Raw genomic sequence first — 144,179 nt, forward strand, 5'->3', positions numbered from 1 at the left:
TTTGCACCAGAATTACAATCTGTTATGTCTTTAGCAAGCATTTAGCTAAACTTAAAGGGATACTCCACCCCAAAATGAAAATTTTGTCATTAACCACTTACCCCCATGTCGTGCCAAACCCGTAAAACCTCTGTTCATCTTCGCAACACAATTTAAGATATTTTGGATGAAAACCGGAAGGCTTGAGACTGTCCCATAGACTGCCAAATAAATAACAGTGTCAAGGTCCAGAAAAGGTATGAAAGTCATCTTCAGAATATTCCATCTGCCATCAGATGTGCAATCTGGGTTATATGAAGTGACGGGAACACTTTTTGTAATTGAAGAAAACAAAAATAACGACTTTATTCAATAATTCCTTTGTCTCCTCTGTGTCTGTCCATATTACTGTATGCTGTGTATGCTCTTCTGTGTCATCCGCGCCACAAGAATGTGTCTACGTGTATTTAGCTTTGATTTTAAATAAAACAGTGCATCCTTGTGGCGCGGATGACACAAAAGAGCATACACAGCATACGGTGATATGGACAGACACAGAGGAGACCGTTGACAAAGGAATTATTTTCTTCAGTTTTCTTCGCTTACAAAAAGTGTTCCCGTCACTTCATATAACCCAGATTGCATGTCTGATGGCAGATGGGATATTCTGAAGATGACTTTCATACCTTTTCTGGACCTTGACACTGTTATTTACTTGGCAGTCTATGGGACAGTCTCAAGCCTCCCAGTTTTCATCCAAAATATCTTAAATTATGTTCCGAAGACGAACGGAGCTTTTACGGGTTTGGAATTTAAGATTCAAAAAACACATTATTTTCCATATAATGTACATTTGGGGGGCAGCTGTGGCCTATTGGTTAGAGAATTGGACTTGTAACCAGAAGATCGCAGGTTCGAGTCTCGGTGCTGGCAGGAGTGCCAGCACATACCCATGGCTGAAGTGCCCTTGAGCAAGGCACTGAACCCTCAGTTGGGCCCCTGGCGCTGGATATATGCGCTGCCCACTGCTCCGGGTGTGTGTTCACAGTGTGTTCACTTTCTCACTGCTGTGTGTGTGCACTTGGATGGGTTAAATGCAGAGCACCAATTCCAAGTATGGGTTACCATACTTGGCAAATGTCACGACTTTCACTTTCACTTTATAGTTTCTCCTCTATGCCCCGCCTTCTGAAATGCGTCGATTTTTACAAAGCTCATCTGTCTGAAAAGCGAGATGTGCTCTGATTGGCCAGCTATTCAGTGCGTTGTGATTGGCCGAATGCCTCAAGCATGTGACGGATATGTTACGCCCCTTAACATACTATGCCGTCTTCCAGCCCAGCAGCACGAGACTCAATCCAGCTGCTCTGCTCGTGCACATCCCATCATCGGTTCTCTTTTAGCAGTTAGAAGCGCCAGACTGTCCTTGCAAAGTTTGAATTGCCCAACTTTATTGAAACAGCCATTGTCCCACAGAGCATTGCAGGCTACTGGATCAGGAAATTGTCCTCATCCTCCATAAAATGCACAGCACACATCGGAATATTTGTGTTGGACTGTTCTCGAACAGTGTTGAGATACAACTTAACCACTGATTTCTAGTCATATCCTCTTTTTGAAGGCCAAACAAAGTTTCACTGCCACGAAAAACACGGCGACTCCACAACATGGCAGCTGCAGCAACAGAGAGAATAAACGTTACACCTTCTTTTTTTTATTTGAACATTTGGGCGGTGTTATGCAAATCTTCTCACAGAGTGACGTAGAGATGTGGGGGCGTGTTAGAATGAGCCGTTTTGGTGTGTGTGTGTGTGTGTGTGGGGGGGGGGGGTGTTTTAGGAGGGAACTTTTATAAAGAATATCTCTTTGGATTTGAGACTTTAGTCTTTTCAACTTTACAGATCTTATTTATTCACCAAGAGCTTGTAACACTCCAAAGAGAAAGGAAAAAAAATGAAATTGAATCATATGACCCCTTTATTGACAAATTTTCATTTTGGGGTGGAGTATCCCTCTAACCAGCGAACCTTTACATAGTTAAAGTCCAATGCCCATAAAGATACTAAATGATTAGTAATTGTTTATAAACATTTACAAATGATGAATAGTTTCAACTTTAGATTGAATGAATAAATGATTAGTAAAGATGTGTGAAAAGGGTAAATTCAGGTTTTTCTGGACACTTTTTGCCATCGAGATGAGTGCTCATAAAGGTATTAATGAATTACTACAGAACTGAACTAATGATTTGTTAAGCTTACATAATGTTTGATAATGATTTATAAATGAAAGTTATTATAAAGTGTTACCAAAAAGTTAATGTACCTGTATGAATTTATATTTGCATTGTTTTGATTGCAGCTGTCTAAAGCTATGAAAAAGATTCAGTAAATTACATTTATGAATGCTAGGGAGGGTATATAGTGTGGTGATTTACCTCAACTTTATAAAAACATATGTTGAATTTGTTACAGTTAAATCTTTAAATAGGTTAATTTAAATAATTTTTAAATTATCACTGTGAAAAAAAATACATAAACGTTTATTGTTTTGCACCTTTGGTGACCCGAGGCTTTAAGACATCAGCTGTGTTAAACATCTGCGGCATAATTTTGCCATTAAGCACTGGATGAAAACCTATTTTAATGTTCACATTCAAATGTGTATGCATGCATGTCTTAATACCTGTATGTGTGACTACCATGTGCAGATAAATGTGTTTTTGCCTGGGAGAACATGGGAGAATGTTCTTGCAAATCTTTAAGATGGTGTGTTTATGATTTTTGTGTGAGTGCGTGATTCTGAGTGTCTTTATGAGCTATGTGGAGTCAGAATCACCACATCTGTAAGCAGGTCAGTCTTCTGAAGCTCCCCTTGAGGAAACCAGAAAGAGTTTCATACCACCGCTCATGATCCAGCACCATTTTCCAAGAAAGTGGAATATACTCTCCTGACCTTAGAAATGAGAAGCAAATACAAAATCTAAAAGATACAAGTGACACACAATCCATTTTTTTTTCTTAAATGTAAATATGATATGTGTATCAATGCTACTACCTCAAAAGTAGTTGCATCACCTGCAAGATAATAATTTTTTGGTTATGGCAAAGTAGATGAGTTCAATACTCTTGTTAGCCATCTAATTTGCCAATTAAATTTAATATTGTTGTTGCATATTTGCCTGAAGGCACAGAATTATGCACTCATGTGAAATGAGAATAGCACATTTTTATGCTTTACTGTGGAAGTGTTACAAGAATGTTTTATTTATTTTCATCCGATATGCCTAATTGAACTTTCAACAAATTCACATGTCAGTGTCAGTGAATCAAAATTTTATGTCAGAATTATTAAACATGCAAATTGATATACTGTCAAATAAGCATGGAATTACATGGAATTTTTTTTTTTTACTTAAAGTTCATTTACATCAACTGATTACATTCGTCTTATTAAATTGTTAATAAACCAATAGACAGACAGATAGAAAAGGAGAGTGTAATTCAGGGATGCTATTATTCATATACCATTAGAAGGAAAGAGCCACTCATGAACACAAACAATATCATTGGTCTATAAATTATTAACAGCTCAGGTCAAACCACATCATCCTTATCCATCAAGTGTTCCGTTTTGACATTGATCTTTTTGCCCCCTTTGCCTTCCATATCTGTTGCTGTTGAAGGACAGCACTCCAGTGCTTATTTTAGCTGCTCGCTGAATATGGAGATCCTTCAGAATTGGACCACTCAATCTGTCCATCAGCCCTTGTGAGACTGGCAGATGTCACAGAGGATTCATATCAAATATTTTGCATGGAAGTGCGATGTGGAGTGCTTCTTTCTGATGTGGGATGATACAGACCCTGTGGTCAGTGTCTGGGCAAGAAAGTTCTGTGAGGGAAAGGTTGCATCCTCTGTGTGTCATTTTGCACCTTGCATTGCCCTTTTTTTAACTCCTTACGTCCATGTGAGTGACTTTGAGGTGATGCAGAGCTGGTTAGTATTGTTAACTAAAACTGCCATGAAGGAGAACGCTAGCAGTGAGAAATGTTCTATATATATAACATATGTATCTGGTCCATATAAATATGTATATTTATGTATGCGTAATGCATTTGTGGACATATATGTCATGTACATTTATTTAAATCATAAAAAAGCATTATATAGATTTTAACATAATATGTGCATATATAGACAAATTTTACTATGACGATTTTATGTATGTTATAAACTTAAATCTTCATCTACCCAGAAAATGTACTGTATGTACAGTATGTGAAAATAATATTTTGCCTTGTAGGTATCATATATGGCAATATCACTCTTGATATAGGACAATATTAAATTTCCATATGGGTTGCAATTCAGCCATTTCTAAAACAATTTTTGTACAGATTCATTCAAAACTAAACAAGGATATTGAGTATTTAATCTCTTTTGAACCTTTCATGATTGGATGCACACTAACAGTGCACTTTTTCACTATGCCACAGCCAAACGTGGTATTTAATATCAAATCAATACAAGCAGTGCTATAGTACAGAACATAAATTATTAAAGAACAGTCGGCTCAGTCTTTCTCGTACACTCATTTCTTTTGATGGGCGCACTTCAGGTGTAAAAGCTGATATGCTATTCCATACTGCCCATAGCCCTTGGCCTGCTCTCAGCAGCCATTGATGCGGGTGTCATGTCTGATACATCACAGGCTTTCTGCTAGAGATGTAGCAATTGTTACGTGGCTGTGGGATGCGGCTAGATTAAATGTGTAACTATGTTTGGGGTCAGCAGGCACTAGAAAGATCCCTGCTATTAGACTGGGATGAAGGAGACAGTAAGGCGAAATGAGCTGCCTTGACTCAGTTGCAGCATGGGACGTGAGAAAATCTCAGGAATGAGAGATGTGGAAAAGTTTCTGTTGCTGGGTTACTCAAATATAATAGTGGTGGAAGGATAGGAGCTCTGCACTGACTTGAACTAGTGAGAATGTCTTATCATTGCTAAAATATCTTTTAACATCAGATTTATCTGATTTAACATTTAACATGGATTTATAAAAATAAAAAAATAAAAATGTAATATGTACTCCCTGTAAAGTAATATGTATCCCCGGTAAAGTTTTTACTGATTGTTGTATTGGCACAATCTCTTTGAAAAGTCTTTTTCAGTCTCAGCCAGAGGCTGGAAATATTAATTTCCTCAGGCTTTCACTGGGGAGACAAAACTATAAAGTATCTGGTATATGATTATCTTTTTAAAAAGTACTGTTTTGTAACAGATATGAAGAGTAGGGAGTAAACAGTGGCAGGAATCTACTCACATTACACTTGCGTGGGCCCTCGGCTGCCATATGAATCCATTTGCTGCCCTGAGGCAACCAGCTTCATCTGTGCCGGGAGTTTGAATGCCTGAAGAAATGAGCGCCCATGGTCTTTGATCTGAGTCTCTCGCGCATGATTGTATCTTTGCAATCCGAAGCACTTAGGCATGCTCAGTAATTTCCACTACAGCCACAGCACCAAAGTGCATCAGCCACTGTTGGTAATTGTACCTTCCAAGCTGCACAAATTACATAACGGATGCCCTTTTTTATTATAAATTTCCAATTACAGCTGGAATCAGTAATAATAATCAGTGTTGGGGAAAGTTACTTTTAAAAGTAATGCATTACAATATTGCGTTACTCCCTAAAAAAGTAACTAATTACGTTTTTATGGAAGTAATGTGTTACATAACTTTTGCGTTACTTTCTCGTTATTTTTTAATATGAGCAGGGTGAGATTGTTTTTAATATAAGAAGTTCTATTTATAGCAAATGTAAAAGCCCTTTCACACCAAAACGTGTAATGAATAAACCTCAGGCTGAAGGAAAAGTAAATTCATGTCTGTAGAGTAGAACACAGGAGAGGAATGTTCAACAATCTTCTGCAATAAAAAAATAAATAAATAAATAAATAAATAAAAATAAAGCACAATTGTTAGTTAATCTAACATCATTTTTGCTTATTAGTATGGTTTAACTGGATCATCAAAGGTCAGTAACAAAAACACTGGTTAATAAAATGGGATTAGATACATATGTGTTATTTAACATATTTAATTATTGCAGGTTTGCATCATATTCTGAGTTTGCATTTTACTGTTGTACTTCATTTTGATGAATACTAAATCTGTTTTGTTTTGCGAGTGGGATAAATTAATGCACATTCACATTTAGTCTAGAACTACATCATGTTCACACACAATGCCTCTGTGTACTTCCGATTTCTCCCAATATGGGGACAGGAGACTTGCCAGTCAATAAATGGGAAAACAAAGTAACAGATATTTTCTCGTAAATTAAAAAGTAATGCGTTACTACTTACTACTATTTACTAAAAAGTAATCTGATTATGTAACTCGCGTTACTTGTAATGTGTTACCCCCAACACTAATAATAATATCATTGATTAAAACGAACTACTTAATAAATGACAGAAGCTTTTCCAAAAAAGAGAAAGCTCTTCAGAAAATGGCAGCGTTCCTTGTCATCCTAAAAATGTAATGCTGAAGTCATAATATGAAGTCTTGTCTCAATAAATCTAAAGTTCAGTGTCTGTGTGTTTGCCAGAAAATGGGACAGCAATATTCAGCAGCAATTTTTTCTGTATATGAAGAGATTTACAAGTGTATATAATATATATATATCACTTTTATTTATGTCACCTTTATTTTTATAGTGCTTTATACAGTATAGATTCACAGTATTAAACAGAAAAGTAACAGAATATATGATGCAAAATTGATTCAACTCGATATTTTCATTTTGAATCACGTTTCAATTAAGTAGGCCAAAAATAACATTTGATGCTTGTTCAGTTTACTTAAGTTAATTCAACACAATTCTTTACAACCACTTTACTTAATTTATTTGAGTTGAGAGTGCATGAATTATTTTACTTGTGTAACTAGGAAGTGGATTTCCCCTTCACATCATGCTTTGCACAGGGCTGGATAAGGACAGTAAATGTTGAAATAAAATTTTATTTTAGGGATTTTTTTTTTTTTTTATTAAGATGATAAAATTGGGAGACTTGTTAATGTTTAATGTTCTTTTATGTTTGTATTTAAAACAGTTTCTGGTATGTTAGTGTTTTGCGGGTCACCATTGTGGTAAAGTGTAGAGCATGTGCTTGGGTTGATGACCTGCTAACAAAAATCAAAGTTATTTTAGTAATAAACAATCAATTACTTTGGGCATGCAGTGGATGTAACAAAACTGTTTTATTATTTATTATTATTACTGTTTTACAAGCGAGGCATTTGTTGCATCCAGTGGGGACATAATTACTTATTATAATGACTTACACTGTGTTTTTATGTGTTGCGTTGCGTATCGCACCGCATAAACATAAAACCATGTCTGCATTTGTGATCGGAGAAACGACAAACAACAAGCGCTGCACTACACTGCTTAAAACTCGCGCTTGAATCATCAGTGGCAAATTCTTTAAATATAAAAAAATGTACTTACAGGCTGTGAGTCATAAGTGCCAGACTGTCCTTGCAAAATTGGAACAGCCCCACTTTATAGAACAGTCTTTGATCACAGACCCATTGTACAGTAGGTTAGTCTGCAGGTCCAGGAAACCGTCCTCCATAAAATGCGCCACACACTGCGGGCTTGAGTGAGGATTGGCCGGCGGACTTGAGAACAGCGTGGCAGGCGGATTCAACGAAGGAGCAGTCAGAGGGCTTGCGGAAACCACATGTGACCACCCCAGGCTGGACTCTGCTTCATCCACGGTGAAAACCGATCCAGTGATCCACAGCATGAAGTTGATGTATTTCCTCAGTGACCAGCACGGATCAGCTCTAGGCATGACGAAGCGGATATCATCCTCCTTTGGAAGGCCAAACAAAGTATTTTCGTTTACACAACGAAACACACAGAGCCTCAACAACATGGCAGCAGTGAGAATAAAAGTTACACCTTCTTTCTTTGCATGAACATTTGAGCAGTGTTATGCAAATCTTCCCACATAGTGACGTAGACGTGGGGGCGTGTTAGAACGAGGCGTTTTAGGAGGGAACTTTTATAAAGAATACCTCTTTGGATTTGAGACTTTAGTCTTTACAACATCACATATCTTCTTTATGCACCAAGAGCTTGTAACACTCCAAAGAGAAAGGAAAAATTGAAATCCCATCATATGACCCCTTTAAACTACATTATATTTGATCAAATTGAGTTGGCCCAACTAAATTACATTTCATCGCATGAATAAGTGTTTTTTTTTTTTTTTTTTTTTTTTTATGAGTTGGGGCTACACATATTTATTGGATGGAAATCCTGCCCTTAATTAAATTGAGTTCATCCAATGAATTACTTTATAATGTAGTGTCATTATTCAGCTCAAGTTATTTTAGTGTTGATTCAGTTCAAATCAGTAAGTTTCAATGATGCAAAATTCATCAGTTATTGGCAAATCCAATTTGGCTATAAAGTCAAGACAGTATAGTGTCATTATTCAACTCAATTCTATTCAAGTTTTGTTCTCGTCCAGTAGTGTCAGTTATGTCAATTCAATGATATTATGGATTATTAAGTAAGCAAGCCAAAGGGGACGATGGCAAGGAACCCATCAGGTGGCAAGGAACTCCATCAGGTGACAGAAATGGAGAAGAAAAACAATGGAAGAAACCAATCATTTCAAGAGTGCTGATATTAGTACTGAGACATTTCACTGTTCGTAGACAAGATTATGTGATTGGTGCAGAGTGGAAACTGACTTTGTCTGCAGCAGAAAGCCTTTTTTTTACATTGTAGAGTCAAGAAACAATCATTTATGGGCAAAAATAAAACCAAAACAAATACAATAAAATAAAATAATAATATGGAGAGCTCACACTGAAATCACTGTAAAACAAAGTAGCTTTCCATTGGTCAACATGGCAAATTTGCATAATGCATATATATATATATATATATATATATATATATATATATATATATATATATATATATATATATAATATATATATAGATATAAGACCCCTTAAATTTTTCACTCTTTGTTATATTGCAGCCATTTGCTAAAATCATTTAAGTTCATTTTTTTTCCTCATTATTGTACAAACAGTATCCCATATTGACAGAAAAACACAGAATTGTTGACATTTTTGCACATTTATTAAAAAAGAAAAACTGAAATATCACATGGTCCTAAGTATTCAGACCCTTTGCTGTGAGACTCATATATTTAACTCAGGTGCTGTCCATTTCTTCTGATCATCCTTGAGATGGTTCTACACCTTCATTTGAGTCCAGCTGTGTTTGATTATGCTGATTGGACTTGATTAGGAAAGCCACACACCTGTCTATATAAGACCTTACAGCTCACAGTGCATGTCAGAGCAAATGAGAATCATGAGGTCAAAGGAACTGCCTGAAGACCTCAGAGACAGAATTGTGGCAAGGCACAGATCTGGCCATGGTTACAAAAAAATTTCTGCTGCACTTAAGGTTCCTAAGAGCACAGTGGCCTCCATAATCCTTAAATGGAAGACGTTTGGAACGACCAGAACCCTTCCTAGAGCTGGCCGTCTGGCCAAACTGAGCTATCGGGGGAGAAGATCCTTGTTGAGGGAGGTAAAGAAGTACCCAAAGATCACTGTGGCTGAGCTCCAGAGATGCAGTCGGGAGATGGGAGAAAGTTGTAGAAAGTCAACCATCACTGCAACCCTCCACCAGTCGGGGCTTTATGGCAGTGTGGCCCGACGGAAGCCTCTCCTCAGTGCAAGACACATGAAAGCCCACATGGAGTTTGATAAAAAAACAGAGAAATAAGATTCTCTGGTCTAATGAGACCAAGATAGAACTTTTTGGTCTTAATTCTAAGCGGTATGTGTGGAGAAAACCAGACACTGCTCATCACCTGTCCAATACAGTCCCAACAGTGAAGTATGGTGGTGGCAGCATCATGCTGTGGGGGTGTTTTTCAGCTGCAGGGACAGGACGACTGGTTGCAATTGAGGGAAAGATGAATGTGGCCAAGTACAGGGATATCCTGGAGCGAAAACCTTCTCCAGAGTGCTCAGGACCTCAGACTGGGCCGAAGGTTCACCTTCCAACAAGACAATGACCCTAAGCACACAGCTAAAATAACAAAGGAGTGGCTTCACAACAACTCCGTGACTGTTCTTGAATGGCCCAGCCAGAGCCCTGACTTAAACCCAATTGAGCATCTCTGGAGAGACCTGAAAATGGCTGTCCACCAACGTTAACCATCCAACCTGACAGAAGTGGAGAGGATCTGCAAGGAGGAATGGCAGAGGATCCCCATATCCATGTGTGAAAAACTTGTTGCATCTTTCCCAAAAAGACTCATGGCTGTATTAGATCAAAAGGGTGCTTCTACTAAATACTGAGCAAGGGGTCTGAATACTTAGGACCTTGTGATATTTCAGTTTTTCTTTTTTAATAAATGTGCAAAAATGTGAACAATTCTATGTTTTTCTGTCAATATGGGGTGCTGTGTGTACATTAATGAGGAAAAAAAATGAACTTAAATGATTTTAGCAAATGGCTGCAATTTAACAAAGAGTGAAAAATTTAAGGGGGTCTGAATACTTTCCGTACCCGCTGTATATATATATATATATATATATATATATATATAGATATTCTACACATTTTCTCACTTCATGAACACTTGATTTTCTCAGAATTCCCAATCATGTTGTTTCCAATTGAAATTATTGTCAATGCACCTTTAGAGTTTTCAGACCATCTACACATTTTCTCACTTCATGAACACTTGGAGCAGGGTTTCTCTCTGCAGAAAGAGAAAAATGGAAAACCTGGAGTGGACCTCAAGCTGTGTGATGGGAAGGTAAATCTCAGTCAACCCGCTCCACTCAAACACTTTTGGAACTACTTACGCTGGCGGAGGAGAAAAATATGAACTAACTGGCCAATTTCTGTTTAAAAAGTAAACTTCTTGATGTGTTATGATCAAGTGTGGCATCGTAACCATATTGCTGTGTTTATATTCAGTACAACAGCACTCATATATGTGTGTTATTGCTTAAATCATACCCACTACATACAGCTGCAACCCAAAACAACCACAAACACACTGGTATTATAAACATATTGAAGATGGTTAAAGGGTGATAGAGTACGTGCAGCTATCTATTGGTTGTAAGCATTGTAAATTTCATTTAGTGCAGTCCAATTGTAACGAGAGAGAAAGACAGAGTGAGTGAGAGAGAGAGAGAGAGAGAGAGAGAGAGAGAGAGAGAGAGAGAGACTCGGTCTCTCTCCCTTTAATCTCTTTTTTTTTTTCTTCCAGTCAGTGCTGCCTCTTTCTATGGAGACAATCAGAATCTGTACAATTTACTGTTCTTCCGCAGTGATTTCAATGAATTACATTAATCTGTGTGGGTCATTTACATCAGATATGTTGCCGCGTCTCTGCTGAACAGTCCCCGGTGTGGTACCTCTCTATCGGACGGCAGCATCACGTTGGATTTTAACAGGGGCAGAACGGAGTTTGATTTTTTTCCCCTGTGTTGCACATACATTTCGACCGTACCTCAGTAAATCGGGGCGGCAGCACAGAAGCCGTACAATGCAGATACCGCAAAGGTAAGCCAGACGAGCAGCCCTGAAAGTTAAAGTATCTCTATTTTGTGCTTATCCAGAGTTGAACTGTTTGCCTGACTCCCCGTACACGCTTATTTACAGCTGGTTCCCAGGATTTTTTCCCCCTCTGTCCCTTTCTCGCTCTCTGAAAGCTTCATCCATCCGGACGAACGATAAAACGATTTTGCTCTGAGTGTTTAATTCGCGCCGGCTTCACGCGCTGATTTGCATGAAAAAGGCTGACCTTACAACTGTTTCAGTAGTTTTTGAGCAATACAATTTGCGTGGACATTTTTTCGTCATCGAAATTACTGTGTTCTATAAAACCCATATTCTACACTCCACCATTAGTGTCAGAATCTACATTTAAAGATGAAGCGCAAGTACCTACATTAAGTCTTTTATATGAGTCATAGTAAATATATGTACGCACTTAGCAGATTTTTTTTTTTTTTTTTTTTTTTTTTTTTTTTTTTTTTTTTTTTTTTTTTAGCAGAGGGTTCGTGTAGCAGATGTGTTTTGGTGTATCACTAGGCTACTTACCTGTGGCTAGCCGAACCTCGGTACAGTGAGATACTATGTTGATTGATGTATGATTGTTTTCCTCATTGTACGTTCATCGGTTCACATCCGTTTGCGCGTTAATCATTCGCTCTGTGGCGGCGATAAATCTTTCGAGATTTCGTTTCTCGAGAGCCATAATGTTGGGACAGGATTTGAGAAATGTGATGCTATTACTTAAAACACAATGTTTTCACGATGAAATAGGCTACAATGTCATTCTGTGATGGGATACTAGAAGGTGAGCTCAGAGTGAAGAAGACTTAGCGATATGGCGTGTTTTGTTACTTAACTTCGCCTGGCTCTAGGGTTACAGACGAACTACATTCTCATGAAAAGATGCGGCGAGTCCAGACTTTCATCAGAGGGACCACTGTTTCAACCCAAGCTGTCCCGCTTATACAGCGGTGAACCACAAGGTGGTACTGTGGACATCTCCTGCATACGTGCGTATTTTTGGGATGTATTGAGGAGGGGAAATTGGGCCGCCTCTCGAACATTCGCACTGTACAGCATTATAACCTTCACTTCTTTCATAATGCAACTGCGTGACATTATAGTGTCGGTTTAAGTGGTGAAAAGGTTCACTAAACTGCGAAGTGCCAACAGGTTCAGTCTCTCTATAATGTAGATCCATGAAGACATTAATTAGCTGTACTTTCAAAGTATGGGCTGAATTTGAAAAACTTGCTGATGAAGTAGGCTATGTTCTTTAAGAAAGTAATACATGCCCAGCCCAGACATACTCCACCTACTGTGTTGGCATTGTTCTTGATTATAGGGCTATTTGTTGACCTGTACCTTGCCAACAAAATGTTATGTTTAAATATGCAAATTATGCATATTCTAATTAAATATGCACTATTTTGCATAAATTTATAGTACAAAAATCTGAACACTGGATGAAGTCAGTTTCAAAAATCTTGGTAATTGTTTTTTTTTTTTTTTTTTTTTGACATATTAGAGTCAAATGTTTTTACAGCCATAATTCAGAAAATACCTTTAACACACACAAAAAAACATAAAATGCATACAATGTCTCCCCTTAAGAGTGTTGTTTCCAAAAAAAAAAAAAAAAAAAAAAAAAAATCCAAAAAAAAAAAAAAAAATAAAAAAAATCCTTCTTTGTTCACCTGTTGTTGAATAATAACAACACAAAAGCATAAATACATATTTCTGCTAATTCAATGTACTGCTTGTTTCATGTTAGGCGATACAATAAAAAATATATAATAAAAAGCATGCATATTCTCACACAAGGGTAAAGCTTTAATACAGGTTTTGGTGGCATAATAAGGTGTAGGGATAGGCCTATAATAAGGTGTAGGCATAGGCCTATAGACTGCTTATGAGCTTGATAATATTTTGTTGGAATAACAGTAGGAAATCGGCCTACCTTTTATGTTTTGTGTAGTGAAAATGCAAACATAATTGTAATCACTGTTGCCTCAAAAAATAACTATATAATGTGTGATGAAGCTACTTTTGAGCTTGCAGTCTCTCTCACACACACACACACACACACACACACACACACACACACACACACACACACACATATATATATATAAATACAAAAAAATATACTTTATATATTAGTTTAAAATAGGCATGGTGAGTTTACAAGCCAAATTAATTATGGTCTTGATCACTGAGGTTTAGAGTTCAGTACTCATTCCTCTCTTGTTCTCTCTCACTAACTCATAGGATCAGTGGTTGGCTGTTGGTGTCACCTTTGAATATATTTTCACTCTCTCTTAGCTTTCTGTCCACACTCAGTCAGAAAGATAGAAGGAGAAAATACAGCTTGAGAAAAGAAATTCCAGCTGACTTGCCAGCCCAGACGCCATGTTGAATAAGTCATAGCAGGTGCATTTGCGGCAGAATCACACCACATTTATCCGAAGTTCACCCAAAGGTCACAGTGGATTCTATGCTTTATTCCATTGTCTTTTGTCTATCGCTTGGACCCAAATTTATTGACTCCTTTGCGTCATGAGTCACTCTCTGAACAGTGCAATTGTTTGAGCCTCCTTCGAGTAGATCATTTATTATAATTAAAATTCAGAGAGAGACCCAGCACCTTCATTGAAATTCGCGTGAGTTATCTTCGGTGATCACACAGACAGTGAGTGCTATGTTCTCTCCTTTTGTTCTCTTTGGTCTCATTTCTCCCTTCTTTTTATTTGTCATACTCACTCATGTATCGAAGGTACATTTAAGGAAAGTGTTCGGTACATTTACAATGCAAATTCCACCCAGTCACCTTTATCTAAATGTAACTGACAGAAACACACATTCTCACATTTTAAATGGTTTTATGCATGTAATACTAGAAAGTAGCATGTATTATAATTAATCAATTGAGGAAATTAAACTGGGAGAATATTTGTACATATTTATTTCTTAAAATCAAACATATCACAGTTACTTGGCACTGAAGGAACAGTTCACCCAAAATAAAAATCATTTGTTCTTGCTCCAAATCTGAATTACATTCTTTCTTCTGTGAAATGCAAAAAAAAAAAAAAAAAAAAAAAAAAAAAATGTAAGCATGGCTTGAGGATGTAGCAATATTGGCGGAAAGTTATTGAATAAATCCCTCTTGGCTCGTCTAGCTGGACATCAGATGGAGAGTGCATGCAAACTGGTGGATGTTACATAGCTTTTTGTCTGCATTGGAAATTAAATTGCCGGCCAGACATTCAGGCCCATCTGCTATGTACGTAATATGTACGTGATTGATTTTCTGAAATGTCCATCTCAATGTCATAATGTATAATGATAAACTGCAAAGTGAAAACAAATGAAAGCTTAAAAATCATTAGGCCTACCTCTTAATTGATGGGCAATGCTGCCTTAATTATTAATTGTTTACCAAGTCCATTTAAATGTGGTTTATTTTAAGAGAACAAGTTTTCTCTCTTTCTTTTTTGTACCTATTGCACACAGGGTATGTCTTGATATCTGGGTTAAATGATGGTTTTAATAAAAAAAGAAAAAAAAAGAAAAGAAAGAAAGAAAAAAAAAGAGTGGACTTGAAACCCCAGGGTGTCACGGGATGGGTCTTTCTGAGACCACCAATTAAGATCTTTTAAAGCATGTCATGTGTAATGGGACTCAAGCCTTATTAAAGTCATACTCTTTCATTAGATGCTGTCTTAGAGGAATATCACCTTTCAGATGCTCCAAACTCCCAGTAAATATTTATCATAATAATATTTTACAGTCACTTACTGTATTGGGGGTTGTTTTCTGTGTTGTATAATGGAGTTAATGCTTCCGCGTTGTTTGTTTTCTTGTGCTTTCTTGTTTTCTCTTGTGACCGGCAGTGCTTAACACATCCTGCTGTTGTAAAGCGTTATGTTATGAAGTGGAAAAGTGAAGATAACACAAATCTTTTTGTAATTTAGCATTGCTCAACACCAATTTAAGTTAATGTGACTGTCTCAATGAGTCTATTATATCATCACTGCTTTGTTCGCATAATTAACTTTCCATGGGTTATGCTATCTACCATCTGATCTCAGCTGAAATTGCTTTGTGATATGAGGAAGTTATGTCAATCAATCGTAGATTCTTGAATAATTATTTAGTTTATTTACAGTTTAGATAATGCTGGGTGTGACATCTGTTAAATACACCATATTTTGAAGATGTTGATAGAATGATGCCCTTTTATGGCTTAGATTACTCTTTAAATAAAAGGTACTGATCCAGGAACAGTCTCATAGGAAACTTCGCTTCGCTTTCACTAAAAGAGCTATTAATGGAGGGATCAGATTGAACGAAGGAGTTCATCACTTGTAGATTTACTCAGGACTCAAGTCATTAATGTTGCCCCCCAGAGGCTCCAGCGAGCCTAGTTCAGTAATTTGAGGCAAAAGTGCATGAGCAATCCATGTGATGATCTTGAACTGTATATAAAGTTAAACAAATCAGAGCTACAGTTTGTGTTGTATGACTGTGCTGAAGTTCAAGAGTATCAGAAACACCAACTGATGAGGGTCTCCATGATTCTTGTTTTCACACCCACTTGCTTCCTCCTCTTCTTTTGTATGTGGATGAAATGCATGGAGCATTCATTATTCAAATGTACACGCATAGGGTAGCATTTCTTGTGCATGATCTGCTCTCAGCTTTGTGCGCTTCTTTTGTTTGTTCATTCAGGTGTACATATTATCATTTGTTCAGATAATAAATGTGGTGCAGACATACCATTTTACAATTCACATATATTTAAATCAGAAGCAAATTTGTATTTATGTCTACTCCAATATATGTCTCTAAGGAAATTTCTTTTGAATGCATATGATTTATTCCAGAGGATCATCCTGGAAAGATTCCTGGAAACACTGTGACCTTTAGCATTTACAAAACAACATGAGTCTCAAACGACTGTATTTTTAGTGTCATTCATTCATATTGCTAAAATTTCCAAATTTGTACTTGAACAACAGACTCGAGTCAAATAATAATAGATACATGTTTTAATTTATGTAGATGACTCAGCCAGACCCTGATTTCTCTGATCTCTGATCGTGCTCATTGTCTTTACATCTCAGCCTATTACTTAAGATGACTATAAAGAGTATTCCTTTAGCTCAAATACAGTAGATAAAAGTCCATGGAAGGTCATGGGTTGCAATCCCAGGGAATGCATGAACAGATAAAATGTATAGCTCGAATGCAGTGTAAGTTGCCTTAGATAAAAGTGTCTGCCAAATGCATAAATTCAAATGTGAAGAATAATGGAACATCAAAATGACAACTAAAAGCTTTCATTATACTGTAGGACCATGACATCAAAACACTTCAAAGTCTGATAGACTGGTAATTTCTACACTAAGTGATGAGAAAGAGAATAGAGAACGTATAGACTGAACTCGCTGTTCTAAAACATAACTGTTCATAAAGAGCCTGATTAAGTCATAGATAGATAGTTTTCAGGCAAATAGATCAATATTTTCTAAGTAGCCTTATTTAGTACAACTTACCTCATAAATGGATACTACACAATATCTTGTGTATACGCTTCAGTGCTACGCACACAGTTATTTGAGCCTATCAATTTACAAGACCACTTACTGTATAAATTGTGGCCCAGTCAATGGAAACATAGAATAATATTTCAAAATAGCTATTGTTCGGATCTAGACTATAATGTTTAAGTGTTAGCATTTATTTGTTATTTGAGTCTATTATTGTATGTTTACTCTTGCATGCAAGGTTACCTTGGCATCTCCGATGTTTAATGCAAAGCATGCAAAATAATGAAGGAAATGGAATTCCTCTGTTTTTTGTTTGTGATGATAAATGACAATTTATAGACTGCCCTTTCTTTCCCACAGGCAAACCAATAAATGATGAATTGAAAGGAGGGAGTGGTTACACCAGAGGACAGCTCAGGGGGAAAGAACCACATTTTTGAGTTTCTTGTCAAAAGGATAGCAGTTAAAGAACAACAAAAATACAGCTGAGATCCAGAATCGCCCTCATGGCATGGGGGAATGACATGATCGCTGATCTGATTGGTGGGCGTGCTGTCAATCATCTGTCCATTGCATCCTGAGGGCGGGGTTTCTCCTTGGCTGTGGAAGGAGTGGAGGACTGTGAATTCAACCAACTCTGCTAACTGCAGCTGGACCATGTCACGGCTCAAAGGAACCCCATGGATACCTCTCACCATGGTTCATCCGCTGGCTACTCTACGCCTTTTTATCTGGATTGTGCTTGCGGGTGCTTGGCTGGCCATTGCATGGGCCCAGCAGCACCCTATTGTCACGACAAACTACGGCAAGCTAAGAGGCTTGAAAACAGCTCTGCCCAATGAGATTCTAGGGCCTGTGGAACAGTATCTGGGGATTCCCTATGCCCTCCCGCCCACTGGGGAGAGAAGGTTTCAACCCCCCGAGCCCCCCATGTCGTGGCCTGGGATTCGAAATGCCACACAGTTTGCTCCTGTTTGTCCTCAGTTTCTGGAAGATCGTTTTTTACTCAATGATATGTTACCCGTATGGTTCACCGCCAACTTGGATACCGTTGTAACCTACGTTCAAGATCAAAGCGAAGACTGCCTGTACTTAAACATTTATGTTCCCACGGAGGATGGTATGTAATTTCCTTTTCAAAAAAAAAAAAAAGTAATTTGATACATATCTTTAATGTTTTCTTCTCGATAAGTTTCCTCATTGTTTGTTTGCTGATTTGGTTAATTTCAGTTGTTTTAGCAGCACAGTTTGCTTAGTTGACATCATCACAACTTCTGTGACGCTTTTCCAAGTTCAGCATATTTATTTAGATGAGATATCACATTTAAGTCACTGATAAAGCTCATGACTATCAACTCAAATTAAACTAGTATTTTTTTCTTTTTCTTTTTTAAATGATTATTATTATCTCAAAAAATTCCAAAGGCTTAACTGGGTGTAAATAATAAAATAATAGTAACAGTTTATGGATAGCTGTTTTAGATTGTTAGTCCTACAGTATAGTCTAGAATTGCATGATAGTGTGCTAAATTTAGCTTGGACGCTGGACTGAAAGATTAAGGAAGAGAGATTAACTTGCGACTGAAAATCTCTCAAACAGTACGGCAGCTAGGTCTGCATCTTAAAAGTATTGTTGTGTTATTATTGTGACATCATCATGATTCAAAAAATCAGAAATCAAAGTTACTGTATTTCTTTGAATTCATGACTGTTGCTGCACCAAAGGGGAGTAAATTTCTAACAGAATTTGTCAGAATATTGTGACAACCCATAGGTTTGCTTAAAAAAGTCCCTTCTGTGATGTTGAAATTCAATCCTCTTTTGTGCCATACTGAAGACGGTCATCGACTGTTAGCTTTCAAACGCTAACCGCCCATCATGCTTTGGCTCTCCAAATTGCCCTTTTCAAAATCCTGTGTAATATGGGACCATCCTGGCATTTTTGACTCAGAGAGGGACTTGGTCTGCAGCTGTGCCAGTGTTGAAGCAGGATGACAGATATAAAAAAGCCCTTTAGTTAAAAGACCACATCAAAAGAAAAAGCATGATGTTCAAGGCTAAAATGGGAAACTGGGATCACCCTTTCCTGATCTATAGAAAACAGGTTAGAGTCACATAAATTCTCTTTGTTTTAGTTGCCTGCTTCTTTTGTTAACTAGATGCACAAAAGACACTGCAGTCTGTTAGTGACAGAGTCAGCTTTATCTCTCAGCGCAGTTACGAGTGAAGGCTGTGGAGGTGGCATCCTGTTTGTTGTGTATTAATCACAATGAATGCTTCAGCCTGAAGGAATGGTCTGGGTGAAGAAACAATGCAGGCTTCCTTCCACTCTTTAACTGGAAAAGCTAACCAATTGAATCTCTATTGGACTATTAAAAAAAAAAAAAAAAAAAAACATTCAGAGAAACAGAAGGATGATGAAAAGAGGCAGTCACGGCAAACCAGTGTTTGTTACCCTCATTGTCTATCTCAGTGGGTGGACTTCTTTGGCCTGACATCTGAAATCCAGTCTTGTTTAAAAGATAATTGAAATCTACTCATAGAGTGCACATGGAGAACTGACACCTATGATCATGTACTGTAATTAATCCAACTCACTGCTCAGAGTCTATGAGCCTATATATTTATATTAGTGACCAGGACTAGTTGTGACACTTTTCTATTTAGTGAATATATTATTATTATTATTATATACAACAGCCATAATACAACCTCTCACAATCCACGACACATTAACAACGACAATCATCCACCATCAAAAAAATAGCCACGATTGTTTCATGATGCCAATCTTTCATCTGGGACAGACAAAAATCATGCAGTGTGTCTCGGGCTTTAGAGGGGAGGATTAAACAGCCTTTTTTTAAAGATTTTCAGCAAAATTTAAGGTGAAACAATTATGAAACAAAGCAATATTACAGAAAAACAAATTGTAATAAGTAATTATATACAAACATGTTGAACCATTGTTTTGGCCAACAAATAATAGTAATTAATAAACTGTAAACTTGCATAATATGAATTGCCACAGTGATATGGCAAAATGTGTCAACATCTGCAAATACTCTTAATCTATCAATATGTTTTAACTAAGTACATACTTATTCAATATCTAGCTATCCATCCATCCATCCATCCATTCATTCAAAACATTTTTACCTTTTTTTTAACCTCAGTGGCATAACAATTTGAGAAAAAGGTTAAATATTAAATTATTTTTAAGACATTTCATAGTATTTCTTAGGCTTTGTATGTCCTTCTTTGATGACAATGTGTGTGTGTGTGTGTGTGTGTGTGTGTGTGTGTGTGTGTGTGTGTGTGTGTGTGTGTGTGTGCGTGTGACTATTCCCTTATCTCTTACGTGAAGTCTAAACATTTTTTCCCCTTTTTTTGAAACCATCAAACTTTTTCACCTTGAAGTTGTATTTTAAATCCCTTACTTTCAATGTCATCTCAAACTTCTTGACGCCACTAAATATATCTTAAAATACATCTCAGAAACTGCCGATTTCCTGGGATTGTCAGACACAACAGTCTCTAGAGTTTAGATGAAAAAAAAATAAAAAATACATCAGATGAGCAGCAGTTGCTGGTGAAATTGCTTTGTTAATGAGAGGGTTTGGAGGAGAATGGCGAGAATGGTTCAAGCTGTCAGGAAGGTGGCAATAACTAAAATAACAATGTATTACAACAGTGCTACCCCCCATCCAAAACAAAAAGAAAAAAAAAAAACATCTCTGAACGTACACCTTGACCCTTCAAGTGTTTGGCTGTAGCAGCAGGCAAACAGCAGATTCCTTTGCCAGCTAAGAACAGGAGGCTGAGGCTACAGTGGGCATATGCTTGCCAAACTGGACATTAGACGATTAGAAAAAAACATCGCTTTGTTTGATGAATCATGATTTCACATGCAATACAGATGGTAGGGTCAGAATTTGCTGTTAACCACATGATTTAATCACATGCATTTTTTTTCTAATGGTTCAGGCTGCTGCTGCTGGTAAAATGTTGGGAATATTTTATTTATTTATTTATTTTTGGCACACATTAGGCAATTCGAGCTTTATTTAAATTCCACATCCAACCAGCTGTGATCCTGCATCCTTGCTGACCATGTGCATCTCCTTATGGACACTGTCTACCCATTTTCTAATAGTTTGTTCCAGCATGATAACATGCCATGTCACAAAGACTGGTGATGGCATTGAGTTTAGCACAATAGTCTCCTGGGAATGGCTTGAATGTGCAGCTGATGATAATGTGTGATATTCTCATGTCAGTATGGACTAAGGAATCTCTAAGGAATGTTTCTGGTACCTTGGTGAATCCATTCCATCAATAATTCAAGTCAGTGAAATTAGTTTAGAATTTTAAACATAAATGATTTAACATTTGGTAACATGGCTTTTCTAAGGTGAATCTTTGAGGTACCTCACACAATCACATATAGTCATCTCTCATTTTGCATCCCGGTGCGGCTTTTAATTTGTTGATGTCAATTACTTATAAATAATTGGCTATTTCTTGTGGTTAATGTGTTTCGTGTGAAACCTTTATTTGAGCTGTGGGGATAGTATTGACCGCTTGCTAATGAGATGTCCTTTGAAGCTCAGCCCAAAAAAAGTGTTCAAAGCTAGTGCAACTTAGTTCCTCATATTATTCAGGCTGAATTATTAATGAATATAATGTAATGAGCTCCTGAACTAAGGGATTAATAAATGTGCTTTGTACATGCTAAAAATACTGATTCAACCTGCTGAGGAGAAAAATAAAAAAGTGATTTAATACACTACATAAGGTTACTAGACTTTTTAAAATGTCAAACCTGGGCACACAGGGGTGGAGAGTATCCTTGTGAATTATTTATTTATTTGTTTGTTTTCGTGGTATGCATATCACAACAATATTAGTTTCAAAGGTTCAACACTCTTCCTGAACACCTTCCGTTTTGTTTTGTTTTTTGTACTATTTTATTAATATTGAACACAATTAAATGCAAGTAACATAAAATAGACATCGAAGGTATGTTATTTCCATAGATTATGGCATTTACATGTGAAATACAATGAACTATAAATAAATAACTTATATTTATTTAAAATGTGAAATGAAGATTTATGGAACAGTTTCATTTTCCTAAAGGCAATTGCAGGCTTTTCAGTTTATTTTTTTATTTTTATTTTTTTACACAGCTTAGGGTGAAGGTAATTTCCTTTGGACATTTCTCCAGTTATCTAACAGACTTGCACTGTGTGTTAAGATATTTTCATGCCAACTAAATACATTGCAAGCTGGATTGGAAAGATGTTTTAGAATTAATGTGCAAATCAGCTGGCAATGTTAAAGATGACATTCCTTCTCTGTAATTTCATTCTACTGTGAATGACAGATGATACTAGAGACAGAATGTTCCAACATTTTCATTAGAAAGAATAAAAAGAATGAACACCTCTGTCTATTTTACAGGCCATGGGTTTGTTATAATTTATCATTTTAGTTTTAGATCCTTCTTTTAAATCCTTCTATGAAATTAATAAACAAAAATACAATTTCCAGTTATGAAATGGGACAAGTCTTATTTTGCATGGAACCTCACATTTGGTTAATAGCACTTCAAAATCATAGAGATGAACATTTAGCTGTTAAAATTGCTTTTGCGACCTCTGAATGAAATTCTCCTCAGCCCTGACATTAATTAAATAATTTTATGTAAGCACATCAAGCTAATCTGTCTAAGCCAATGCAACCATAACATCACTTTGCAGTCATTTGTGCAAGCTAATGCTTAAGGTCAGAGAAATCTAGAATATTTTATGTATTTTAAGCTACTAGTACATTTACATTTCACCTACGGGTGATTTGGTGTGCCCTCCCTCCAATCATTCTCCAACTAATCTGCCCTGGCTGAGACGTGAGGTCACAAAACAGCAGAGAATTCAAAAATACACATAGAGTGGCTTGTGCATCAGTAAATTTAACATGGAAAGGAACATAGCTATGCATTTACAGTATTCTCCCTTCCCAAATGTGTTAAATATGTGAGGTTTGCTTAAAGTTAACTGCTCCTAAAATTTAGGATTTTTTTTTTTTTGGAAGATATGACAACAGAAGGTCCCTACCTTTACTGTAATCATATATTTAAAATACAGTGGCCCCAGCTCTTTTGCTTTTGTCTCTACTCATTTACAACTATAGTGTAAAAACTGTGTGCTTATTTGTTTATGTGGTCCACTGTGCAAACTTTTGCCTCAGCCAGTGGCTGGAGTTTATGGCAGAACCACCTGTTACTGGAAAGTGATCAACAGGATCTATAGTCCATCTAAAAATGAAAATTCTATCATCATTAAAATATTTTGGAGAATGTTGATAACCAAACATTTTCAGTCTCCATTGACTTCCATTGTATAGACAAAAAGTAAATGGGAACAGGGTACAGTCAATGGGAACCGAAACTGGTTACCAATATTCTTCAAAATATCTTATTTTGTGCTCCACAGAAGAATAAGATCTCACATAGATCTGGAACAACATGATTAACATGAGTTAATGATGACAGAATTTTCTTTTTGGGGTGGATTATCCCTTTAAGGCACAGTAGTAGGAAACCTTTTTTGCTAATTTGATAGTTTTGAAGTTCCATTTAGTCTCACTAGTGACACTTAAGTGTAGAACTCTTCAGTGTGGCTGTGGAGACGAGGTTAGTGTGTACAATATCTGTGTAAGGAACCTTGGTGCTCCAATTTTGGCGAAGAGCTCAAAACTGCTTCATAAGGTAGGGGAATGTGTCCGAGTGATTACACAGCAGTGTGCAGGGCAGTAGATCTCCCTCCTCTGACAGGAAGTCAGATGGGTGGAAAGACAGGGGTGTGTGTCCGTGGAGCCGGTCAACCATAGAATGCAAATGTCTTAGAACTTCACCACTAGGCAACACAACACGTGAGGCCATGTGTTTATATATGCCAAAAAAAATAAATAAATAATAATAATAATTAAATGACTTCCAGTTCTGCAGACAGGTGCAATTGAATTTACCTTTCTGTGTTTTGGCCTTTCTATGGAGACATTCAAAATGGAAAACCCATGGAAACATGTTAGAAAACAATTCTGGGTATACTATTATGAGATAAGCTTGGAGATATTTTGCGTGCTATCAGAATTTTACATTTTTATACACGCAAACTTTAATAATTCAGGACTTATTTTGTGAGCAAAGACATTTCTGTGGACCTTTTATAATGCATTATTACTTACTCAGTTTAATTATTATCAAATCTTTAATTATTTATCAATAAGCATGACCCACTGTCAATTTCTTTTCCACCAGGTCAATACTGACAGACAGTTAGCCTTTAGCTTAAATACTGAGCCACCAGGGCATACAGGTGTAAAATCATTTGACTTGATTTATTAAAAATCTGCCTTTCTCACCCTTTTATGAGGAGATTCTAAACAAATGAAAGGGATTTGTCTTATTCAAAGCACAATCCTAGGCCGTAACTACCATAGATATTGAGGGGGACATGTCTCATATAATATAACATTTACTTTTAGAGGTCGACCAACATGGGTTTTCTATTGATTGATTATTGAACTTTAACATCTCCTGGAATCTTATTTATTTTATATCCTTGATAAATCCCTTGTTACTAGAAATCACCAGTAATTTCTAGTTGTGCGGCGCAAAGAAACTGCCTCCCTTCTAACAAGTCAATTAAATTGCCTGAGGACCTGAGGTTAATGAAAATTCCATAGTTAGCAATGTCATGCGTGGTTTGATATTTCAGTGTCTTAAAATAAGAACCAATTTCAAGATTAATACTTTAGCCCATGATACCTAGCCAGAAGACATTTTTTATAATATTTATTTTTAGTAAGTAATTAAAAAATGGTATGTGATGCTGACTAAACAGATCAGTAGTTTGTTACAAAATTATCTGAAAATGTATTAAAGCGTGAATACAGACTAAATTAACTGATGATCATAAGTATTATATAAATAATATTTGTTAATGTTAATGTCAGTTGTATAGTGTTAGATTGTAATTTCCAATTTTCATTGCTTTTGTAATTCAGTAAAATTAGAGAATAAATGTGAAATATAAAATAAGAAGTAGGGACTGTTTGTGTCTAATATGCAGTGTTAAAATATATTGCCTTTTGCACTTTTTGGTTCAAATACAGTGCTGCCGAAATCCTGTCAAATATTGATTTCTAGAAGTTGAAAACATAGAAGTAGATTTGCAAGGCAAACATCCAAAATCTTCAGCGTAACAGATTTCATGCTGTCAAATTGACCAAATATTTTCCATTTGAATTACAGAGTTCAATCATAAGAAGCCTGAACATGGCATTATTAATTCTGTTAGAAATCTGGATGGTTTAAATCTCAAAACTGGAAGCATTAAAGCTGAAAATTATTTCTGTTAGTGTGGTATCCATTGGTTTATCCTCTGTTAAATATGTATGACAAACCATATGGTAAAGAGTATAAATGAATGTGTCACATTTTCTTTTTTGGGATTACACGTTCAGTTATTTTTGTTCTATGTTGGGTCAAGTTTAAAGGTTGTACCTTACACCCCCCTGAGCAACCAAGAAGAATAAGTGACAATAAAAAGCCAACATCTGTGCAATTTCACCTCAGAGCAGATGTGTTTATTCCATTGAACAGTGGTTTACTCACGGACTGCTCTCAGTCACACAACAGCTATATTAAATAGTGCAACCAGATCCAGTAAGAAACGTTTGAATATTATGCTGAATTCTCTATTATGAACCGCAAATCTGTACATTCTCAACAGCATTACCATTTAAAACAGAAGGAATATTATAGTAAACATTTAGTTTAAAAATACAAACATATAGTTACTTTTTAGCATGGTAGAAAGGAGACAATAATGCTTTTGGGTTACCAGGACGTACAAATGTAAGGATCTACAAATGTACTATGAAGTGCAAACTAGGGGTCCAATGGTTCAACTTACTCACACTTCGATGTTTAGGAAAAAAACAAACTATATTGTCAAATAAAAATAAAGAAATTAAGAGAAAATATTCTAACTACAAGCAACAGCTCAAATTAATACACTAGAGCAAAGATACAAATAAAATCAACAGTGCTTTTCAGGTTTTTTAGGTAAGTCTAACGTTAGTTTTTAGGTACAGAAATTGAATAAAGGAATCAAATGTAAAATAACATTGCATATTTGACTGTATAAATTAAAGATTAATCCCTATTAAAGTAACAGAAGTTATTCAGTCAAGAGCAGTGAGTGATTTCCGTGTTGTTGCTGTTTGATTAACATTAAGAAAGTCACTTTAAGAAAACACACTGATTCAGTGCACTGATACTGTATGTTCAGCCGGCTATGTCTGCTATAGGAAACTCACCAAGACGGGCATTTTGACATAATTTTTGTGTGAATTTGTCCATTCAACCACATGCGAGTTGCGAGTTAAAATGCTTCAGACGCCACAGATCTTCTCAGTGCGCGTGTGAGTTTGTGTCTTCTGGTTCTTTAATATTTAAACTGGCAAGGCTTAAATGAGTTTAGTTTAAACACAATTATTACACGGCTCTGTGGAATATTTGATTCTGATTGGTCAGTCGCGACATTCCGAGGTATGTTATCCCTGGATAACAACCTGTAAAAGCTAATAACACAGGCTCGTCCGGTAACAGCAGTTGGCGCTGAACTCTTGCTTGAACTATTTTTTTTTTCTTGGTGGAAGCTTTGCGTTTGTTTAACTAATAAAATACTAAAACTTGATTCAAAATGGTGTACAGTTGTTTAATTATGTCATCCTGGTATCGCATACTCGCTCTCGTTTCATACAAACGCAGCTGCTGCCATTTTGCTACGATTGTTTTGTACGCTGTAATGGATTATAAGAAACTAACAAACTGGTCCAGGTTTTCAAACATTTTTCATCTTATTCTTCTTTTATTGCCTTAATTATTTTGTGGTGAAATGTTGTGTAATACATGGTTTGCACCGTTTCCCTTAAATGTCCGTTTAGTTTGAATTAGCCGCTTGCTTGCAATGCTGTCTTCACGGAAGTTTTGCGTTCAAATATTTCAACTCAAATCAATATTTTGCATCTAATTATTTACTTATAAATAATTTGTTTATGGGATAATGTACATCCAGCTGGTCGTATCTCCGCTTTGCGTCGGTGTCCTGATCACCCTGTCGGGGTTTATTCTGCGAGAACAACCGGCTGGATGTACATTATCCCTTACATAGCAACGTGTGCTGTTCAGGTCCTAGTGCATGCCGAACCGTGTGTAGAGAACGGTACGGTTTGATTTTTTACCGAGAACCATTGTACACCTAGTGCAAACACAAAGGAAAATAAGGGCTGTATAGAGTTGCACTGTGAAAATTTTTTTTTTTTTTTTTTTTACTCATTTTAAAAATGTTAATGTTGTTAATGTGAATTTACATTTACTTATGTAAATTATGCATGTCTGCTTACATTAACCCATTCCTAACCGCCATCTGTAGAACTTGGCACAGGTCCCACTGCTCTCACATGTTAGTCTGGAGCCAAGAAATATTCACTTTCGTGATTGGAAACACATACTGTACAGTAAAGCTGTACCATTGCAGTGTTTTGTATAATACAAGCCTCTTTAGTTGTGTGGTACAAAAGAGGTCATTACTCAGAAGGAACCATGCAAAAGGATCTCTGGAGTTTGCCAAAATTCATAACACTGATGCACTGGTGATGGGAAAGATTTAGAGTCCAGGACAGAGCTGTTTATCTAGAAGTCAAATAGATCTGTGTGGTGCAAACCTAACAAAAGAGCAAATGGAACACATCACTTATACAATGAAGGATGGTAATGGAAGTATCGCACTGTAGGGCTACATCAGCAGGAACAAAACATCTTATTACAAGAAAGGAAAATGGAAGATGCAGAGAAATAATGCAAGAAAATATTATTTGAAATACACTAATAGTTCATTATTGAGAAGAACAAATACATTAATTTTAATTAATGTAGGTTGACATAGTATTTTTTTTTCTCAACAATGATGTATTATATGTCTAACATTAACATATTTTCTTAATAAAATTTGAGTATACCTGATAATAATTTTACTGTAGGATTTGTAATTTGGTAAAGGTACAGAATTGAACTGGAACAGTAGGAAAAGCAGGAAGACTGCCTTTTCTTTGTCTTTTCTTTGCTTTATTTAGTTATTTATTTATTTTTTTTACATGACTAGACACTTACTTTTGAGGTTGCTAATATTTGGACATCCAACTGTATCAGGCTAAGAAACCATTTCTTAAATATTATATTTTGGGAGGTTTTATTTATTTATGTAATTTATTTATTTAAAAAAGTGTAGTCTTTAGACTGAGACTGCTGTGATGTATTATTAAAAATATATATTGCGATAAACCCAAACTAATAAAACAAAAGAAGAAAAAAAAAAAGAAAATGAAAAGAAAAAGGACAACGAAACAAACATGAAAACAGCTACAGCTAGGCAACAGTCAGTCCGATCGCATCATTCATTCATTCATTCATTCATTCAAAAGAAGTGTATAGTTATTTAGGATCTATTCCGTGATCACCTCTAGGCAAAGTTATTACATTTTTCTTATTTCCTTTTTTTTTTTTTTTTTTTTTTTTTTTTTACAGTCCAAACTCATAATCCTTTTTGTGTAGTGCTTAGGACACAGCATGGTGGGTGTGTTGTTCACACTCTAGTGATTTACATGCTACTTGCTTTTGTTTGTACAGCTTGACATCCCACAATCCTCTGTTAACTGAAGAAATACTGGAACCTGTATGATCTCTCAGTGTGAGCCAATGTTAACACACAGTGCTGCTTATGTAATGAGCCAAGGTCATTTACAAAAAAAAAAACAGAAGGTTTTTTTTTTTTTTTTTGCCACTTTATTCTCCCCCTCATTTACACACCAAAATGAAATTATCTACAAAATATATTTATTCATTTAGACACATTTCCAAGCTGTAATGACTAATCCCCATTGTGTTACAATTGTTTTCACCAGATTTTCTTCAAACTTGAAATAAATCCTTTTGGAAAAGATTTTCATTTAATATTTAAGCTGCTGATTTAAAATCTGTTCCCCCATTTATCCTCTTTACTTTTCCCCTGTTGTTGACAGTAGGAGCCAATACAGTCAAAGGCGATGGTTTCACCAATAATGAGGGTGGCGAAAATAAAGGTATTTTTCCATCTTTTCCCCCCCATCTTTTTAACAACAAAGAGTAGAGATTCCAGCCTGAAACCTGCATGAAAGCAAAACCAGTTTTTTTTCTTCTGTAATGAATTCTTTAAATTGATTTAATTTTGTTCTTACCTTTTTTTGGCCATCGAAGTGCACCATCATAAAGCACATCTTTTTGACACCTCTTTCCTCTTTGGCGATTCCTAGCACAGAGCTGAAGGACTGTGTGAAAAGGCTAAAGTTTGCCTCTGCAGAAAATACAAGAACATCCATAAAATAACACGTGTTCTCACATTAACATTACCTTCTCCCAGTGCTGCAAAGTGAAAGACGGTTGACGAAAGTCTGCATGTTTTTTTTTTCTCTCTCTCTCCTCCTCCTCAAAGAAATTATTTAACAGTCATGTTTCCCTCTTTTTTTCTCAGTTTTGCCATTGTTTTTGCTTCATTGCCCAGTGGAGCATGAGCACTAACCTGTGTTGTTTTGACAGTGGAATTCTGTTCATTTGTAACTCCTGTCAGATGCTGTGTTGAAGAAACTCTTCTTGCTGTAACATTAACAGCTTGCTCTTTTGCATCCAATTACATTTGGACATATAGTACTTTGTAATACATAATGCATTATAAGGTGCTGTGAAAGGGTAGAGCTGTGTTGATGGATGCTGTATACATCTCAGAACAACATAGAGCCAGGTCAGTAATACTTATATGATAATTGAATTGATCTGTATTGGGCACAGGATCTAGTGGTCTCTCGACACGTTTGATAGATTGCTGTAGTGGCTTACTGTGGTTTGTGGCTGGCGAGGAGTCAGCTGTCATGATCTCTGAGTGATGTGTGCGATCATTGATTGCTGCTGTCCAGGCATGTTGTACTTTCTGATTGTCCTCTGATACCTACATTAGTATGGAAGAGAGCAAACATGTGTTTGTAGCCAGCTGGGGAAATACTACAAGAAGCATTTTCAAGATCTTATTTTGCTCTTTATCAAGGTTCAGCTTGGGCAATAATCTGGATACTGTTGCTCACAAACTTTGTCGAAATAGATGGTACTATTTCTGTGACCTGCCATTGTGTGAACACATAATGGTAAAATGTCAATGGTTAATTTAAAGAATTAGTTCAAACGCAAAAATCAAAATTTTCATCGTTTACACAGCTTATGTCATTCTAAATCTTTCTTTCATCTGATGAATACCAAATATTTTGAAGAATATTGACTTCCATTGTATGGAGAAAAATAAATAAATAAATAAATAGATGAATTAATTAATTAAAAAAGAAAGCAAAAAAAGAAAGCAAGAAAGAAAGCAAGAAAGAAAGAGAAAGAAAGAAAGAAAAAGAATAAAGAAAGAAAAATAATAAAGAAAGTAAGTCATACATGTTTGGAACAACATGGCAGAATTTCAATTATGGGCTGAACAATACCTATAACTTTGCTTTCTAAATTTAGTTTAGGTCACACTTTAGTTTGGGGAACAATTTTCACTATTAAATAACTATGACTTTTGCCTCAAGAAACTGCTAATTTGTTGCTTATTAATAGTTAGTAAGGTACTGTAGTTCCTAAGTTTAGGTATACAGTAGGATTAAGGGATCTAGAATGAAGAAATGCAGAATAAGGCATTAATATGTGTTTATAAGTATTAATAAACAGTCAATATGCTAGTAATATGCATGCTAATAAGCAGTTAGTTAATAGTGTGATTTTTTTTTCCTAAACTAAAGTGTTAAATTTGTTTCTTTTAGTTTTTAACAGTACAATATTGACAACACATTAGGTTAGGGAACTTAAGACTTTTCTCCTTTAAACTCATAAAATTTCTAATTTGCCACTTATTGTGTTAACGGGGTGTTATTAACGGCCTTCTGAAGTGAATGGTTGCGTTTGTGTAAAAAAAAAAAAAAAAAAAAAAAAAAAAAAGATTCCATGTACAATAAATAAAATAAAATATTTAAAATGTTTTTTATTTTATTTTATTTTTTTTGGGGGGGGGTTAGGATTTCAAAAGGATTTCACTGGATTTCAAAGAAAGACTTTGAAATCCAGTGAATTTAAAATTCAAGTAATTTATAATGTGCCTATAATTGTCTTATGTGCCATATAGCTTAATGTTGTTTTAATTAATTAATTAATTAATTTATTTAAATTAATGATGCTTATTTTTATCTGGACACTTTAAGGTGTTTTCTACCTGCCAGTTATTTTGGCGTTGTCATGTTTGTCATCAGGTGCCAAAGAGTGAACTTGTAATTGAAGGAAAATATAATAATAATAATAATGTCAGCTATAATGAATAGCCTTGGACTTTGGATTGATTTGTCCAGATGGTATATTAACATTTACAAAGTTAATCTCTGCATTTTTAAATCAAGCTGCTTTTAAAAAGATACAGTGTTGAGTCCTGTAAGTACCCCCACCAAACGCTTCTTGTTCTGAAGAGACAAAGATAGTGTTTTCAGAAGGGCAGGATCAATGCTCTCTGTCTGTGTGAGCATCTGCAGTAGCCATGAATTACTCTTCCTGGCTCCCTTGAGGTTGTACCTATGCCATAAGACTCCCCTGCAAAATCACCCTACAGCAATGCACCAGCCTCCGTAATTTCCTGCCACCTTTAAACTCACCCAGAAAGGCTCTGTAAATGCATAGAAATGAAAGAGAAAGCGTTTTTTTTTGTCTGTAGTCCCATTAAATGATGGCACTCTTTAGATTCAGCCTGTAGAGAAAGAAAGAGCTTTAGTTTGGAAATGAACGAGTGAAAGACCATGCCTTAATTGGTTAACATGGGCTCTGAATGAAGGGCCTACAGCATTACTTTAACAGTTTTATTAAAGGTTGATGTTGAAAGCTTTAATTTGAGACCCAGTAGCAGTACATGAATATACAATATGGTGCATGTCCAGAAGCCACAGTTGACTCCGTCTTGATATGAGGCCAATAATAAGCATACAGTTGTCTTTAATGATACATTACTGCTATGCTTTCGCTGGTGTGCCTGCCCTGTATTGCTGTGCATTACAATTCTGTGTTACAGCTGAACAGACTGACTGAACAGCTCAGCATTGTACAGACTGCATGGTCATTAACACCCATCCTTCCCTACTAAAACTTCTGGGAATAGATTATTCAAAAATGAAAATTTTATCATTATTTTCTCATCTTTCAAAACCTCTATGATGTTGTTTCTTCAGTGGAATGCAAAGTTTTCATTTATTTATTTATTTATTTATTTATTTATTTATTTATTTATTTATTTATTTATTTATCTGATCTGAAGGATCATGTGACACTGAAAACTGGAGTAATGGCTGCTGACAATTCAGCTTCGGATCACAGGAATAAAGTAAATTTACTTATTTAAATATATTTTAATAGAAAATAAGAATGCATTATTTTTAATTGTTAAAATAATTTCACAATATTCAACTTTTTACTATATTTTTGATTAAAAGTAATGCAGCCTTGCTGAACATTATTGACTTATTTCAAAAGCATGTTTGTTATTATTATTATTATTATTATTATTATTATTATTATTATTATTATTTACTGTATTCTGTATAATACAATATATTTTACAGTGCTTTTGTGACCATTTTGAAGCCCTGTAGAAGTTTTGTGAAAAATAGTGGCCAGTACATTCTACTAAATATATCCTTCTGTGTTCCAAAAAAGTCATACATGTTTATCATGACACGAGGATGAGAAAATTATGACAGAATTTTAATTTTTTGGTGAACTATTTCTTTAATAAGAACTGTTGAGTCTAATGAAGAATTTAGCTCTTTCTCTCTCCTTCTTGCTCTGTATAAAGATGAGTAATGTGTGCAGTGCTGTGCAGCACATGAGGGAATATATTATCCTCCCCGGCCTGTCCTGGCAATGATGAATGTCCAGGGTGTGTGCACTGCGGAGTCACCCCACTCAGTCTCTCCTTTCGTTCCTTCCTCCCTTCCCTTTTCTCTCTTTCTCTCTGACAGTCTTGCTCTCTCTATATCTTTCTCTTTTATTTTATTTCTGTCTTTAATGTTCTCTCATCCGCTTTACCTACATATTCTTGTCACAGCACAGTTCCACGGATAAAACAAGAAAGGGAACTTTTATAACATCTAAGCAGTGAAACTCTGTATGGGATGCACTGACAGGATGGGCTCAGAGTGGACGCCTAAAGGATTGTTCAAACAGGAAGCGTTCTTGCGTCTGTCTGGGCTTTTCTTCTATGTAAACATTCTGTAGAAGGATGTCTTTAGCAGTCATGCTGTGTCTTGCAAACTCTGTCTCATGAGTTGTATAGTAGTTCTCAGACGTGAAACCAAATTGATGTTGAGAGTTTTGGTCAGAGAGTGGCATATGATCTCTCAAGCCTTTTGCCATGGGGTAACAAGTAAGTTCACCTTAACAAAAACATAGACAAGTAACTAGCACAACTACTACCAGAAATGGATAAAGAAATAAACTGAATATGTATTTATACATTTATAGTTGTGCTCATAAGTTTACATACCCCTTGATGAATATGGAAACTTTATAATTTTCACAAAATAATAGGCATCATGAAAATTGCATGTTATTATTATTATTATTATTATTATTATTATTATTATTATTATTATTATTATGTAGTAGTAGTAGTAGTAGTAGTACTGTCTTGAATAAGCTATTTCACATAACATTAATATATATGCTCCACAAGACAAAATAATAACTGAATGTGTTAAAATGCCTCCGTTCAAAAGTTTACACACCCTTAAATCTTAATAATGTATGTAATTTTCTGGATGATCCATGACTGTTTTTATGTTTTGTGATAGCTGTTCATGAGTCCCTTGATTGTCCTGAGCAGTTCAACTGCCCACTATTCTTCTGAAAAATCCTCCAGCTCCTGCACATTCTTTAGTTTTCCAGCATCTACTGCATATTTGACCGCTTTCCAAGAGAAACTGTATGAGTTTGAGGGAGACTGTTTAAGGGACAGTTGAGGGACACATACATAACAATTACAAATGTTGAAAATATTTACTGTTCAAGAAGGCAACACGATGCATTAAGAGCCCGGGGGTGTAAACTTTTGAACAGGATGATGATTTTTCTTATTTTGGTTAAAGATCAAATTTCTTTTCATTTAGTACTGCACTTTAGAAGCGACACAAATACATACATGTTTCCCAGAAGACAAAATAAGGACAATTTACCCCAAACATCCAATTCAAAAAGTTTACACCCTGCAGCTCTCCTCCAGCTCTTAATGCATCGTGTTGCCTTTTTGATCATAAGTAAATATTTTCACCTCTTGTAATTGTTATGTATGAGGCCCTCAGTTGTCCTCAGGTTAAAAAAAAATGGATCTCAAAATCATACAGACACTGTTGGACAGGGTTCAGATATGCAGAAGATGCTGGAAAACCAAATCATTTGCAGGAGCTGGAGCATTTTTCAGAAGAACAACAGGATCATCCAAGAAATGACACATAGTATTAATATTTAAGGGTATATAGACTTTTGAATTGGTTAATTTTTATAAATTCAGTTATTATTTTGTCTTGTGGAGAATATATAAATATATGCTATGTGAAATAGCTTTTTCAAGACAGTACTAAAAAAAAATCAAATTTTCATGATTCCTCTTAATTTGTGAAAATTATGAACATTTTGCATATTCTACAAGGGGTATGTAAACTTATGACGACAACTGTACACACACACACACACAAATATAAAGTGATGAGAGAATATTAAAAATAGTCTTATGTTTGGAATGACATAAGGGTGAGTAAACAATGACAATTTTCATTTGAAATATCCCTTTAACGAAGTTTGTTTGCAACAGGGAACAACTCTGTAAAAGCTGTATGTTTTCATATAGTTCGGATTGTACGACTTCATATGACTTGTCATTAGACATCTTGTACAATCTGTCATAAGAATGTGCAAGTTAAAAGTTAATGTTGCTCAAACTGTAGAGCAAAACTGTAGAGATAATAACTCAAAATGGTTCAAATTCCCAGGGAGTGCATGAACTGATAAAATGAAGACCAAGCATGATTTTTGTTTTGATAAAAGCGTCTGCCAAATGCATTAATGAATGAAATGATTGAAATGAAGTTAACGTTTAAAAACAAGATGTTTGGTTCCTTTCCACTGCATCTGCAGTAGCTGTATGTAAGAACTCATTCTGAGTGAGCGGTCCCTAACTCATCAGTCCCAAGGGCCAAAATGTTTGCCAACTCCGCAGGTTTCCAATGCCAGTTGAGTTTCAAAACACCTGGGATGTAGAATGTGCATAGATGTGCTGCCTTCACTGCTAACAGCCCCTCCAATATGTCTCATTGATCTATGAGTTTTGCTGTGAAGAGCCTTAAGATGTGTATCGGCATCTACTCTAAACAAGTTCATGGCAGCACTCCATTCTCGTAATGTGTTTCTGGATAGTTCTCCTTCCAATAACTGTGGCGATGAATGATTTGAAAGGTTTTCTTGGAAAGAGCCCATGAAATTAGTACCTAAATGGCATCTACTGGGTTCAGTTTGTCAGTTAAGATTCTCCGTAACAGAGCTTTCCAATTACGTGGGTGGAAACTTTTGCCAGCGTTGGTAGTAATGGGTCAGGATAGGTAACCCTAGACTGGTATAGAAGGATAAAACATCAACACAATGCTTGTGTAACATCTCCACTAAATGAGAAGCCTTGCACAGCTATTAGTCTGCCTGGTTGAGAGGCAGAGTATTAGACAGGAGGTTCTGGCCTTGCTGATGGTCCAGCAGAATAAAGGCGCTGCAACGCTGAAAGTTGTATACCAGCAAAGAGCTGCAAAATAGATGCACTCGCATTAGTGCGCTGCCTGGCGCCCACTCAGAACCCGACCGAGATTAATCACCTGTCACAACGGGTTGTTTTCCAGCTTTCCCTCTTTTTCTCTTTCTCTCTCGATCTGTTTCCCTCTCTCTCCATCTTTCTGTTTTCCTTTGCGGGGGAGAACGATACACAGACTTGCCTTTAATTCTGCTCGCCTGCCTACAGGCGCTGTAGGATTGTGCCAGCTCTGCAGCAGACCATGCTGTGTGTGTGTGTGTGTGTGTGTGTGTGTGTGTGTGTGTGTGTGTGTGTGTGTGTGTGAGAGAGAGAGAGAGTGTATGTGTCTGTGTGTTTGCCCACCACCTCTATGCAGTTAATGAAGCCATATGCAACAGAAACCACTTATCAAAGTTCAGTGAGGTGGCTTTGGCTGAATACCAATTACTCTGGATCTTACACTGTCTCCACTCCAGTCTGAGAAGCCAACAAGGGCGTTTCTAATGCAGATATACCACTCCCACTGAGAGGAGGCTGTTTGCAGTGAGCGTGTTTACGGAGGTGGATGTAAACACACACACACACACACACACACACACTCCGATGTCATAACCCCTTTTTGAAGCCATTAGCTCTCATTCCATCAGCTGTTGTAAGCAGGCTGAGGAAGCTGTTTGATGAAATATTAGTATACACATTATCCAAATAAGAGTAACGGTGCAAATCACAGCGCATTAAAACACACTTAATTAAAGATGCACACTGATTATTCACCTTGAAAAAAAAAAAAAAGTTACGACTTGCTTTTTTTCTCCTTTGAGGAATCTTTGAATCAGTTTTAAGTTGTTGTTAGGTGTTTCTGTGTACTTTTAAAAAAGTAAATTATTTTAAAGTGATAGTTTACCCCAAACATTTAATTCTGTTTTCATTTACTCACCCTCATGTCATTCCAAATCTGTATGACTTTCTTTCCTCAGTGGAATGTATATATACAGTACACCCATGACCACTTTATTAAGTACACCTTGCTTGTACCAGGTTGGACTCCCTTTTGCCTTCAAAACTACCTAATTTCTTCATGGTGTAAATTCAACAAGGTGCTGGAAACATTCCTCAGAGATTTTCGTTCATATTGACATTGCTGCAGATTTGTTGGCTGCACATCCATGATGCAAATCTCCCTTTCCAGCACATCCCAATGGCGCTCTACTGGATTGAGATCTAATAAATAACTAACCCACATGATCAAAAAAAAATCACTATAATGTTCAAGATACCAGTTACACAGGTAGGTTGTGGCATTTAAACAATGCTCAACAGGTACTAAGGAGCCCAAAGTGTACCAAGAAAATATCTCCCAACTCCAGTGCACCAGCAGCAGCCTGAACCATTGATACAAGGCAGGATGAATCCATACTTTCATGTTGTTTTTACACCAAATTCTGACCCTACCATCCGAATTTCGCAGCAGAAATCAAGACTCATAAGACCAGGCAACCATTTCCAATCTTCTATTGCCCAATTTTGGTGAACCCATACAAACTGTAGCCTCAGTTTCCTGTTCTTAGCTGACAGGAGTGGCACCCGCTGTGGTTCTCTGCTGCTGTAGCCAATTCACTTCAAGGTTCAGCATGTTGTGCTTTCAGAGATCTTCTTCTGCATACCTCGGTTGTAAAGAGTGGTTATTTGATTTGCTGCTGACTTTCTGTCAGCTCGAACCAGTCTGGCCATTCTCCTTTGACCTCTGGGATCAACAAGGCATTTTTTGCTCATGGAACTGCCACTCACTGGATATTTTCTCTTTTTCGAACCATTCTCTGTAAACTTTAGAGATCCCAGCAAATCAGCAGTTTATGAAATACTCAGACCAGCCCGTCTGGTATCAACAAATATGCCATGTTCAAAGTCATTTAAATCACCTTTCTTCCCCATTCTGATGCTCGGTTTCAACTTCAGCAGATTGTATTGGCCAAGTCTACATACCTAAAGGCATTGAATTGCTGCGGTGTGACTGGCTGATTTGATGTTTGCGTTAACAAGCAGTTGAACAGGTGTACCTATTAAAGTGGCTGATGAGTGTAAATATAGGCTAGTTGTTTACATCTTCCCTCAAGATGCATTTGTTGATATTAAAATTTAGCATCTGCAGTAAGAGCACTCATCTAGTAACTCTCAATGTGTGTTTTTATTGTGACTAAAAGGGACACATCTGTATCTGTATTAGTTGTTTTGTTCAAGACCATTTGATATCTGGTGTGAAAATCTAAAGTCTGGTAAGCCTGCCTGCAATTTGTAAAATGCTATCAAAGACTTCCTCATCCTGGGGCTTCATGTCTCCTGTTTTATAATCAGCATCCTACACATGTACTAATCAGGGGCTTTAATCAGAACAAGAGAGACCCACAAATAACAAACTCGTCTGCAGCAATTATGGACTTCGCTGTGCATGAGCCACATCTTTAGGTGAATCACGCTGAGGTAGGATTAGTTTCAATGAAAATGCAGCTCGGTAATGGTATAAAGAGGCAATTTAATTTGGGATATTTGTCTGATGTTCTCATTTGGGATTTTACTATTGGATTTGCTTGTCAAAGTGTAAAGCCTAATGAGTTCTATTGATGTCCGTTTACTGAGAAAAACTGCCAGTGATTTTGTCAGGCCACTAACAGCTGGAGAGAGAAAAAAAAAAAAGTTGTTTAGTTATTCAACCAGGGCTCTGAACTGGTTCAAGGAACAAAAAGAAAACCGGAAAGAACAAAATTTTGACAGGAACAGAACCAGAAACAAATTTTATAGTTCTGAACAGAATTGAAAATTTGAAATGGTCATTAACCAGTTAATAACGTTATTTTATCATTTCATTTAATATTTGAAATTTGCTGTCAACCAATCACGAATTCCAGTAGTACGGCCTATGCAAATGTGACGCTGAAGCCAACGAGTGAAATGTCCTCTCAGCTGTGGACTCATCATAGGTAAGTCGCAATGGCTATATGCACCGCCCTTAGAGTTTATCTGAGGATAGTCTAAGATGAATTCAACAGATCACACGCACCCGCAGCGCTTCTGTGAATGGAGAAAACAGAAAAACTATAGGTTTACATAAAAAGGAATATAGGCATATACACTAAATATATTTCACTTAAATCATACTGACAGATTAATGAAACAAATGAAAAAAATGTGCTAAATTACGGTTCATTGTGACACGTGCCAAAGTTTTTGGAAAGGAAAACGAAACAGCAGAGATTAATTTTCTTTATTTTTTCAAAAGCTTTGCAGTTTTAATTATTTTGCAAAAGCTTGACAGCTTAACCAACCAGTGTTGGTATGACCATCGCGCCAATGCCTTATGAGCCACCACAACATGATTTTGCTATATCGAAGCCTGTACATTATCAAAATAAAATACAGTTAAAGAAATAAATAAAAAGTTACACTGCTGCGTTGTACAAAAATTGTTGTGTTCAGCGTGACCGCGCCTCACTGTGCTGATATAGCCGATGTGAAGGATGATGTTTGATGTCTATGAAAGTACAAACATTATATAATTAATAATATTTTAGCATCCAGATACGTCGGGAACATGGAAACATTTGGATTTGTGCCGAATGAGTAAAGTAGGCATCAGCTTTACTTGAAATTAATTTGTTTTTGGATTGACGTGTTTATAGCCTAAACTTTAGAGGATTTGTTTCGAGAGAAACTAATAACTGTTTTTATAATGTTTGTAAACAGTTTGTTTTAGCATACACCCATACTACCACTCATTATTACGGAAAGTAATAGGGAAAAAAAAAAAAGACGTGAGCCGCGACTTAAGTTTTTTTTTTTATTCTCACTTTCAAAACGCAATCTTATACAAGTGTTTTTTTTTTTTTAACAATGCAGCAAACATTTTTTTTTAATATCTTAAAAATACTTTGATGTCTTAAAAGTGTTGATAGATTTTTTTTCTTTCTTTCTTTTTTTTAGTAGCCTAGCCTACATTTGGCCAAAATCTTGAAAAAATGATGCTGTATTGGCTGTGACTAAGCTCAGCGGGTTATTGGCTAATGTTAGCCTACCAGATCTCTCTTTTTTTCCTTTTCTTTTTGAGTAAAGAAAATCCTAAAAAAATATAATAATAATAATAATAATTAAAATTATTATTATTATTATTATTAGGCAAATTATAGGCAAAGAAAATTATTATTATTATTATTATTTTAAATAACTTTATTAACCGGTATTTTTCCACCCCAACCGGTTTCGGTTTCGGTAATAATATCAGAAAACGCAGGAACAGAAACGTTAAAAAATATCGATTCTGCTCAGAGTGAACCGATTGAATTATTTTATTTTATTTTATTTTATTTTTTCATTTTCAAGCCCTGCATTCAACAAACATATGAATTTTTATGGTATGTTAAGATCATTGTTTTTTTGTTTTTTGTACCTGCAGACATCCATGATGAGAATGGGCTGAGACCTGTTATGGTGTACATCCATGGTGGGTCCTACATGGAAGGTACAGGCAATATGATTGACGGCAGCATTCTGGCCAGCTATGGAAATGTAATCGTGGTGACCCTGAACTATAGGCTGGGAGTCCTGGGTAAGTCATTGGTTTTTCATTAAATGGTGGATGGTTTTGACTATGGAATATCTTGCTGACCTTCAGTTTTATATTCACCCTCCTACACACTTAATAAAGTTCTACACATGTGTTAAAGTGGCTTGTGATCTTGGAATAGCTGAGAAATAAAAGGGTTTCAGTTTCTTGACCGGTTTTGCTTCAGTGTTATTATAAGAATCTGTGCTGTCTTATAACTTTCAAGTTAAAGTCCACTTTTGAACTCTTTTTCACCTTTCAATGCAACACAGCTATGTTTCAGTTGGATGTAGTATGATTAATAATTTAAGAATCTCATTCTTTCAGATTGTTGCTTCTCTTATTGGATGCGGTGGGTAAATATTAAAAAGGATCATAGTTTTATTCACAGTCCCCCACTTCAGCTGCTCTTACAGCTCATTATCAGCCACAGCTCTCTGTGATGTTGGCTATATTTAGATGTGATGGAGGAAAGGGTATAGGTCTACTGCAAAAGTGTGCACTGCAGGAAAAAGACAGTAGTTGGGGGAAAGGGAGGAAAGTGGCTGTAAGACTGAGGACAGGAGTGAGAGAGTGCAAGCGAAGCCTTTGTTAAAAGTGTTCCTGCTTCTCTGCCTGACAGTGTTCAGCACGAAGGTGATGAAGATATTCTAAAGTATCTGTCTATCTCTGTCTTTATGGAGAGCAGTTTGAAGTGGCAATGAAAAGCAGAGTCCTAGATGGAGGGTAAAGTGAAATTGGAACATGTTCCCAAGCATGTAAAATTGCAGGATCGTTTCCTTTTTGTACCCCCTCTTCAGAAAGCGAGAGCTCTTCCTCTATGACAGAAGTCATATTTTAACACCTCTGAGGTATCTTGGTGGCAGCATCTGTGTGTGTGTGTGTGTGTGTGTGTGTGTGTGTGTGTGTGTGTGTGTGTGTGTGTGTGTGTGTGTGTGTGTATGTGCGCACTGCACAGACTGCTGTCTAGTTGGCCCATGCCCAGTCTGCCACCAGCGAGACACATTTTCTTCTCAGCTGTTTTTAGACCTAGTGTTGTAATGGTTTTATCCAGCTTTTAGACACATGTTCACTGATTAGCCAAGGGTGAGAGGAGCATTCCGGTGTGAAAATACCATTTGTAGAGAGTCATGCTCTACTCTCTGGAATGAGCTAGTTAGAGAACAAATTTGTGACTGAACAATATGTAGACACATTTAAGATAGATACAGCGACAACGTGATATGCATAACAGGGTTGTTAGTGTCATTATCTTGTGGGAAGTAATACAACTGCATGGGTGTTTATTTATAATAATGTTGTATAGGGTATGTGGGCAAGCATTTGCACGGATGTGCATTTTCTGTTGAATGTATATCTGTAACTGTGTGTGTGCTTTCATAGTAATTGCTTCATCTGCAGTGGGGCACATGTGGCCTGCCGATGATCCAGTGGAGGCTGTTAGAATGAAGAGAGATGTGTCACTGGCACATGATACTCTCTCTCTTTCTCTCTCTCTCTCTCTTTCTCTCTCTCACATGGCGACGTGAGCTGATTGCTCATGTGCTTCATAATACAGCAGAATGTCTGTTTCTAACTCTTCATCAAAGTGCATTATGGGAAACTTTATTCCGATTTGTCATAATGAGGTATTTATGTATGCATCACTAAATGAAGTTCACACAGCAGCATAAAACAGTTGTCAATTCTTTTTTTTTTGTCTTAAATACTGTTGTTCACAAACAATTTGGTCATGAATGGCAAACAGATTCAATGATCTCAAATAATAATAATAATAATAATAATAATAACTATCCCTTTAGATATTTGAAGTGCTTTTGTTCTAGCCATCTAGTCATCAATTGAAAAATAAGATTGAATGAATGAATGATTGAATAAAAGGTAATCAACACTGCACTTATTTGATATACAGTAAAACAGTAATATTGTGATTGTGATTACAATTTACAATAGCCATTTTCTATTTGAATATATTTAAAAATGTAATTTATTCCTGTGATGCAAAGCAAAATTTTCAGCAGCCAGTCTTCAGTGTCACGTGATCCTTCAGAAATCATTATAATATGCTGATTTGTGGCTCAAGAAACTTTTCTTATTATCAGTGTTGAAAACAGTTGCGCTGCTTCATAAATAATAAAAAAAGTAAATAAATAATAATAAATAAAGTAATACTTTTTTATATAAGAGAAGATATAAGAGATATAAGAGATATAAAGAGAAACTACTTTTAAGACTTAAAACATAACAACTTAAGACATAAAAATATATAGTGTATATTTAAAAAAAAAAATGTTTATGAAAGTGTTTGAATGTGTTTTTTTTTTTTTTTTTATTAAATATTTTTGTGTTGATTGTCTTATGATGTATGATGTAAATATGAACAGGTCAATTTGATTGATTCAGATCTGTTAGTATACTGCTGTCATTCCTAAACAGTGACACTGTGAATGTAGCCAATTGTGTAACAGATTTCTTGCTGAACCTCTAGTAGACATGCACATCTGAAATCTGCTTCTTGAAATTTTACAGTCTATAACTGTAAAACTGAACTGCAGAGTCCTGCAGAATCTCACTTTGGCGTTTATCAACAAGACACTAAAAAACCTTCCCAAATCACCCTCTGAGTCGTTTAACAGACAGTGGTTTATGCTGCAGTTTGTCAAACTCTGTGGAGCCTTTATTCTATTCACTTCTGTCTCTGTCAGTCTGTCTGGCCTGGAAGGCTTCTACAGGTTCCCTGAGGCTTCTGTGTTTAGAGTCTCCACAGCAGGGCAAGGACATGCACAGCCCAGGGGAGGAAGTCCAAATGGGCTTCGGTCCTCTAAAATGCTTGAATGTGGCAGGAAGAGAAATAGAGAGATTAGGAGCGACATCGAATGAGAAACAGAGGTCTTTTTTTGGGTCACATTTTAAGCAATAGCAATATAATTGTGCAGAAATAACAGTGAGAATGTGCATGGGTGTCTGTGGGCATGTCATGCTGTCCTCAGCTGCTGAAAGGCAGAGTTGTTTGTTGTGGTCATGTGGTAGTTCTAATGACTTTGCTTTCTTTTACACAAAAATAGAGAGAAGAGAGGTGATGTAAGGTAATGGCAGGAGAGGTCAGAGGAGGACTGCTGCAGGTAAATGTTTTGAGAGTTAGAGTGAACAGGAGTGAGGTATCACTGACTATTGAGAAGATTAAAGATAGCATGTCAACACTAGTAGAGGAAGGGCTGAATCCGCACACAGAAGAGGCTGCCAGAGAATTTAACGCGACAGACGACATGGGGAATGGGGAATAGAAGAAAGAACATAAATTGTCATGGACATTAGAGCCACAGGCTACCGGTTAGTGCAAGTTTCAGACATATTCTTCGAGAAAAGATTTGAGTTCAGTCTGAACTGATTCATGTGAAGATGGGCAGATCTGCTCTTATATTGAGATGATCGATCCTCCCATGTAAATAATGCTAAATTTTTTTTTTTTAAAACTCCTTGTTTCACTATTTATTTAGTATTGGTGGGAATTTCTGGGCACCTCACAATTCGACTCAGTTATGATTCAGAGGGCTGCAATGTTAACCTTTAAATGATTATGGATGCATATTGATTTTTATTTTTTTATTTTTTGTGTGTGTACACTCTAAGAAAAGAAAAAGTACAAAAGCTGTCACTGGGGTGGTACCTTTAAAAAAGGTACAATTTTGTACCTTTTAGGTACTAATATGTACACTTTAGGTACTTATATGTATCTTTAAGGTACCAATAAGGACTCTTTAGGTACAAAGGTGTGCCTTTTGAAAAGGTACCGCCCCAGTGACCGCCCTTTTTTGTACCGTCTTTTGTACTTTTTTTTTCTGACAGTGTATAGTATTTATTTATTTATTTATTTTTTTCTCACATGGTATTTTTAAAGCAAAGTATTTGCAATCTATAAAGAAGTTACTTCCAATATCTGTTATTTAAACAAATGGAAGAGATGTGATTCCAAAACAATTATTGATCAACATTTTTTTCTTATTAATTAGTTTACTGACTTTGAATATACTTTGAATTTGTACATTTTTATTAAATTACTTATAAGTAGGCTACTTTTTAAAATAATCACAAGTTAACAATGAATCAAAACAATTGCATTTTAGGAATTATCTAAACCATCTACAGTAAATATAGATTCAAAACATACAAGCAAACATAAATTAAAGTGGAACAAAAAAGCGATAAACAAAAAGTACTTTCAATATCTGAGAGTGCATTAAGTATCTGAAAGTTTCCAGACAGACACAGTTATGGATTTTTCTCTTTCTCAGCATTATTGCTGTTTAAATATTACAAATGACTTCAGCAGCAGGTCTAATAGGACAGATCTGTTTCAACATATCAAATGTTTTTTTTTCCTGTCCTTAAGACTTAACTGACTGTCTTTACATAAATCTTGCATTATACAAGTATTTGGAGATGCAAGTTCATTTAACTGCATATACGGAGTAATCATAGACTGTATAAAAACATGGACGTAGTGTCCATGATGTTACCCGTAGACTCTTGAAGAGCGTTCTTATAATATAATATTATATAATCGAAAATGGGCAAAAAGGCAGGAGCTGGTTGCTGAAGCCACGCCCACCTAGCTCGACGGCAGTGTCAGCAGCTGCAATCCACCTGTCACTCAAGTAGTCACGCCCTTAATTATGCAGAACATTAAGGCTTAATATAATTTAAATGTATTAGTTATAAAAAAAAATCACCCCCCTCACAGTTGTCATGAAGGGCAAAATTAGCTATATAGACCAAAACCATTTTTTGAACCAGGCTGTAAACATGTTTTTTTCTGCTGTAAAGTTGTGCATTTAAACATGGGGAGTCTATGGGACTGACTCGCTTTTGCAGCCAGCCTCAAGCGGCCAGTCGATGAAGTTTCACTGATGCAATCTGGAGAGAAACTGATCTGCGACATGAGACATCAGCGCTCGTGTCTGATTCAGATATGTAAGGATCACAAGGAATGCAATTCAAAGACTATTTTTCACAACTTAATGTACACTAGACAGTGTCTTTTAATTTTGTAATGTCATCTGTATGGTTCTGCTGATGGAGTAATCCTGTGTTTGCATCTCTAATATTTCCTCTTCTGAATCATGGCAGGATATTAATCCCATACTCTTCTCCTACTACAAGCACATATCAGTGGACTGGGCTAAAGAGGCAGTGATGTAGAAGTAGGCGTTGATCTTCTCCTGTGGAGGCGGTGCTTAGGCACACTATTATGTCATAAAGTTGCACATTCCAAAATGAGTCGTTTTCTGAGCTTGGTTTCAATAAGTGTTTTTTAAACTAATGAGTAATAAAGTTTTGAGTTTTGAAACTTACAGGAAGTTTTTATAGTACATTGACCTGTTATATGTCAAAAGATCAAGGGAAATGTTATTTCTCAGTTTAATATATACTTACAAAACTACATTTGATATTTTAATGGGTTAATTCAGGCAGAAATCTCTTTTTAAAGTAACATTTGCAGTTCAGCACATTTACAGTGTATTCTGCCCCCGATAAGAACTGATTTTCTTGTTGCTTATTTTCCCAATCATAACTCCATGTAATTTCTGTACTTTCTGTAAAGGTAAATTTGGATAAAAGCATCTGCTAAATGATTAAATGTAAACGATTTTTTATTTTATTTATTTTTTTTTAATGCAAAGGATAGGATAGATGAGGAAGGAGGTTTAGGTTGAGAAGTTGAGGTGACTTCCTGAGGGGAGTCTTCAAAGCGTGACACATGCAGTGCATTCAGCGCTGGTTAACGCCTTCCCATTACAATCAGCTCAGAACACAAACAATAAGCAAACAACCTCCTTGGAATGGCACAGATGCCCAAGGCGGGTGAGAAAGCTGATTTGCCTGTACCAAAAGAATAAAAACAAAACCTAATTAAAGACAGATCAAGTCCCGACTGACATTTCCCTTTTGACACATAAACACATACCTCTAATGGCTTTTAGAAACGCAAACCTCTAGGATTTATATAAATGTGCAGAATCCTCTGCGGGTGATGCAAGCTCTCTTGTAGTGATTATTCCGACAATTTGAATCATCGTGGCCCTGTGAGAGGGTCTGGCAGCTCTGATAAGGAAGGCTACCTTGAGAGCTACTTTTTGAAATTCCTCCATTTAGTAATTTTACCTTGTAGCACTTGAATCTTTCAAACATTAAATACGCTTGCTATATTTTTCTAAAAAAAAAAAAGAATTAACAGACTTTATAGAATGTCTTTAGTCATTGTTGATAAAGATTTAGCTTGTATAATATCCTTTGTCTTAAGAATATTTAAAGAATACAGACTAAAATGATCAGTCCCAGTTCTGCCCTTATAAAGTTTGGATGTCTATTTTTGGCTTCCATTGTAAAGTTTTGTTGTTGTTGTAAAGCCAGTGTTATAATGGGCATTGTATAATAATTATTATAATGGGAAGTACTTTTCTATTTTTTTTTTTATTGTACACTACTGTTCAGAAGTTTTGGACCAGTGTGATTAATATTAAATAATATTTTGACTTCAATAAAACCAGTTAATGCAAATGTTCATTTTTTCTTTTTTTCTTTCAATTGTATATTTTTTCTATGTAGGCCTTGCAGACAAATAAATAAATAAGGAATAAATAAATATAATTCCATTTCCTTTACTTTAAATTGCAATTGAGTAATTTCCAAATTAAACTACAGTTCCTGTGGAAACGTCTTGTGGTGTGCAGCTAATTCTATTCAAATTTCGACTCCTGGATTCAGCCTGTTCCTACATTCTGAATTTTGCCCATCCCTGCGATAACAAGATCAGAATCTAGATCAAACAAATGTGCATGGTTGTTTACGGACCTGCAGACATCATTCAACATTCCTCATCCTGTCATCTGACTTTCATCTCAGATATGCAAAGGCATCATCTGGCATTATCATATCTCCACACTGAAACAAGGAGCTCAGTTTGCCTTCAAAGTGGACTTTCTTCATGAACCAGATGTACTGGAGAGATCTGGCCTTGTTTACACCATAACTCCAGATGGCCTGGTCCCTTTGAGAGGAGAATACCTCAATGTGTTGATTGGTTAATCCTATAAAAACTGTCTGAAGAGCTTTGGATGGCTGCTTGTCGCTTAGGGATGCAGTGTGCTGGGGCACAAGAGGGCAAAGGGTTAATATGAATCTGGCTGCTGCCTCTCCCGCTGGTTCAAGCCTTGTGTTCAGTCACGCTTACCCTGTTTTGGGCTGCTGTGCCGGGGGAGATGTGGAACTCTTTGCCCTGCACACATTCAGATGCAAATGTTCTGTTTGCTTGTTTTTGTTTTGAACTGCTACATAGCAGTGCCACGGGATGGATGATGTAATTGTGTAGGGCATTAAATCTTGAAATTACAATCACATGGAGAGCACTGACAAAAAAGTACTAGGGAGAGAGATAATGAGGCATAACGGGAAAAGCCATGTAAACATGTAATGACATGACCTTGACTTGGCATGAGTCATTTAAGAACACTAAATTGTTTTATTTGCGTCAGTTAATTTACTGCTCTACTTGTAAATGGGGTTAAAGAGGGCTCTCAACTGCAATTTACATGCAGCCAGTTACAAAAAATGTCTTTGTACAGTTCTCCACACATTGATCACATTGCAGAAATATAGCCTCATAAACATTTTTGCACAAACTTCGTCAAATCGGTTAACACGCTTTACGAAAACAGTTTGGTATATATATTTGCCAGAATGCTCTGAAGATGATCTGAGCCAATTTTAGTGAAAAATGGAGAAACCATCTAAGGAGAGTTTGAAAAATATTTTTTCAGAAAATTCTAAATCGCGAAAAGTCTTGACCCGTAGAAATGTACATTTTGGTATGCATTAGACTCCACCTGTGCCAAAGAATCAGCCAGGGACTTTATGGTTCAAAAGTTAATTCTCAGCACGGAATTTTTTAGTGCAAATTTAGCCTAATGGTGTCGCTAGAGAGTTTGACATGGAGACTCCAAATTTGCAGTTTTTAATACTAAAACTGTCCTCTATCTATGCCAAATATGATCACTTTCCCGTACGTGGTTCTATGGGCTGATATAGACTTCCAGATTAGAGGAGGTAGAAGAAAACAATCAGATATTAATCTTGGCCCTAATAATAATTTTCAATGAACATGCCTAAAATTACAACACAATGGTTAGTCCAGTGTGAAGCCAATATAACTGTTGGGTAAGGAATGAACACAAATCACAGAGTTTTATTGAAAGTAGTTCCAAAATAAATTACTTGATTGCAGTAGAGGTAGGCTAGCAGATTCAGTGTAAGCACATAATTTATAGTTATGCTCTGCATACTGTGTGAACTCTGTGTAAAGCATCTTACTGTGCAGCATGGATTTAGGTGTTATAAAACTGACAGATAAAAAGAACATGAAAGAAACTCAGGGAACAGGGTGACAAGATGTTAGCTTACTGCCAAAGGACCAGCAACAGGAATCTAAATGCAGCACCCATTTAAATGCATCAGATCATCATGTTGCGGTTCTGGTCATGTTTGTCTGATACGTGATACTGCCATTACCCACAAACCTAATATTAAGACATGCTAGGTTTGATGGTTTTAATATGCAAAACATCCAAACATTTGCATCAGTATGCAGAAAATGTAGTGCATCAGTAACAACAGAAAAAGAATGCGCTAGCAACAATTTGACTGAAGGAAAAGGCTCGATTTGGGACTGTGGCATGGAGATGATAAAATTGTAACTACCTTGGTGATGTCATTCCTTTGCTCAGCAGGGCTGCAACACAAATACTTAAACTTTTCTAGCCTTGCTCTTGCCAAAATAAGTCATGATCTTCATTCTCAAGGGCTTTTAGGGTATATAAATTATTGATGTTAGTGTTAGTGATGTGCATGACACTCATTTTTGTCCGATCAATTAATTAATTAAAAAAAAACATTTTGTACATTGACTGCTATGATGAATATGTTTTTAATTAAAATGCACTTTAATGGAAGTAAAAAATGGCAGCATGATACAACTGTCCTTGTTTCATGAAGAAGAAGAAAAAAGTATCCATATCGGACTCATTCTAGAAGAAAAAAAATAAAATAATTGGTATTGGTGAATCCCTTATATAATAAATTACTTGAAATATGTTATATGACATTTTTATGACAAAGTGAGGTTAGGTCAGGATGTAATTTTATTATTATTATTTTTTTATAATAACATGCGCTCATGGGTATTCATTGTGTAAAGACAATTAAATAATGGTTACACCACTTGACAGTTGGTTATCTCTTTCTTGTAAATATACCTTTAAAATAATGTTAATTTTGCAAGCACACAGCCTGCCAAACAAGCAGTTCTAATAGCTTCTAAAGTGTGCCAAGTGTTAAATTAGTGCCAAGTGTTAAATAAACTACATTTAGCTAGTTATGTGAAAAAAAAAAAAAGATCCTCTTTGTTTTACCAGAGAAGGAGGGACAATAGCAACACTGTAATGTGTTGCCAAATGTGTTCTTGCACAATATTGCACATTTTACCATCCCATAAAAGCAAAATACTTAATCTGATAACCATGATGTTCAAAATGCAACCCCTTTTTTTCCCTCCCCTTCCCTCCAGGCCTGCAACTTCTCACTTCATTTACTTTTGAATGACGACCAGGCTGTGTTAAGAGCCTTATCTCTCCACATGATATCTCGTGTAGCTTCAGATGGCTACCACTTTTACATCAAAGGTTATTCTCTTTATCCAGTACAGACACTTAAGCCTCTGTCAGAGGACATTACTTAAATGTTCTTATCAAGACATTCTCACATTTGTCCATAGGTATTATGGAAATGAAGGTAGAGGGAAAATGTGACGGGCTCAGCTGGACTTGGTTGCTGTATCATGTGATCACACCATGACCTGAAAACATGCAATGTTGTAAACAATGGGAATTATGAATTTACTGGAATAATGCAACTTGAAGAAACAAGTTTTAACTTTGAATTAGGTGAAATTGCAATATGAATTGTTCTAGCTGTACATAAACATAAACACATTAGGGGTGTAACACTCCAAGGAGACACTTATTAATATATTGCATAATGAAATATCTAGCCATTTTTGAGCTTTATGGATGCAATTTGAAGCAGATATTTAAATATAGTGAAACAAATAGTTCACCCATAAATGACAATCAGTACAAAATGTACTAATCCTTAGGCTATTCAAGTTTAGCATTACATTACTTACTCACCAACAGATCCTCTGCAGTGACTGGGTGCCATCAGGATAGGAGTCCAAACAGCTGATTAAAACATTACAATAATCCACAAGTAATCCATATGACTTCAGTCCATCAATTAACATCTTGTGAAAAAAGCAAAAAGTTGTCTTGATAATAAACAGTATTAATGATGGATTTATTTCTTACCAACACCCAGCTTTTCATTCAAAATACTTTAAACGATGGACTCTAATTCTGACGGCACTCATTCATTACAGAGGATCCATTGGTGAGCAAGTGATGCTAAATTTCTTAAAATGTCATTGGGTGAACTATTCCTTTAATAATTTGGAAAGTGGCAGATGTCCATTTTGTCTTTATTTAAATTCTCCATTAGCCTATTGGTCTGATATGTGTAAAGCAGATTAACATGGACTATGATATTAAATGTATTGAGATATAAAAGGAGTGTTATTGTGTAAAAATGTGCTTATGAAGTAAAATAAATAGAAAATAGAATGTAGAAAATGTCACTAGCTGCTCAAGATAGTGTGCTTTTTCATGTTATAAATTAGTTCTTGAGGTTAAAGGTTTCAAAGATACTGCTGTTTTTGTTCTAATTAGAATGATTGTCATGTCTGTCCTCTTTGACATCAATTGCTTTATCAACATATTCATCATTCAGACCCCCTTTTTTCCCTAATTCATTTAATGTCTTACACTTTTGGCTAATTTTAAATTATGCATACTGTTTTGATGTGATGGTCTGATTAGAATTCATGAGAAATGTTTTAAATATGCTGTTAACAGACACATAAAGAAACGTTAATGGCTTGACACTAATTACTGGATGATCCCTGCTGAGAATGATTTTAATTACATGAGCTTGGAATCCGATTAAGGCCTTCACTATAAGTCGATATTCAGAATGTCAACATGAGCAGCACACATTATAAGCTCCTCTAAAATATACCAAATTTGCTGCAGCTATATGTGCAACGCAATGTGTTTAAATGTCAGTTTACACTATATGGAGGGGGTCTGGGTTTTTATGTCATTAAAGAATATTCCTAACATACATATATTATTTCCTCCGAATTTAGCACTGATTTGTGTGGATTTCCCTGATCTTCTGTGTGAGTGCACAGCTGTTTTTCGATGTTGCTTATTTTGCAGGAGACAGATCAAAGGCTTTAGAAATTTTAAATATGCGTATTCACCATATTGGTAGACATCTTATTTTTGTCTGATGACTAAGCGTGAACTTGAGAGTAATTTTAAGGCTTGGATTTCTCCAAGACCTGGGACTCTAAAATTAATCTTGATTGAGTATTTTATATCAGACTTTGACCAAAGACCATACTGCGCTTATTACTGTCTGTAATTGTATGTATGAGCAGATTTGTGCCACAGATGTTCTTTGGATGGTGTTTAGAAGAGACTAAAGAAATCTTGTAACAGCATGCCTTTCCCTATTTTCTGCTTCATCCAAGTGATACACATGAGCACATTTTCATCCGCCATGCTGCGATAAAAGACAAGAGATCTAATTTAGAAACCATGAGATTTCTTTCACAGCTACAATGCTTAGAGTTACACTATTGCTCAGTTTGGCATAGTGTTTAGTTAATCCATCTGCTGGTTGCTTTTTAGGCCAAGGGCACTCTGTGGATCCTTCAGAATGGATGGTTGAATTACATTTGATACCAAGCTGTTCACTGAAGCAGGTATCTGCCCGAGGAGCTGAAACTGAGACCTGTCAGAGTAGATGTCATCCATCCGTTGCAAATCTTAGATAAAGAAGAAAGGAAAACAGAATGTAGTGGAACGTGGAGCTTTCTAGCAGCTCAAGCTGAAAGAGAGCAGTCTAAACCCTCTACGTCAAAAATCCTTTGCTCTCACTGTAAATCCTGATAAGTTAACAGAACTTAAACATAAAATAAAATAAAATAAAAATAAGGCAACTGATTGTCTTAGTTTCTTGAGTAACCAAACTTAAAAATCAGACGTTTTTAGAAGTTATATATTTGTATTACATGAGCAGACAGTAATTAGCAGACAAGTGTCACTCATTCAGAAGACGAGAACCCCTGTTGTAGTTTGGAATGGTTAGCTAAGCCCAGGCCTGGTTCTAGAGGGGTTCAAACCATAGCATAAGCCCCCTCACTTGAAGCTGTAATAATAGCATAATGGCGAAACAGATCTGGCACACTATCACCAAGCTCTGGTTCATCAGACTCCTCGTGTATAAATGAGAGAGAGAGATTCATAACCAAATAATCTATAGCAAGTAATTTTTTTAACCCATTTTATGATTCCCTTCTGTTCAATTAAAAACTGCAAATTCAGTGAAACAGTAAGTATACACTACTTATCTGAAGATTGAAGAATTTGAAAATTCTATGAACTAGAAAAATTTACAAACATTTGTTATAATGTTAAGTACAGTCATGTTCATTTTGTTTAGGCCAGATAGCAAGGTAAGGAATTAGATACTTTTAACAGGTGATCACAAACCAGAGACCAAATAATACAAAGCCTAGTTCCTCAAATATAAGTTAGAGACTTACTTCAGTAAAACACTAAAGATTGGTTTCAGCTAAACCCATGGTCTTTGGTGATTCATGCAAGACAACTGGTGTCTGGTAATTTATTCTGAAATGAAACGATTGGTCTGTGTAAGAAACTGAACATTATTTACAACATTATTATCTGTGACCCACAGCAAATAGTCCTGGAGCTCAAATGTTCTGTCACATAATGACATACAGTACTTGTCAAGTCTGGAAACATTAAAATTTTTAAATGTTTACATTGAAGTCTCTTCTGCTCACCAATGCCTGCATTTATGTGCTCAAAAATACAGTAAAATCACTAATATTGTCAAATCGTATTATAATGTAAAATAACTGTTTGTAAAAGACATGCAATTAAAATGTAATTTATTCCTGTGATCCGAAGCTGAATTTTCAGGATCATTACTGAAAAGATTACTGGAGTAATGATCCTGAAAATTCAGCTTTGCATCCCAGAAATAAATTACATTTTACAATATATTCAAATAGAAAATAGTTAATCCAAATATTCAGGAATCAATCAGGGAGTAAATTAAATTGAACAAAACTTACACTGCCAAATCATACTGGTACCCACAATCTGAAAGTCAAGCAAAGAAACTGTCAAAGTTTAATCCTCCATCTTCAAAGTTTAATCCTCCTCTTACGTGTCACTCGTATTGCTGTGAATGGATAAAACTGCAATGCACAATGGACCTTTTTCACATTTCCGGGTTTCTCAGCAGCAGAAGTCATCATAGTTGAGTAAACTTCTATAGCAGAGAATGGGAGACTACCACACATATTTATTTATTTTATTTATTATTATTATTTATTTATGTATTTATTTTTTTATTTTTTTGCATTATCATTTGCTCAAATTGCAAAATAAAAACCCAGGCTAGTGTTTTCAAAAAAAAAAAAAAAACACATTAGCATGAACTAGTTTTTTTGTAATGTGATGCAAAGATAATATAAAACAATGCATAGTGTTATAAATGTACATAAAAATAAATGAATTAATAACTTTGGAGGATTTACAGTGCTGATGACCATTGAAATGCATCATCACAGTCTTGAGAAAAGGGTCCATAATGGCGGCTCTAATAATGAAATTCCCACGTTTTAACTAAATTTGCAAATAGCAGAGAAACTGCTGCCATTCACTCCTGCTCCGGCAAACCTGAGACATGCCTTTAGGATTCACACTAGCTAAACCAAAATCAAATGCACACCTTTTAACTTTAACTGCCATGTAAGTCTAATTTATATTTCCCCTTTAAACCAGCATAAAATTTCACATCGAGTATGACCGGGTATATGGTGTACCATGGCAAGTCTACTATTACTCCATTTTAAAAAAATAATAATAATAAAAAAAAAATAAAAAAAAAAAATAATAATAATAAATAAGCATATTTTTCAAAAGCCATTCTTAAAACATTTAAAATACATGTTTAACACATAGATTGAGACCAGTAATGATTATCGTCAAAAAATTAAGAGCACAGATCCAATTTTCTGCAGAGATTTAGTGCTTTCCTCAGAGTCGATTCCTGCCTTCACCACACAGTGGCTTCTTCTTTTTAGGTTTGGCACATTTGGGAATTCAGCACGTGAGGGGCATTGCCCCCACCTTCTGCTTTGAAATTCTATTAATCCTGATAAACTCAAACCTCAAACGAAATTAGACATTAGACGCACACACTAATGTTGAAACAATTGAAATTAGTAAAATCGTACTCTTAAGTAGTGCTTGATTCATTAACAAGTAGTACAAATTAATTCAAACAAATACGTTTTATCAACTCAAAAACTAAGAAAAAGTCACATGAACTCAAAATCTAAGTTAATAGAACTTTTTTATTATTGTTTACTTAATCTGTTTATTTACTTTGAAGATTTGAGTTTACAGTATGCTTAGATTTTATAACATGATATCTGAACACAGACAGGGAATTGATGCCTATCAAAGAATTTAATTCATGTGACATGCTTACACAACTATGCATGCATTTATATTTTAAAATCATTAATGTTAGTCTTTCACCTAGATAAATGTTTCAGACAGTAGTAATTGATGCTTTGACATTTAGCAGGCTTCCATTTTAACTGATGCCATTTCTGGAAGTTGTTTTGTTATCTTCAGAAAATGGGCATAGCATTAGAGGAGAAAAAAAGAAAAACTCTCTTCTAAGGAATTCCAAGATTAAAGCTGATTAAAGATTAATACATCCCATTCAGGTGTGTGTATGGACAAATCTGTGCATGAAATCTGCATATAAGTGTTTTCATTAACTATGATTCACAACTGTCTGATTAAACTTCTGGCTGGATTAAAGGTGTGTTTGAACTGGTTTTGAGGATGGCACACTTTTCATTGCTCAGGGATCTTGCTGCTCGTATTCTTAGACAAGAACGTATCTTTAGAGAGCACCATATGTTTATTGAGAGTGACAGAAGACTGTAAAGGAAAGGTAGTGGTGTGGAAAACTTATATGGATATGGTTTGGGTGTGTTTTATGCAAATGACTAACCTCAGTTGCTAATTTAGAAAACACAAAATTCATTAACAAGGTTAAGAACAATTTCTGTAAGTACAAAGTTTTTCATGAGAAGTTGTGTAGACGTATTAAATAATCCATGCATTATAACTGAATGAGACCCAATGCTTACAGAGCGAGAATCATCCACCCATCATAACTACAATGCTCATCATCTTTTCATCACAAAAGTGTTTTTTTTTCTTCCTATTTTACTCTGTCTGAATCCAGACAATTGAGTTTTTTTTCTTTTTTTCCACAGTGTGAATCTGCTGTTGCAGTTATGCTGCTGCTTTGCTTGCATGCTGCATATGTGCCGTATGTGCAACAGGTCTTATGTAACCTCGTGTCAGATAAGCTGTTTATATTCTGTCTAATTAACAAGAGAACCATGTAAATTAATGTGCATATAGCTGTAGATACCCCCCCCCACACACACACACCACCACCAGTGCTTTAATAGAAATGAGGATTTACATATTTGCCAATTAAAGTCACAATAAACAACTGTAAAGACTTTGATGTGCAATCATGGTTGTCATTTGCAGGATTATAAATCATTGTTTTTATCATGCCATCTATTCTGTGATCGCACACTTCATTTTTTTAATTTTAATTAATGATGATCTCAGACAAAATTGAAGGGAAGGCCAAATCAAATTAGTGTTTTTTTTTTTTGTTTTTTTTTTATACGATCACAAAGACATAAGTGACATTGTGACAGAAAGTCACATATGAAGACAATTCAGACATTGAGTGCACATGTGAAAGATTTTATTTGCTCTTAAATTTATAACAGTATAGTCTTTATCACTATTATTTTCATAGTAATTAATGTATCAGTCTAAACTGTAATTAATCTGTTTCATTTTACTATGCAAAAGTACATTACTATATATGTTGCCATGGCAACATTTTTTTTTCCCATCTGCTCTGAGTAAAATTATAAAGCCCTTCATGATAGTCAGGTTGCATTAATGTTTGATGATCAGGTAATTATAACAGAGATTATAGTCTCAATGCCTGTGGTGCTCAAACCAGCTCTGAGCATATGCGACAAATGTCTTGATTTGAAATTTCATTTGGATGCTTGGATTCATGATGTTCCTCCTATTTTCATATCAATGCTTAATTTTCTTCTAGTGTGTTAACACAACTTAGTCTAAGATTATTTTTAATTGGTTTTTCAGCATCCACAGTCATAGTGATCTGAAATATGAAGTAGCCACACTGCTGTCATTAAAGGGTCATGAAACACCAAACTATTTTTTCTGTGATTTTAGCAGAGGTCTTTGTGTTGCACATCGCTAAAGACAATGTTAGCATCCATTGATTTTAACTGTTGGAGAAAACTGGTTAATTTTGAGGTTTTATTTTGTGCTGTTTTCGTCTTCTGGGTTTAAAATCTACATTGTGTTGATGTCACTGTTTGTGGTATGGTAAAGGATTATAGTACTTCAGTGACTCATTGATGTCTTATAATTAACTGCTGTGTTCTTATTCTATGAGAAGACGCTTCACTTAATTATTCTCAACAGCATGTGTGACAGACTGTGAGATTGTGTACATTAACTGAGAGAAAAGGTTCATGGATCGAAGGAGAGTATTTGTTTTTTACTTTGTAAGAATTTGGCACAAATGCAATTCATTCACTTAGTGAGTATAACCAGTTTTTACAGCATTTATTTGTGGTTTTAACTCAATGGGAGCAAAACCGAAATTATCCGTGTTGTCTGTCTATCTCCCCTCTTCCCCCTCCACTCCGCAGTGTATCACGCCCACTTTTGTAGCATTTTTTAAAACTGTAGTGAAAACTAACCAATGCTAAAATGATGTTTCATGATCCTTTATAGTGCTGCATGATGCTGTTGAGATGCGGATTGACTCCTGAGGGTCTAGATGTTGCAGCTGAGGACTCTACACATGTAGAACACTAACAGAGGAATTCAATATATACTACAAAGAGACCCATTTGAGCTACTGTCATGTCTCATTGGTAACATGTTTGCATCATTTGTAGAGTGCCAGTGTTTCGTGTGGATCCTGTCCTTTGTATAGAACTCCCATTGTTGTTGATGAAGAGGATTTGTTTGTGTTTTGACATGTTTACTTAGTATCGATTTATCCCTAATGTGTCCTCTCCACTCCCCTCTCAGGGCTGCATTAACCGTTTCAATGACACAACAAAGAGTCTTAGAGAATAAGTACTTTCTACTAAAAGAACAAACTCTATCAAGGACCTTCTGCCAGATGAAGGAATTAGAGACAAAATAAGGTGAAATCTCATCGGTAATTGGTGCCATCTTTCATATTATTTGGCCATTAAAGTTTCTTTGTTAATCAACATGAACCCAGCTGTTGATTATAACACAGTTAACCCTAGAATATCAGAGGATCAGCTTTTTTTTGTGTGGGTGAAAGAGTAAGTCATTTCATTTTTCCTATTATTATCTCCTTGGTAACCACCAAAGTAGTCAAGGTTAGCAACTACTTAAGGTTATTGTTGCTAAAGTAAAACTGTAAATTTTTAAATGCAGAAAATTAAAATGGTTATTATTTTGATTCCATTTGAATGGTTTAAACTATCAAGAGAACTCTGTGAAGATTTTAGCATGGTAATGGTTATGACAATGTTAATGTATTTGGTCTTGGCGGAATAGATCTACTACACTGCTGCTGCTGCTGCTGCTGATGGCTACTGCTGTTGTTGTAGATTATTGCTCCTGCTGCAAAGCAAGTACAGGAACTTGCTACTGCCAATACATATGCCGATACGGAGTATTTAAGACATACTGATGCTGCACAAATAGCATATATAATAACCTGTAGCAGATCTTCAGGTGGAGCTGGGGAAGGTGTAGGGATTCAGAGAAACTCTGAAAGTGTACTGCGAACTGATCTAGTGAATGCTAACCAGCCATTTAAATATAAAGCAGTAAGTTCATTGGCTGCATATGCAACATGAACCAATCAGCTTGTGGCAAGTAGTTTAATGCTGTGAATATCATCAATTTGCGTTAATGACACGTCCGCATGCGTCATCTAGAGTTTCATGACAGAACTTGACATTTGTCAAACAGCATGTCAAATTGATGAAATTCATAAAAATAAAAAAAAAAATAAAAAAAATACCATTAACAGTTTAATAATTTATTGCAATTTTGATAGGGCCCTATGAAATCTTTTTTTTTTTTTTCACAAATTATTATTATTTATTTATTTTTTTAATCCAAATTTATCTTAAAAACGGTGGTAGTGTAGCAGGTTTACTGTATAAATTAAAGCATAGATACAAAATTAAATTGTGTGATGTTCTGTAAAACATGTTTTAATAAACTGTAGTAGTATTTGTTGTAGTATTACTACTACTACTCTCTTTGTTATTTTCCCCATAAATCAGAAACGTCTCAGAATAAGCCATTCATAAATGTACTCCAGTGTGACTTCACATTTCTCATAAAAGCATACAGTTTCCTTCCCAGTTATTTTTTTTTTCGTTCACAGACATAACCAACTGTTTATGTTAAGTTTGTATGTTTTTGACATAACCTAGTGTATATTTGACAGTTTAAGCTCAACAAGAAAGATAACTTAGTTTAGTATTCATGTGTCACGCTGTGCAAGTGTTTTAGATGTGTGCATTCAGAAAATTATATATCAGAAGTTTAAACTGATATGGTTTTTCAAACGGATGAAAATAATAAACTTCCATGATGTTGAAGAACTGCAGTGTCATGTGATTGTGACTGTGATAGACATACTTAAAACCAATTATAGTTTTGGCAGAATATCCAAAGTGCAAGCTGTAAAAGCGCCACCCTCTTCTGGAAAGAGAGTGGGGAACAGCACCTCATTAGCATTTAAAGATACATGGTAAAAAATTGGTCATTTTCAGCATGGTATAATAAATGATGTGTGGGGTATTTTTAGCTGAAACTTCACAGACACATTCTAGGAACACCTGACACCTATGTTAAATAAACTGTACAGTCCTAAAATAAATATATACAGTCCTACATGATTTAGAAAAAAAATTTAAAAAAAAAATGCAGAATTATGTGACATTTCATATTATAAAATACATATGGAATCCTGAAATGATATTTTGTTGCCAAGATTATTAAAAAGTTTTGCCATCTATTCTGTGATCGCTCACGTCTTTTTTTTATTTTAATTAATGAAAATCACATACAAAATAATTTTTTTTTATCATGCCATCTATTCTGTGATCGCTCACTTCATTTTTTTTTATTTTAATAAATGATGATCTCAGATAAAATTGAAGGGAAGGCCAAATGAAATTTATGTTCTTTGTAATATAATCACAAAGACGTAAGTGACATTGTGACAGAGAAAGTCACATATGAAGACAATTTAGACATTGAGAGCACATGTGAAAGATTTCATTTGCTCTTAAATTACATACAGTATACAGTAAATTCCATTTTAATGACTGGATTCCACAATTTTGTCTGAATTTTCAGCATCGCTGAAATCATAGGGCCCTATGTTTAACATCCTCTAACACCAGAGTAATAATGCTCATGGCATGTTAACATGTTATGTAACTGCAATGTAACTTTGCTCCATCTTCACACTGGCTTTGTCACTGACTGACTAATGCTCCATGTCAAAGGTGAAAGAGAAACACATCATATACTGTCCGTAGGTTCTTCTGAGCCTTGAGGTGAAGACCACCTGTCTTAATGAGTACAACTGACTCTGACATCCATCATCGACACTGACAGAAAACCATTTCCCAAGTGTGATGTTCATCTGGTGAGTGAAGGATAGTGGCCTGTAAGGGACGGCAGACTTCATCATAGACCTGTGTTGTTACCACTGAAGTGCTGAGGGATGTGTACTCTCACCCCTGGAAGCATCTTAATATATGATGGAGTGAACTGAGGATGCCCGAAGTTTAAAAGTGAAACTTATTTTGCAGCCTTTTTGCAAGTTTTAAGGATTGGCTAGAGGTTAAAGAACTAGATAGAGGTTAAAGAACTTACTATAGTGGGGCAAATCTTGGCCTCACATTGGAGCTAAAGCGATTAGTGCATGTGTTCTTGACTTGGTGCCCAAATGAGTGATGCAGGATTGAGTCTGAAATTATTCCAAATAATATATTGAATATATTGAAAACAATTTTCATATAATTAGCAATAATGACAGTAATAATAATAATAATAATAATAACATTCTTTTAAGATTGAAAATAAGCAGTTAAGCAGGTAAGAATATACCTTACACACGGGGGGGCCTTCAAGAAGAAAAAAAAAAACACTTAAAAGCACTGTTTTTAACTGATTGTCAACACCTCTCCTTGTATGAACTTGTAAAAGATTAAGTCATCAACCATATGCTTTCATTTATGCATATATTCATAGCAGATGTGCTGAAATAAGTGGTGAGGAATCTGTCTGGAATTTGTAGTTATGAGCTGCTCATAATTTTAATAAATCTTTCTTTCTTTCTTTCTTGTTTAACATTTATACTTAATACATAAATAATGTGAACAGCAGCATTTAACTAAATATGTTGTTACATATTATTATTAGTATTAGTATTATTATAATGATTGATTGATTGATTTGCTAAGTTGGATCCTGTACTGGAATGTTACATATGACAGAAAACAGTTAAGGAGAGCGTGTTTGAGAGTGAATATAATATGTGAATAGAATGTGACTAAAGCTCTCTGTCTCGCTACATCAATACCTGTTGGGGGAAAAAAATGGCTTGCTACTGGAGAACCTGCACTATTACAACAAGTTCTACAACAAGCTACAGTCACATTATATATATATATATATATATATATATATATATATATATATATATATATATATATATATACTATATATATATATATATATATATATATACATACCCCAACTACTTCTAATTTTCTGTCTACAGTGGCATTTTTTTTTTCTCTAGCCTCAGTTCTTAAAGATCAGCATAGATCTGACCACAATCAACAACGGCAGTTAATAATGCTGTACTCTATATGCAGACATAAGAGAATCTGGCCTGTTGTTTGCCAACTCCTGCAGAGAGTTGGGTGTTAGTAAGAGAGAACTCAGTGGATTTGTCAGATGGCATGGGCACGTGGGTTTGCTGCCCTGCAGATAGCGACCTGGGAGACCTTGATGGATCTGATTTCCATGCTTTTGGAGGACAGATGGCATGTGTGCAAGTGGTTTTTTTTTTTTTTGTGTGTTTTTATTTTTTGTATGGACTCACAACAGGGGGATTTAATTCTCTCTGACCCTGATCCCGGTTAAGCAGTCTCCACGTTTTCCTCTGCCCGAGGTTGTTGGAATCCTGGGGATGACAATGTGTTCCCTTTCGATGGAACTTTGAACTGTGTCCTTTAGGGGGTGCTATGGGGAACACCTTGGCGTGTCCTGTGTCTAAAGCATACATTCAACACAGCAATCCTCCAATCCTCCTCTCCTGCGTATGATGAGCTGATTGACTTGCCGTGGAAGCTGGCCAGGAAGGTCGTGCCTCGGGGTTGTCTCGACGAGCATTATCTTTCTGACCATAGCCACCCAACTCAAGTGAGCCTTCCGTTTCTTCCTGATCTTCATACGGAGATCGAGAAGGAATGGAAGAGGCCATTTTCCCTCCACATCCATAGGTTCCATCATACGAGTTATGCCAACATTGAGGGGATGCGTGAAAAATGAGAAGATGCCCCTATATAGAAGAGATGCTAGCTAGCTATCTCTCTGTGGTTAAGACATCCTCTCTCAAGTTGATCTGCTGAAAGACCTGGATAAAGGTCAGGGCCTTTCCCCTGAGGAGGTAGTTGAGCTGTGCCGCACCATGGATCTTCCTCTCCATGACACTAAGCAGGCTGCCACTGCTATAGGCAGATCAATGATGGCCATAGTGGTAATGGAGAGACATCTGTGGGTGAACCTGGCAGATATCAGGAAGAAAGAGAAGGGCTTTGTCCTTGATGATCCGGTTTACCTTCCGAGCTTTTCGGTACCTCCATCAAGGAAGCGCGAGTCAAGGGGAGGTAGGCAAGACCTGAGGGAGGTGATTCAAACAAGGTGTTCTCAATGCTCTCGTCAGGACCAGAGTAAGACTTGAAACATCTACTCATCTCCCGGGGGATATATATCTGGCCTCATCTTCACCTTCCTATTTCCCCTGTAACCACCATCAACTACACCTGACTGAGGATTGGTGGGAACCTCCTGCGCTTGCATTGCAGTCTTTTTTGCCGGACCTATGATGTTTTTGGTTAGGTTCTATGTCTATGCATAGAAACTACCTTACTGACGGTCCTGATCCGAGGCTTCTTTGGACTTCACCTCCTGAACTGAGCTCATGTGCGGGAACCATGGTGAGGAGTACGATCCATTTTAATTATGTTCACTGGTGGTTGTGTTTTATCCTTCTGCTAGCCTTCTTGCAGTATTTCCGGGACCTGTCTGCTGGACTCAGAACCCTGGCTATCGACTCATTACGGTATGACCGCCTTTGTCGATACTGGATCCAGTCTAGATGATTGCCCTGTTCTCGACTTCATGCCTCCTGGATCATGTGGCCAAGTCATTAGGCTTTTGTGGGAGCCTTCTTGATCATCAGGTCCCCAGTACAGCTCTGCAATCCCAGGACCTGTGGGTCCTTCCTTCTGGTGACTGAGCAGAGCTCCTCTCGCTGAGGCGTTGATCAATTTTTACTGCACTGAAAACCCTCATGATGAATCAGTAGATCACCCCTCCATGGAGTGGGTTTGAGTACACTGTTTTTCCGTGAGGTAATATTCAGGCTCTTAACAGAACAAAACCCCACCCGAACTCCCTTCCTATCATCAGAACACCCCCCCATCCATGATTTGGGCCTCATTGTTTCCGGGATCTGCGGGTCTTGTTAAACGGGACCCATGCTCTCTATAGGGGGAGAGAGCACGGGGCTGGATTGGGGTTGACAATGATGTCTCTCACTGTCTTTAATCTAGGTAGCATCGCTCCCCTCTCTGTAGAGGGTCATCTATGAGCATGCTGCTCCCTTCTGAGCATCAGAGTTCCCTCCTCTCTGGAGGAGCTGAATTCCCTGCTCTGTGGGCTGGCCTTTAGCAGTTCTCCTCTCACTTTGAGGGCTGAGTTCTCCATTTCCCGGAGCTCCTTGAACCAGCAACATCAGGTTACTAGGCCCCCTCTTCTGCCTCCCTGATGTGCTGCGTTTATAGTTAGCCTGCAGTATGCTTACCCTTTGGGATTATCTATGAGCACGCTGTAAGTTGAGCATTTGTCTCCTCCTCTTGGCTGAGAGCTGGGTGCTTGCTTCGTCAGCTAAGTAACATTCTGCTAGCCAGACCAGGTTTGTGATCATAATGATGAGATGGTGACTCTTCATATGACAGATTGTTGTATGGGTTGTGCCATTTCCATCTATGTGCGCTCTTCGTATGCTATGAAAAAAAAAAATGCTCGTTTTTTTTTTTTCTAAAATCCTGTATGGTAAGGGATACGCACTTTTCTGAGTCGGTCAGGCCCCGGTTTCACCTTGGGCACCATTCTACCTATGTATCCCCTGTGATAACTACCTACTACCCTTAGTTACGGTATTCCTAAAATCCATGTTATGGTAAGTGCACACACTAAGTCTCTGTGCACTTCCTAAAATCCAAGTTGTGGTAAGCATGCATATCAGGCATTTTGCGTTCTTTCTAATACACTCCAAGACACTCCGTCCTCTAGTTTCCTGCCATGCTTCGGACGCTATCTTCAGGCGACGAAGCGGATGACTTGTTCTCCCGGCACCAATTTTTACTGCAACGGTAGTGACGTCATAGGCTGTCGCCGACCAACGTGTTGTTGTTTTGAATGTATGCTTCAGATCCCTAGAGGACGCAGTGTCTCGTTTCCCTCTCAGGGAAGCATGGTTACATACGTAACCTGAGACGTTCTTTGCTACTATGATATGTGTTTTTTCTCCTCTGTTCAATCCCAGAGTATTTATGGAGGCCCGTTTTTGCCTCTGTTCTTCCCTGCAGCTTCTGGTCAAGGGCAAATTAACATTTAATCAGAAATGAAAATGGAGGAAAAAAAATCTCTCACATGTGTTTTGGGAAATCAGCCTTCACTGCAGAGTTTCATCTGTGGCTGTCTTGACTCAGAAATGCAGAAGAAACTTAAGTAAAAGGTTTTGATCAGAATTCACATTCCTGCTTTAGGACAACACGAAGTGCAGGCCGTGTTTTATTTATGTGCGGGATGAAGAATCAGACTCGTGTCTGGGTTTCTGACCCATCCTGTGACAAGCGATGAAAAGAGTTATTCTGAACTGCCTAATAGAGAAATATTCTAGAGAGAAATTTATAGCTCAAACATATACTACATGCTCCTTTTCTTTCTGTCAGTGTCACATGTCTGTCTTCAGCTGAGCTGTCATTGTCCATCCATAAAACACCGGCGCCCTTCACCTGAGTGACCTGTCATTGTGAATACCCACCAGAAACAGCTTTGATTCATGTGACAGTTTAACAATACATCAGAGCAGGAGAGACCTTCATGAGCAGAGACTGTCTGGACCCCATCACCCAAAGGGCCCCTCATCAGTCCTCCACTCACTGCTGATCCTTGTCCAGTCAAACTGAGTAGACTGGACACCTGTCTTAATATGAAGTATGAAACAGATAGAAAGAAGGCTAAAGATGATAGGTAGGGGCCTACGGGTATGGATATGCTGTCCAACAGAAGAAGATGAAAAAAGGGCATATAAAAAGAGGAAGATAAAATAGGTGGACAGGAAAGTTTTAAAGAAAAGTTCACACCTAAAATTCAAATTCAAGGGTTGCAAACCCTTATGATTATGTTTCCTCTTAATTGTTTTTGGCCATACAAATTAAGTCAAAGGTGCTTAAAACATCATCGGACACCACTGACTATAATTATAAATGATGTTAGCTAGGTTGATGGTGGTTTGAACCCTTGAATCCAGAGTGGTGAGAGTAAGACCAGTTATGTCAGTGTCATGACCCAGATGGGAGTATGATTTAGAATTGAGTGTAACCAAGATCAACTAGGAAGAGCTGTGCTAGTAAACCTCATAAAAACCACCTTCAATGCCTGTTAAAGCACTAATAACCCCACTCCAAGCTGTTTGATTAACAACGAATCCAAATCGGAGCTGTGAGCCAGAAGCAACTACAACATAGGGAGCTGAGAGTCATATGGAAGCACCCCTGAAACCAGAGGCTGCAACATCCTTGGTAGTTCTCCCGCCTCCCATGCCGTTTTACGCTTGTTTGAACCCCCCTTGGAGCAGTGCAATAGGACTAGTTATATTGATAAAATACTCTAAATATCTGCTTTTATGTTCCACAGAATTATGAAAGTCATGAACATTTTGAAGGCCATTGAGGATGAATAAATTATGACAGAATTTTCTTTGTGAGTAAACTCTTTTCACATGCTCACATTTTAGTCACATGCAGACCCTGATAAAGGCATTTATTCTGTACTAAAGACTGTTCATAAGAAATACTAAATGCAAAAGATTTCACCGAATGTGTTCTGTATTTATTGATTTAGTATTGAATGAATTTGCATGCCACAGTTCCCAATGTTGTAGGTGTGTTCTAAATGCTACTGTAGGTGCTTGAGGAGGCAGTAGGAGTTCTAGAACTAGGCAACATTGTTTCACCTCTGTCTTGTATCACTCTTATGGGGGTTATTTTGCGATAACAACCGGCTGGATGTACATTATCCCGCTTATTAAACTGCTACTTGCCTCATAAGTAAATAATTAGACACAAGATATTGATTTGAGTTTAAATATTTGAACGCAAAGCTTCCATGAAGACAACAGTTGCAAGCAAGCGGCAAGTTCAAACTAGACGGACATTTAAAGGATAAGGTGCAGTCACACCACTTATTACACAACATTTCACCAAATAAATAATTATGGCGATAAAAGATATTGATTTAAGAGGAAAATGTTTTAAAATCTTACCAGTTAGTTATCTTTTAATCCATTATAGTGTATCGCAAAATGTTAGCAGCTGTGTTTTTATGAGAGAGCGAGTCCACAAAACCAGGATGACATAATTAAATAATTGTACACATAATATTGAATTGAGTTTTAATATTTTTTTAGGATACCAAACGCAAAGTTTCCACAAAGAGAAAATGTTTCTAGCAAGATTATAGCGCCAACTTCAGTTACCCGGATGAGCCTGTGTTATCAGCTTTTACCAGTTGTTATCGAGGGATAACACACCTCAGAATGTCAGAATCAAATATTCCAGAGCCATGTAATAAAGACATTTAAAATGTTGCAAAAGATTGCATCATGTTACACTGAAGAATATAGAGTAGTGGTTGCTAAAAATTCAGCTTTGCCATGATGGGATTTATTATTATTATTATTATTATTATTATTATTATTATTATTATTATTAATATTTTACATTCATGTAGTTATTATACTTTTTTCAGTTATGAATTTTATATATTTATAAGATACTAAATATATAAAACAGTTCATTTAAACTGGAATTACAGGTGCATCTCAATAAATTAGAATGTCATGGAAAAGTTCATTTATTTCAGAAATTCAACTCAAATTGTGAAACTTGTGGCATGTTAGGAATATGTCATGATCCAGAAAAAAATCACCATCCATCAAAATATATGTATTTTACAATGGCAGAATGGCAGGAATTGGAGCAGAATGAGGATTCCATCAATTATCGCTGATGATTTTGCTGATGGATAGGGAATATTTTGTCCTTTACAACATCATGCCCCTGAAGCTTATCCTGCTTTTACACAATGCTGCCAGGACTTAGTCTAATAGAGTCATATATTAAAGACTTACTTATTTGTGCCTCTGGGGCCAAATATAAAACACCTACCCACGAGGGGTAAAGATTCAACAAACAAAGATTCCATCTCTGGAAATTAATTAATACATTTATGAATCCAATTACATTCACACCACAAATTAGTCGAACTGAGTGCAGTCTGAGGTCTATCCACCACTTAACTCAGATGTTCACTCACTCTCTCTTACTCACTCACACACACACACACACAAACATAAACTTCCTCCTGAACTTGCTTGAAAACTTAAGAGTTATGCACTGTACTTTCCCTCAGCTTTAGGACAATGTTTTACCATAGGATACTGCAAGCCTTGCAGTCCTTTTCTTAGGGGTGTCAAATAGATTCTAATTTCCTCGGCAGAATTAAATGAACATACGCTAATGGATCATAGGAGGCATAGCCTGGCTCCAAGGATGTGTAACCAATTGCACTCTTCACGGTTCAGAGGGACTAGAAGAGCTGGAGGACTCACTTCACACCAGACCTTCTGTCTGTATTACCTCACTATATCCTTTTAAACCAAATGACACTTGAGTGGGTCTGTGAGGATTTAACTCAAAAAGAAAGAGATAAATTGAGACGCATATTTCATGCTCCGCATGGGGAAGGGCACTACAGTTCCTTGCTGTCTGTAGTTTTTCTCTCCTCTGAAATGACTGGGATCTGACTGTGCGTAGGACTACCTATTTAACCCTCTGAGGCAGGTACTGTAGCCAAATGGTATGGAAGCATATAATGTTCCTTCGCTTTCTAGGAATAAAATAAATAAATTAATAAATAAATACAAAGATAGAATTTCTGGAAGGGCAGACTATGAATAAAAAAGAACCTCATAATATGCTGTTTTAAGCTTTTTTTCTACACCTTTTCCTATAATTATTATTATTATTATTATTATTACTATCATTATTGTTATTATTATTTTATTTTATTATTTATTATTATTTTTAAAGAAGACGTGGTAATAATAAAATTATTGGGTATATGCTTAGGTCATTCATTTATGACATTGTATATTTAATGTATTCTGAAGAAAAGCATTTTCATTTATCAATCAATAAATCAATCAACCAACCAGTCAGTCAATCAATCAATCAATCAATCAATCAATCAATCAATCAATAAATCACTCAATCAATCAATCAATCAATCAATCAATCAATCAATCAATCAATCAGTCAGTCAATCAATCAATCAATCAATCAATCAATCAATCAATCAATCAATCAGTCAGTCTATCTTCTCTGCATTTATCCTCTTCTCTATTACAGCTATTGTTGACTCTTTGACAAAATTGCTTTGTTCCTCTTTGTCACTTTGGGGGGAAAAAGTGCAAAATACATAAATGTAAATTTCTATGAAAAAGCCAATAATAAAATTTACCCATTGGCTCAAGAAGTAACAATGAAATAGGTCTTTAAGAATATTAAGAGACACATGATAATGGTTCACTCAGTTTGGGTTTGTTCCAAAGTGAATAAATGTATAATTTCAGAGAAATTGTGTTTAATCAGAAGAGAAATTTGAACTTGGTGAGAAGATATACTTTTTTTTTCAACTTTTGATACTGGAGCTTTTTATGTCATAATAATAATACTAATAATAATAATAATTGCATAATTCCTCATGCAACATGCAACATTTCCTTGCTTATATGGCCCTTGGATGACTTCAGGAAAGCAGTCACCCAAGTGTACTAATCTAAAATGGATGCAGTTCACTATATAATGTCAGGCTTTACAATGAAAAATGTAATTTGATCAGTGAACCAGGCTTTCGTTTCATGGTACTTTGAGGCACTACTTTGTATATCTCTTTGTATTTCTGTTTCTCTGTACATATTTAAGGAATATATACAGTGGTGTCCAAACGTCATAGACCACACTAAAAACCAGGCATTCCAGGTCTGATTTAAACCTGGAAATTAACAGAATGTTTTAGTATGAAATACACTTACACAGAAATAAATAAATAAATAAATAAATAAATAAATAAATAAATAAATAAATAACTTTGTTTCCTGACTGATTAAATATGCTCATTTGTGAAATTGACCATGACCGAAAGGTTAGATGTTTTGCTACCATTGAAACAAGAAAATCAAGAAAAAGCAAATAATTTGGAAAGTACTAAAGCAAAGCATACATAAATTCATGTTAATTTCTTACTCAAATGATGATGCTCATAATATAATTTGTAATAACATTATATTAATGTAGAAACAAGCAAAATAGAAGCATTTTCAATGGTTGTCTTGGACTTTTTGACCCCTGCGTCTCTCTCTCTCTCTTTCTCTCACATCCGGAGTGACTATTGATCATGAGTGGACAGAGTGGTGCGAGTGCAGGTGGTGAATGTGAGTGAATCCTTTTTCTTTTTTCTTGCTTGAGCTTTTGTCTTTAAGTGTTTGATACTTATTTGACTTGTCGGGCCGTGTGCTGCCGTTCACTGTGGGGGTGGCATGACAGCCCCATGGTCACAGGTTTTGAGTAATCTCACGTGGCACCATGCTGTGAAAGTGGCGTCCGCAGTGAGTGTGGAAGCTTAGCTGTAGGTGAGGTCATGGGGCATGAACATATCATGTCGGCCTCCAGGATGAACAGTTCCAAAGTTGTTTTTCTTAGGTCGGTTATAAAAGCAAATGAGTTAGTTGAGACTGGTATAGCTGTTGACAACCTTTTTATTGCTATACTCCCAATTTCCATGCCATCTAAGAAAGTGTTGTTGTCTAATGTCCCGCCTTTCGTAAGTGATGAAATGTTAGTGAGAATTATGTCCCGATATGGTAAACTGGGGTCACCTATCCAGATGATACCAGCTGGCTGCTAGTCCCATCTCTTAAAAGAAAATGAAGAACTCGACTTGTCACTTCATCTAAAAATTGGTGATTGTGATTGTTATTTATGCTACAACGGGGAAAAAAAAATAATTTTTAGATTGTGGGGAGTTGGGTCATTTAATTTGCACATGTCCTAGTAAAGCTAATGAAAACAGGTCAGTGGCTGATGGTAATGTGAGTAATGTTGGTGAGTCGGCTGAGGCCTGACCGTCAAACACTGCTCCGTCTCAAACAGAGTCAGGTAAAAAGAAAGACAGAGATGACGTGAGTCTGTCTGCGAGTGAGAGTGTAACAGCTCAGGTAACTAACCCTGAGATCGTGGTTGAAAAAATCAGTTCATCCAATGCTGATACTCAGATTTCTAAATCCGTTATGGAGACAGACATGCAAAGAGGCGATGGAGCGGTTAATGTTTTGCAGTCCGATTTGCTTTGGGATGGCATTGAAATGGAGGCAGAACAGAGCCAATTTAAAGTGCCAACAAAGAGTAAAAAGGCTGGCGATTTTCAAGCTGTTAAATCAAAGAAAGCAGATGTAGAGGATGTTTATTGTGATGATGGAATGGAAAGCGGTAGTGAGTCCTCTGATTCTAGCGTTATTTAGTCTCAGAGTGACTTTTCTACCCGCAGTTATGAAGCTGAGGATATTAAACTCTTTCTCAGGGATACAAAAAACAAAAGAGGGGTACGTGTAATTGAGTATTTTCCCGAAAACAACACAGTTTGATGACAAAACTAGGCTTTTCATGTCAGAAGGTTTGTTTACAAACAAAGAGATATATCGATTAAAAAAAGATAGTGAAAAGACTATCGTCTGCTGATGTTAATGACGGTAGTGAGAAAACGTAATATTATGACCATGAATGTAGTGGGTGTGTGTACAGATTTTTTATTTTTTTATTATTATTATTATTTTTTTTTTTTTTCCAAACATGTGTAAGGTGAATATTGCAACAATGAATGGTTTAAGGGAAATGAAAAAAAAAGAGCTAAAGTGTTTGAGGTGGTAAAAAAAAAAAGAAAAGTTGATGTTGCCATGTTGCAAGAAACCCATAGTGATTTAAGAAGTATTTTAAAGATGTTTAAGGTGTTTTGGGGTGAGTTCAAAACCACAAATGGATATTTTAATTCTTTACGACAATGGTGGGACTTTGTGAAAATCCAAATGAAACAATTTTGCATACAATATGCTCAAATTGTCACTAAAAACTAAAAACTATTTTAACCCTTTAGCGCGTACGATCACACCGGTGTGATCAGTCTTGGCTGGTCCCTGAAGCGTACGATCACACCGGTGTGATTAGAACTTTCAGTGCGTCACGTCATCAACTGCTGAATTTAAATCCACTTTCGCGCTTTGGCTGGCGCAGAGCTAGATCAGACGCGCTGAGCGCTGGACATATTATCACAAATATTCAGTGTTTTCAACCATATAATGCTTATTTTAGGTTTCAGATATTTAAAAACACATAAGTACTAGCAAAAAAATACATTTGCAGTTTGTAAAATACACGCTGATGTCTAAAAGACAAGACAATAATGACCCTTACAAATATAATCTGACTACGTTTTTATATTGATATCATATAGAGATTGTGTAGGTAACTATAAAGTTTACTCTGCCCTTCTCCCAGTTTAGCAGAGACCTACTTTAAACGTGTTTCGGGAGTAAAGGATGAATTTGCGTGCTGAAAATCCCACAGCTCGGATTCAGCGTGAACTAACATGGCGGCGCCCATCACCCGGTATAGATTAACTAACACTGTCAATATAAAAGTGTTTAAACTACCAAATATATTTACTTGCACATATTTCAGAATCGGAATATCAGATATACCATAATATAGTGAGCATGTTTGTGAATATTTTGAATAAAACAGGGGAAAACGAAATAAAAGCGATCCATGTGTCATACAGATCTATTTTGGCTTTGGTGTGTCACATGACAAGCATGACGCGTCGCCATGGAAACAATAAGGCGGTACACTCTAAATAACGGTCGCCTGAAAAAGAACTCACGCCGGAGTCTAAGCTTGAATATTTTAAACTCACGTGCGAAAGGGTTAAAACTTCAAAATTAGTGGAGTAAACTGGTGTCCAAAGCTATTTTGACTCTTTGGTCAATAAGAAGACACAGTTGGCTGATTTGCTGGGTTTTAAAACACAGGTGGCTCAGGGCAGATCGTGGTTCCAGAGTGTGAACCAGATGGATGCTCCTTCCAGGTTTTTTTTTTCTTTTTTTCAACTTGGAGAAGAAGAATGGCCATTCATGCATTGCGCTCTGAATCTGGTAAATTATTGACAGACCCTGGAGAACTCCATAAGAGAGCAGTTATTTTCTATGAAAACTTGCATAAAAATGAACATGGTTTAATTTCTTTGGACCAGGAGAAAGCCTTTGACTGTGTGGAGCATTGTTATCTTTGAAAGTTTTAGAGTCTTTTGGTTTTTGCCAAAAGTTTATTGATTATATCCAAGTTCTTTATAGTGGCGTTGAGAGTATTCTTAAAGGGGTCATATGATGCTGTGTAATGAAATGTGTTTATGTGGATTATCCACATACTGTACATTATTGTTTTTCTGAAATGCGTCGATTTTTTTACAAAGCTCATCGGTCTGAAAAGCGAGGTGTGCTCTGATTGGCCAGCTATCCAGTGCATTGTGATTGACCGAATACCTCAAGTGTGTGACGGAAATGTTACGTCCCTTAACATATTGTAATGCCCTGTCTGGCCAGAGCGACGAGACATAAACATAAAACCCATTATAAACGTGATATAAACATGATTTCTAGTCGTGTCCTCTTTTGGAAAGCCAAACAAAGTAGTTTCGCTTTCTCAACGAAATAGCATCACACACCGCGGCCTATAGTGAGCGGAGGCCGGTTTGAGTGAGCAGAGGCGAGTGGGCTTGAGAATGGCGCAGCCGGCGGATTCTACGAAAGAGCGTCCTTTGGGCTTGCTTCATCCACAGTAAAGCCGATCCGGCGATCCACAGTGCAAAGTTGATGTATTTACTTAGCGACCAGCACAGATCAGCTCCAGGCATGATGAAACGGATATTGTCCTCTTTTGGAAGGCCAAACAAAGGAGTTTCGCTTTCAAAGTGAAACACACAGCTTCTATACGACATGGCGGTGGCAACAACAATACTACAATGAGAATAAAAGGTACGCCTTCTTTCTCTGCATGAACATCTGGGCAGCATTATGCAAATCTTCCCACATAGTGATGTAGAGATGTGGGGGCGTGTTAGAACGAGCTGTTTTAGGGGGGGAGTGGACAAGTCTTAACTTTTATAAAGAATATTTCTTTGGATTTGAGACTTTAGTCTTTGAAACTTTACAGATCTTCTTTATGCACCAAGAGCTTGTAACACTCCAAAGAGAAGGGAAAAATTTAAATCGCATCATATAACCCCTTTAAGATCAATGGTGGTTTATGTGCTCCTTTTAAAGTTTATAAAAGTGTTAGGCAGGGGTACTCACTACCTGGCATGCTCTATTCTTTAGCAATTGAACCACTTTTACAGCAGATAAGGGCTAAACTACATGGTATATGTATGCCAAATTGCAAGGATAATCTCATATTGTCAGCTTATGCTGTTGATGTGATATTTATGATTAGTAGGCAAAGAGACATACAGGTTATGTTAAAACTACTCTCAGCCTTAAAGGTTTATCTTCTGCAAGTGTAAACTGGAGGAAAATTGAAGCATTATTATTGGGTAAATGGACAGAGGGAAAACGTCTCAGGTTACGAATGTAACCATGGTTCCCTGAGTAGGGAACGAGACACTGCATCCTCTAGGGGTCACTATGGGGAACACCTCGTCGTGAACTGTGTCTGAAGCATACATTGAAAAAACACCAACAAGTTGGCCGGTGACAGCCTCTGACGTCACTACCGGCGTGACTATAAACAGGCACTGGGAGAACACGTCATTCACTTCTTCGTCTGAAGCTTGCATCCGAAGCATGGCAGGAAGCTAGAGGACCCAGTGTCTCGTACCCTAGGGAACCATGGTTACATTCGTAACCTGAGATGTTCCCTTTTAAGGGAACTTCTAACTGCATCCTCTAGGGGTCGCTATGGGGAACAGTATACCCACGCCGCCATGCTGAGGGGAGTGCAGGCCAGAATCATGGTGAACACTAAGTATCAACTCTACCATTTCCATGGGAGTTACCCCTGGGACATTTAGACGGCTGTCTGTGACAGTACCCCTTACGGCCAAAGGCCTAAGCTACATACCCAACTTAATGGTTAGGGCCTCAGCCTGGGGTAGAGCTGAAGGCTTGGAATCAGGAAAGATTCCTTTAAAGGGATACAGCTAAGAACCTAGCATTTTATACTAAGTCTTGCCTGTCACACAGGGGCTACCGCTTGCTCTCGCAAAAGCTTGCTGAAGGAGCTGTCTCAACAGATCTCCAGTAGCAACACCCTGTTTAGATAGGTATCCGAGGATACATAGGTGGAGTGGCGCCCAAGATGAACAGGGCTTTTACCAACTCAAGAAAGGGCATGAAGCAACCGCGTGAAGCCCTCACCATATGGGATTTTAAAAAGAACGCAGAACACTAGCATGCGAACTTACCACAGTGTGGATTTCAGAAAGTGTGCAAATACTGTTCTAAGGAAGGGCTCTCGTGGCACTCTGATAGAGCAGCTCATAGATGGAATGGTGCATCTCAAAACAGTATGTTTGAGAGTCATCAACTCGATCTGTGGAAATAATGCTGGAGCGCTCTGGGGAAAAAACAGTGAACTCAGTCTCATATGAGAGGAGAACTCCGAAACCAGAGTAGCGCGCTCATAGGCGACCCTTCTTGGAAAAGGGGAGCGCTGCTAAAACTACCACCAGAAACGCCCAAAAAAGCCCCTCATGTTTGAGGGAAGCGATGCTTGAAGTGTATAAACGAGTACACACTGGCTGAATGGAGCAAAGTAACCAAGGTCTAATCATCTCAAGAAAGGGAACAAGGCGGAGCACGTAACCCTTACCATACAGGATTTCAGAAAGTGCACAGAGTCTTGCGTGGACACTTACCAATACGTGGATTTTTAGAAAGTGCGCAAAGTGTTCACGTGCACACTGACCACTATGTGGTTTTCAGAAAGTACACAGAGCTTAGCGTGTGTACCTAAATGTTCCTAAGCATCGCAGAGGCGCTGAACCACACGGGAGAGGCAAGCTCAAATTTTACAAACCTCTAGCGAGGGGAGCATCACCTGAGGCAGCATATACAAGACTTCTGTAACTGCCACCTTCACTTCCCGCTGGATGCGGTAGCACCTAAGTGGCCAGGAGACCCCTCAGGGTGACCTGGCTGGACATCCATGAAATTCCCTGCAGTGCTGTGCCAGGCCTGATGATCAAGGAGGCTCCCGCAGAAACCTGTGATCTCAGCCTAATACTGGAACATGAAGCCGGATGGCTGGTGCTGACGAGTGTTTAGTAAACACTGTAACTGAGCACTGCAAAGGAAACTCACAGAGTTTATTAGTAGACACAGAACCACCAGCAATTTACACATAAGTATATACAGAAAGGGTTATTCCAATCCTCCTGCGCTGGAGCCCCGCTCAAGGGGCGCCTCCTTTTAGTCCAGACCATCAGTAAGGTGGTTGCTATGAACATAGAACCAGCCAAAAACATTATAGGTCCAGCATAGGAGACTGTTATGCGAGAGGTTTCCACCTAACCTTGATCAGGTGGAGAGCTGGTGGTTACAGGGGAATTAGGAAGGGGAGGATAAAAGCAGAAGTTAAAAATCCCTAAAGGGAACGAGTAGATACCTCGGTATCACTTTGATTCAGACGAGAACGCTGCCTCGTCTGGATCACATCCCTTAGGTTCTGCTTACCTCCTTGTGACCCACAATTCTTCCTACCCCTGCCCGCAGGTGGGGGAGGAGCGCGAGTCGCGACACTAGCCTTCTGTGCCTGTCTTTGATCCTCAGATCGAGACAGGCCAGGATCCCTATGTTGTTTGAGCTCAGACCTGGACCTTCGTGGAACGAAGGATCTGAAAGCAGCGGAGTGCGCCTTCATCTCCCCGAACTTCTCGACCACCGTCTCAACGGAAATACCGAAAAGTTCAGAAGGCGAAACCTGAGAATCGAAAAGAAAGCCTTTTCTTTCTTCCCGATGTCTGACAGGTTCATCCACAGAAGTCTCTCCACTACCACCATGTCCACCATAGTCCTGCGCATGGCAGAGGCAGCCTGCTTGGTAGCCTGGAGAGAGATCTTTGGTGCGGCGCAGCTCGGCTACCGGATCAGGAAAAAGGCCTTCGCCTCTATCCAGGTCTCTTAGCAGATCAGTCTGATATGCTTGAAGCACCACCATCGTGTGTAATAAGGCCACAGCCTGACCTGCTGCTGTGTATGCCTTGCCATTTAAGCAAGATATATTTCTTGAAGGGGCTTAGATGGCAAGGAGGGAGATTAAGAGAGGATGTCTCCCCCGCAGAAAGAAAGCTCTTTCTACAGGGGGCATCCTCTCATAGCAGTTTTCGCGCATCGCCTTGATGTCAGCAAAACTCTTATGCCGAAACTGATGGATGCGAGAAGAAAACGGCCTCTTTCATTTCCTTTCGATCTCCGTATGGAGATCAGGCAGAAATGGAAGGCTCTCCTGAGCTGGAGGGCTATGGTCAGAAAGATAACGCTCATCAAGGCGGCCTCACGGCGTCAACTTGTTAGCGTACTTTCATGGCAAGTCCAACCTTGCCGTGGCGCGATCCATAACCTGCAACAGCTCTACATACGCAGGGCAGGAGAATTGAGAAGGCTTAGCCTCAGCTTCTTCACCATCCTCAAATATCTCCTGCTTTTCCTGGGTAAAAACCCAGCAGAGCACTAACCTCAGTATCTGAAAGTGTTAAAGATATAACATCATCCTCCCGAGGCTCTCTCTCGTCCGCCGCCATTATGAGCGCAAAAGGGAAAGTCCCTCTTTAAACCATTCAGACAGATCCACCTGAAATTCTCACAAGCTCATTCTCCTCCGTGCCTCAGCAGCGGTGGGTCCTGAACCGCGGGAAGCAGATGGCTGCCTTTTTTTTCTCTCGGAAAGAGAGACAAACGAGAGCGGAGCTTTTTCCCTTGAAAAAACGTTCACAATGCACGCAGATTGCCTCCTCAAAGACATCGCGTGTGTGCTCTTTACCCAAACAAATGATGCAAAGATCGTGTGTGTCATCGGGTGTAAAATAACGCCGACACGGATACACACATTGTCTAAAAGCTTGCTAGTAGTCGCCATGATAGACAGAGAAAGAGCGCTCTTACCGGTTCTTTCAGATGCACGCTTCAAACAAAACGAGAATGACGTGTTCTCCCGGTGCCTGTTTATAGTCGCGCCGGTAGTGACATCAGAGGCTGTCGCCGGCCAACTTGTTGGTGTTTTTTCGATGTATGCTTCAGACACGGGTCACGACGAGGTGTTCCCCTATAGCGATCCCTAGAGGACACAGTTCGAATCTCCCTTAAAATTTAAAAATAAAAAAAAAATGGCATAGTTTCAATAACACCATGTTTTTAAATATTAAGATTTAAAACTGCAAAAAGAATTAAGATTGAAAAAAAAAAAAAAAGGGGATGGGGTCATTGAGAAAATTAAAGGTTGCCTGGAAAAATGGAAATGTTTATCTCCAAAGATGTCATACAGAAGGCAAATTTGAATAGTTAATAATTTAATTGCATCCTCATTATGGCATAAATTTGCATGTATTGATCCTCCCTCTCACCTGTTAGCTAAAATCCAGGCTTCTTTAGTAGATTTCTTCTGGGATAAACTGTATTGGGTCACTTTTTTTTTTTTTTTCATAATTGCAAGATATAAAGTAATAATTGCGAAATATAAACTCACAATTGAGAGATATGAACTGATAATTGTAAGAAAAAAGTCAGAATTGTGAGATAAAAAGTTGAGGTTGCCTTTCCATAGTCACGATAGACTCATAAAGATGTTGGTCCAGATTTGCCTAGTTGTGAAAGAGTGTTGTGACAGAGTGACTCAATTGCAACTTGACAGATTGCCTCAATTGCAATTGAGTCAGGGAAGATGGTGCACTGTAACACTGAAATGTAAATAACAAACAGGAAGGCTCAGAAACACTTACGGCTAGACAATTACCATAAGTGGTGTAATATTTGAATTTCTCATTTGAGACTGCGAATCATAAATTATCTAAATCATGCAGTCTGACATCCTGCAAGCGTATCATCAGAATAGGACCTCAGGCTGACGGCACAGTTCTACATTAAGTCCAAAGTGACAGACTGAATCCTGTTGTTTACTCAGAGCCAGTGGTGTAAACCAATTGATAAAAACATTGTATATAAACCTTCACCAAATGTAGTGCCAAATTGCAATTTACGCAATCTCAATGAGAGTGAAGTAAAATAAATAAATAAATAAATAAAAATAATAAAAAAAGCAGGATTGGATATTGGTCAGACTCCTATTTTAACTATGGCATATGGAGTGTGAAAAGTAGCACAGCTGGAATTGTATAACCAGTGTGTTAATACATACTGCTTTCACTTGATGTGCAAATTGAATGCAATCTAAAGCTGTAAATAGTGGTACACTTTGGTAAGTAAACTCACTGAGGTATCTAATTCTTATTTATTCTGATATCAGAAATGATATTAGGTGTATCATTTATGGCAATGGATTCAAGGGTAACCCACTCTTAAATCATGATAATTGTGGTTGGTGCATTTAAAAATTCTGTTTAATGATTCTCTTGGCAGATTTTAGACTAAAATCTTGATATGAGCTGTAAAACAAAAAAAAAAAAAATAAAAAATTCCAGGTATAGATGTAAATAAGTGTTTTCTTATAAATTATATATATATAATATATAATAGTATCTGTGCATGAAACAATCAACTGCTGCTACAGACAGGCATAAAAATAAAGGCTTTGTTTACTTGTTAAGGCTTGAAATATGCAGATAAAGAATCTAAGCAGCAATGTCAAACAAACCCTTAAAGCGCTTCATCAAACAGACAGAAAAATAATGTCTTTTAAGGCCAAGTGTTTATCACTTTGTTTGCTTGACACCACACATGACCAAAAACGAATTTACAAGACATGATTTATCCATGTGCATCTGTGCATATAAAATATGTATATGGATCTCATAGTAACTCGTTGTTGTTAGTGATTTTGTAACGATCCTCTATCAAAATTAAAATGTGTCTATCTATCTATCTATCTATCTATCTATCTATCTATCTATCTATCTATCTATCTATCTATATATCTACACTGAACAAAATTATAAATGCAACACTTTTTTTTTAATTTTCATGAGCTGAACTCAAAGATCCAAGACTTTTTCTTTGTACACAAAAGGCCTATTTCTCTCAAATATTGTTCACAAATCTGTCTAAATCTGTGTTAGTGAGCAATTCTCCTTTGCCGAGATAATCCATCCACCACACAGGTAAGATTAGACAGCATGATTATTGCACAGGTGTGCCTTAGGCTGGCCGCAATAAAAGGCCACTCAACTTTGCACTGTGGATCGCCGGATCGGCTTTCACCGTGGATGAAGCGGATTCCAGTCTGGGGTCATCACATGTAGAATCCACCAGCCAAAGATTGGAAGATACCTTGCAATATGGTGAAATTACAAGTGGCTGATGTCACTTTAAAGCCCTTGTTTGACAAAGCATGTAGGGGAGAGGCCAAGGTCATGACTCTTGGGTCAGAAATGTATGTTGTGGAAGATGGTGTACTTTATATTCTGTGCAATGGTGTTTAACGTCTGGTTGTACCTGAGTGTTGCAGATCCCTCATCCTATATCTTGCACACACCATACCTTGGTCAGGTCACTTAGCACATCAGAAAACAGACAACAGAGTCAGTTCTCTCTCTTTTTTTTTTTTTTTTTGGCCATCAGTGTACACTGACATAAGTACCTACTGTTCCACATGCCCTGTTTGCAAAAAACAAGTGTTGTCACATCCTGGCTCATGAAGCTGCTCCACCAACAGCTTGGTATTAATTCCATTCAAACCAGTCCATATCATCCACAGACAGACAGTCTTGTGGAAAGGTTCAATCAAACTCAAAAAACATGTTAAGGAAGTTAGTCAGTGATACTGGTAAGGACTGGGATAAATGGTTGTCTTTTCTGCTTTATGCCTACCGGGAGGTGCCTCAAGCGTCTACAGGGTTTTCACCCTTTGAACTGGTGTATGGGTGGTCGCTTCAAGGTCCTCTGGATCTGTTAAGAAGAAGCTGGGAGGCACTGACGGCATCAGCAGAGGGAGAATACGGCATTGTCCAATACATACTACAGATGAGAGACCGTCTGGAGGCATACCGAGAACAGGGCCGGGAGAATCTTGAGAAAGCTCAGAAAGCCCAGAAGCTGTGGTATGATCAGTGTGCTAGGCATAGAGAATACCAACCAGGGCAGAAAGTGCTACTGTTGTTACCATCATCTGCAAGCAAGTTATTAGCAAAGTGGCAGGGACCCTACAGCATCCTCAGAAAAATGAGACCAGTCACTGAAAGCCTCATAGCCCCACTGAAAAAGGAGATCCAAGTAATGAGAGACATGGGGGTCATAGAACCATCAACCAGTGCATGGAGTCCAATCGTTCTGGTCCCTAAGAAAGATGGTTCGCTAAGGTTGTGGACTTCAGAAAACTCAATGCTCTCTCCAAATTTGATGCCTATCCAATGCCCAGAATCGATGAGCTTGTCGAGAGGATTGGATGATGTTGGTATATACAGTAACACCTGGGGCGATCACCTACAACATCTGCATCGAGACCTAAGCAAGATCAGTGGAACAGGCTTGACACTGAACGTCTCTAAGTGTGAGTGGGCAAAACAAGTGGCCAGTTACTTTGGTTTCCAGCTAGGAAATGGGGAAGTGAGACCACAGGTCAACAAGGTTGAAGCCATACGCAACTGTTCCAGACCTTGTACAAAGAAGGAGGTACGTTCTTTCCTTGGACTAGTTGGATGGTACCGGTGTTTCATACCACAATTCTCTAGCATAGCTGCACACTTGACTAACTTAACCACCAAAGCTGTTAAAAACCCAGTGCCTTGGACTGAAGACTGTGAGCAAGCTTTCACACAGCTTAAACAACACATGTGCACATCTCCAGTCCTGAAGAGCCCTGACTTCACAACAAGATTTGTGGTTCAAGTGGATGCCTCCGCAAAAGGGCTTGGAGTCATGCTGGCCCAGGGAGATATCGGTTTAGAGCAACCCATCTTTTACCTCAGCATCCAATACCCTCAATTTAGTCTTCACATATCCCTGCTATAACCATTTCAATAATCACACACACACCAGATAGGTTTAATTATAACATCTTTTATTTACTTATCTGTATATTTGTCAGTTTTTGTCTCTGTTCATGCTGTGAAGTTTTTTGCTTGTGGCATTTTCTGCGTTGGATCTGCTGTAAGTACGGCAGATGAGAAGGATCAAAACGCCGGTGATGGTTCGTAAATGCTTAAGACAGGGACTTTCGCGGGGTGCACATATGCAAACCTTCCGCCGGCTGGACTGTTCTATGTGGTGATATATGGGGAGTGGGAAGTTCAGGAGGACATTTGGAAGTGCAAGCCATGCCAGTTGAAAACCTTTTTTGTAGAAGGTAGCTCAACCAACCGCTGGTTGTAAATTATTTGTAAAGATCTATTTATTTTGGTGTTGGTTACAATTTTTGTATTTTGGGACTATGGACACTGGAAATAAATGACCTTGCACTGTCATGCTATTGTGGCTGCGCCATCATTTCTGTGTTTTTCAAACCTGCCTCTTCACACATGTGACGTGACGTGACATACAGCCAAGTATGGTGACCCACACTTAGAATTTGTGCTCTGCATGCAAAGTGCACTCACACATCGTGAACACACACACACCATGAACACACACCCGGAGCAGTGGGCAGCCATTTATGCTGCGGCACCCAGGGAGGAGTTGGGGGTTCGGTGCCTTGCTCAAGGGCACCTCAGTCGTGGTATTGCTGGCCTGAGATTCGAACCCACAACCTTAGGTTTAGTAGTCAAATTCTAACCATTAGGCCACGACTTCCCCCACAATTTACACTGGAAATAAATGACGTTGCACTGTCATGCTGTTGTGGCTGTGCCATCATTCCTGTGTTTTTCAAACCTGCCTCTTCACACATGTCTATGAACATATGTAAGTAAGCAGACACTTTTATCCAGTGTGACTTAGAGTTCACTTATTTTAGAGTTTGTCCCTGCTGGGCTCAGCCATGATTGTTCTGGTTTCTTCTGGTTGCCAGTCCCAGCTTTTTTTTTTTTAAGCAATACTTATCCCAGAATAAATTTGTATGGAGGTTGAGGGCTAGTGTGAATGCAGTGATTGGAGTTGATGGACTGAGGTTAATTTCCCATCAGCCCTAATGGCAGTCATTATAACCACCAGCACCTGCACCAAAGAGATGACATTCCAGACTTCATTACCGCTCTTTTGACGTCATTCTGAAACAAAAGAAACTGACCAATAAAGTCTCAAATATAATTCTTAGTATTGTGTATGCTCATGACCCTACCTCAATTGAGCTAATCCAGAATGTTTCTCTCATGTCTCCTTCTTTGAAACTTAACATTTCATCTGAGAGCTAAAGGGATTATCTTCCTGACAGTGAGCACAATTAGACACTATTACCATCAGCCTGTCATCAAATGACTTTATTTTTCTTTTCCTTTATTCTTTCATTCTCTTGCAGCTTTTTCTTATTAAAAAAAAAAAATTGCTGAATATACATATTAAAGATAAAAGGAGGATTTGGCACTATTATGCAGTTATAAAATTAGAGTGGGTCATCACAAAGAAATCATCATGTACATTTTTCCTCACAACTATTCACTTGGATATAATATAAACATTACTATTATATTATATCTATTACTATTATATATTATATTATGTCTTATATCAATACCAAGACTGAAAGGATTCCAGTCAATTTCTACGGGTTTAAATGTGTCCTGGCTGAAGCTTTGTTTATAAAACTAATTGATAGATCTTCTAGAAGTACAGGCCATTGGCACTCACGAAGTACAGAGTCGTTGCATATTTCAGAAATTTTTCAATAAATGTTTGAAACAAATTGACTCACTCTCGTGTCATTCCAAACGTGTATGACTTTCTTCTGTGGGACGTAAAAAGAAGGTAACCCAAAAGTTTAATTTCTCAATAATTTCCATTGGAAGGATAAAATACAATGGATGCAATGAGAAGCACAGATTACAAGTTTGCCTGCCAACATTCTTCAAAATTAACTCACATATTCATTGAATCTCCTTTTGTGTTCCACAGAAGAAAGAAAGCCAAACAGGCATGTGCCGTCTAGAAGTACCAAGTCTTTGACAAGCCACAAATTACACAGAAATGTTTCAATAAATGTGTGAAACATCTGAACTGTCACATTTTCTTAAGATTCAACTACAATGTGTTTTCAATGTGCTTCAGCTCTCAAACACATTAAAATCTGAAGGACAAAAGCAATAGCTAGTTGTTGATACTGTATGTGTATATGTATGTATATGTATATATATATATATACATACATATATATATATACATATATATATATATATATATATACATATATATATATACATATACATATATACATATACATATATATATATACATATACATATATATATATACATATACATACATATATACATATACATACATATATATATACATATACATACATATATATACATATATATATATATATATACATACATATATGAGAGAGAGAGAGAGAGAGAGAGAGAGAGAGCGATTAGATACATTTCCAATGAGAAATTTGGCTGTTTTGTTCAAAAGTATGACAATCGCATCCTGTAACTCAAAAACAAATACAATGTAATACATTCACATAGAATAATGTGAAACTTTTCATTGAGCCTAGATATTACTTTATACTCTTATCCTTTATGCTGTCCTCCTTCTACACAAAGATTTATCTGTATGGTTTATGGTTGCCTACATGATCCATCCTCTTACAGGCCAGTATAAAAGGTACATAAAAGATTATGTGACTGTGTTACATTAAATTCCTGAGGTTTAGTTTTGGCTGATTGCTTGAGCCAAAGCTGTGGATGTTGATTTTATACACAATAGTTTAATCCTTTGTTAGCTTTGGTGTTTTAAAGGAATCATTCACCCAAAAAGGAATATTTTTTCCTAGCTTGTATGATCTTCATTCATTCATGGACAAGGAGATATTTGACAGAATGATCATACTCATTTTCCGGTTGAATGGAAGTGAATGGTAACTAGGGACTTTTGAATTAATGGTGCTTTTATGGTGCTGTTGCCATTTTTGGAGCATATTTGTATGACTGTCTTTCTTCTGTAGCATGTAAAATATTATTATTATTATACAGGTTTGGAACAACATGAGGGTGAGTAAACAATGACAATTTTCATTTTTGAACTATCCCTTCTCCTTGTGCATTTTACATACATAAATAAATAAATAATATCCCATCCTGAGAAACATCTTAGCCTTTATTTATTTATTATTATTATTATTTAATTTATTATTTTTTTACCGCTCTTTTTAACTAAACTACCCAGTCATGCTTTTTAGGTTCGCTGTTTACTTTACCGCTCCCCTAGAACTCATAACTGTCATCATAGACTGCTTTGGGGATTGTTGCTAGTGTATAATTGTGCTTCTCACACCGCTGTGGTGACATCAGTGTGAGCGCCCTTTCAATCCATACATCCTGCTGAGGTGTGTTAAGGATACAGTTGAAGTGTTTTAGCGACAGCAGCTAGCTGTGAGCCTGACAAGATCTTTTTGTCCCTGTCGCTCAGCCTTCTGATCTCTCCATAGTATTTTGGAGGGGTGACCTACATTTTTGTGCGTGGCTCTCACTGGCTTCACCATTTAATACAGCAAAGGATTAGTGAGTGTCTTAATTTGAACAACTGCATCAATCCTTGTTGAATGTTCCGGAGTGTCTATGCCAACACTAATACAAAACTGTCCAGATCATGTGGCCAAGTATTAATGTAATACTTAGGTCTATAAATATATATTACACACACACACACACACACACACACAGAGAGAGAGAGAGAGTTATGCATTTAAAGAACTATTAAGTATTTATTTAATGATTTATTTATTCTGACTCATTTATACCTCTGTTGTCTTCAGCAAAACACATTGCTGAAGATGCACGCTCAATAAAAAATAAATAAAAATGTTAGGAGGTGAAAAAAAAAAAAAAGATGCAGACACAGCTTTCACATTGAATGGCTTGGATCCAGGCTCTTATTATGGTGTACCATACTGTGAAATACAATAGGTTTTTTGCAGTTTGCCACAAATGTCATTTTCGAATGTTTACTGCAAAACCAAATGAGGACTTGTACATCCTTTTTGAAATCTGTGATTCACCACAATGATGGAAAAATGGGTACCCACCCCACCACCACAAACACATTCTGTTCTGTTCTCTCACTTTTTAAGATCTGTTTGAATATAGATATATAGAATTCATAGAGCAGATATTTTGCTGATTGTTTACAGTTTAACTGAAGTTAGTTTCATATTTAGCACAAAGTGTCATGGGATGTAGGAAAAAGGTCGATAGTAAACAATATTAATTTGTTAAAGATTAATCAATGGAATTTTAATGTACCATATTGATAGGCCTAATATTTGTATTAATTTTCAATTCAGTTCAATTCAAGTTTATTTGTATAGAGCTTTTTACAAAACAAATCGTTGCAAAGCAACTTTACAGAAAATTAAGTTTCTACAATATTTAGTAGTATCTTATCAGTGGTTACTGTCAGTTAATGTACATATGGCAGAAATGTATGGAAAAATCAATTGAAGACATAATCAAACAGACGATGAACACTATTAACAACAATAATTATATGATGTAATCAAACTTATAGCAAAATTTGGTAGTTCTGTATGTTGTTTCAGGGTTGGCATCATCTGAGGTCCTGTGAGGGGTTGGCATCATCTTTTCTCAGGTGTTCTGGATCCAGACTGAAGCTTGTGTAAATCCTAGTTACCACAGGATTTCAATTCCGTGGAAAAACAGAGAAACAAATATAGACATAAATAGCGTAGCTGCTGTTCCAACCAAGCAAAATGTATTTGTTTGACCCAAGATAATGAATAATAATGTGCATTTGATCAGATATAACTGCAGTACAAGATTATGAGATTCATTATTTGAATGCTTGGCCAAAGAGATGTGTCTTTAATCTAGATTTAAACAGAGAGAGTGTGTCTAAACCCCGAACGATATCAGGGTGGCTATTCCAGAGTTTGGGAGCCAAATGAGAAAAAGCTCTACCTCTTTTAGTGGACTTTGCTATCCTACTGTAGGTACTACCAAAACTTCAGAGTTTTGCGACCTTAGGGAGCATGATGGATTGTAGCGTGGTAGAAGACTAGTTAGGTACGCAGGAGCTAAACCATTAAGGGCCTTGTGGGTAAGTAATAATCTTTTGTAACTGAGACAGAACTTAAGGGGGTTACTCCACCGCAAAAAAAAATGTCATTAATCACTTACCCCCCTAAAACCCGTAAAAGCTTTGTCGTCTAAAAGCAATTTGTTGAAAAATCAGGAGGGTTGATACTTCGGAAAACAATTTTCCATTAGACTTTATTCCCCTTGGAAATTTGTCTTTCGAAAAAATCAGGAGGGACACCACATTTAAAGCTTACCATTAAAAATACTTAAGAGTCCAACATAGACCAGAAAAAATAAAGCAGTGTTAAGATAAAGAATAGTTTTCGGTCTACAAAAGAACACATTTTAAAAACTATTTCAGTTTAATATTAAGTTCCTGTATGGCTCATGGGGAATAAAAGATCTCTTATAGATGTTCCGCGCTCGCCCTTGGGAACCCTGAATCTACGGCCAGATGCAATTCAAACTCTGAGTTTAGGTGGTGTAGGGTGTCTGTTGATATCTGTCGGGGCCTTCCTGAGTACCGTTATCAAATACATCCCCAAGCTTGCCTTTGTGACTTGCCAATACCTTCCCTGCCGTATTAACAATGTTTAGAAAACAACATTCAGGTTACCATACCAAGCTGACTTTACTTTCTACAATTTCTCTCCTATGCTGACTGACAGCGTTTTCTAATAAAAAACATTCGCACTCTCTTATACTCTCTGAGGTAACATTAAAGCCAATACGATCAATGATTGTACAGGTACTGCAAATTTTCAAACTACTTCCACAGGCCGGCTGTCAAGTACAACAGGGTCTGATGTCAGCCCCGCTTGGTTTCGTTTGATATAAGTTCTTTTGTTTTAGCTTTAATTTCCAACCAAAGTCTGACACCAACCTGCACTTAAAAAACGGCTTCAATTTTTTCTGTGAGAAGTCCTACCAAGGCCAGTCATGGACTAAGTAAAACAACATTGATGCTGTGCACAGTCATATCATTTCCTTGAAACAACAAAGGTGACCTTGACACAGCCTTGTGGTGCTCCATGTTTTCATCTGACCCCAGTTCTTATCTGGGACCAGTTAAGAAACTCAAGAGCCCACCATTCACATTCATCCTATAAAGTTTCTAGTATAAAGACATGTCAGTTTGAATAGTATTAAAAGCAGAAGGTAAAATCCATGTTTTCATCCAAACTATCTTAAATTGTGTTCCGAAGACGAACTTTTTGGTTTTGCAAAGCTAGCTTGATTTACGGGTTGGAAACGTGCCAGGGGGTAAGTGATTTCCAACAGAAGACAATGTGTTAACCACTTTTCATTAGCTAAGGATGGAGTGAGTGCCCTTTACTAGGTAGCCAGTGCAGAGGTACTGTGGAATGATTTGGTACATTCAGGTTTGAAACATAGTGAGAACCCCTTAAGCGTGCTTGAAACACCCTTCCCTGGAGGCCAAGGCCCAGGTGCTTTGTTTGGTCTAATTTAGAGAGACCACTGCTACTTCTTGAAAGCTGTATATGTATAGCTAGCACAGGTAATTACGTTACAGCCTATTTTGAACATCATATCTTCCATAGAAGATGTTTAAATCATTAACCAAATTTACAATCTGCAGTTTACACTTTGTTTTTTTCACCCATTATTGTTTAATCCCTGCTTGTTTTGCATCTTTTGTTCAACAAAAATCTATTTTTGCTATAAAAACCTTGCGTTTAAATTCACTTCTCTTTCTCCTTTACTACATCATTTTCTCCTCTCAAAAATGCAGCCTAGACAGTTTTAAGATCCCTTTGAGAGCCATGGCCTTGTTATTACTAAACACCTGAACTTTCTTAGAATGTCTCTGACAAAACTAATATAGCATGTGATTGTGTCTGTTTCGTGATAATCAGAGCATGTGTCAAAAACATGCGCCAATCCGTAGTCAACATCTCTTCCTCGTCCCATCCTCAGTCCATTGGTTTTCAGGAGTGTTTCTAAGAAGGAAAGGAAATGCGTTATTTGTAAGGAGGACATGGGAAATATGGTCCAGTATTTCAAAAGTGCGGTTGAGTTGGACAAGTTGGAAGGAGACGTGGAATGACTGTCTAATATAACACCCAGATTTTTCTGCCATCAGTGATTCAACCGTAACGTTATGAAGCGATGAGAATACTTTTTGCACATGTAGAAAACAAAAATAATGACTTTATTCAACAATTTCTCTCTTCTGTGTCAGCATAACAACATTTCCAAAACTTAACAATAACAAAATGTAAGCGCGTTCTTCTGTGTCAGCCGCGCTGAGCTGATGCGCTGTTTGCTTTCAAACCAAAGTGTAAACACACTTAAAAAACGGTTCAATCACTGATGGCAGATGGACTATTCTGACGATGCTTTTCATACTTTCCTGGATCTTGACACTGTTATTTTTTTGACAGTCTATGGGACATTCTCATTGTTTTCATCCAATCTATCTACATTTGTTAACGAACACTTTTACGGGTTTGGAACGACATGGGGGTGTGATTAGCTTATTTTGGGATAATTAGCCAGTAGAGACTGTAAAATTGGGGTATCTGGTATTATCTTGACCTGGTAAGGGACTCTAGCCAGATTTTGACTTACATATAGTTGTTTAGAAGATGTGGGACAACCACCTACAGTAGCAGCATTACAATAGTCAGTCTAGGAAACTAGCTTTTTCAGCATCAGAAACCAGTAACATGTTTCGTAGCTGGCAATGTTTAAGGAAGAAGCTGTATTTGTAACATGGGAAATATGATTTTCAAAAGACATTGCTGTCTATAACACACCCATTTTTGAAAAATACGCAGATATAGTTGCAAATTGTAACCAAGAGATTATGTGTACATAAGTATATCTCTTCTTATCCAAATTTCATAGAATAAAATTATTGTTCATCCAATCTTTTACATTTTAACACACTCTGTTAGTTAGATAATTTAGACATCTGGTCTTGTCTGCATATATAGTTGAGGTATCATCACAAACAGTGGTAACGAATCCCATCGGGACAGCAGAGGACCTAGGATAAACCAGTGATAACCAACATAAACTTCAAAATAGCAGAGACCTAGGACAGATCCTTGTGCCACTCCATATGTGCCCTTGAAGGACTCTGCCGCACAATACCTGTATAGTTTTGTAATCCATCTATGAGTATTTCATGATCTATAGTGTCAAATGCAGCACTAATATCAAGTAAAACTAACAATGAGATGCAGCCTTGGTCTGACACAAGAAGCAAGTCATTTGTAATTTTAACGAGTGCAGTTTCTGTGCTATGGTGGGGCCTGAAACCTGACTGAGATTCTTCGTATAGATCATTTATTTGCAGGAAGGAGCACAGTTGAACAGACACAACTTTTTCTAAAATTTTAGACATAAACGGAAGATTTGAAATGGGTCTGTAATTTGCCAGTTCATTAGGATCTAGTTGTGGTTTCTTCATAAGAGGCTTAATAACCGCCAGCTTGAATGGTTTTGGGATGTGACCTAAAGATAACGATGAGTTAATAATATTGAGAAGCGGTTCTTCTGCTACAGGTAACAGCTCTTTCAGTAATTTAGTGGGTACAGGATCTAACAGGCATGTTGTTAGTTTAGATGCAGTGATAAGTTTATTTAGCTCTTCCTGTCCTATAGTTCTATGTCCTAATCTAGCCACTATGCTAAATAAAAACCTTAGATTGTTTTGGTTATTTTCTTTGTATTTTTGGATGTGCTCGGCCCAGGCAGCTTTTAGAGCCTGTCTATAACTGGACATATTGTTTTTACACGCAATTCTAAAAACTTCCAAGTTAGTTTTTCTCCATTTGCGCTTAAGACTACGAATTTCTTTCTTGAGAGAATGGGTATTACTGTTGTACCATGGCACAGTACATTTTTCAATTTGATGAGGGCAACAGCTTCTATTGTATTCGAGTAGACAGTGCCCATGTTGCTAGTCATTTAGTCAAGTTCATGTGTATTTATGGGTACACAGAGCAGTTGAGATAAATCAGGCAGGTTATTTGTGAATCTGTCTTTGGTGGCTGGAACAATAGTTCTGCCCGAACAATAATACAGAGCCATATAGTTAATATCAGTAATATGCAGCATGCATGATACAAGGAACTGGTTCGTAACATCATCACTTTGAGGTACGATATCTATATCAGTCAGATCAATTCCATGCAATATAATTAAATCTACCGTTTCTTGTCTGAGTAGATACAATTTTAAATTAATGCATAAGTAAAACAAAGCATAAAAAGAATGTTCAAAATGTTATTAAAAAAATTCACATTTCCCTTAACCCCAAATAATTGCTGTTAAAGATACTTTTTCCAGCCATGTCATTTACCATTTTTGCAAGTTCGATTCAGTTAAATGATCCTTTTAGACTATGTTTTGAATTATGAAACTTACAGTATCAATAATTATTTCAAAAGTTGAAAGGAAATTTAATTAGTTATTTAATTAGTAACTTATGTTGTTACTAATTTATGTCCTTTTCTATATTGATTCAGTCTAGTGATTGAATGCCCTCACGTATACAGCCAATATAAAGTCTGTGCAACGAGTCAGGCTTAGAAGTGATTTTGAGGAATACCTTGTGAATGGACTGCTGTGGAACCAGGTTCACAATATCAGACACACAATAGTAGACAAGGTGCAATACACCAGGTGTGCCTCAACAACACACTGCCAGCAACATTCCATTTTGTTGTCAAGTGCACTTCAATCATTAGACTGGATGAGGCTTGGCTGTAGGGCATTGATGGATGTTTTGAGAAAGGATTCTTTATAATCTGCATGCATATCTTCCAGTACTTTCCAACAGGACATTTCCATAATGGATTTCAGTCAGATGTACTCGCAGAATTCCTCTGATTTCTTTCCCCAATTTGCCATGATGATGTTCTGTAAGTGACCATGGCCTTGGGTTATCCAGTTGAGCTACAGTACTGATGCTGTCCTTGGCTTTGTAATCCCTCTCTCATAGCAACCCCATTCTGTGTAGGCATGACCAACTGGATCTGTCCCTCTATCAAAAAGCCACAGTGGCTAGCCCTGCTTCCCTTGCTTCTCATCCTATTTGTCTAGTGCCGTCTGGGACCAGCCCCTAAGTGTGTGTAAGAGGAAAGTCCCTTTGCCATAGGCCAGAATCAGAAATCCAAGACCGGGCAAAGGAACATAATTGACACCCCTGCGGCTTTTCTAGATCTTGCTAATGGGTTTAAGACAGTTAGCTAATTTGTCAACCTGTTTGTGATTTTGTGCACATTGACAAGCCTGTTAAAGTTTGGCTTGCTTTCCGAAAGCCGATCGGAGCAATGGGGTTTATTTAAAAGTCTTTTAGGAAATATCTGTTGCTGTATGTTGTCACTTGATGTAGTCTCTCCTCAAATAAAAAGTGATTTTGTCAAACAATGCCTAAAGAAAAATCTCTATTTAATGAAAAGGGACTGCCCTCCTTTAGCAATCCAAATGTTAATTCTGATAAGAATCTAGCTTTTATCCACATGGAGAACTCCACAAAAGATGCCATCAAGCCATAATTTTCATGTCATTTGAGTGACTTACACTTAACCCAATGGAAATTATGGGCACCTCCACATTCAGCTTTGAATGAGTAGTTAAATTGCATCAATTAACATGGAATTAACCTCACCCTTTTCCATAAAGATGGTCGAATAACCCTATTAGAGTCTAAAATGCAACCTTGAACTATCCTCTGTGCCTTAACAGCATGTCTCTTGAACCAGAAGTGGTGCCTTTTTGATTCTTTCTTCACAATGAAGGCTTTAGTGAAAGCATTAGTGGGACAGATTGGGTCCAGAGGTAAATAATGAGAAGGTTTGGAGGGCAGCCATTAGTGCCCTTAAGATGGAGTAACCGAGGCATGCCATTAAGGGTCTCTTTTTAGAATTCTGTGCTCGGCCTATTCAGATGTCAAATACAGTGATTATTTTGTGTACATGTGTTTGTGAGTGGGAGAGAAGGTGTGTCAAGCAAAAGACAATTAGAATGAAAACAACTTTTTATCAAATGGCCCAGAGATGTCTATGAAAAATAAAAGGGTTGTGAAAAAAAACACAATTTAAATATTTATATAATAAATGTGAATAAGCAATGGTTTACTTGAAATAAATGACTTTAAAAGCTTTCTGAGATTTATTTTAAAAACATTTGTTTGTGTGTGTGTTACTAGGGTTCCTGAGTACAGGTGACCAAGCAGCCAAAGGGAATTATGGGCTGTTGGACCAGATCCAAGCACTCCGGTGGATCAAAGAGAATATCCAGGCTTTCAAAGGCGACCCGAAAAGGGTGACTATATTTGGATCAGGAGCTGGGGCGTCCTGTGTAAGCTTGCTGGTTCCACAAAAGATGCCATCAAGCCAATAATTTTCATGTCATTTTGCGTGACTTACCCTTAACCCAATGGGAAAGTCATGGGCACCTCCACATCCAGACTTTTGAATGATGTAGTTAAATTGCAGTCAATTAACAGGGAATAAACCCTCACCCCGTTCCATAAAGATTGGTCGCATAACCCTATTAGAGTCTAAAATGCAACCATTGAAACTATCCCGTGTCGCGTAACAGCATGTCTCTTGAACCAGAAGTGGTGCCTTTGTGATTCTTTCTTTTCTTCACAATGAAGGCTTTAGTGAAAGCATTAGTGGGACAGATTTGGGATTGGGTCCAGAGGTAAATAATGAGAAGGTTTGGAGGCAGCCATTAGTGCCCTTAAGATGGAGTAACCGAGGCCTGCCATTAAGGGTCTCTCTTTTTAGAATTCTGTGCCGGCCTATTCAGATGTCAATTACAGTGATTATTTTGTGTACATGTGTTTGTGAGTGGGAAGAGAAGTGTGGTCAAGCAAAAGACAATTAGAATGAAAACAACTTTTTATCAAATGGCCAGAGATGTGGCTATGAAAAATAAAAGGGTTGTGAAAAAAAACACAATTTAAATATTTATGTAATAAATGTGAATAAGCAATGGTTTACTTGAAATAAATGACTTAAAAGCTTTCTGAGATTTATTTTAAAAACATTTGTTTGTGTGTGTTACTAGGGTTCCTGAGTACAGGTGACCAGGCAGCCAAAGGGAATTATGGGCTGTTGGACCAGATCCAAGCACTCCGGTGGATCAAAGAGAATATCCAGGCTTTCAAAGGCGACCCGAAAAGGGTGACTATATTTGGATCAGGAGCTGGGGCGTCCTGTGTAAGCTTGCTGACCCTGTCACACTATTCAGAAGGTAAAAATCATTTTGTAAAAGACGTGGTACGTTTGTTTGACATAGTACAGTTTTAAGAGACCATTGTTTGGGAGCCCATTTTCGATAATTGTGAGATAAAATAAGAAAGTCACTTTGTGAGATATGTAAAGTTGCAGTTGTAAAATATGAAGTTGCAATTGTGACATACGTTATAATAAGTTGCAATTACAAGATATAAAGTCAATGATAAAAAAAGTCAGTCACTATTGTGAGATATACAATAGTGTGAGACATAGTCATAATTACAATATAATTGCAACTGAGAGATATCTCGGAATTCAGAGAACTTAAGTGCCAATTGTTGGCTTTAAAGTCACAATTATGAGACATTAAGACTGTTTACAACCTGGCTCGTTTGGAGCATTTGTTTCGGAACCTGGTGCGTTTTCCCTTAATTTGTTTCATTTATGCATACATGAAAATGACATTTGAATTCATAATCAATATGACCCCTTTTTATCTGAAAGTACCATCTAATTGTTCTTTGCGAAACAGGTGCAATGAAGCACTGCTGTCCTGGGGTAGCCTTTATTTATTTCCAGACTCATAAATAACTATAAGTAATGATTATTAGAAAGAAAGCTGTAAGCCTGGTAAGAAGTTGTCCCGCTACGAGACCAGTTGCATTTGAATAATGTGACTTGAATTAATACATGTTGGTCCATTCACAAATCCTGCCCTGTGTGTGTGTGTGTGTGTGTGTGTGTGTGTTTGTGTGTATATATATATATTTTTTATATATATATATATATATATATATAATATATATATATATATATATATACAGGTGCTGGTCATATAATTAGAATATCATCAAAAAGTTGATTTATTTCACTAATTCCATTCATAAAGTGAAACCTCTTTATTAAATTAATTCATTACACACAGACTGATATATTTCAAATGTTTATTTATTTTAATTTTGATGATTATAACTTACAACTAAGGAAAATCCCAAATTCAGTATCTCAGAAAATTAGAATATTGTGGAAAGGTTCAATATTGAAGACACCTGCACTCTAAAAAATAAAACATTGGGTCAACAAAAAAAAAAATGTTAACGTTTTCCACTAGAATTTTTATGTTAAGACTACTGGCAGAATTACATTAATTCAAAGCGATGTTTTGAGTATGGTGAATTTACCTTTTTAGGCCACAATAAAACGCATTTCTAAGTAACATGAACTTAATAATTTTCAACATGAATGCAAGTAATTAAGTTTATCCAACATAATGTTTTAAGTTAGGTGAAGAAGTTTTTTGGCCACAATGAAACACATTTCTAAGTAACATTAACTTAATAATTAAGCTGAGCCCTGTCCTATAATAAAAACATTTTTCTGTGTTTTCCAGGAGACAATTTTTAAAATATAAACAGACAGCATTAATGATCAGTTTTTTTTTCCAAATAATATTCAATTTTAATTAATATGTGCGAGGGAGGGAGAGCAAGACAGTTTGAAGACTTGAAGACTCTCTCTCTCTGCTCCTTCTCTAAGTAACATGCACGGGCGCCTGTCAAAACTAGCAATCAGTAATCTACATCACTTACCGAACAAATAAGGCTTTCCACTTATCACTCCATGCCGGTTCTGTTCGGTTCTGTTACTGAAGTATCCAACACGAGACAACGATATTGCGCAACCAAACTGTTACATGATTGGCTGTTAGCGTGTCACTCCCTACGTTGCTAGGTTACCAGAGACCGAGTGCCTTTGTTCATGCAACCAAACTTGCTTCGCAACCTCTGGTTTCTTCCGAAGAAAAACATACATCGAACGTTTTATCTGAACAAATAGTGTAGCTACTCAATCAGTGACAAGCTACAGCTATAGCTAACTTTACCTCGGCACACAGACTATAACGTTACTATCAACACTGCTCAAATTTCAGAGTAAGGACTTGCAGATTTCGGTATTCGGTTATAGTAGGCTATCACCAACTGAATCCTGAGCGAATGCGAATGTGTGTAATTAAGCATAAAATTACTTACCATTCACCACATGCTTCACTCGTCTCGTCGTCTGGCCTTTAACATGCGCGCGCTGTTTACGCGTCATCAAATAGTTTTTTACATTAACAGAACTTAAAATTAAATTGTTTTTTGATTAACTGAAAATGTTAAACTCTGACAAGTCATGATAGTATATTCATCAATAGGCATAATTTGTGTGTCATCCCAGCTCAATAAAATAACAATTACAATTAAAAAGTCTAACAGTATCTCAGAACTTGATTTTTTATTTCACAACAATATATATATTTAAGTAATGACTAAAGGTCCTCTGAATTAGTTTTTAGAGTGTGATGCCACACTCTAATCAGCTAATTAACTCAAAACACCTGCAAAGGCCTTTAAATGGTCTCTCAGTCTAGTTCTGTAGGCTACACAATCATGGGGAAAACTGCTGACTTGACAGTTGTCCAAAAGACGACCATTGACACCTTGCACAAGGAGGGCAAGACACAAAAGGTCATTGCAAAAGAGGCTGGCTGATAACAGAGCTCTGTGTCCAAGCACAGTAATAGAGAGGCGAAGGGAAGGAAAAGATGTGATAGAAAAAAGTATACAAGCAATGGGGATAACCGCACTCTGGAGAGGATTGTGAAACAAGACCCATTCAACAATGTGGGGGAGATTCACAAAGAGTGGACTGCAGCTGGAGTCAGTGCTTCAAGAACCACTACGCACAGACATATGCAAGACATGGGTTTCAGCTGTCGCATTCCTTGTGTCAAGTCACTCTTGAACAACAGAGCATCAGAAGCTTCTCGCTTCAAAAAGGACTGGACTGGTGCTGAGTGGTCCAAAGTTATGTTCTCTGATGAAAGTAAATTTTGCATTTCCTTTGGAAATCAGGGTCCCAGAGTCTGGAGGAAGAGAGGAGAGGCACACTATCCACGTTGCTAAAGGTCCATTTTAAAGTTTCCACAGTCAGTGATGGTTTGTGGTGCCATGTCATCTGCTGGTGTTGGTCCACTGTGTTTTCTGAGGTCCCAGGTCATCGCAGCCGTATACCAGGAAGTTTTAGAGCACTTCATGCTTCCTGCTGCTGACCAACTTTATGGAGATGAAGATTTCATTTTCCAACTGGACTTGGCACCTGCACACAGTGCCAAAGCTACCAGTACCTGGTTTAATGACCATGGTATCCCTGTTCTTAATTGGCCAGCAAACTCGCCTGACCTTAACCCCACAGCAAATCTATGCGGTATTGTGAAGAGGAAGATGTGATATGCCAGACCCAACAATGCAGAAGAGCTGAAGGCCACTATCAGAGCAACCTGGGCTCTCATAACACCTGAGCAGTGCCACAGACTGATTGACTCCATGCCACCCCGCATTGCTGCAGTAATTCAGGCAAAAGGAGCCCCAACTATGTATTGAGTGCTGTACATGCTCATACTTTTCATGTTCATACTTTTCAGTTGGCCAAGATTTCTAAAAATCCTTAATTAATATTGTAATTAACTAATATACTAAATTTCTGATATACCTAATCAATTATAATCCTCAAAATTAAAATAAAATCCTCAAAATTAAAATAAATAAACCTTTGAAATATATCAGTCTGTGTGAAATGAATGAATATAATATACAAGTTTCACTTTTTGAATGGAATTAGTGAAATAATTCAATTTTTTGATGATATTCTAATTATATGACCAGCACATGTATATATCTTGTTCTCCGCAAGGCGACTTCGCTGCTTCGTCTTGATCCGATTCTGCAGCGAGAACCCCCCTCTGTGGCGTTAAATTGTGCGCCGCAACATGGTCATTGCTCTGACTATGTTTAATGAGAGCAGACATTCTCAAATTATTCGACCCTCTTGTGAATCCATTGCGTCGTCCTGCCTTTTCGCAGCGCGAACAGAACATTTTTTCGTTACCATCAACTACCTCACATCTTAGCCATGGGAACTTGTCACTCCATTTCCGACCGATACGCCCTACACTTCGGCTTTTTCTCCGGTGGTGGCGGAGCTGTCTGGCTCTGGACATCTGAGGCTTCAGGCGTTCCTGATTCAGTATCCTCCTTCGCGTCTATATTATAGCCGTTAGGCGTGCGCTTTATTTGAAATGCAACATGAGATGTTGTTTAAAAACTTTCAAACGGTCGATTTAGATTGTGTTAGGGGGGCGGGGCCGGGATTATTAGGCAGTTTTAATCTGACAATTAAAATTTAATTTTTTCGGACATTTAATTTTTTTCCCGGCCAATGTCCGGTAATTACCGGACAATGGAAACCCTGGTATATATACCCTAATTAATTGCAATCATGATAAATTAAACTGTGATTATGCTCTCTTTGTCTTTACAGAATCCAGCTTCCAAACCATTACTTATTTACTTATTTAATTTACAACAAACACAATCACCTATGTTCTCTGTGCTGATATATTGAAAGATCTTCTAAGAACCAAAAGTGTTTGTGCCTGGCTGCATACAATTTTCATTGCAACAACAACCCCTACAAGGCATTAATCTGGAACTCAACTGTCCCACTATAGAATATAGATTTTACATTCAATGTCCAGCCAGGCTAGATAGCAGACAAAATCTAGTAATGGATCAAATGACCTCTGGCTACAGTTACTCTAACACTAATACAACCCCAAATAAGGAAGTGGCATATTTGATCAAAATAACAGAACACAATCGGTAGTTCCCTTCTGGTGTTCCTGTCTGAAAGGTCGGCCATGATTTATGAATAAATTACATAATGTAAACTTTAAATTAAGCCGAAAGGCATTTCCTTTCACCTGTTACCTTTACTGTTCACCTGAGCCTTTTGTCTTCAGATGCTTGTCAGGCGCTCTAAAAAGTATAACATTAGAAAACCATTAGTAAGAATACCATTAATAAGATGATGATGATGGATTACTGGTTAATTTTAATTTATTTAATTTGGGCATCTGGGTTTGATTAGGACTTCCTTTAACCTAGTTTAAAACATATTATGAGTAATAAGTCTTTGCTTTATGGGTAGAGTCTGCTAAGCCCCATTGTCTGGGCATTGACATTAATATTTTTTAATGGCCAATACATTAAAAAGGTCTTGTCAGTAGTGCCTTCTGCACATTTTTGATATTTTAAATTTGAGTGAAGGCTATTTTTCAGTTTGTGTCAGTGCATCAGAAGCCTCAGTTCAGCCTAGTGAGATCCATGCCCTGAGGTATTGCTATTTTCTAGGACACGATCTGTGTCAACGTGTTATGGCCACGCCTGGCTGAGCTGACAAAGGTACAGCATCAATGCATATGCATATTAGTTGGCATCTATGTCAGGCACCTTGCTTTTGTTTCTTCATTATTGCTGTGCTCATTATTCAAAAACATTACAAACATATATCAAAAAAAAAATCAAAATTAACCACATCATTGACTTGCTCCCATGTTGTTCCAAAACAATAAAACTTGATCTTAAAATCTTGAATAAAGGTTTTTTTCATGAAACCTGAGAGATTTTGTTACCTCCACTGAACATCCATTCACCCAAAACATGAATACATCATAAAGTTTATAAAGAGATTGCAAAAAAGTAATCCATATGAATCAAGCCGCTTAAACAAAGTCTTCTGAAGAGGAACAATCCATTCATATGATGTATATATTTAATTTAGCTGACAGTATTAGAGTAAACTCACAGTTTTTATTCACATACAGTATAAACATTGATCAACATGTGCATAGAGCACATCAAATTTGGTTAATGGAAGATCAGTTGTTCTTGACAAGCAAGCACGAACCTCATTGGTTCTTGTGGAAGCTTAAATGTGCTTGCATGACACGTGACACACATCAAACAATTTTCATTGTTGGGTGAAAAAAAAATCCTTTAATATTAATGAATGTTTTTTTTTTTATTATTATTATTATTTTCAGATTTGTTTCAGAAAGCCATCATCCAGAGTGGGACTGCTTTGTCAAGCTGGGCTGTCAACTACCAGCCAGCCAAATACACCCGCATACTAGCTGAGAAGGTGGGCTGCAATATGCTAGATACTGTAGATCTGGTGGAATGTCTACAGAACAAAAACTACAAGGAGCTGATTGAACAGTACATCACACAGGCCAAGTACCACATTGCTTTTGGTCCAGTTATCGATGGTGACGTCATCCCCGATGACCCCCAAATTCTGATGGAACAGGGAGAGTTTCTAAACTATGACATCATGTTGGGCGTCAACCAGGGTGAGGGTTTTAAATTTGTGGATGGCATAGTGGACAGTGAGGATGGTGTCTCTGCAAACGACTTTGACTTTGCTGTGTCTGATTTTGTGGACCACCTCTATGGTTATCCAGAGGGAAAGGACACGCTTCGAGAAACCATCAAGTTCATGTATACCGACTGGGCTGACAAGGAGAACCCAGAGACCAGACGAAAGACTCTAGTTGCACTCTTTACTGATCACCAATGGGTGGCACCAGCGGTAGCTACGGCGGACCTTCATGCTCAATACGGATCTCCAACATACTTTTATGCTTTCTACCACCACTGTCAGAGCGAAATGAAACCTAGCTGGTCGGATTCAGCACATGGAGATGAGGTGCCTTATGTGTTTGGAATTCCCATGATTGGACCCACTGATCTCTTTAACTGTAATTTCTCCAAGAACGACGTCATGCTTTCGGCGGTGGTAATGACTTACTGGACGAATTTCGCAAAAACTGGGTAAGTTGAAGCCTTTTATTTGTTCTGTTAATTAATCATGCATTCACTTGCATTTGCACTTGTTATCATGGTTAGTGACATGACACTCATTTTATTTATCAGTCTCTTCAAAAAAAAAAAAAAAAAAAATCCTCAAATATGCAGTTTAGTGTTACAATTATTTGAATACAGCTTCTTCTTCTACTTCTGTGATGATAATGCTTTTTCATTTTTATATATTTAGGTGTCACAAAAAACATAAAATATGGGTGTATTATGGGTGCTATAGCTGTCCTGAAATAATGGGATGGATGAAAAATTATTAATTAATAATTGTTATATCTGTAGTTAATGTTGCATTGAGTTAATTAATTAATTTACTTTTGATAAAAAAATAAAATAAAAAAAAAATTAAAAAAAATCACATATTCATTCAAAGTGTAAAGAACATATCGCGTTTTAACTAGTTGTTACATCACATGACATTTTGTTGAAAACCTTTTTTATTTCCTTTTTTTTTTATCTTGGACATTTGCCATTGACCCATTAAGCAGCACTTACAGTAAATGATTCTTTACCTGCTTATTTTAATGTAAACTACATCCTATCAGATCTCCATTAAGATTCCTTAAGATTAAGATTATTCTATAAAGAATGGTTGCTTTTATCTGCCTCAGACCACACAATGTGGAACATCACTTTCTATTTAGGGAACTTGTCCTAAATGAGTCATGGTTTTGATTAAAGAACCTTCAGTGGCCTCAGCTGTCTCCCCACATATCACAATTTCAAGACTCAACACTGTCAGTCAGATTATTATTTTAATGGTATCGGACCAGTTCTTAACTAGCCTCGAGTTATGGGGTTCTCTCAATCCTTTTCTCCATACAGCATCACTGTACTCAGGGCAAGCCTAATTCATCCCGAACCTACTTCAAATATAAATGACTGGGGCCCCCTCGTACTTTCAGGGCTCCATTCGCCGTTTATAGGCAGAACAGCCATTGCACTTTGGCACCACTCCAGGTGATACCTGTGTGTCAGGAGATAGATTGGCAGGCTCATCAGTACCTTACGTCAGGCTGCTCTCCCGCCGCTGGCTAAGTGTTTCTCTCAGCATGAGTACTTTAAAACAGAGGAGGAAAAACGAAAGCAATTTCAACAGTACTTGGAGAATGCTCGCTTTGCAAGAGAGTCACTCCAGCCTGTGGTAAACAATCCAGTGGTGATATCAGCCTCTCTGAGTATTTCCACAAAAACAGGGCAAATAAATAACATGGAAGGAAATGTGCAGAATGTAATTTGTATTTTAGCCTTCCTTTGTTGCAACGACTGTCAAACTTGGGTACTTAGACTGGAGAGAGCAAAACATGGGCCATTAATGCTATCACGGAGGAAAATTAACATACACTGGTGTTCTGGATGTCAAGTATCAACATCGGCTTTGTGGATTTTATGGGTCAGGTATATTATGCACACACATTTTTATTATACATCAGCAGCAGACCCGAGATAAAAACCTAAAATGGATAGATGGTATCTGTGGGATTCACTATCACTTTGTTCCAATCCGTTATTACTTATATCCCCTGTGAAAAGTCAATGGAGTCCAAAACTACACTGAACCCTATTGACTTTATATACAGAGAGAGAGAGAGAGAGAGAGAGAGAGAGACAAAGAGAGAGAGAGAGAGAGAGAGAGAGACCCAGAGAGAAGGAGAGAGTACATGTTTGCAATAAGAGAGAGAGAGAGAGAGAGAGAGAGAGAGTTTTCCATTAATATATCCTTCTGTGTTCTACAGAATAAAGAAAGTCATACATGTTTGCAACAACCTGAGGGTAAACTCTGATGACATAATTTACTGTAGATATTGAGGTAAACCTTTCCTAAAGAAAACACTATAAAATGTTGGGCCTAAAGTAACCCAATTTGGGTATAATAAGTTTATTTTTTATTTTATTTTTTACCAAACATAATGATTTGATTTATGCCAGTTAAGTTTTCAAGGAATCACTGCTTATTTTTACCTTTTAAATAGTTTAACATTTCCAATTAACTTCTGAAAAATTCACTACATAACCATTGTGTTTACATAATTTAACTTTTAATTTTGGATAAATACAATTCTAAACAGCAGTTTTACTGACACACAAAAAAAATGTTGTGTATGTTGTGTTGCATAAAATTATTTGCAGCACAGTAAAGACTTTACAAATGACATAGAACTCATACAAACCTTTATTTCACCAAACAACTGGGTTATAGTAATGCCGCTTCTGGAGGGTATTTGGGGGATGTATTGTTTCAATGAAATTAAACCAACCACCCTGGTTACTGGAAAAAAAAAATGCTAAATAAATAAATAAATACAAATGCATGTTGCATGTTTTAGAGTGAAAGCTTAGCAGAGGTCTATCACTCTCTGGAGCCAGAACACTTCCTCTGTGTGTTTTAGAGGAGTGATAAGATTAGTATTCCCACTTTAGTAATATCACCTTGTTGTTTGAATGAGGTGATGTAAATTACTTTTTATGTGAAACTTCCTGCTTGAATGCTTGTGCAATTTAGTTGTTTATTGTTACTGCATAACACACCAGTTAGCTTTACAAGCCCTGAAATATTGTCAATACTGTGGATTACATTATACATGATGATTATGGCTCTACACAGATATTAGTTCCTGGAAGCATAAGAAAATGCGAAGAAATGACTATTCCCAGTTATATTTTGCACACACCATTAAATGGATCTTTAAGTACATGCATTTCTGCATCATGGAATCACACCGTTTGCCAAATTCTGGCTGGAAGAGTCAAATCCGTTAATGAAAGTGAAAATCAATATGGATTTCAGCCATTACAGAAGTATACTCACTGACTGAAATGAAGCATAACATTCCCTGATGATACTGTCTAAGGATATGGTGGATTTAACCATGGAAAAGCCTTTTGTAATTCAAAAGAAAGTACCATTGCCTACAGTGTGAACAATATGAATATGAACCTGTGGTGACTGTATACTTCAGGCAATAATTAAATAATATGAGTGCTGTTTTACTGAATATCAGCGTGACTGTGATTTGGCTGTAGGCACGAGGCCATGCAGATTGTTCAGTGTCACTGAGAAATCCACAGACTGGCAGCTTGTCTGGAATGTTGCAAACACAGACAAATGGAGTAATACAAACAGTGAAGTGTCACAGTAATACACCAAACTGTTCAGAACTGTTAGTGGGCCGCACTTTCAACTGCTGTAGAACTGTGACCTGTTCCAACATTTTAAATCGGCTGAATACAAAATAATAATAATAATAATAATAATAAGATTAATAATAAACATTTTACAGTCCTATCAGAAAAAACAAATATATACTCAACTATAAAAAAACTTAAAAAAAATAAAAAATAATATAGTATTAAATGAATAACTACACTAAAAATTTACCTTGCAAACCATAATAAATAATATAGTCAAACATGAATAAATGTAACATTCACCATCAGCTGCCTTCCATTTGATATCAGTAACACACACAGACTCACATGACATCACAGCCACAGTTTAAATGTATGTATATTTCACCTGAAAATAAATGCTATTTGTATACTTGTTTATTCACCCTCACATCATTCCAAACCTATATGATTTTCTTTCTTCCATGGAACATAACAGTGAAAATTATGATACAACAGCCTCAGCCCTTATTCACTTTCTGAAAAATAATTTAAATATCACCTTTTGTGTTCTCCAAATAAAAAGAGAGTTGTGAGGGTTTGAAATGACATTGTCACTGTTATCTACTGTTTAGGAGTGAGGAACGCGGAGATGTAGGAGTTGCAGGAAATAACAGTCTATAATAGACATACCAAGGGTCACACAGGGTAGGCAGGAGACACACGTAGTACCATCAAGAGACGAACAACACCTGACAGGGAACACAGGACAGACGACACTATAAATACAGGCTTAACGAGGGGTAATTACAAGACACAGGTGAATCAAATGACAAATCAACAAAAGGGGAAAAACTGGGTCACGGGGAGCCCATGGGAGAAAACACCACGAAACAGGTCCATATTCCTGACAGACATAAGAGAAATGATGACATGACTTTTTTTTTTTTTTTTCATTTTCCTTTTGGACATGTGGTTCCACGATTAAAATTTTTAAAGACAACTTATTAAATTCAAAATGGATTATTTTAGATTCAGTTATTCATGCACCTTTGAAAGCATGTACACATCAATTGTTTTACTTATTTAGTAGTGCTTATTTAATCATTTATAGTCAGGTACTGTTTTTGTGTAAAGGGCTCTCGTTCAGATTCACTCATGCACATTTTTTCAACAATGTAATGAAAAGACAGCAAACCATATTACAACAAAACATATGGCCATACCATAGAATGTTAAAGATTCAGAATATATATGAGAATCTTTCAATTTCTACTGTTATTAAATATGATAATAATCTCAAATGAGGCCAAGTAGACCAGCAGAACATTGAACCTGTCATCCTTGAAAGTTTCACACAATAGCATACCATTCAAGAGCCATAATAACTTGAATGAATATAGCAGCTGAATAAAGCCTTACAATAGTTTGGAAGAACATTTGACTGAAATCATCATACATACAGTTACGTGCTATGCATGTTGAGTATTTATTATAAATTTGAAACTAGCAATCATCCAGCTTGTAACAAAATAATACAAGATAATTTACATTAGCTATCCTTTTAAGAATAGTTAGTGGTAAGCATTATACTGTGCTGCTATAGATACAGCTATAAAGCTGCTATCGATATCATAAAATTTAATTGCGTGACTCAGAAAACAAAATTGCTATTTAGCCTGATTGACACTGACATTAACTCACTAGAGACTGTTCATATTTACATAAAAACATGTTTAAATCTCTATATAGCAGCAATTCATCCCTGGCACAAAACCATTTATTAATAAATAAAGTGATAAGGTAAAAATATTTGTTTTAATGATAGACCCTGGTAGAGTGAACATATTCACCCAGAGTGTTGTACAATATTTGTTTTATTAGTTGTTTATTAGTAGCTATATAACATAGATTTATGCAGTAAAATATTAAATTAAATGTCTAATACTTATGGGAAGAGTGGGGTAAGATTAGCCATTTTTTACTATTGTGGTCCTCAAGATACGGGAAAATGACGCAGAAGTACGATGGAAGTATGTCGTATCCAAACGAAAGTATTCATATCATTTTAAATGATCAGAATGTATCTATGAAAAAGGGTCCTAAAAATATGGCTTCTTATAAAAAAGTGTTCCCATGGGCTCATTTTGCTCAGTTTGCCCCAGGTTTGGGGTAAGTTGACCCAAGTCAAGTCAGTGGGTAAGATACACCATCAGTGTTTAAAATGTCCATCTGACCAAATCTGATTCAAACCCGTGTGAAATAAATAATAATTTAAAAAACAAATTTAACAATTTCCTTTTACAGTCAGTCATATTTATTTTCTTAAAGTTAACTTTAACAACATAAAACCAACTAAATAAAGTTTAAATTTTAACATTTAATTGTTTGCATTTCTGAAACAGTATGTTGAACACCAAAGTTGTAGCCTTCCTAAAAACAGACTAAACAGAGTTTGTTGGCCATTAGTGACTACAGGTGTAAATATATTTTTATTTATTTATTTTTATTTGTTTTCATAGCAATATCTGGCAACACTGCCAGAACTTAAACTGATAGTAATCAAAGGAGACCACAGACATGTTATTGCTGACAGGATACCACATCCGGTAAGGCAAACGCAAAAAAAAAAAAAAAAAAAAAAAAAAAAAAACGCACATCATGATATTATCTGTCAGAAACGTTATCAACACTATCAGTAGCATATAACACTAGTGCAGAGATCTGTAGAACAAGTATGTTACATCTTTGCTATTTCATATTGTTACATTTCCACAAAGCCGTGCTAACAACATTCATATGGGCACTAGACAAAGTTATCATCTATTTAGCAATGGTTATTAATGAAAACTATAACAGTAATAGGACTATGTATTGCTGAATGAATAATAAACAACTGATACAATTATATGCCCATAACCTAAAGTAATGGTGCAATGTGATATAATATAATGCTCATTCCTCCAAAACAGAGAAAACATCTTTCACAAACATCTATATTTGTCTCTTTTAAAGTTTTTAGTGTATATAATGAGTGGGGTTACTATAGCACAGTTCCCACCCAGACCACACTAATTTTCAAACCCTGGCTATGGCCATGATGCCTTCCATTCCCCCAATGTGTTTCTCCTTTTCACAGTCTGGCAGAAATGATGGGTGGTTCCAAAAAACATTGTCACATGACAGTAAAAGTGTACAGTTGCCAAGATGCAGGGAGTGGATAAACTTATCCCACTCTCCACTTCTTCCGTTGAAGATGAGACAGAAGCAGGCTCAGAGAGTGAGGGAGAGCCCACTCTTATCAAAACATCTACAATAAAGTCAATTATTAAAGAGTGTGCTATCTTCTCTTTAATTGTATATTTGTAACAACTGGATAATTTATATTAACCCACCCTCCTTGTGCCCCTTTTTTGGTTTGGGCCACTACCCCTCAAAATGTCTGTGCATGGCCCTGCATTAATATGTCCTTTATAAGTACTAATAAACAGCCAGTATGCTAGTAATATGCATGATAATAAGCAACTAGTTAATGCTGAGAACTGGTCCCTAAAATAAACCCACATTTACCTACCTATAATTTTGTATTTAGCTATTTATTTACATTGTCCCCAAATATATATTGACGCAAATAACAATATAAAAGGTAAATTAGTCCTCACAGGCTTTCAGGGTTTAAATTCATGCATTCCAAACCGTGTTTCTCAGTATCTTTAAACCACTGCAAAGCCTACTTATTTTCCCTTCCTGTCATGCTGAATTATTTGTAGTCTGCAATGCTATGAAAAAATCCTAATGACAAAAGATGACTACTGAGGCCAATTTTTAAACAAACAAATTTTGAGCTTAATCTGTGAAGTGCAGCTATTTCTTCAGAAACAAACCTCGGCAAAGCTAATGCACTAAGAGAAAACTGCTGGCCTGGTTTTACCACCTCATCTCCATATTTAGAAACATTTAATGCCCGGCTAGGTTGTCTCCTGCTCCTAGACTGAATAATGTGTAGGAGTGGTAAATTGGCTTTCCAGTTAAAACCTTTCTCACTAGGTATGTTCCTTTTTTTGTGGTTAGAAAAGCTATACCAGTAATGGCTGTTCAAATACAGAGCAATGCGTTTTATTTATTTATTTATTTTTTTTTTTAGTTCAAATGAGTCAGATATGATATTGTACTGAGCAGATTTCTTTTATATCTCAAAACACTTTGAGGTCATGGATCTTTGTAAATGAACATATGTAGCAGGCATTTCGATGTTATAATATCATTAGGTTCAACAACCCAGAGTTAAGCTATCATCATAGCATATGTGTGTTCATAAACACATACAGTGCACAGAGGTTAAACTATTGATGCATGCAGGTTTATGACCATCTGTGTAGACTTGCTCTTTATTGCTGCAATTTTAAAGCACACACTGCATTGCACTTAAAAAAAAGCTATTTGTTTCTAAATTGTTAGGCAATTACTGATGTTTTCTTTAAATTCTCATTTTAGGGATCCAAATCAGCCAGTTCCACAGGACACCAAATTCATCCACACAAAGCCTAACCGCTTCGAGGAAGTGGCTTGGTCTAAATACAACCCCAAAGACCAGCTTTACCTACACATTGGGCTGAAGCCAAGGGTGAGAGATCACTATCGTGCGACTAAGGTTGCCTTCTGGTTAGAGCTGGTACCTCATCTTCATAACATCAATGAACTCTTTCAATATGTCTCGACCACAACTAAAATACCTCCTCAGGATACTACGCCATTCCCATACACTAAGAGACTAGGTAAAACATGGCCGTCCACGACACGTCATCCTGGTGTTCCTCCCGCCAACACCAAACAAACTACAGACCAGCATAAAGGCAATGATCTGGGCGACGACTCAGCGGTGGCTATCGAGACAAAGCGAGATTACTCCACCGAACTCAGCGTGACCATCGCGGTGGGTGCTTCTCTCCTGTTCCTCAACATTCTGGCCTTTGCAGCACTCTACTACAAGAAGGATAAGCGCCGACACAAATCCAACCGACGTGGGCCCAGCCCACAGCGGAACTCTGCGCCAGCTAACGCAGCAGCTAACGCCAATGACATAGCACATTTTCAGAGTGAGGAGATGATGTCACTCCAGATGAAACAGCAGCAGATGGAACACGAGCACCATCATGAGTGTGATGCTCTGCCAGCTCACGATACGCTTCGTCTTACCTGTCCAGCCGATTACACACTTACTCTACGACGTTCGCCTGATGATATCCCTCTTATAATGCCAAGTACCGTAACAATGATTTCTAACTCTCTGCCCGGAATGCAGCCCTTGCACAATTTCAACCTGTTTGGAGGTAGTCAGAACAGTACCAACCTGCCCCATGGGCACTCCACCACCAGGGTATAGCTTTGTGCTGTGCACTAAAGGATTCTTTTCAGAACTATAGGATATGGTCTGCTAAGGCATTGGGGGTTAAGGACCTTTGTTTGCTGACTTTGTTCCACTCTGAGACTTATCTTGGTGGATGAGATGTTATTTTCCTATGAAGCCTTCTTGCAGTATATCTATTAAAGTCAAATATGACCTACTTGCGAAAAAATGAATGTTACTAAAGTAATACTTTATTTGGAGCCAAGCTTGTTAAGGGCAGGGCACTTTTCACCACAAGACAAGAACTCTCTCTGAAGGACTATTTTGCTTGCATAGACAACATATACACCAACAACAGAGAGGTCAAAGGATCTGACGAACTTTGTATGTGCCATACCATATGTCATATACCAAGAGCAACAGTGAGAGCAATGTTATTATACAAGAGCTATATTTCAGACAAACACATTAATATTATTTTCTGAGAGTGTTGTCACATACCGAACCTGTGGACTGAACTCAAAAATCCCAGCCTGAAATGTAATTATAACACAATTTGTAAAGGTGACAAAATGTAAATACTTGTGAGTCAAATACAAATATTAAAATAACTACAAAAAGCTTTTATTATTGTTTAGTTCAAAATATGACTATTATGAGCTTAGGCTTTTGTTAAGGTGTGTGTAAATATATTGATCATTATCTTTTCTTTTTCTTTTTGAAATCATATCTGTGCTAAACAGCCTTTACACCTGAAAAATAAATAAAACAGAAGACAGCATTCTTATTCCAAAGCCTCTAAATATCTATGTCAGTCATCTGAGTGTTCTTTTGTCCCAGTGTTCGACAAATATTGCATGTTTGATTGCTGCTTTACATTTAAAAATCTCATACCGTAACCCCATACAGATGTTAAAGGGGTCATATGATGCGATTTCAAATTTTCCTTTCTCTTTGGAGTATTACAAGCTCTTGGTGAATAAAGAAGATCTGTAAAGTTGCAAAGACTAAAGTCTCCAATCCAAAGAGATATTCTTTATAAAAGTTAACATTGTCCACGCCCCCCTGAAACGGCTCGTTCTAAAACGCCCCCACATATCTACGTCAGTATGTGGGAAGATTTGCATAACGCCGCCCAGATGTTCACGCAAAGAAAGGAGGCATACCTTTTATTCTCATTGTAGTATTTGTTGTTGCCACCGCCACCATGTTGTATAGACCCTGTGTGTTTCACTGTGAAAGCAAAACTACTTTGTTTGGCCTTCCAAAAGAGGACGATATCTGCTTCATCATGCCTGGAGCTAATCCGTGCTGGTTGCTGAAGAAATACATCAACTTTGCACTGTGGATTGCCGAATTGGCTTTCACGATGAACAAAGCGGCGTCCAGCCCGGGGTCGTCACATGTGGTTGCTGCAAGACCAAGGTACACTATTCCAAAGAGTCCGCCTGCCACACCGTTCTCAAGCTGCCCACCTCTGCTCATCAAGCCGGCCGCGGCTCACTCTAGACTGCGGCTCACTCTAGGCCTCCGGCCTCTGCTCACTCAAGGCCGCGGTGTGTGATGTTGCTCTATTGAGAAAGTGAAACGACTTTGTTTTTGCCTTCTAAAAGAAAACACGACTAGAGATCATGTTTATATCACGTTTATAATGGGTTTTATGTTTTTGTCTTGTCTTTGCGGCCAGACAAGGCTTCACAATATGTTAAGAGGCGTAACATTTCCATCTCAAGCTTGAGGCATTCAGCCAATCTCAACGTGCTGGATAGCTGGCCAATCACAGCACACCTCGCTTTTCAGAGAGATGAGCTTTGTGAAAATCAACGCGTTTCAGAAGGCGGGGAATAGAGGAGAAACAATAATGTACAATATGTGGAAAATAATGTGTTTTTTAACCTTTAACCACAAAAACACATTTCATTACACCAAATACACAAAATAATGTTCATTTTAGCAGCATCATATGACCCCTTTAAAAATTAAATATTGCTTCTAATTACATTACAGTGCTGGGAGAAGTTGCCTATTCAAGTTGGATGTAAATCAGGGCAACTTCTACTCACATCCAGTTTTAACTGCATAAATCTCTCTATTTTTTACTTTTTTTTATCTGTATCATCACTGCCTGAGCTTCAGAAGTGACCAGCATTGTATAATTAAAAATATCTATAAATAAACAACACAGGCAGTGGATTTGGGTATCTATATTAGTTGGATATGTTTGTAAAGAAGTATATGTTAGATATTTCTATTTGTAACATGTTAGCAATATGTAAAGTAACGTGCCAGGCTTGTGATATTTTGGATTAAAACATAAGTGAATGAGTGTAAATACAAATAATTATGATTACTTTAAATAAATACAAACAAAGAAAAAAAATAATAACCCTGATATTTTTCAGTTCTGCATCCTATAACAAAGATGTTAAAAGCTCAAGAAAGAATTAAAAATAATAATAATAATAATAATAATAATAATAATAATAAATGCGTTTGTAAAGTTACATTTGTATAATAAATCAGTTCATGATTCATGTGAGCCCTTGGTTTGTTACCTGTCAGTACAACAAGGGTCCAATGTAGGGTTCTAAATAATAGCTTGTCTTATATTGTTTGCAGTTTTTGCCTTAAGTGATAGATGATATTTCTGGCTGGACACATGTATAAAAATTTTCTGCTGCATTTTTAATAAAGTATCACAGTATTTTCTAAAACTGTGTCTTCAGATGTGTTGAAATTTTGTTGAACTTTAATGGAAAAACTGATATGCAACCAGGATGGTGATACCAATTTAAAGTGGTTTATTTTATTTTATGTCTTATTATATTTGAAAAACCCATTGAAACAGGTCCTACTCCATTTTGTGTTTTAAATTCCAACCCAGCTTGTGATTAACTTATTTACCATACAGCACTTGTTTTTTTTTTTTTTTTTTTATGTCAGTGGCCAGTGCACATCTTGTTAATTGTAGATTATCTGTATTTGAAAATTAATATTTTTTATGTTTGTTACAAGATAAACCGATGGCCTCTGTTCTTTGAGAAGTTCATAATAATGTCAAGCAAATCCAAATCAATTAGATCGCAGCAGGGGGGCAGGAAACTCACTCATGCTCATGCATGCTTTCTTTGCCTTCCCTTCTAATTCTTTCTCTCTCAAGAAGTACAATCTTTGTTTATGCTTTCAATGAGACATAGGGCCTACATACAAAAAAAAAAAAAAAAAACCTACACAACACAAAGTTGTATTGTTTAATCTCTGGCTCCTATATCAACTTATGAAAACTGACAAGAAGTAAACAAACAAGAATCCTTTTTATTTAATTTTGCTTGCACCCCATCCCTCTTCACAAGTGATGTGAACAATATTTCTCATTAACATTCTATGGATAGACAAACAACTGCTGTTCTTGACACCTCTGTCCTTCAAGTTCAATCATGTCTCTTTAGTTATTATTATTATTATTATTATTATTATTATTATTATTATTATTATTATTATTTTCAGTTAGTGGTTTTACTTTTTGAATAAAGTTGCTATATGCACACTATTCTTCTTCTTCTTCTTCTTCTTCTTCTTCTTCTTCTTCTTCTTCTTCTTCTTCTTCTTCTTCTTATTATTATTATTATTATTATGGGGGTGGAGTGGAAGAAGGTTACTATACATATGGAACTTAAGGCACCATACTTCAAGTTGAGCCCTGCATGTTCCCCTGTAGGAATCAGCATGGACTTCATCTAGAGGTGCAATAAATTGCTTTCAGATTCAGCCACACACTTTCATTGCTGTTATTGATCTTTCCTAAAATGACATTAGTAAATTAGCTTTTGAGTTAAAACAGAAGTGACAGGAGAAAAACCAAAAGCTCAAATAGTTATTTGCAGTTACTCAAGCGTGATAAATGTCCCTATGCATTCCATGAGGTATGTTGAGTCTTTCGGGAATCGAAAGTCAGACATGAAATTGAATGGGTTCTTTAAACCTAAAAAAGTTTAAGGGCACAATCTCTCTGCAAAAAGCGGGCTAGGACACCTTTTAACTTGGTACTGCATAATACTTAATTATTAATTAATTAGTGAACTATTATTGTACTTTTCTTTGCTTGTTACATATATTACATTTAAATATACTTAATTACAAATACAATAACATAACTGCAAATAATAATTACACATCAAGTTGTTTATTTATAATCACACCAAATTGGTGTAATTACAAAATAATTACTTTGTAATAACACTGTAATTGCATTGTAATTACACTTAATTAAATGACCACTATAATTTACAGTGCGGAATGAAAAGAGCAACAACTAAAAAAAGGTCAATAGATAACTATTTATTCTACAGGGTTCAATCTGTGAATCTAAACCCTTAAACTGCACTTATTGGTAATAAGAAGCAACACCAGCAGGAGAAGGGAGGAGTGAGGAGTGAGGAGTGAGTGGGCCTGAATATTCTTGACTCAACTGCAAGTTAATTAAGCCAGCTCCAGCATTCCATCACTCTCCCTGCTCCCTGTCTGTCATTCATGTATAGGCCCTTCTAAGCAGTCATTACTGTGGCATATCAATCCAAGCTGTGACAAGGTAGCCATCCAAAGTGGGGGAGTGTGAAGGGAAGAGGACTGTGGTATGGAAGGGAAATGTAAGAGTGGTCAGGGGTGTTCATAGAGCAAATGTATGAAAATTAATAAAGTTTGCAACTACTAAGGTTTTTGATGTTATTTATTTTATTTATTAATAAAAAATCTACATATTCTTTCTCACTTCATCAAACTCACACTCTTTCCCCATTCTTCTTTCCATCTTTCTGCACTTCTCCTTCTCTAAACATGAATTAAGATTCAGGTAAATACCTCTGCATCCAATTCACCTGATTGCCTTTTCTCCCGCAGTGGCAAGACCTTAATAGATAAATATGAAATCTTCTGAGCCAATATATATGCTGAACAGTTAAGTGGAGAGGAACACTCTTCTGTGCTGCCTTGCCTGTGTAATGAATATAGCCCAGAGAAACTTATTTATTCTTGTATGTCCTCTATCCCCCCCACCCCCCAATCTATACTAAGATTTCAACTTTTACTGTTAAAAAAATAAATAAAATCATTCTTACTGGTGCTCAGTCTCTCTTTATGTAAATGCATGACTAATTCCTCCAGCGTAGTGTTAGAGAGAACAATGCACAATGAGACGGTTTGTCTTCAGAACGTGACAGTTTCTGTCTTAATAGACAAGGGCCACAACACAATGCTGATCATTAGTGAACATGAGCGTGTTGGAAAAATCCAGCCTGCATCATTCATCTAAAAAGAGTAGTAAGGAGGTAGGGAACTGGAATGCAGGCATCAGTAGAAAAACAGTAAAACTCTTAAAGAAGTAGTTCACTTCCAGAATAAAAATTCCCTGATAATATACTCACACCAATGTCAACCGAGATGTTCATGTCTTTCTGTCTTCAGGTGCAAAGAAATTAAGGTTTTTGAGGAAAACATTCCAGGATTTTATTTAATTTTTTTTTCATATAATGGTCTTCAATAGGACCCAACGGGCTGCAGATTAAATTGCAGTTTCAGTGCAGCTCTACAAGATCCCAGCCAAGGAACAGGGGTTTTATCTAGTTAAACGATCAGTCATTTCTGAAAATCAATATACTTTTTAACCACAAATGCCCGTCTTGCACTAGCTCTAGCACTAGCTTGATTAAGGCCGTTCACATTACTGTTAGGATGAAATGCTTAATTTTATTCCTCATTTGTAGTCACTTTAAATAAAAATGTTAACTCATATTCATATAACATATTTTACTGATTACCTTATAATTTTTTTTTTGTTATTATCACATCCTCCAACACTCAAATCTTGCACTCACTGCATTAGAAAAAAAACAAAAACAATATATATATATATATATATATATATATATATATATATATATATATATATATATATATATATATATATATATATATATATATATATAATTTCATATCTCATATTCATATCTCAAATCTCACAATTATGGCTTATTTTTAATTATGTTAAAAAGCTAAAATTCTGAGATAAAACATTATTTAAAAATTAAAATCCTAATTATGAAGACCTAATTATGACAAAATCTTACGTGTTATTTACATTTCATTTATTACTTATTATTTCATAATATCAAGGTTTTATGTCATATGACATGACATATTTTGTCTTTTATTTTGTAAGGGAAACAGGTCAATTTAGCTCAAAGGGGAATCATTTAAGATTTTAAAGGGAATTTGAACAGAATCGCTGTTTCACGGCTGATCACTGAAACGGCCAGTGATTCACTGAACCAGCCGTTTAACATTAAATCTGCGCTGGATATTAATATCCAAAGTATAGTGAAAACACTATTTATTAGCACAGTAACAAGATCGGCAGTTTAAGACATTAACTTGTAAGCACAAAACACAAAATACTTCTCTTTTCAATATGAATAAGGCTTTATTAGATAAATCTAAGACATATAAACTAATCTAACACATAAGCACACGCACTCACACATTCACACAAGTTGCAGGAAGATAGAAAGTTAGGAAAGAATGAGTTTAAGAGGATGAAAATATGAAATCCCAAGTTTACAGCAATACGTGAAATTGCATAGACATGAACAACCATTTAATCACTTAATTAACCCTCGCACTGAGTTCCTCAATGAGGTTAAAATTATATTAGATAACACCAGTACAGATGTGAGTCTGGAGGTTACTTGCGTTGCCTGTTAAACGGGGTTCCCTTTTGTTGTCGCTGAAAAGGGGGTTTCCCGAAGTTGCTGATTGGCTGGAAGTTCAGTAGTCGTTGAAGTGACGTCTTGGGAAGCCCGTGGTTGGGCGTTGGCTGAAGATGCAGAGTTGTGGGCTGGTTGTAGTTTCAGACGGGCACGCGAGGTCAGACTCGGAGACACGGCGTTACAAAACTTAACTCAGAGCACGAAACTCTCAAACGGAAAAGAAAAAGAAGTAAAGTTTGACGAGACCAGGTGGTTTCTTCTCATCGTGGCTAAGTAGCAGCAGGCGTGCAGGCCGAAGCACGCTGGAACGGCGCTCGAAGAACACTAAAAGTGATGACTAAAAGCTAAAGCTAAAAGCCGGCATGACTGATAGCGAAAGCTAAACGCTAAAAGCAAAATTTGATGGTGTCCTGAGTATTTAAACTGGCCTTTTGGCCACACCTCAAATGTTGTCTTGACCAATTAGATATTGTCTTTTCTTGTGTGTTGCATTGTTTGTCCCACCCATTCATAAATCATATGTTATCTTATCAAGCACGAGGTCCGAATTTTCCCGCTCTTGCAGGGTATAATTTGGACATGATTCCTATAACAAGAATATGATACATTTGATAAATAACTGATAGTCAGAAACGTTTCAAGCAAGAATATTCGAACACACACATACTAAACATGAATATGATCCCTTAAGCTATTCAAGAGTTATTTAAAAAGACATACACACTAAGTGATTAGAAACATTAAAATCAAATGTGTCGGTTACATAAATGATATGGAGTTGAGCAATGGACTGATATCCATTTAGAAGTCTTTTTTGAGTTCATTTTGGTGCATATATGCATTGGAAGGCGTGCCATTCTGGGGAGAAAGGATATGTCCCGTGAAGACCAGAGGGGTTAACAGGTCTCCTTAGGAATTTCAGTCTGGTTCTGCTAGGTGGGGGGAAGTCAATCCAACGATCTTGTTTACTCTCATGGCTTTACATGTGAGGGTCAGACTGTCCATCTCTTCGATTACTTGCCCCAAATTAGAAAATCTCTTCTTCGAATTGAAATTGTCAATAATTGTTCTAATGGTGTTAATGTTGAAAGCTGTTCTATGAAAGAGTTGGTTATCAGACTGTGGTGCTGGGAGTTGATTTACAACATCCTGCCTTGCTGTGGAATTCGGCTCATGTTTCAACCAGGCTCCCGATCGAATCTTTAATTTGTCTGGTTCACGCTACAATTTTGTTGTACTCATTTATTTATTGTTTGTTTGTACTATCAGAAATGGGTTTTATTATAGGTTACTTCAAGTTTAACATCAGTGATATCAAATGTCACTGGTTCTCGCTCAAAGTGGCACTTCCCTTATGAGACCATCTTTGATTGAGATATTTTCCTTTTTTGTTTATTTCATATAAATTTCAACACAGGCAGATAGATTTTGAGGAAAACAGTTTTGGGGAACTGATTACATTAAAAATATTATGTAACGCTGAATAATATTTACTAATTCAGTTGTAAGTATTTAATTATATAATCACATCCATCAATGACCAGTAACAATTTCATTTAGATTTTGTTGCCATGTTTCCTTTTTATTATATGCTCTGACAGAATGAAGATGATAAATGTTTCAATCTGTAATTCTTATGGCTTCATCATTTTCTCTCTCATTTTGTTTCTCTTTCTCTCTGTCTTTATCTCATACAAACAGACATACTCTTGCTTACACAGCATCCAAAAACAAGAGGCTCCCAATTACAAGTTAATAACATACTTCGTAATTTCTGAGCTGCTTGGTGCAACATGTCCAATTGGCTACAGCTTTCAGGGACATTCTGGTGAAAAATCTCCATATCAACTGTAAGATTTCTTTGGCTTGTTTAGAACTGGATAATTAGTTACGTAATTAAAGGATAACATAACAATTGAACTGACTTATCACTGGCTTTCCTTGATATTTTTAATATGCATCTCTTTCTAACCAGCATGAAATATTACCCTCATAAGATGTTTGGCAATCAGTGTTACTAAGAGTCTCAGCGTATATGCATCAGTACAGGCTATCTGTAACGTCGATCTAAGTATTATCCTGTTCCAAATATTAAACCACTACTTTATAATCTGTTTTATTAACTGAAGGACTTCATGTGTCATATGCAGACTCAGTATTTCTCAGCTGAATAACTAACATAACAGGAAAGTAACTTCAGTGTAAGATGGATCTTTTCATGATTCTTAAAATCTTATCAAGACAGGCTGTCAGGGAGAAATGAAAAATAATTCACACTGAAGAGTTTGGCTATTGAAATACCCCCCTCCTTCTCTCTTTCTCTCTCTACTAACGGTATGAAGTCAGGCTCTGTGTCCCCTTGGAAAGGCATTTCCATGGTTACTGATGTAATCTGCGATCTGCCACTAGCTAAGTGGACAGAAAGGAGGTAGCGTGATGAATGATGAGGACTAAACGTTGACATGTAAATGCGGAAGCTTGTCACACATTCAAAAACTACACAACCAGCATGAATAAGTGAATAAGTCTAGTACTGCACCACACATTTAAATTTACAGTTAAGGGATTCAATATTTGAGTTAATCTATAGAAATCTCTATATCTAAAAGCTGTTATCATGTATTGACTCATATTTGTTTTTCTTCTGTGGAAGAATGTAATGGATGTCCATTTCTTGTAATTACAGTGATGATTGAGTTAAAAAAAAAAAAAACATCTAAATGACACAAAAAATAATCAGAAAAGTATATAAAAACTTATGTACAAAATGTTTCAAGTCTTCTGAAGCCATACTCTAGCTTTGTTTCAAGAAAGAACCTAAGTAGTGAAGTAGTATCATTTCAAGCAAATCATTAAGGGAGTGGAACTCATGAACTAATCAGACTGATTTAAAGCTTATATTTCAGATCACTTAGATTTTTATGTGGGTTTTGTGAACTTCATCAAATGATTCATTTATATCTGAAAGTTTATTCAAGAATGTGGCAAGGGGAGATGTCAAGGTTGTCAGTAATCCATCCTGTTTCTCACACAAATCTATTGTAAAAGCCCTTAAAAACCAAAACACTATACAGACCACAGATTATTTGGATTTTTCATTTTAAAAGAATATCAAGTATTACATTAAGCGATACTGGATGGTACTGTTTTCTGCACTGATTACTCATTAGCAGTGAAAACTAACAATATTTAAAATGTTCAGATGAACCTGCCCTGACCCTATGAAATACTTTCCGTAAAATAAATAATTTCAATTCAAATTCCTTAAAGGGAAGTTTCAAATAATTTTTTTTAGTGCCACTGGGACACTTAAGGGCTCCTCTCAGCAATCTGTCAAATTCAAAACATTAGCCCTCATTCACAGCCATAGCTGCCATAAGCTGAAATCTAATTCCTCTTTATGGCTGGCTGCACATGCACTACCCTGTTAGCAGGGAAGGCCCAGCAAAACAGAGTAAATGTGCTCATCACTCTTCCTGACTGTGTTGATTAGATTAAAATCTGTAAGGCTCCCCTGTTGCCTCTGATCCAGGACCAGCATTCACATCTAAAAAACTAACCTTTCTTTTTACGAGGTGGATTGCAAAACCAAGATCAGTGTGAAAGGGAAAGTTAATTTCATGTTAAGTCTTTTCTCTGCTGGCGTTAGTGGTTAAAATGACCTAGTTGGACACGGAGAGAATGGTGATATGCAGTGATATGGAGTTCACTCTCAGCAGCTGGGCAGCCAGCTGTGATGTTCTAATATGCTCATTTTTCTAAATGGTTTACTTCCCATCACCAGCTCATTTGACTAATGTCAATTACATGGACACGAACAGCCAATGCCATCAAAGATACACCAAATGACAGCCTTTTTTGGGGGGGATGGGTTGGGGAAGCAGGAATATAATAATATAATTTCAAGAATTTGTAACAGATGTAGCACCATCTTGCTTCCTAAGCCATATTTTCCATGGAGTGCTTCCAGCTTGTTTAGCTGGCTGATGGTGGACATGTGTGCAGCGCTTAAGCACTATTAGATGATTGTTATTGGGTGTTATTGGACAGATTATCTATAGGAATAATACAATAGGTTGGATCTGAGCAAAAATTCAGTAAGAGCAGATTATGTGACGCCACCTACAGTTTAATCTAATAATTTTACAGACACGGTCACCTTTGTTTATCTCAATTAGGAACCCATTCTCGTAAACCAGAGGGACTGATTCTTTATAGTGTTAAATCATTACCCTGAGTCTTTAAAGTTCATCTGCAGTGACTAATTGTATCCCTTTAAATTCATCTTTGAGAATAAAAATTACATATTTAAACCTTTTATCTGTAAAATTGATTTCTTCTTGCCTTAAAATGGCTTGAATATAGCTCTACACCCTTACCTCATTTAGGATAACTATGAATATGCAAACTAGTTGCAGTCTCCACTCAATGACACAAGCTCGGATCTGCTCCACTTTCATGTCGTAAATGCTCCTCAATGGCATGTGACATTATTGAGTTAATTCAGCCATATATGTTTGAACCAGAAACTGATTCCGAAGAAGTAGAGAAAGAGTGAATTATACAGGGTCATCTACAAGTCAAAGTATCAAAATTGTAATGCATTTATTCTATCCCTCTCTACAACGTCACGACACGTAACAGTATATCATTAGCATCTGGCTTAACTTTGTTATTATACAACTATTAATGTGTTGCCAATGTTACATAAACTATGTTCCTGTGATATGCTAATGATGTGAAAAGCCCCACCCACCAAGTTGATGGGATTGGTCACATTGTTGAGACTGTCTTTGGTACACTGCAGCTTTAAGGAGAAAATGTTTAGCATTGGTGTTGACCAATGTATTTGCACATGGTTTGTATATTAAGCATATTAAAAACACCAGATAGATATCTAAACAATGTTAAAAACATGATTTTCACCACAGGGGGTTACATTAATAGACATTACAATTAGCTTGACCGATGCATCAGTATGTGAAAACACAGTTGACAGATCTTACTATGTAGGACAAAAGGGCAGAGATAGATTTTTTATATTTTTTTGCCCTATCAGAGAGATTATTTATTTTTGTCCCTTTCACCAAGGGGATGAAAAAACAGCAATAATTTATAGGGAATCTGAGGGATGACACATGCCTAGCAAGGCAACTTTTTTAGTGGCCCGGAAGATGCAACTGAAATTGGGTTACTCACAAAATGCAAAAGGCTTCTTTTTAGCCTTACAAACTCAGTCATCCCATCCCTGGAGGTCAATTTAATAACGCCACATGACAGGGATCTCTTGCCAAGCAAAATGCAATCTCCATACCTAGTCTTTTGGGAATTTCACAAAACAGCATCCTTAGAATAGTTGGACTGTAATCTCTGTCAAGATACAGAGTGGAAAAAAGATACAATCTAAAATGGCAGGCCATCTGTAACGTTTTATTATATGATATCAGCGATTAGATAGATAATATGGTTACAGTTGTAATCCAGTGACCTAGTGTGGATTTTTGGAATTAGGAATCCCTTGTCTATTATTTATGTATTTATGTATGTATGTATGTATTTGTTCATTCGTTCGTTTGTCCGTCCGTCCATCCATTATTTTATTTTATTTTTTTTATTTTTTTAATGTCAAGGTTAATGAATAACATCTTAAATTTCATTATTTTCCTCACACAAAACTACTGTATGGTTTAAGAACAACCACTACATAGACCACTACTTATTTATTTATTTATTTGTTTGAGATATTTTTGAATCAGACAGCTCCACTCATTCACTTTATCCTGAGTGGATTTTCCCTTAAGTTTGTAGGACAGAGAGTTCCATGAAAGAAATGACAACTTGTACTGTAGGTTTGGAACAACATCAGTCATTTTGGGGTGAACTATTCAATTAAGTAATACTTTTGTTCTGTTGCTGTATCTTTAATCTCATGCAAATGCATGTCCTATTTTATTTAAATATATATATATATATATATATATATATATATATATATATATATATATATATATATATATATATATATATATATACAGTATATATATTTATGTTGTATTTGATATTAACAATGGCAGAAATGTCCTGGAAAATCAAATATTTTGTCAGTATTTTTTAATTGCAATTTATTTGCAAGTTTTGTTCTTAAATATTTGTTCAATCTCCTACGCAGTATCATATATTTTAACAAAATGGTAAAACGTTTTACTTGTGTCAGACACAATGTTCCTAGTTATGTTTTACAGTAAAGTCACATTCATATCATTTGCAAAACAGCACTGAAAGAGAATAAACTGCAGAAGCTCGGCAGCATTTTTCATGACTATGTATGAACATATCTCCAGATTTTTATTCTCAAACATTTAAATCTGCTTTGCTCTCACAGTAGTTTCTTTCCTGTTATAAGATAACAGATCATTAACTTGTTTTTCCTACCTCTCAGGTACTTGGTTATTCTTCAGCCTGTTCTGGATTTTGCATATGCAGGAATTGTACCTTCCTGTTTGCATATAGACATGGCCATTAGCTCATTGCTATTCAATCATTTCAAAGCAAAAGTTTGCTTTTACTGCCAGAGAATAACCATGGATAATTAGGATGTAAGATGTTTTTGCTGTACAAGGAACTTTACAATGCACACAATGCAAAATCCCATGTAAGGAAGCTCATATTGACAAGTGGTGAGATGCTGAATAAGGTGTTTAGACCACTGTCGATATTTCAATGAAAATGTAAGAGGGGAAAGTCGGGTGGATGATGAGAGATTCATAACTCAAGAGAAAATCTACATTACTACCCTCATTTTCACATGGCAACGCATCATTAGCACTTTCCCACTGTTTAACTTTTCACATTCCGCAAACATATGCTCACATTACAGTATAAAACTAACAAGATCTGACTTCACATTATTAATATTGATATTTCCCTTTTATTTGAAGAGCCATGAATTTTTGACCTGCATCCCTGTTAGGAATGCTGTTAGCTGGTGAAAGGGTCATAATGAATACTCGGTCAGGGAGGCTTTGATCTCAGGTCTGTAGGGTGCGTGGCATTAGTGTAGGAACATTCAGTATATGATTAGTGTCACGGGTCTATGAACAAGCTCATGACAGAGTCTTTGTACAGCTCCATCTAACCCAAGTTTGGGATCAGTACGTTTTTAAGATACTTGGATGAAAATCGGGAGGCCTGTGACTGTCCCATAGACTGCCAAGTAAATAACAGTGCCAAGGTCCAGAAAAGGTATAAAAGTCATCATCAGAATACTCCATCTGCCATCAGATGTGCAATGTGGGTTATGGGGGGTACTCCAGGTTCGGGCCATTGCCGAGCTCGGAGCCCTTTCCCGGACAGCACGCCAAATATGCATTATAATACTTCAGCTAATTATATGTAAGTGTGAACTCATGAAATAGGCTACATTAAAATGATTTCTAAAGGATCATGTGGCACTGGAGATTGAAGACATTTTTATCTACAAATTATTATTATTTTTAATATAACTGTATATATAGAGATGGTGGTCATATAATTGGAATATCATCAAAAAGTTGATTTATTTCACTAATTCCATTCAAAAAGTGAAACTTGTATTTTATATTTATTCATTACACACAGACTGATATATTTCAAATGTTTATTTCTTTTAATTTTGATGTTTATAACTGACTGAACTAAGGAAAATCCCAAATTCAGTATCTCAGAAAATTTGAATATTGTGAAAAGGTTCAATATTGAAGACAACTGGTGCCACACTCTGATCAGTTAATTAACTCAAAACACCTGCTAAGCCTTTAAATGGTCTCTCAGTCTAGTTCTGTAGGCTACACAATCATGGGGAAGACTGGTGACTTGACAGTTGTCCAAAAGACGACCATTGACACCTTGCACAAGGAGGGCAAGACACAAAAGGTCATTGCAAAAGAGGCTGGCTGTTCACAGAGCTCTGTGTCCAATCACATTAATAGAGAGGTAAAGGTAAGGAAAAGATGTGATAGAAAAAAGTGTACAAGCAATAGGGATAACCGCACCCTGGAGAGGATTGTGAAACAAAACCCATTCAAAAATGTGGGGGATATTCACAAAGAGTGGACTGCAGCTAGAGTAAGTACTTCAAGAACCACTACACAAAGACGTATGCAAGACATGGGTTTCAGCTGGCGCATTCCTTGTGTCAAGCCACTCTTGAAAAACAGGCAGCGTCAGAAGCGTCTCGGTTCAAAAGGACTGGACTGCTGCTGAGTAGTCCAAAATTTTGTGCTCTGATGAAAGTAAATTTTGCATTATTTTTGGATATCAGGGTCCCAGAGACTGAAGGAAGAGAGGAGAGGCACACAATCCACATTTCTTGAGGTCCAGTGTAAAGTTTCCACAGTCAGTGATGGTTTGCGGTGCCATGCCATCCGCTGGTGTTGGTCCACTGTGTTTTCTGAGATCCAAGGTCAACACAGCCGTATACCAGGAAGTTTTAGAGCACTTCATGCTTCCTGCTGCTGACCAACTTTATGGAGATGCAGATTTCATTTTCCAACAGGACTTGGCACCTGCACACAGTGCCAAAGCTTCCAGTACCTGGTTTAAGGACCATGGTATCCCTGTTCTTAATTGGCCAGCAAATTTGCCTGACCTTAACCCCATAGAAAATCTATGGGGTATTGGGAAGAGGAAAATGCGATATGCCAGACCCAACAATGCAGAAGAGCTGAAGGCCACTATCAGAGCAATCTGGTCTCTCATAACACCTGAGCAGTGCCACAGACTGATCGACTCCATGCCACGCCACATTGCTGCTGTAATTCAGGCAAAAGGAGCCCCAACTAAGTATTGAGTGCTGTACATGCTCATACTTTTCATTTTTATACTTTTTAGTTGGCCAAGATTTCTAAAAAATCCTTTCTTTGTATTGGTCTTAAGTTATATTCTAATTTTCTGAGATACTGAATTTGGGATTTTCCTTAGTTGTCAGTTATAATCATCAAAATTAAAATAAATAAACCTTTGAAATATATCAGTCTGTGTGTAATGAATGGATATAATATACAAGTTTCACTTTTTGAATGGAATTAGTGAAATAAATCAACTTTTTGATGACATTCTAATTATATGACCAGCACCTGAATATTTACAGCTCAAGACTTCATGCTCAGTAACTAGAAATTTCATTAACAGATGTGATTGCTGTTTTTTTTTTTTTTTTTTTTTTTTTTTTTTTTTTTTTAACAGCACAGGGACATTTCACTGTTTTACTCCATTTGTCTGTGCTCACAGCCTTCCAGACCAGAGTATGTGAGTGGTGTGGAGTGAAAGCAGAGTTGTGTGATTTTGCTTGGAGCAAGGTGCAGGTTTTAGTGTTGGTGCTTACTCTCGCTCCGAGATCGCTCAGAGCAAGTGAGGAGCAGGAAATGGAAAACTCTGAGTGGAGCAGGAAAAGCAAGGGTGATTACAGAATGCTCTGAGCACTGAGGGTAAATTGCTGTCACCCAACTCCACACACAGCTCTGCCTGCATGTTCTTGGTGACATACAAAACTTGGTGTCTGGCTTCACACACACACACATACACACACACACATTATATATGTAATGTGCTCCTGTAGCTCAAGTGGTAGAGCATTGCGTTAACGAGCGCAAGGTTGGGGGTTCGAAAACCAAAAAAGTGAAACATTTGGCAAAATTCCACGTTTGAACATATAATTGCAAATCTTTTGAACTTTTTTAAACAATGTGAGGCAACAGACCTGAAAATTATTTAAAATATATATATGTATAAAAGCAAGTGTATGTCTAAAACAAAGTTACTGTTCATGCTGTATTGCTGAGGCTTATTATTAAAGAAATAAATGCAAATTATCACCATTATAACCCATGTTTTATTTTTGTTGTTGTCCTCAAAAAATTCTCAAATTCATGTGTTGATCATACCGGTCCAAGATTTCTCTATCTTTTGTCACACTTGCACCCGGAATACACACACACACACACACACACACACACACACACACACACACACACACACACACACACACACACACACACACACACACACACAAAATAAAATAAAATAAATAAAGAAATGAAAAATTGAGTGGAATCGAGGAGTTTAAATGGGTGCAATACAAAAAAAAGTAACAAAAGTGTCCATCGCGGGTCATTTTGAATGAATGGAATTTACGAGAAAACTACATTTTTCATTACAATGATTTCTTGTTTATCCTATTAGCCTTTCACTGTACCATTAGTGGTTTACTGCATGCTTTTGAGGGTAAACTCTGTGACATAAAAATCAAAAAACAAATAAACAAAACAAAAAAAAAGTTTATGCTTTGTTTTTCTTTCAGTGTGTTCAAAGTTCTATTTGTAATTACCAGTAAGACCCACAGTGATTCTGAGGTGTTCTATGTAGGAACAAACATCAGACTGTCACCTTTCAAAAGAGACCAAAGCCATACACTTACTCCAAATGGTTCAAGAACAGCATGCAATTTACTTTGGGTATGCCTTTTTTAGGCGTTCTAGTCAAATTTTACCGGAATACTAAGGGGTTAAAGAAATGTTGTATAAAAACAATATAACATTTAAAGTCATGCTGCATCATGATTGTGATTGTGATATTACATATATAATTTAAAGAAGGTTTACCTTTTAGACGTGTTTCTTTCGATTTGTCAAAAGAGATATATCTTAATTTGATTTGTCAGTCTTTTTTTCAGTTAGGAAGAGTAAAATTGTGCATACTTGATTTTGTGTGTAAAAAAAAAAAAAAAAAAAAACATTTAAACATGTAAATCAAACTTTTAAATGGGAACCATTTCACATCAATCAAATTCATTAATCAAATTAGGCTTAATATCATGTAAGGCACATGACTTTTGTGTTGTGAAAACTACATTAGTAGATGTTTCAATGTATTTTCCCTCATACAATATTAGATTATCTGGCAAAACATTATTTTAGTAGTTCACAAATCATAAGTAATTTTGCAACTACTAGTAGTAGACTGTCTGCTTAGTATCTGCTAACTCTTTATTTTGATGGTCCCCCAAAAGAAATTCTACTTACTATAAGTAAGAAACAAGTACGTCAACTTATTCTACTAACCCTGACCATAATCCTAACTAACAGTCTACTAATACTCTAATGAGAGATAGTTTACATGTACTGTAGTTGCAAATTAATGAGAGTTGGTTGAGTAGTTACTTGTAGTAGAAGAACTAAAATGGACTACCAAAATAAAGTGTGACTGTCCATAACAATCCTGTTTATACTTAACTAATTTCTAAATATTTTCAGATTTATCAGTAAATGCATATTGCTCTTAAAGGGGGCATCTTCCCGCACCTTACCCAATTTAATAACTTTGCTCACATAAAATGACGCCACTTCATCTAATGTTCTACTTTAGACAGGTAGTGTTAATGCAGTCATTAAAATCTGTTTATGGAAGTCAGGCAAGGACACATATCCGTTATCTGGCCCCTCTCAGAGGATTAGTCAATTCTGTATCAATGAGGTCACACATAATTATCATGGATGCAGACGTGCCAGGGGGTGGGGGAATGTTTCGGGTGGGAAGTGCGCAATCTGCTATCTCGTGCAGTTGCTGACACTCATGACACAGAGGAAAAGAATCAAGACAAGGGATTCTCTCTTTTTTGTTTTTGTTTTGAGAGCTTCACCTGAGGCGCAAGGCAAATAGAGAGCATTAAGATGCGGCCAAGTGCGCTACAGGGCTGCTGAGGGATACAGTCAGGGGCACGTTAAGAGCTTAAATGAGAGCAGGCTCGTCCATCAAGTGGGAAACAAGATGCAGCATGCTGACAGCTGCAGAAGATTGCATTGATTTCCCGTTCACCACTTCCCGCTTCACATCTTTAATGTACACAAAAAAGGTGATCGCTTTATGCTTTGTAAAATCTGTGTCCTCTACATAGCAGAAGGCCTTGTTCAGGTTATGGGGAAAAGAAAGTAAAAAGTGCTAATGCATCAAGATTTCACATGAGGAGAGACACTGAAATAAATGACACACTATATCACCCTTTCAGCGTTTTCTGTGTCTGTAAGTGTGAAGACTTGTATTCTAGTGCAAGTTATAATGAATTATTTGCAGGTGATTATCTACAGGTTGATGGATTCTATCTGCTCTGATGGAGCACAGATATAATTGCTGTGTAAAGCACATTCATGAGTACGGTATGTCACACGGAATCACAATGGATGTAAGGAGGGAAGAAAAGAAGGATTCAAAGGAGAAAAGAGTAAAAAAGGTAAAAGAGGTAAGAGTCATCAGCTTTTCATCTAGTGTTATCCCAATCTTATGAATTTCTAAAGACTTAACTTTAAAAACTTTAACTTACTTTATAGCTCAACACTGTGACCATACATTGCTGCGTGAACTAACTGGTTGAACAGGAATATGCATATTTTCAATTTCATTAATGTCAAACAAGTCTAGTAGTTTATGTTTGCATTTAGAAAGCATATAAAATAAACAGAGTTTTGTTTTACTAGGCACTATTTCTAGAATATTTTAGTGATCTGTGAGGTTTTAAGGTCATAAGTATTGTTCTAGAAGAAGAAGAAGAAAAATAAGAAAAATACATAAACCAGACAACATAAGCTATTATTAAAAATAATAATAATAATAATAATAATAATAATAATAATAATAATAATAATAATAATAATAATCATCATCATCATCAAAATAAAGTGTTAGCAGATATTAAGCAGATAGTCTACTATACTCCAATGACTGCTAGTTGGAATGTATTTGCAAAGATACTTAGTCCACTTCAGACATCCTACTAATTCTATCAAAGCGACCATTGACTTCCACAGTATTGAAAAAAGTACTATGGAAATCAACCGTCAACTGTTTGGTTACCAGCATTCTTCATAATATCTTCTTTTGTGTTCACACAAAAGAAAAACAAAACACAAAACAAAACAAAAAAACAAATACAGGTTTGGAACAAGTGGCAGGTTAGTAAACAATGATGAAATTTTATTTTTTGGGTGAACAATTCCTTCAAAAGTGCTATTTATTATTGTTTTTCTATTGTTGTACAGCAGTTTGTTACAATTTATTTTTTGATTTTTTACTGAAATTAATGTGCTTTATAAATGCATGACTTGAATACCATGCCATTTTAAACAATATTCATATTAATGTTGACAATTCATGTAAAGTGAGCATGTTATAGTGTTGTGATATAGTACAGAGTATTTTTAAATATAAATAGCAGATTTATATATACACAGTAATATTCAGTCCAAGCTTTATTTATATCTTGTGATATAGTTTAGATGTGTGACTGTTACTGATTTTATTTAATTCAGAAGCTTGTTTGTATTTGATGAGGAATTAATTCAAGTTAATTTATCTGCAATTTACATATAATTTGCCAGTATTTTATGCAAAACTCTTTTTAGCATTGATTTGTAAAAAAAAAAAAAAAAAAAGAAAAAAAAAAAGGAGGTGGGGAGGGAAATCTAGGCCTATGAGTTTGTTCTGTACTGACCAACTCAATTCTCCTGAATGCTTGACCACAGAACTGTTCACTGTTCTCTGTGTCTTCCTTCTACAGACCACCTGAGGGTCAGATCATTTACCACAAACAACCTCCAGAGGCTCACATCACCTTAGGGTGCTCCCTACATCTCATCCATCAGCCCTACTATTATCTGCAAAAATGGTAAGGCTCTCAGACATTTATCAAGGTATTGCTGAGCCACCTAGAGGAATGATTCAAATTGCCTTCTCAACACACCATTGTTTCTGCTTGTCATCTTTGAAAGCACCTGAGAGAGACACATCTCTCAATTTCAGTCTCCTCACTTCCTTTTATATGACAAAGCAACACAGCAGAATAAATGCAGCTTCTTCTCTTGCCTGTGACCTTACCAGAAAGCGAAAAAGAGAAAAGTGAAAGAGAAGAGGAGCAGAGGTCTTTAAATGCAGGGATCTGCCATATTTCCCACAGAGCTCGGCCACTGAGTGGAGGAGGGCTGTCAAACACAATCACAGCCTCGTATTTCCACATGCAAGTTTTAAACAGCTCAGTCAGAGTTGTATGTGCGTGGCTTTAGGCACTACTAGGGACACCTAATTGGAGAGAAATGAGCTTGACAGCTGTGAATGCAGCACCAGTGACTCATAGCTGTGCTGAGTCTGTGTTCTCAGTGTGAAGCAACTATTTTTATGTGTGATCAAATTATTTGGTGTTAAACTAAAAAGCAAAGGCTCATGGTACTGCAAATCTACGTAGAAACATGTTAATAAATGAATTTATTGCACATGACAAGCCCAAAAATTAGCACTCTTCTGTTCTTGTGCTTTCTGCCATCCATGTACATTGAATATAACATTTTTTGTTACATTGACACATCTCATTTTATTGGGTTCACTCAAATCAATTAGATTTCCTCTATACTGGCTGTTGAGTTTACATCAGGATTGGCCAGTCCTGCTCAAAGAGAGCCAATGTCTTTCAGAAGTTAGCTTCATCCTGCTTCAGCACACTTGCCTGGGCGTTTCTAGAATTCCTGAGAACCTTCTTACCTGGTTGAGGTGTTTTTAATTAGGACTGAAGCTAAACTCTGCAGAATATTGGCCTTCCGGAAACAGAACTGGACAACCTTTCTTTAATTAGAATGATTAATTCAGCAATCACCTGCTGGCCCATATCATGTTTTAAGGATGCTATATAAAGGACAACTATTTAAAGCTGTTCTTCAACCTGTCTGTTATGGGCGACAAAATACATTCCCTTAAATGGCAGCCCTAGCTCTGCTAATACTTTAACCAAAACAACCATCTTTTAAATAATAACATTCACATTGTCAAATTGATGTAAAAGTGCTGAAACTATTTGACCTCTTTCAACATTACAGTGAACATAATCAATCATTGCCTTGCTGTGGCTTTCCGACCCCTCATGTTCACACAAGCATATGGCCGCATTTTTCCAGTCACTATGACCTACTGTCAGTGACTGTCAGACTGATTATTGCTGTCATCAAATAACTTGCATACAAAACACATTACGGTTCCCTTTGAGGGAAAGTCATTCCAATGAGAAAAACAAATTACTGGCAAGTTTTCTTTGGAAGATAGATTTTGAAAAGGTACTCTTTCTGGTGTTTGTATTGTCTTAAAAAAAAAAAAAAAAAGTGATGTGACGTGTAGCCAAGCATGGTGTCCCATACATTTGTGCTCTGTCTTTAACCCATCCAAGTGCACACACACAGCAGTGAGTAGTGAACACACACACACCGTGAAGTGAACACACACCCGGTCAGTGGGCAGCCATTTTTGCTGTGGCACCCAGGTAGCAGTTGGGGGGATCGGTGCCCTGCTCAAGGGTCTCACCTCAGTCATGGTGTCGAGGGTGGAAGAGAGCACTGTTCTTTCACACAAATTTTATTCTTTCCGACATTAAAGCACTTGAATACGACAAGCTGGTAATCATGACTACATAAGTGGGAAATAGGAAATTTCATCCTATCATGGCTGCCATTCCAGAGCATCGCCACATCATGTTTGCCATACCCAGAGCTTCAAGGTCAGTGTAAAGATGCTCTAGACTGGCACCCAATGCGGAAAATCAACCGCTGCTGGCTACCCTGTGACCTCAGCGCTCTCAAGCGATGCAGCTTCGGTTTCAACTCTCTCAAGCAATGTGGCTTTAGCACTCTCAAACACTGTGGCTTTGGCACTCTCAAGCACCATGGTCTCAGTACGCTCTATACTATATATATATATATATATATATATATATATATATATATATATACACACATATATATAAAACGTATATGTGTATATATATATATATATATATGTATTCTAAATACTCAAAAATACACCTTTCTAAGATGCTCTCTCATAACTCATCATAAGTTGGCCATCATGCTGTTGTGATTCTGCTGAAGTATAGCATTATGCCACGAGAGAGTGAACTTCTTGTCATTCAAGGCCAGGATAGTGACTCATAAATACTAAAATATATGTATTTAAGGCATAAATGTGGTTCTTGTTATAATCAGTCATAAAGCTGCCATATACGGATAAGGTTGACTGCCATCTAATTGAATGTCCATCATCCAGCCTGAGTTAGCGTATTTGGTACCACACAGGGGCCGAATTATGATGTGACAACTCAGTCTTCAGATGAAAAAACATCATGATGACTTTAAACAAAATATTCCACCAGAAATATATATATATATATATATATATATATATATATATATATATATATTTTTTTTTTTTTTTAAGCAAGCTAACAGTTTTGGGATATAAAAAACTGATAACTGTTTAGATATAATATTATACAAGATGTTTGCTTTTTCTTTGATAAGCAATATATAATAAATATAATAAAATATATTAAATATGCATGCATTAATTAACTCTAGTAAGCATAGCTAATTTTCTTGTACACTTAGGCACAAATTATTTAAAACACAGGTTCTTCTGACAATAAAAATAAATGTTAATAATTATTAGATTGTGTGTGGTTACATGAGTGTGAGTAACTTTAATAATTATAGAATTAATTGTTATGGATCACAGCATCTTCTTAGTGACATCTTGCTATTTATTTTCTTACTAAATATAATTCTGAAAATGCATGTTATTTAACATTGCCTAGTTACATTGTAGTTACAAAGATAACAAAAACAAACAAACAAAAAACTTTATTTATGTATTTATTTATGGACCAACCTATGCATTTTGGGGTTAAATTTATTTGAGTAAATAAATAAATGAATAAATGCATACATACGTAGAATACATATATACATACCATAGACAGGGCCGAAGAAGCTACTTGTGTGGAAGGTTTATTCTGTTGTCTCCAGTGACGTGTTAAGAATGCTCGGTTGAGCTAGACAGAAATGTATGGCTCTAATGCTGTTAATTGTCTGTATTAGTTTGGGCAGGGAGGGTTTAGCTGGGGGGGATTCAGTGGTCACTAATATCCACAGCGCAGTAACTCAAAGAGAGTGAAGAGGAAAGAAACTCACAGTGGTTGGCAAGACTTTCCAAACAGACTAATTATCACATCTCGTTAAGTGGTAATTGCCACCGTGAGAAGCTGCTTGTCTGCAGTAATGCCGTCCAAAACATACAGTCAGACACATACACATACACACACACACACATGCGCACGCACACACACACACACACACACACAAACCACTACCACCCCTAACATGCATAAATATATTATTTCTCTTCAACATTGTTATACTGTTAATAAGCCCAAGTTCCTCCAGCAGGCAGTCCAGTGGGTTCATTAGAGACCGTGTAAAAGAGTGCTATAATCTTTACAGCACTGGGCAGAGCGTCCATTTTCATAAGTCTTCTAATTAGACATTACTAGCACGGTCATCTGCACACATTGGCTGTGTCCGAGATTGCCCTCTATATCCTTGTATAGTGCATTGTATAGCTATTTGTAGTGGTGTACAAAACCATAGTGGATGCTGAGTACACTCATTCATAACATAATGCATCACAACAGATAGAGAATGATTTCTATGCACCTTCTGTATTTTTTATCTGGTTGATTGATAATGATTGTCACCATTACAGGTTTTCTATGCTGATTGCGTGCAGTATTGACAACTTAAAATAAAAATTCAACAAAGAAACAACAACCACTCAGGAGCTCACCACAGTAAATTTTCAACACCTAAGCATACTTGGTTGAATGATGATAACATATGATTTTTTATTTATTATAATGAATAGCATTACATTTACAGTAGGCTTTGATATATTAAAAGATTCACACGCAAACTTGATATGCAAGCTTATCTAGTAGCATTGTCTACTGAGGCTAGCATTTTTCGGATGAACAGAATAGGATGTATTTTCAGAATTTGCTGGATTCCATAAATGGAAATGCAACTTGGGGTGTGCCTGAGTGAAATAGTTTAAATATGATTTATCAGTCCCAGGATCTGTAACTATGTGAGCAAGTTAATATGACTCTAAGGTCTTAAAGGGTTATTCCACCACATAATGAAAATTTTGTCATTTATCACTTACCCCCGTAAAAGCTTCATTCGTCTTCGGAACACAATTTAAGATATTTCAGATGAAAACGGGTAGGCTTGAGACTGTCCCATAGACTGCCAAGTAAGTAACACTGTCAAGGTCCAGAAAAGTATGAAAAGCATCGTCAGTATAGTCCATCTGCCATCAGTGATTCAACCGTAACGTTATGAAGTGACGAGAATACTTTTAGTACATGAAGAAAACAAAAATAACGACTTTATTCAACAATTCCTCTCCTTTGTGTCTCTCCAAATCAGCGTAGTACCATTTTGGCAATTCTGAGCAGTACACAGGCAGCTCTTCTGTATCAGTCGTGCTGCACTGTTGCGCTGTTTTCTTTCAAACCAAAGCGTAAATACATGTAAAAAATGTATCATTGTGGCGCGGCTGACACAGAAGATCATACGCTGCATGCGTACTGCTCAGATTTGCCAAAATGGCACTACGTTGATTTGGAGAGACACAGAGGAGAGGATTTGTTTGAATAATATTTGTATAAATTTGTTATTTTTGTTTTCTTCGTGTACAAAAAGTATTCTCGTCACTTCTTAACGTTACGGTTGAATCACTGATGGCAGATGGACTATTCTGAAGTTGCTTTTCATACTTTCTTGGAACTTGACAGTGTTACTTACTTGGCAGTCTATAGGACAGTCTCAAGCCTACCAGTTTTCATCCAAAATATCTTAAATTGTGTTCCGAAGAAGAACAAAGCTTTTACGGGTTTGGAACGAGGTGGGGGTAAGTCAATAATGACAAAATGTTCATTTTGGGATGGAGTATCCCTTTAATCTGATTCACACTCTGCACCACCCTGTATCTGAGACAAAATGGAAACTTTGAGATAGAAAACTGCATAATACCTCCAGTGTTGCAAGACTGCTGACACGCATTCATGTCATTGAATTTAATAACATGAGATCAAGTGAATTTAATGCTTTGCTGTTTTATTCAAACCGTGAATGTGATATTGTTTTAATTTAACCATATTTTTGCAGTAAAACAATTTTTTTTTTTTTTTTTTGTAGTTTCATTTAAAATCACATTTACACATTGACTATGTAAATTACTTATCCTGCATTGACTTCACAGTAACATAAATCCATTCACTTTACACCACTTGACCTATATAGTGGCACTGAAAGCAGAAACAAAAATAATGTATTTCATTATAAAAAATCTTGGGCAGTATTGGCAAATTTTTTATTTTTGTACTGAATCAGTTGTTCTGGAATGATTCAGCTCAGTTTCTCAGGCTCAAGCTCATTTAGAAACTGACAACAAAATCTATTAGAAGGTGAATGGGGGTCGTGTGGAAGGTCAGACAGTAGTTTGAAAGAAAGGAATGTAACAGCTAATAGCTGGGAAGCGGATACAAACAGGTGACGCAAAAACAGATGGTTTTCACTACATAAATGTCTTCCTGCAGTATTACACAGTATTATCGCTATCATCACAAAAAAGACATTACATATCTTCCCAAAACATCCAATACCTATCAAGCAGTTTCCTAAAAGAGCAAATTGCAGATGGTCTGCGCCTTGTTAAAGATGACATTCCATCTGTGTCCTCTTGGTTGCATTCCTATCCTGTCCTCTGATGACAGCCATGATCTTTGTCTTCCGTGTCTGAGTATTGAGCACGCTGAAGACTTATTTATGGATGGTTCATGCCTGAACTGCGAGTGCATGGCCATGGCAATGCTGCGATCGCGTCTCTCCTTTCTCAGGAAAGGTAGAGATCCCTCGGTCACTTCCCGTCCCGATTTCCCAGCTCCAAGCAGGGGATCGCCTGTTAGTGCTCTGAGAGATCTGAGGGTGACAGTGAGAGTAAATCAGCTGCAGTGTTAATTTTGACAGCAAATTCTGATATAGTCTTAGTCTTTTGAATAACACACCATTTAGTTTTAGTCATATTTTAGTCATCTGAAATCTTTTAGTCTTAGTCTAGTTTTAGTCGACTAAATATCATAAGAGTTTTAGTCTTAGTCTAGTTTTAGTAGCTCAAATAGCAGATTTTAGTCGACTAAATCTACAGTGGACTTAGTTGACTAAATGTTTCTCCAGAATTTCCGGTCATTGGAAGTATCCATCAGTCTGTTATGCAATGGTATTAAGGTTTGAATATGCAATACAGACACAGATTTAACGGTTGTAATGCAAAACGTATTTTATTTTATTCTTAATGTCAAAAACGATGACCCTGGCTTTTTCACAAAAGATAATCTCACATAAAATAAGCATAAGGCCTGCTCTCCCTGAAAAATATACATGGTCCCTGAAAAAGATATACATTCTCCCTGAATGATATGCAATGCTTATGACACTCTTTCAAGATGAAGTACAATATTATTGAAATAGATAACCACCTAACTCTGAGCTTACGGTCTGTGCAAAATCAAAAACATTAAGAAAAATAAAGTGCAATTCTCAAAAATAATAACAAAACTATTGGTTGTAATGCCATTGCACAAGGTATCTAAATACAGAAAATTCACTACTGTTAATGTTCACGTACCTCAAGAGAAGTTAAATAACTGCTAGGCTACAATGCCTTGCTACTCTGCAAAATCAACAAGATTTGAACAGAACAGATTAGTACAATTCTCAAATGTAGAATAAAATGCAATGTCAGTAATGCCATTGTACACACTACCAAAGAAATACTCCTTAATGTTCAAGTAAAAAATAAAAATAAAAAAAATAAAAAAAATACAGGTAAATATCGCATTAAACTAAAAAGCACACAACTCTGTAAGGATCATCTATTACTCTGTGCATTGTGTGCAAAATCAAAGAGATTTGAAAAGAAAAACAAAACATATGTAAAAGAAAATATGCACTGGTTGTAATGTCATTGCATACAGAATTACATTTTCTTCTGTTAATAATTAAAAGTAGTATCAATGAGCTCAACTCAAGGCAAGTGAATTACATGCTAAGCTGTAATGCCATTATTGCATGGAACAACAAAAAAAAATCTCTGCTGTCAAATTAAGGAAAGCACTTCGCTCCAATGTGACCCTTCCTCTGTTGAAGTCACCTGTGATGCTGAATACCCTCTCTGCAAAAGCTTGAGAAGCTGGCATAGCCAACAAGTCTAACGCAAAAGGTTTTAAACTGTGATAAAAACTGTCACTGTTTTCCAGCCAGAAGTCTGTTCCTGTGTCTTGAGTGATGGAATGTGAAAGTTCTTCCTTGTACTTGATGATATGCTGCCTGATGCTGGTTGTGGAGGTTTTATGTTTAGGCCTTGTGGTGCGGCATTTTGAGAGGAACCTAAACACCGGCTGTTATGAGGATGGCACTGCTTCTGGTTCCTCAGTAACCTCTTCTTCCGCATCATCTTCAGACTGGTCCTCCTGTCGTGTGTTGAAAAGTGCATGTGACCACATAGTCTTCTGCCTGTTTCAGCAGTTCCTGGATATTTTCATCAGCCACATCAACATTACAACGGTTTCCCCAGACAGTTGGGTTGACAAAGCAGGCAGCTGCTGCAAGTGCTGAGAACTTTTCATTGGTTGAATCCAAGAGGCAAGCAAACCGCTGGTTCAAATTTGATCTCATTTTTTCGGCAAGAGTGGCGAGGTCTCTGTACCGAGTGTTCTCTGCAAAGTCATTTAGGTGGCTCAGCAGATCAAAGAGAGCAGGAACATCTAGGGACATAGATGTGGTGTCACTCTGGATGGTTTTAGTGTGTTGGTAGCTCACCCCACACTCCTTGGTCTGTTGTTCCTTCGATTCAGGTTTGTACTTTGAAGAACTTAGGAAAGCTGTAGAGATGGCCTGCTGCTGGGTTGCACTAGCAGCACTCGCTTTATTTCCACTTGGCCCATGGTCATCAGGCGTCTTCTGTATCTGTGAGGGTGAATAAATGGTGAATCAAGTTGTGTTTTATTTCTTGTCCAATCTCCTCAGATCTCTGTCTCTCTCTCACACACACACACACACACACACACACACACACACACACACACACACACACACACACACTTTGTCCAGTCATATAACACCACAAAATCTACTATAATAGTACACATTTAATTCAATTTGAGGACATTGAATATTTACAGTTTTAATTCAAGCTTTGTTTAGCTTCTATTTTATTCCAAGTTTAGCGGAAACACGGTGGTTTACCTGATAAAATACCCTTAGCGTGTATGCTTACCTTCGCATGTATTTCTGGATGAGTCGTCTGTAAATGTCGCTTCAAGTTGGTGTTTTTCCCAGCAATTTTTGCTCCACACGGTTTACAGGTGGTCTTGTTGCCCTTGTTGTCATATGTAAAGTGTGACCAGATGTCAATTCTTCGTTTTCATCCTAGACCTAGCTCTGACATTTCTGTTGTTCATGAGACATGTCATTGCCCTCAGACCGGGTGCACAGCAAAACATTAGTGTGTTGCTAATAAGCAAAGTCAACTGAAATCAGCCAAACCTGTGTAACTAAGACTGTGCAACTAAACACAACTAAATATAAATGTAACCAACCTAACTGTTGTGAAAACGTCCTCGAAACCTCGAAAAGGTTCTGTAAACTCTGAAATCTCTTTCTTCTCCTCCTGTGTAACTGCTGCTGCATTTGTTTAGCTGTTGCGCCTGCATTTGCCGTGGCTTTTTAAAATGGCTCTGCTGTTTCTGCATAGATCAACCTACCCTCAAAGATTTGCTCTGATTGGATTTCTTCCCAACTTGTCCCACAAAAAGAGTAGTTCTGATTGGATCTCTTCTCCATTCTTCCCTCTCTAACATTTTAGTCTTATTTTTATTCATTGAATAAAGTGTCAGTTATATTTCGTTACAGTCTTCGTCATCATATCTGACTTTTTATTTAGTTTTTATTTAGTTTTCGTCCATCAAAATGGTTTGTTGATGAATATTTTCGTCATAGTCTTCATCAACGAAATTAACACTGATCAGCTGGTCTATGGTGGGGCTGCTAGAGGTATGCTGACATTCCCCAGACAGAGAGAGTGATTGCGGTGCACCTGTGCCTGAATCGTCTGCGCCTCCCATCCAAGGCCTCTAAGGTCATGTCACCCCTGGCTGCCAAACCTAACACCACTGTGGGCCAAGCTGCCTCTGTTCTGCATGCAATGGATATTCCTGCAGGTCCACCAGGCCAATGCATTAAAACAAATGCATGTGGGTAGTACTGACCCAGGGTTGATGCAGGAACTGTACATGTTGATGAACCACTAGATTTAAATCAGCACAGCCAGCCAACGATCAAACACAACTGTTTGTTTTCCTGACACTCCCATCTCCCAGGCTGGCCTGTTCGGCGACACTGTCGAGGACTTTGCCCAGCAGTTCTCAGCAGTACAGAAGCAGACTGAGACCATCAAGCACATCTCACCATGGATGCCCTCCTGCATCCTCTATGGCAGCTCCGGGTATCAGGGTATCAGGATCCTACCTTGACGACTGGCTAATCATTGCTCAGTCTGAAGTAAGTCTTCTTTCCAGAAGTTGAAATAATTAATTGAAATAATTAAATTTCTGTGGATGGAACAGCAGCAGGCCGCTGGGAAGGTTACAACTTACGCTTTGGCATTTGCCTTGGCACACCGCAGCTTGTCAGCATTTGCAGTAGTGATATATTCATAGTGGTAATTACGTTCAGCGGTTATGGCATTTTCCATAGGACCCCTAATTTCATCTCAACATAACTCGTATGGCGCTTTTCAACTGCATGGTACGGCACAGTACTGCTTGGTATGGCTCGGTATGGCTCAGTATGGTTCACTTTTGGGGGCTCTTCCACTGGGTACAGTACCCGGTACCTGGTACTTTTTTTAGTACCACCTCGGTTAAGGTTCCAAGTGAACCGTACCATCACCAACACGTGACGTGTAAACTCTGCTGATCACGGATTGGCCGGAAAAAAAATAAATAAATCATCGCTACCTGCACCACTGAACTTGCCACACAAACACAGAAGAACCACTAGATTTAAATCAGCACAGCCAGCCAACGATCAAACACAACTGTTTTAAACAAGCGCACCTTTTTTAACAACAGAAAAGTTTTGTTGTCGGTTGAGAAAGTACAGACGTTCCTCTTACTGATAACAGAGGAGCGTACCATACCATACTAAGCCGTGCCACATCGTAGCACACAGTGGAAAAGTGCCAATAGTGACTGACAGATAGGTACAGTAACATTTTGGTTACGTATGTAACCCTCGTTCCCTGATGGAGGGAAAGGAGACGTTATGTGCCCTTGCCACGGCCCTCAACCACTCACTGAGTATTGGGACATGGTCTTGAATACCCACACATATGGGGGAGTGGCACTTCATGCAAAATCCACTTGCCAATTCTCACTGGCATTTTCTCTTAAACTCAGAGGTGACTGGGGCTCCCAAGTAAACCCCCTAATGTCGTCACAACATAACGTCTCCATTCCCTCCATCAGGGAACGAGGGTTATGTACATAACCGAGATGTTATCCTGAAGTAATTATTTCTATTAGATTAAAGTGCAGTCTGGTGTTTCCGCAAATCTGTGTCTAGGATAGATCATACTGAAAGTACCCATGAATGGAGCATGGGGCACATCCTTTGGGAACTTCTGATTTCTGACTATCACTGACTTTTTGTTATGTGTAAGCAGAGAGTGGCCTACTTAAAGGTGAAATAATCACCCTGCATCCTCTGACTAAGATAAGAATTGGCGAGTTTGTGCAGTGTGTTCACAATTGGCTGAGTGAATTTCTAAGCGATACTGGCTCCCTAATGAACAAATTATCGAAAGTATGGGTCTTCCAGAACAATCATATCTAAATTAATACATAATTGATATTTGTGATCAATTCTTAATTAGAAATATAGTCTAAATTTAAGAGTCAGATTGAACACAGAGCTAAAAATCACATTTTTGCAGAAGAGCAAGTAAAACACAAACACACATTATACCTTTATACATGCCAGTGGATTCTGTATTTTGGCCAATTGGGTGGATCTTACACTATGAACATGCAGTGCTGCTGCTGCATGGATAGAGATACATATATTCCATTGCACATCTAGACATGTGGAGCTGGGGGAGGTGGAGGGTTTCAGAAGAACTCTGAAAATGTAATGTAATCTATTTTAATCTACTCTTAAACTCACGCAGTGTTCCACAGATAAAAAAATATGTTGTCAGGGAATAAAAAGTGCTAACTGGCTGGTAATAAACATGCATATATATTAACTATGGATCTATGGAAATCATCACCATATGCTGGAGTCTTGGACAAAATATATTAAATAAGGCTGCTGTCTCTGTCCCCTTGAAGGTAAGAAACGCATAACATGCACGTTGTAGGTAACCGTGTCTTGTGAGTAATGGTCCCATGGATGTGATTTAGCTATACAACACACTTGCAGTAAGTGGAGAGGAAAGGTCATATTCACACAGGCCCTCTTGAGTTATAATGAGACTTCCTTTTTTTTTTCCTACGTCTTTTTCCTTTTTTTTCCCCTATTCCTCAAAATGTATTCTTGTCGCTTCATGAAATTCAGATTGAGCGACTGATGGCAGATGGACTATTCTGACGATATCTTTCATACTTTTCTGGACCTTGACAGTGCAGTTTACTTTGCAGTCAATTGGACAGTCACAAGCCTCCCGGTTTTCATCCAAAATATCTATAATTATAACTTAAATTGTGTTCTGAAGATGGAGAATGCTTAACGTGATATTATTCACTTTATACACTGAATAAGAGCTCATGCTTTTGACAGTAGCAAGTGTTTGTTATAAGTAAAATTTGACAGTTTGGTTTTCCCTGGTCGTTGTTAAGGTACGTTAAGCAATGTTGAGCTGTTTCCTTATAATGGACTCAAACGGGGGACAACGCTTAACATCATATTCACTTTATACGCTGAATAAGAGATTGTTCATTCAACAGTAGCCAGTGTTTATTATAAGTACAATTTGACAGGAATTTGGTTTTCCCCGGTCGATGTTAAGGTACGTTAAACCACGTTAAGCTGTTTCCTTATGATGGACTTCTGTAGGGGAGAAAACGCTTAACATGATATTATTCACTTTATCCTTGGAATAAGGGCTCGTTCTTTTGACAGTAGTTAGTGTTTATCACAAGTAAGGTTTGACAGAAATTTGGGTTTCTCCGGTCAGTGTTTAGGTTACGTTAAGCCACATTTAGAGTTTTTCCACATTAAGCGCCTTAGAATTGCCACAGCATAACTGCGGCTGTGGGCTCCCGTAGCCTCAGTTCAGCCCCAACTGGGCACTCTTGTTTGTGAGATGTGCTGTCATGTTGACAGAGCCCCAACTGACCGAGATGCTGAAGCACCATATCCCTGTGCTCGCACAACAGATCTCACAGGTGAGCTAATATAAGCCAGTCATCGAGAGGACTCGGATGCCCCCTTTTCCTGCACCAGAGACGTTGAGAGCGTCTCTCACCATCATTCTTTTATTGAAATTGTGGGTACCCCTGCCCTGATGGCTAGATGCGGAACAGAAATCCATTGTTGTGAATGCCCCAGGCCTTTTAGCTCCTTCCATCTCCGGGTCACCCATCTCAGGGATGCTTCATGGCCTTCTGGGAAGATTTAACAGCTCCCTGAGAAGCAGGCTGCACCCTCTTCCTGCATGAAGCTCAATGTCCCTCCTGAGGAGTGTCCTCTTTAGGTTCTAGTTTGGGCGGAGCAGGTACTGAAGCCACAGGAGGGTGCCCTCAGTGACGGGCAGATGAAGAGCCGGACCTTGGTGGTTTGGCGATTGGAGTCTCCCTCTGAGGCAGGTCTCCATCTGCTTCTGGACTACCGAGAACTGCTGGGCAAACTCCTCGACAGTGTAGGCGATGAGGCCAGCCTGGGAGATGGGGGTGTTAAGAAAGCAAAATTTGTCATTTAGGTTTAGCCAGAGTTGGCACTCCTGGATTACCATTGTAGATATCACTTGCCCGAGGGACCGCACCGTGACCTTCGTCTCCTGGAGGGCAAAGTCACATAAACACCGGGTCAGAACTACTCTTGTGCAGCTTTTTCAGGACCTTGGCCTGATTTACTTGCAAGATGGCCATGGTGTGAAGGGCAGAAGCGGCCTGGCACACAGCGTTGTAAGCCTTGGCAGCAAGGGCTGACATCAGCTTACATGCTTTGAATGGAAGTCACGGACGGTTGCTCTAAGTGGTCACGTTTTGTGGGCACAGGTGCACTGCATCCTTCCACAATTTAGTGAGCTCCTCATGAACCTCTGGAAAGAAAGGCAATGGGGCAGAATGTGGCTGAGAGTCATGTCCAGAGCCCAGATACGAATCATTCAGATTTGAGTGCTCGGGAGATGGAGGAGAGGTCACCTACAGCCAGAAGCTCTTGGTGGCCCAGAGGAGCATGGTCGTCAACTCAGCTTCCGACTCTAAATAAGCTGCTGCCATTGCCATCAGACGGGCATCTCATTGCTGTTCAGGAAACTGCTCTTTTAGCTAGAGTGCCCAGGGGTGGACCGCAGCACTTATGTGTGCAGCTGTAGGGACATATACCCATATGTAGAGGGAATGGCGTGGCATGCAAATTCCACCCGTCAATAGTCAATGGCCATTTCTTGTAATGCTCAGAGGTGATTTGGGCTCCAAAGTGAGACCCCTAATGTCAGTGTCAATGTAACTTAAAGGGAATAAACTTAATG

The 144,179-nt window shown here is 37.1% G+C and overlaps 1 protein-coding gene across 3 annotated transcripts; it reads left to right on the plus strand.

Annotated features, from left to right (window-relative positions):
- Positions 1-11,257: 11,257 nt before the first annotated feature.
- Positions 11,258-110,696, plus strand: LOC109046563 (neuroligin-4, X-linked-like). Of its 3 annotated transcripts, XM_042757399.1 has the most exons (7): positions 11,258-11,616; positions 17,526-18,285; positions 29,319-29,378; positions 40,617-40,769; positions 94,319-94,504; positions 100,415-101,204; positions 108,852-110,696. In XM_042757399.1, the coding sequence occupies exons 2-7, from the start codon at positions 17,823-17,825 to the stop codon at positions 109,738-109,740; spliced, it is 2,541 nt and encodes an 846-aa protein (XP_042613333.1). In that variant the 5' UTR covers positions 11,258-11,616; positions 17,526-17,822; the 3' UTR covers positions 109,741-110,696. The 3 variants fall into 3 exon arrangements, with proteins under 3 accessions (XP_042613333.1, XP_042613337.1, XP_042613339.1); XM_042757403.1 differs by lacking the exon at positions 29,319-29,378 and having other exon boundaries at positions 11,259-11,616; XM_042757405.1 differs by lacking the exons at positions 11,258-11,616; positions 17,526-18,285; positions 29,319-29,378 and adding an exon at positions 38,296-38,650.
- Positions 110,697-144,179: the final 33,483 nt, after the last annotated feature.

Source organism: Cyprinus carpio, chromosome A1, assembly GCF_018340385.1.
Source record: "Cyprinus carpio isolate SPL01 chromosome A1, ASM1834038v1, whole genome shotgun sequence".
In the NCBI taxonomy this organism is placed as follows: domain Eukaryota; kingdom Metazoa; phylum Chordata; class Actinopteri; order Cypriniformes; family Cyprinidae; genus Cyprinus; species Cyprinus carpio.

What these genes read in the sequence shown, in the direction of transcription:
- LOC109046563 (XM_042757399.1), top strand. Translation starts at nt 17,823, where the DNA reads ATGTCACGGCTCAAAGGAACCCCATGGATACCTCTCACCATGGTTCAT. An exon ending in TGAGGGTGGCGAAAATAAAG is followed by an intron (nt 29,379 to 40,616) that starts GTATTTTTCCAT and finishes TTGTACCTGCAG; the next exon opens with ACATCCATGATGAGAATGGG. An exon ending in ACGAATTTCGCAAAAACTGG is followed by an intron (nt 101,205 to 108,851) that starts GTAAGTTGAAGC and finishes TTCTCATTTTAG; the next exon opens with GGATCCAAATCAGCCAGTTC.